The sequence below is a fragment of the Tamandua tetradactyla genome, chromosome Y, assembly GCF_023851605.1.
Source record: "Tamandua tetradactyla isolate mTamTet1 chromosome Y, mTamTet1.pri, whole genome shotgun sequence".
Classification (NCBI taxonomy): domain Eukaryota; kingdom Metazoa; phylum Chordata; class Mammalia; order Pilosa; family Myrmecophagidae; genus Tamandua; species Tamandua tetradactyla.
In genome coordinates this window covers 11,831,807-11,962,350 of record NC_135354.1, presented here as the reverse complement: position 1 = coordinate 11,962,350, position 130,544 = coordinate 11,831,807, and the positions used below count along the sequence as shown (strand labels likewise).

At 39.8% G+C, this 130,544-nt stretch overlaps 2 protein-coding genes, 2 non-coding genes and 2 pseudogenes across 6 annotated transcripts; 3 read left to right on the top strand and 3 right to left on the bottom strand.

Annotated features, from left to right (window-relative positions):
• Positions 1 to 4,074: 4,074 nt before the first annotated feature.
• On the top strand, positions 4,075 to 4,679 carry LOC143672632 (ras-related protein Rab-9A-like; annotated as a pseudogene).
• Positions 4,680 to 10,070: 5,391 nt separating this feature from the next.
• Positions 10,071 to 19,927, bottom strand: LOC143672633 (trafficking protein particle complex subunit 2-like). 3 transcript variants are annotated; one of them, XM_077147231.1, is made up of 5 exons: positions 19,799 to 19,927; positions 15,189 to 15,300; positions 12,901 to 13,044; positions 12,410 to 12,496; positions 10,071 to 11,201 (listed from the first exon to the last, which is right to left on the bottom strand). In XM_077147231.1, the coding sequence occupies exons 2-5, from the start codon at positions 15,279 to 15,281 to the stop codon at positions 11,103 to 11,105; spliced, it is 423 nt and encodes a 140-aa protein (XP_077003346.1). In that variant the 5' UTR covers positions 15,282 to 15,300; positions 19,799 to 19,927; the 3' UTR covers positions 10,071 to 11,102. The 3 variants fall into 3 exon arrangements, with proteins under 3 accessions (XP_077003346.1, XP_077003348.1, XP_077003347.1); XM_077147233.1 differs by lacking the exon at positions 19,799 to 19,927 and adding an exon at positions 19,497 to 19,655; XM_077147232.1 differs by lacking the exon at positions 19,799 to 19,927 and adding an exon at positions 19,397 to 19,508.
• On the top strand, positions 19,572 to 58,222 carry LOC143672631 (centriole and centriolar satellite protein OFD1-like). The gene is given in 25 exon segments (XM_077147230.1): positions 19,572 to 20,186; positions 20,361 to 20,459; positions 24,509 to 24,709; positions 26,935 to 27,003; positions 27,090 to 27,120; positions 32,838 to 32,945; positions 36,738 to 36,874; positions 37,216 to 37,263; positions 37,265 to 37,393; positions 39,520 to 39,626; positions 41,772 to 41,891; positions 43,563 to 43,636; positions 44,722 to 44,762; positions 44,764 to 44,814; positions 45,941 to 46,130; positions 46,505 to 46,635; positions 47,211 to 47,322; positions 48,936 to 49,526; positions 50,001 to 50,127; positions 51,202 to 51,305; positions 52,917 to 53,030; positions 56,098 to 56,255; positions 57,030 to 57,188; positions 57,717 to 57,787; positions 58,095 to 58,222. Coding segments are annotated over 25 exon segments (3,084 nt in total). The 5' UTR covers positions 19,572 to 20,177; the 3' UTR covers positions 58,198 to 58,222.
• Positions 28,901 to 29,005, bottom strand: LOC143672652 (U6 spliceosomal RNA). The gene has a single exon (XR_013169934.1). It is a non-coding gene; the product is annotated as a U6 spliceosomal RNA (small nuclear RNA).
• Positions 58,223 to 76,048: 17,826 nt separating the features above from the next.
• Positions 76,049 to 76,155, top strand: LOC143672650 (U6 spliceosomal RNA). The gene has a single exon (XR_013169932.1). It is a non-coding gene; the product is annotated as a U6 spliceosomal RNA (small nuclear RNA).
• Positions 76,156 to 94,434: 18,279 nt separating this feature from the next.
• LOC143672521 (superoxide dismutase [Mn], mitochondrial-like) lies at positions 94,435 to 98,870 on the bottom strand (annotated as a pseudogene).
• Positions 98,871 to 130,544: the final 31,674 nt, after the last annotated feature.

Below are 130,544 nucleotides of genomic sequence, written 5' to 3'. Positions count from 1 at the left end.
TGCCTTTCTTCAGAGTCAAGATCTTAACTTTCTCTGGATTTCTTAGTTTGGACATTTTTAAGGCCTTAGACTTGTAAACTCGTAAGCTAACGAATCCCTTTTCTAAAAACTGATCCACTGCTGGTAGATTGCATTCTGGCAGCATTAGCACTAGCAAACTACCCTGCCATTGTTCATTGATTCAAGTCAATGGAAAACTGCAACAACTCAATCCAGGCAGGATTACCAAAGGCCCAGGAATTTCAGGATTGAAGATTTGGGTCACTCCACCAGGCAAAGAACAGGGCCAGATGAAATGCTTGGTGAGGGTAAAGGGAACGTGGAATGGGTAGTAGAAGAAGGTAATGATAAATATGAACTACAACCATGTGACCAGTTACAGAAACGAGGACTGTGATGGTATGAATGAATATTTCCTCCCTGTTTTGTTATGATTATGTTTGTGTTGGTACATAAAGCAAATACCTTGCTTTCCTCTTATCATATGACATAAATTATATTGTTCATATTACAGTATTTAAGTTATAGGATATCAAGTGCAGGAGTGAATGGTACCTAAGGACTTGCAGCCTGTTCTGGACAGATTTAGTGTGTTTCCCGGTTGTGCGCAGGACAGTTGAGTATTGCTAGGCAAAATATATGTCTGTTATTGTGTTCTGTTTAGGGATTAAGTATGGTTTAAAGTGATGTGTATAGCCACCAAGTTGACAAGAGGTGGACTGTAAGGGTTAGGTTCAGGTCTCAACTTGGTCTGGTGTTGGTACTTACTTGTCTGGTCAGGGAAGAACTGGCAGTATTACTACAAGGATATTTTGTGGCTGGTTGTTAAGCCAGAAGGCTAGTTTATTAAATCATCAGTCAGTTGATTGCATCTGTGGCTGATTACATCTATCATCAACTAAGGGTATGTCTCCCTCAAATGAAAGAATCCTGTCAGTTGAATTTGATCCAATCAGTTGAAGACTTTTAAGGGAGAAGAGAGAATTTTCACTTTAGCCAGCCAGCCTCCCCTGTAGAGTTCATTGAGGAACTTCATCAGGATTGCCAGTTTGATGGCTTGTGCTACAGATTTTGGACTCTTGCATCTCCATAGTTGTAAGAGACATCTTTATAAAACTCATATTTATAGATACCTCCTGTTGGTTCTGTTTCTTTAGAGAACCCTAATACAACCCCCTGCCCCCAATGTCAGGAATTTAAATACTCTTGTTTTCTTCATTGATTCAATTTCAAAGTTAAGCACTGCTGTATAATGTCCATTACAGGGGATGCCCTTTGCTTTTTTAATTTTATTTTTTTTAACTTTTTACTTAGAAATTCTTTCATACTTAAGGACAAAATAATACAAGCCTCAGACAGAGAATTCTAACAACCCTTCAAATGTCAAAATGAAATTTGACATTTTTTGCCACGTTTGCCATATTCTATCTAGCCACTTATCAAACCATTTTCTGAACGCTTGTGTGTAGGTTGTATACATCATGCTCTTTGAAGACTTAATACTGCCATGTTCATTTCTTAACAACAAGGATATTTACTTCTATAATTACCTTAAGTGCAGTTGTCAAATTTAAGAAATTTAACATTGAAATAAAGCTTACATTCTATATTCCACTTTGTTTATATGTCCCCAAAATGTCCCTTTGAGCCTTTTTTTCCTCTCCTACTAGATCCCATCCTAGGATCGTGTGTTGCATTTGATTGTCATTGTCTTTCTTTTTTTTAAATTGTGGAAACATGTATACAACATAAACTTTCCATCTCAGCCACTCCCAGCCACAACATTCAGTGGAATTAATCACATTCACTACCATCCATTACTAAAACTTTCCCATCTCATCAATTATGCATTAACTCCCCATTCCCCCTGCCTTTTATCCCTGGTGATTTCTGTCTCTATGAGCCTGCATATTTTCTGATATTTCTGTCTCTATAAGCATGCATATTTTCTAATATTTCCTTGGGGCTTAAATCTGACATCCTAAATTTGTAACAGCCTCATTTGTTTTGGTACCAACTTCAATGGTATACAGAAACTGTGTTCCTGTACCCCACCCATCCCCCACCTTTATGTAGTTTTTGTCATAAATTACAAGTTTTTACACTGAGTCCAAAACCACTAATCATTACATTTTATGCATTTTCCTTTTAGATCCTGTAGAAAGTAATAAGTGGACCCTTGGTAACCTGTATTTTACTTTCTGTCTCTATTTGCATATTCTAGCTATATCATTTAAGTGGAATCATACAATATTCTGTTCCTACATGTCTAACTTATTTCTCTCAATGTCATGTCCTCATGATTCATCTATGAAGTAGCATGCATCAGAACTTTACTCCTTGTTAAGGTTGACTAATAGTCTATCATGTGTATGTACCATGTTTTCTTTATCCATTCATGTGCTGACGGACTTTTGGATTGCTTTCACCTGTTGACTGTCGTGGATAATGTTGCTGTGAACACTGGTGCACAAATATCTGTCTGAGCACTTGCTTTCAGATCTTTTGAGTATATTCCTAGACATGGGATTACTGGGTCATATTGTAGTTCTGTATTTAACTTTTGAGGGACCACCAAACTTTTTTCTGCAGTGGCTGCTCCATTTTATATCCCACCAACAATGTACAAGGAGGGTTCTTATTTCTCCACATCCTTGCCATACTTATTTTCCTTTTCTAAAAAAATATAGGCTTTCTAGTGGGTGTGGGTAAGTGGTATCTTATGGTTTTGATTTGCATTCCTATAATGGTTAATGATGTTGAACAACTTTTCACGTGCTTATTGGCCATTTGTATATCTTTTTGGAGAAAGAAGACTCTAATTGAGTCTTCATGCCCATTTTTAAATTGGCTTGTCTTTTTGTTTTGAGTTGTAGGAGTTCTTCATATATTCTGGATAGTAAATGCTTACCAAATATATGTTTTCCAAATATTTTTTCCCATTCTGTTTATTGTCTTTATACTTTCTTATTACTGTCTTTTGATACAAAAAAAGTTTTAAATTGTGATGAAGTCCAGTTTATCTGGTTTTTGTTACCTTTGCTTTGGGGGTAAAGTCTTAAGATCCTGTTGTCTAATACAAAGTTCTGAAAATATTTCCATATGTTTTCTTTGACGACTTTTATACTTTAGCTGCTAAATTTAGGCCATTGATCCATTTTGAGTTAATTTTTGTAAAGAGGTAAGGTTCTACTTTCATTCTTTTGCATATGGATGCCGAGTTTTCCTAATATCTTCTTTCTTTGGGGGTGGGGTGGGGGTTGCTAAATGTGATATATTAATAGTCATTAACTCTTCCTAAAAACCTTAGGATTCCACTAAAGTTTTCCCAATTCAAAAGTTAGTTTTCACAGTGACATCCTTGTATGTGAGGATCTTAACTTTTACAAAACACTGTTAGATCACATTCCTGAGAGTCTCCACACTCCATCAACTCCACTTGCAAGTGCACCAACGTCATTTCTTGAAGAGATGATTCTTTGCCCATTAGTGAACTTGTCTCCTTTGTCAAAGTAATTCACCATAGGTGCACAGGTTATTTCTACACTGTCAGTATTTTTCTATTGGCCTACATGTCTCTCCTTGGCCACCTTTACTGCATCTTTTGTTTGTTTGTTTGTTTTTACATGGGCAGGCACCGGGAATCGAACCTGGGTCCTCTGGCATGGCAGGCAAACATTCTTACCTGCTGAGTCACCATGGCCTTCCACCACTTACTGCATCTTAACATTGGAGACAGGGCTTATGTAGAGTAGAGTGGTGATTATTGTAGAGTATAGAGAATGTAGTTAAGGGCAACGTTTCAGACCTGTGTCAAGTGCCCGCGTCAGGGTCAACTCAGGAAGAGTAGTAACCCTTTAGCAGTTGTTTTAAGAACTAATCCTGGAATAGTGCCTGGCACAATGTTTAGTGCTCAGTAGAGGACTTTTCCTACTAGCTATTCTCTTTGCAAAAATGAATTAGGACTGTATGTTTATTTCACTTAATTGTATGCGAAGGAATGTACAGCTATAGAAGAATGTAATGTGCCTTTTTATTTTACAGGGTTTTGGAATCAAGGTTCGTGTGATATAAATGGTGGGAAAATCATTGCTTTTTAAAGTAATTCTCCTTGGAGATGGTGGAGTTGGGAAGAGTTATCTTATGAACAGATAATGTAACTAATAAATTTGATACCCAGCTGTTCCACACAATAGGTGTGGAATTTTAAAATAAAGATTTGGAGGTGGATGGACATTTTGTTACCATGCAGATTTGGGACACAGCCGGTCAAGGGCGATTCAGAAATCTGAGGGCGCCTTTTTACAGAGGTTCTGACTGTTACCCGCTTATATTTAGTGTTGATGATTCTTAAAGCTTCCAGAACTTGTGTAACTGGAAGAAAGAATTCATTTATTATGCAGATGTGAAAGAACCTGAAAGCTTTCCGTTGTGATTTTGGGTAACAAGATTGACATAAGCAAATGACAAGTATCTGCAGAAGAACCCAAGCCTGGTGCAGGGACAACAGCGACTATCCTTACTTTGAATCAAGTGCAACAGATGCCACTAATGTTGCAGCAGCTTTTGAGGAAGCAGTTCGAAGAATTCTCACTACTGAGGATAAGTCAGATCACTTGATTCAGACCGACGCGGTCAGTCTTCACCGAAAGCCCAAGCCTAGCTCATCCTGCTGTTGATTGTTCCGGAGATTGCCAGTGCATTCTAACCAACTCACACATACACACAAATTAAATATAAAGGTGGATAAGAGAATTAGGGTTTGCAGCAATGTATTTTCTACTAATCAAGTGAAACTAATGTATATTGCTGCTTCCTTGGTGGGTGGGAGAAGGGACACATTCACTCTGGGAGGAATCTCTTTACCTGAATAATGGAACCTGACACTTATAAATTGTAAGCTTGTCTAACAAAGTTTCGTTAATTTAAATATGTAAGATACAGAGCTAATAAGTGAGGTGACCAAGACTTTAATTATAATTAAAACAACAAACTTGAATACTCTAGAAGTTGGGTGGTTTTTTCTCAGGAAGATAGGAGCTACTTTTTATATGTATATATTTTTGTGTAATTAACGTTTCATTCTTGGTTCAGGGAAAAAATTTCCTAAAGCAATAATGTTAGATATTAAAGATTAAAATCTAATGCATTGCAATGCATTGTTCTTTGCTTTTATTACTTCATTCTATTCAAAATTAACCATTTTCCCTTCTAATTATCAGTAGATTTGCTCTCACTAGTAATTACATATTATTTATACACCACACAGTCCACCCACCCCAACCCCATCCCTCCCAACAAAGGTGCTAACTTTTATCACTCTTGGAGGAAATGAAAGAATCATATATGTGTCAGGATAAATGAAGGCCTCTTTATTTGATCATGTATTTTAGTGTTTCCTCTATCACCGAACACTGCTTTGTGATTTACTCTCAAGGAGATTTTTCAATCTTAAGAGAGTTTGCTGCAATGACCAGACTTGAAAGGAAACTGCAACCTTTCATGAGTAAAGTCCACATGCTGTGTCTCTGAGGATGATCGTACAGATGTGACAGTGATCCTCCGAGGTGGACAGGTGGGGTTATCAAAGGACAGGCTGGGGCGGGGTGGAACTGCTGGCTGTCTTGTGGGGCTGGGGGTTCAGGTAAGAGGTTTGAAAAACCTAGAGGGATACATTTCTCTCCTTGGCCCCACCCAATGTCAGACACTGATTAAGAATATTATAATAGGTTAAGCTTTCAAAAATACAATTTCCTAACATAACGGACAAATTTGCCACAAGGAAACACCTTCATTTTGGGGAAATTAAATTTCTTCATATTCTCACATTACAGAGAGCTGTAGTTATTATTTATAATTAACACTCCTCCCCCAAGCTGCAATCCTCTATCCAAAAAACAATCCTCCAATAACAAATTGATAGTTACTAAACATTTTTTTTTTCCTTAGGGAAATTGCTCTAAGGACTTTTTTAAAACCAAAAGTACACGCGTAGTTTTGTAACTTGCTCTTTTTTCTTCTTCTTATATTCTGGACATGTCTCCACAGATTACCCTCATTCTTTTATTAGCATATGGATGTCTAAATTTACTCAAATCATTGATAGGCATTTTAATTCAGAATATTGATAGACATTTCAATTCAAAATATTGCAAAATTTCCCTCACAAAAGACAGAAATAGTTGTAATTTCTACTGGTAATGATATATGAAAGTGTCAGTTTTCCACTTAGTCAACAATGGGTATTCACTTTTTTTTTCCACTTTTTTTATTGTGAAATATAACAGACATGCAAAAAAGCAATAAATTTCCAAGTACGTTTTAACAAGTACTTACAGAACAGATTTTAAAGTATTGTGTATGTTCCATGAATTTTTGCTTTTTCTTTTAGCTGCTCCAAGACACTGGCAACCAAACAAAATATTAATACAGTAATTGCTTTTATAAGCTCATTTTTTGAATAGGCAATACATCCACAATTCACAATCAGATGATGTGAGGGGACAAATATCTCTGCCTGCTACCACCCAGTTCCTATTCCTGGAGACAGCTACGTATTGGTTTCTTGGGTGGTCTTTATTACTTAAGGCAGTTATAAATATGTGGATATGGACTTTTACAGTGTATTTTTTGATACTTGCATAGATTTACCTAATATCTTACTGTTTTCTAATTTTTTAACTTCTTCAGTAAACTTTATCAGCTAAATACCCAGGGATTAGATTCGTTGGCTTTCAAAAAGTCTAGAGCTGGATAGCAAGAAATGATTCAGGGAATAGATTTTCATATATAGAGGAAGGCTGAACAACGTTCTCTTAAATGGATTTGGTGAACATGGGCTAATTTACCAAACATGGCACTGAAATAAAAGAACTAAAGAACATGTGAGCAGAGCGTACAAGAAACGAAACCTCACTGCATAGCATCAGCCTTCAGATAAACTGGAAATATGTGTCAGAAAAGCACTTCAACCAGCAGCAAAAGATAACTGAAAATCTAATTATTCTTTTGTTTGTAGAAGGTGGAAGATGCTTTGGTTGGCTGGGGTTACTTGTACAAAGATGAGAAAAATGGAAAAAAATTAAAGAGAAAACAGATGGGGGACAAAAGCAGGTGGTGACCATAGAGGGTGGAGTGGTGAGAAGCAGCTGCAGAGCCTCTCAGGAAGGGAAGCATTAGGGATGTGCTACAGCTGGTGGTGGTGGTGGGGTGTCCCACAGCTGCTTACCACAGAGTGGCCTACCATCTTCATGTCTAGCTTACTTCCTCCTATCTACGAATGGAAGGGGAAAAATACTAAACCTGCAGAGGGACTAAGGTACATTTGACAACTGATGTAGCAATCACCGTGTGCCATGTAGAAGTAGTGAATAAATAACCCTAACCCCTTAGCGTGTTGTCATTTTCATCCACCTTTAAGTAGAAAAATTACTTACTAAAGTAAAAACAGCCCAAACATTCCTTGTCTTAAATCTTGCTTTTTATATTTCTATAAAAACTTCAGTTTTCACTTCTGCACTGACATCAGTGTCTTGTAGGGCAGTTAAGTGTTGGGTAGAAAGAATGCCCCAGTGTATCCAGTGAAAGGTGGGCTCTGTCCAGTCAGTGTTGTTTCTGAGGAGTTAATGCTGTGACTGGCAGCCAGGAAGTGTTGACCTGACAGAACAGTGAGGAAACCTGGGTGCACTGTGAGCAGAGTAGAGTGGTTGTTATCTATAGACATGTAAAATATGGGCCTCAAGGATGCTTCTTGGCAGATGTTTCTGGCCATAGAAAGTGGACAGAGCCAGATTTGTGCATTTTCATTTGGATCTTTTTTGGGGAGGCTAACATGACAAATTCAGTGCCAACTTAACCTGTGTTCAGAGCAACCCCTGTAAAAGGTTCTCATGCTCCTGGCTCCCAGGATGCCACCGATTTTCTCAGATTTATTTCACCCCATTGCTTTTTGTGTTCAAAAACCATCAGTGACATGTCTTACCCAGATCTAAGCTATGCCTGAATTCTTAGGGTTTTTAGCCAAATTATTAGGGGACCATTAGCTCCTCATTTCCCCTTATACCCAGTCCTCTCACTTCTCAGTCCTATACTCACTCCAGTGTCTCCACACCTGGCCTAGAGCGCGTCCCTTGCTCTGCACTCCCACCCACTCCTCCATTCACTGTACTCTCTGGAAGGCCTTCAAAGTCTTGGTCATCCATGAAACTTGATACTTAATTATTGGGATGAGTTTACATAATGTTTACTTGTTCCCACCTGGCCCTCACTGGTCTGGAGGAAAAGATGGCTATTTGCATGGTACTGTTAGCTTGTGCTTGAGCCAGGCACAGGCCAAATGTCTTCCCACCCCTACAACTTTCTGCAATAGCTCCATGGCTTGCATTAACAGCCCTCTGGATTGTGTAAGTTCGCTGCAATACACAGATGTTGGAGTCTCTCCAATTAACATGGCTAGGATTATCTTAGCTTTCTAGACAAGTACCCTTTTCCTTCCACTCCAAAAGCTCTGAGGCAATCTGAACTCTGTAGAATAGATTAAGGTGTCATATTATTCTGCAGACTTTCAACAGGAAATAGGATTAAAATGGTAGGGCAGGGATAGCAGTTTAAAATTGGGAATTAAATTTATACCACAATTTTGGAAAACTCCATCCTGTGCCTTCCGCGTAAGAAAGAGCCTCAGTGGAAAGTAAGCTGCCTTCCCTCTGAAGAACCAACAAAATAAATCCCCTTTTATTAAAAGCCAATCCGTCTCTGGTGTGTTGCATTCTGGCAGCTAGCAAACTAGAACAGAGTTGGTGCTGGACAGTGGGGTGCTGCTGCGGTTTGCAAATGCCGGATCTGTTGGAACTGTGTTTTGGATGGCTAAGGGGAAGACTTTGGAGGCACTGTGAAGAGACCGATGGAGAAGTCCTGGAGGGCTTGAAGAGACTGTTGGTGTAAATGGAACCACTGCCAATCTTGGCAAAGGAGGACACAAAAGGGAAAAATTGGAGTTTGCAGAGTAAGAACCATGGAAGCTCGGGTCTGAAGCCAAGAAACCTCAGCCAGGAGAGTGGACCCACCCATATACATGGAGAGGGTGAGTTTACCCTGAAGGGTGAGGATGAATCTCCCCTCTCATCGCAGTGGAAGAGTTGTGCAGCCTCGGGCCTTGGAAAAGGCATAGCACGCTCCTTGGGGGACTGGGAGAGCCCTGGCTGCCACCATGTGGAGGGGTTGAGTGTGTGCCCCAGAAATGGCAGAGAGCCCAGGGGTGGCCCTGAGGCCTGGAGAGAGTGGAGCCCAGCGGTGGTCTCCTCGATGTTCCCCGAGGTTGATTTGGAAAGAGGCCGGCCACTGCATAGGCCCTTGGAAGGGGTGGGACTGCCACTTCCTATAGCTGAAGGATGAATGACTTTCAGACTTTGAAATCCCACGGCGCTTGCCCTGCAGGTTTTACATCTGTGTTTCTTCCAATTTCTCCCAATGGAAATGAAAATCTGTATCCTGTGAATATCCTCCTTTGCTTATTGGCACCGGACTTGTTTTGAGATTCACAGGTCCACAGCAAGAGAATTTTTTACATCTGTGTAAGGTGATGCTTGAAGTTGCCAAGCTGACAAGGGGTGGACATGTGTTAGTTAGATTCAGTTGTCAACTTGGCCAGGTGAGCATATCTAGTTCTGCTGCTGTGGACACAAACCAATGGTACGTGAATCTCATCTGTTGCTAATTACATCTGCAGTCCGCTAGGGGGGCGTGTCTGCTGCAATGAGTGATGTTTTACTTAATTGGCTGGTGCTTAAATGAGAGAACGCAATATAGCACAGCCTAGCAGCTCAGCATTCCTCATCTCAGCACTAGCAGCTCAGCCCAGGCCTTTGGAGATGCAGAAAGAAGTTACCCCGGGAAAGTTGTTGGAACCCAGGGGCCTGGTGAGAAGGCCAGCAAAGACCATCTTGTGCCTTCCACGTAAGAAAGAACCTCAGTGGAAAGTAAGTTGCCTTTCCTCTGAAGAACCAACAAAATAAATCCCCTTTTATTAAAAGCCAATCCATCTCTGGTGTGTTGCATTCTGGCAGCTAGCAAACTAGAACAAAATCTTTATTTAAGAAATCAAATAAACAGACAGGCTAAAAAAATTATGGTCACAACTTCATACAAGAATCTAAGAATTACTTGTTCAAGTTATTCAGAATGGAACAAAATTTTTCAAATGCTCATGATTCGCATAGAATATATCGCATTACTCACGGGTCTGTGGACAGTTACTATTTTACAGTAAGATCTCATACTTACTACAATACAAAAGAGACCACCCCCACCTTTTTCCAACATATAGCTTAAAAAGCTACAGTGTATAATGCTAATGCAATCGAACTTTTTTATTACAATTCTAAAATAGCCTTGTAACTAGGACAGATAGCACTTAATCCTCACTTTATATCTTAGGAAAAGGAAATAAAATATGAGAGAAGCCACACACTTCATTGTGGCCATCTGGTCTGGTCTTTCATTGTTTCCAGCCTCCCATATTACAAACGTAGATATAGGATTTTCAAGTGACCACAGAATTCCTATCCCTGTTCTCTGACAGAGACAGACATGTGACATTTAGCACCACAAAACCTTTTTCCTTCGGCTTCTTAGGTGGTGCTATGCATGTTGCCTATTACTTTTATAACAACATCCCTAAATGTATAAGTAAATCAATGTGTGCATACTATCAATTTCATTCCTTGCTGCAGAAGCTTTTAGTTTGAAATCTGTCAACCAAATCTTAATTATGACATTTGTTTTGCATGGGTACATCCAGATAAAGCTATCCGAATAAGCTATCTTAATTTTCAACTTCTAAAATAAAAATATTTCAAGATCCTGACAAAGAGCTTATAATAAATAACACTGTTCACAAGCAAACAGTGATCTATTGATAAGAGACAAGAAAATGGATGTACTTTTTTTTTTTAATATAAAAGGAACTTCATTAGGTTCAGATAAACTGAGACTACAACATATACGTTTCCCAGGTTATTTAATCAAGTTACTTACAATGTACTCATTTCTGAGTACACCCTATTGTATGAAGTGACACTGTATATTTCAGAATTTTTCAGCCTTCAGCTTAATAGGTATTTCTTCCCCAGAAACTGAACTTTCCTGTCAAATGCGCTTGATCGAATAGGAGAGTTGGGTTCATAGAAGGGATTCATTGCAAACTAGAAAAGAAAGAGCTATTAGTGTGCTTGTCAAAGTAAAGCGGCTGACAAATCACAGGCATTCAGAAGAACATTATTTTGAAGTTTAAAGGAAAAGAAATCATCAAAGACACTCACAACAAAAGTCTAAAGATCACATTTTAAAAAATACTAAACACCTCATACGGGAAATGTTTGTTTGGGTGTTCTGATTTTGAGAAACACCTAGGGGAAAACTAATGGGAGGATGAGAAGGGATTGATTACATATTCATCATATATACACAAATGACTCTGTAAGGTCATTTCAGCTATGTAAAAAGAGAAACAAATCTGCCCTGTTCTTCAGAACCAACAAAAATGATGCCACACAATCATTTTCAAGTTAGCCTTTTGTAGTAGTTTTTTAAAACACAGGATTTTAAGGCTCTCCATTACCACAAGGCTAAATAAATGATCGGTTTCTCAGATAAAGTAATAAGTGTTTCATATCAAGTGAGAGAAGACTACTAATGGGAAAAGGAGTTACTGATTTTACACCTCAATCACTTGATATTGTCCCTCTTTCAAGGAGGTTAAATATGCTGAAGAGATTAACATTTTCAGTCTATCTCTGGCTAGGAATATTAATTGTTAAAATGATATAAGTTCTGATTACAAGAAATCATGTTCAAAGACAAACCCATTTAAATTATTAGCATACTGTTGTCAGCATTGCAGTTTAACTACTGACACCCTAGTGCTACCATTATTTTTTTTTTAATTAAATATTGAGAAATGCTGATTTGGCACCATTTCCTTTACATGATTATAAGAATCACTTCCTGCCAGTCTATATTCATTACATTGCAACTTGTTTATAAAACAGATGAAGAACATCTGAGATTAAAATTTATAGAGCACTTTCATTTACACTGCTTCTTAGCCTCTCTTAAGATTTCCATAATAAAATCAATAATATGCACTAAAAGGGGAAGAATGAAACAATTTACCTTTAGAATCATTTAAAAATAATGAACAGGACTTGTTTTCCTAAATACATATTATTAACCTGACAACGAAGACTTCCCTGTTGAGGGAGTTACTAGAGACAGCTCTGCTCATGGGGAAAGGCTAGTCTGAGACAAAAAATGTTAAGGATAAGGGGGTTACTTCAACAGACCAGTTCCCTGTCAAAGTAAGAATTTCCTTTTGTAATTAGACTTAAAAAAAGGATAGGACATACCATACCTTTATATACAAATCATAAACTTCAGTAAAGAAATTCTTTATTCCATTTTCTTGCCTGATGTTATGACGCATGATAAATCTCATATGTGAAATAATTAAGGTGTACTCTTTCTTAGAAAGGAAAACTGAAAAGCAATCAGCTGATGCACTATTCTTCAAATGGAACATATTTTGTGATGATAAAAGTTGAACATGTAACTAGGTTTATTATAAAGAACATTTTTTAAATTTAGAAAATGAAGTAAAAGCACCCTTCAAATGATTCAGATCAACCTGAGTTACATATACGAGACATGGCTTTAAAATGATTTGTTAAACAAAATGTCTTGCGTTTTCTTTTTCAGCTAAAGATAAAAGTACCACAAATGGAAATTTTGACATTCTTTACTGACTTTTTTCATCCAGACCCAGAGCCTGGCATCTCTGTTCCATCTTCTAGTTTTTTAACCCACCATTTTGTTACACATATTTCTTTAAAAGGTAAGGATATGGCCTGCGGTAACAAATGCTGAAACAAACCACTCGTTGAATTTGTCCACCATTTTCAAGTACATTTTGTTGGACAGCCACATGTTCTCATCCACGAGGTCGAGGGCAGCATGTGCTATGAACTGGTTCAGATGGCTGTGATCGTCCTAGATTACAAGGTGAGCAGCGACAGATTAATGTTTCCCAACCGCACCTAAAGGCCTGCACTGCCCACGGTTTCTTTTGTACGTTTCTATAGATGGTTTTCTTGTGGGGAACAAATGTCTTCTGCTGTTACTTCATTTATTATTGTAATTTTGCTTACAAAAGATCTCTTGTTTTCATGTAAATTCTTTTTAAATTTGTCATTTAAAACTCAACAAAAAGAACAGAAACACAGTCAATTCATCAATGAAACATGGCTAGGAAACTAAATAGAAAATATTCTTTTACTATTGCAAGAAGAAAGGCACCCAAATTCGGTAATCATTTTAGCATGTGAAAAATAATATGTTAAAAAATTAAAAGTAGACTCTATTGAGCAGCTCGCATCTTATTCGAGGAGAAAGACATCAAATGATACCTATGTGGATCTGGATAAATGCCAGCAGTTTGTGCATGCTGGACCTAAGCAGGCGGGGCAGAGGGCTAAAGAGCAGAGGTGCCCTGTGTCAGGGCCTCACGGCACAGGCAGGGCTGCCCAGGCTGAGGCATGGGGAAGCAGCAGCCACACCTGAGGAGGGGGCAGTTGTACCGGGTTGGCCCCTTTCACATGAATGGAGCTCTTAGGGTTGGAGACTTGGGAGAACAGAAGGCCATGAGCAGCCACCCATGTCACATGTGTCCACAGCAGGAGAGCATCCTGTCAGAGGTGGGAGTGTCCTTCCTACGATGGATATCTAACTGAAACAGAAGGTGGGAAAATCTCTCCAGGATGGGGAGAGGAAAGTCCCAACCTCAAATCCACTCTCGCTCCTGCACAATTCTCTCTTCCCAATGCATGTTTCAAAGTCCACCTCCTTGTTGAGGAGGTTGTTCTTGTGACTGGGCTGGACGAAGGCTGCAGGCTGCCCTGCAGCCCCAGGCACAGTTAAAGCAGGCTTACTTCAATCACATTGTCATGATGAAGCTAATCTAATAGTTAGAGAAGTGGATGCATACTGTGTCTGGCTCACAGCAGCATTTTCTATTTCCATATACTGATCAACTGTGAGAGAGAGGAAGAAAACTCAAGAAAGGCTTTAAGAAGGTGAGTGGGTAGTGGGAGAAAGAATTAAAGATCAGGTTTGGCAACAAATATTTCTACAGACACTGCTTTGCCCACGGGCAACCAAGTGTGTAGAAACTATACAGAAGGGGTCCCATCGGAGCAACTATGGCTGCAGAGACACCTCCAGAGTTTTAAACAGCAGTTCTCTCAGATGAATGTGAGAAAATAATGGAGCAACTACACCTGGCAGATAACATTTTACACGTGTATCTTTCAGAATTTAGAGGAAAGACCCGAATATTTGCAGAGGATTGTGCACTGATAACTATGTATTACGATTAATTTAAAGCCCAAATTCCTGTCACCAAGGCTATTAAAACCAACTTGGGGAGATTAGGAGACACACAGAATGACTTTTCAGCAATTTGCTAGTACTAGTACAAAAAACATGGAAGGGACCAGCTATTCCCATTTCAAGACTCTATGCGCTGCATTTACTCTGAAAGGCAGTATGTTCTTGAGCCAAACTTGACAAGAAAGTTGGGGGGGTACGACCTCTAGCACCGACTGTTTTCAACCCAGACTGCTACAAAAGTTCCGAACACTCTATGCAGCAGAAGCCACGTCAGCAGGAGGCCCGGTACACAAGATTGTCTTAACCCCTGGTTTAGGTTGCTTGCAGTATATCCTGATGAAAAATCTGATTCACTGGAACAGAAGGGGCTTTCTTTGCATTTCAAGGAAGCACTGGCTGGTCTTCCAGGCCCACCACCAGGTGGACTGTCTACCTGTGCTTCACAAGCAGCATTTCATAGTGGGTGACCCGGTGAACTGAGTATCAGGGAGGAAGAGACCAAGAGCATCATGTTAGCATGTGTTCAATAAAGGCAGGCTGAGTCAAAGGCCAAATAAACACCTCAAAGAGCATGCCCTGGCTGCCCTCTATCAGCCTGTGGGGCTCCCGCAGTAAGCTACTTCTGATTGTGGTAGATTCCAGTGAACTCATCTGGCCAGGTCTGTTCCAATTTCAAAATTGCATTATACCATATCATTACAACAGCATAAAAATACAAAGGGAATTTTTTAAGTTTCCATACATACTTTGGATTCTGCTTTTCCAGCTGGCAAAAACTCCATTTCGAAAACTGGATGATCATGATGGCCAACAATGACAAAATAGAAGCTTCCAGACATTGTCTTCAACAAATGGCTCCTAATTAAACGAAGTGAAAAAATATATACATTTTAAACACTCAATACTGAAGACCAAAAACAGTTAGGAACCTTCAGTATAAGGGGCCCTGTGTGCCTGGTGGTGTAAGGTGGGTGAAATTTGGACTAGACCAGTCAGCAGTAGCAGTAACTCCATGAAAGATTCATAAAGGGTAGCCAGCTAGCTAAGCTGAGTACAGAGTGGCAAAAAGGCAAAGGAAATAATTTTCTTCTTTGAGACAACTGTGAGGAGATCCTCTGAGGATGCTAAATGCAACTTTAACTCCCATCATGTAAGCAAAAAAGAGAGATACTGCATCCTTTATCGGCAGACTTTGTGCTGTGTTTTTCTTGTTCCTACCTGAAGTACCTATTCTACAAATAGAAGTTTCAGCAAATGGGAGCACTTGCGATGTATATGATGTAGTTCCTCATACACCAAAGTTTAAGAAAGGAAGAAAAATTTTTGTATTACACAAAAGAAGAAATATAACTCAAGAAGGAAGACATTCTGAGGCATTAATATGTCTTGAGGCTAGTGTAAACAGGTTGGCTGAAGAAATGAAACTAACAGAAAGTGGGGGAAATAATCTGCGATTATGCGGCTTCTGCCATGGATAGCTGACAACCTGGATGGGTAGAATTACAAATGTATGTATTTTTAGCACAGGGGCTTTGGAGCTAAAGTTAAGTTCAAGTCTAGCTCTGCTACTTGCTAGCAAGGTGACCACAGGTAAGTTCCTTAATCTCCCAATATCTGTTTCCTCACCTGTAAAACAGGATAGAACTGTATTTATCTTACAGTGTCCTTATGATGACTGCATTAGCTAATGCACATAAAGTTCCCGACAGCATCTGGCTCATAATAAATGTTCAATAAATGCCATGCGAATATAGCATGGGCGAGCATATACACAGTGGATATAGTGACTAGTAATTCCTCAATGTGGGACAGAAATCTAACTGAGATTTTCCTATTGTACACATCTCAGGAGTACTGGAGAGCCCAAGACTCATAAAGCCTCACTGGTCACTACAATTGTTCATAAAGAACATGCCATAAAATCAGAAGAAATGTGAAATGTATTTCCTAACAGATGAAACACTGTACGTGAAATCAGGGCACAGCTGACACTTTTAACTGGAATTAGAAGGCTATGACTTTGAAGAAAAAGACAGATATGAGACCCTTTTGACAAGGTAAAGTAGGATTTAAAATGTCACAGTTGGGCATGATACAGGCTCAGGTCAAATCTGGCCTCCTCCACATTGTGGCTGCTTTTGTACTATCACAGCAGAATTGAGCAGCTATAACAGAGACCATTTGGCCCTTTACAGAAACAATTTGCCAATCTGTTTTAGGAGAAAGACTAGAAAGGCCCATAATAAAACTGGATAACAAGAAGGAATGACACAAAAGTTATGAATAGCTAGAATTGGTAGTTCTCAAGAAAAAGTGGAGGGAAGACGGGTGGAAACTTGAAATTTCAACAACGATGCCATTAGCTATTGCTGGAATAGGTTTCACAGCTATAGTTCAGCAAGGGAAGGGCTGATTTTCTTCAGCAAAAACGTTTTAGAAGCAGCAGCAGAAAAAAAAAAAAAAACTATATATGGAAGACACTGGTAGTCTTTGTTCATGTGGTCACCAGCATGAATAGGAGAAGCTGCTGAAGTAGTTAAGGTACTTAGGGAGATAGCTTCCATTACAAGGGACTGGACCTGTTGGCTAACTGGAGAGGAGCCATGACTCTTGCTTATGGTGAAACAGCCACTGTCCCCAGAGGACTTGGGCTTCTTTTGAGAGGCAGGCAATTGAAGGAAATCAGCTTGGTGATACAAGGAGAGGTCTGACAAGATGAAACTTAAAGAGACTATGCATGTGATATTGCAAAAAATGCAAATATGTGGACAGATCTGTGAGGACAGTATCTGAGCTGAAATGTGTGAAACATGTTAACGAGAACAAAAAAGCCTTTATAGGCTACAATTAGTAAAAAGTACGGAAGGAAAGGTCTACTGCTTTAGTACTCGGTATACACTCAAATAACAGAGATGTACAACTGTGCAATTTCAATTTTCTCTGTCAAAGAGAATGATTTTCAAACAGCAAGTGTAGAAGAAACAAGGTTAAGCAGGCTATGAACCTTAAGATATTAAGAAAATATTTAGACATTTCAATAAGTCTGAGTCTTCCAGTCACTGCAAATTATTTATCTTGGATTAACAAATGTGATGTATTAACTACTATGTGCTGGTATGTGTGTATGTGTGTGTGTTGGGGGAGAGGATTCAGGCTGGAGAGTGTGCTGGAGATGACACAAGAGAAACTGAAGATACTTAGGATACTAAACGGGGAAAAAAGACTTTTTTTGGTGAGTGGAGGTATATATAGCACTATACAATTTCTAAACATGATACACTGTCTAATGGAAAAGGGATTTGCCTAGGGATGGCAAATGTGTTTCCTCTTAGGAGCTAATTCTAATCGATTGGTAGACTTCCAGGAGCCAGTGCTAGGAAAGATTTTGAGACTAGGTGCTATAGGTGGGAAAGATTGGTGTGATCAATTATTAATGTCTGCCATGGGTTTGGGAGGGGGCAGTGTCAACAAGAGTGCCAAGTATTTCCTCTCTCTGGACTGGACAGACTTAATCCAAACTGCCCCATGGGCCAAGCCTACAACTGATGATGTGACATTTCAAGCAAAGGACACTGGTACAGTGCAACTTAAAACTTTAACAATTAAAGAACCATCAGACTTCCTGAGGAGATGGTTAACCCTGCCCATCTCCCCCCATCACCAAAGTGAGTGAGGGGAGGCTGGAAGACCACCAATAACAGGGGAAGAGTGGGAAGAGGAACACAATCAACTCAGAAGTCCCCAACAACTCTGAAGACTTTGGAGCTGCAGGCAAAAGCAAGAGAAAAGTCACAGACTCCATTTCCAAAGCCATCCACTTTTAGAGCAAACCTCTTACATCTCTACAAGGGATCTTCCAGAAACCTGCTTGTGCTCCTGCCAGCAGTAGTTTCAGTTGTTCCAATGGCCTGGGGCTGCAGCACTGAACTGGTGTGGCAGAGAACATGTTTCCTGCAGTGATGAGCAGCAGTATGGAATAATTTCTGTATTTCTCTGATGGGAAAATTCCCTACCAAAGTTATAAACAAGATGTCGAGCTCCTAAGTGAGGTTATGCTAGTTTTGTAGAATATTTCATATTCATTTCATTTCTATTCAACTTTGGGACCAAAGACAATGTGGGTCAGTGGGCACAGAAGCTTTTTATTTTGTAACTGGACAAGTGATTCTACTTTTCAACACATTGACAACATACTATCATCTTTTTAGAACTGTTTTCATCAATTCACTGTTCTCTTCCAAAGCTGTAATGCTTCTCATCAACAGGATCCTGTACTGGAATTCAGAACCTCCTCCCACTTCACTCTATATTTCTTTTCTCAACTTTATTCTTCCACCTGTGCTAGAGCTGACAGGTCCACTTATTTTTTCTCCCAAACTACTCTGACTTGTCCAGTCCACAGCTAGTGTTCTTTTTTTCTGTCATCACGCCTGGAATGCTTTCCCTGATTTCATGTGTACAGACCTCACCCACTCTCCAAAGTCCAATCAAAGTCCCTCCTCTTGGATAATTATTTCCCCACACCAATCTGCAGCACTCTCCACCTCCTAGGAAATCCTGTCACTGCATGGCCAGGGGTCAAAACTCATCTCTGTGCTGTGCGCAAAGGAGACACTGATCGATTTTGTCTTCGCAGAAGTTAGATACCTTATATCCACAGCACTCCGGAGTTGGGCCCGAGAAGGCTCTGGATTTTTCTGACTTTGTTCATTTCTCCCCTTCCTGCAATGCTCTCCGTTTTGCCCACCATCCAAGTCCTACCTGACAAAGTCACACTTTCACTCTAGAGATGGCCCTGATCACTTCCATGTTCAACCACCTCTCCTTTCTCTAAGCTCTTCACCCAGAAAACATCTTGGTTCTTATCCAGTTTGCTGGCTGTAGTATTTTCATGCTGCTCGTGAGCCTGGTTCCTTTTCTAATCAGATGTAAGCATCTCGGGCACCGGGCTCACCTTTACCTTCCCCAGAGCACACACAACGGCGGGTACTCGACACACACGGGGGGGGGTGGGGTGGTACGGGCATCTAGTGAGATGCTGCTATGCATCCTACCACGCACGGACACCTCCGACAACAAAGGACTTTCGGGTCCCAACTGTCAACAGTGCTGCGGCAGCGAAACCCCGGGTAAGCTGAAGGAGCCAGTGAAGGGAGAAGACGCCCAGTCCCCGTGCTTAAGGACGTCTGCAGGCTGAACCTGCCCGGAAGTCGGGGCGGGTTCGCCGGCTGAATTGTGACGGGGTCAGCCGGCCGGGGCATTAGGGAGGGACAAGGCCACCACCTGCCACAGGCGGGGCCCGGGACGGCCTCCAGAGCCCCGGAGCGCCCGCCCCGCCACTCGCTCCATCCCTTACCTTAGGCGGGAGGTAAACAACCGGTAAGCCGAGTAGGTCGCCGCTGACGAGCCCCGCACTCCGCAGCTTCACCAGGGTTTCTCGCGAGACTCTACTGCTGCCCTCTCGCGAGATGTGGGTGAAGGGCAGGACTCCCGCATGCGCCGTAGCGCTCGAGAGAGAGCGGCTGTGTAAGGCGGGTGGCTAGGAGGGATGGTTATAGGTGGTGGCTTCCACCCCTTCTGCCTCCTGTCCTGGGACGACGCGGAGAAGAGAAGTCGCGTATCCTGCCCGAGTCCTTAGTTCGGAGTGCGGGCTGAAGGGTTCAGCTCTGTCTTCCTTCCCGTCCCGGTAGGACCAAGGCCGGACCGCGGGACCCTCCAGGGGAAGCTCACACCTGATGGCTCAGGTAGCTACCTAGGGCCCTCCTCGGAGACCAGGCGGAAATGAAGTCTCTTGTTTACGTTCGTTAAAGCCCTTTCCCAGCTGCGCCTCTTCTAGCTACCCTGGAGGCCGCCGGTCCAGTTTAGAAATTCACGTCCCTCCTCCCGCCAGGTAACCCCTAACGCCTTTTCTGTTTCAGTGCAACATGCCCCCCAAGTCTGACGTTTTGCGTCAAGATGAGCTGCGCAAAAGGCTGTACCAGACGTTTAAGGATCGGGGTATACTGGACACGCTCAAGGTATTAGATTTAGGTGTATCTGTTTCATAATTTTTGTATTAGATTTAGGTGCATCTATTTCATAATTTTTGTGAGCGTGTAAACCTGTAACCACAGGGAGTCGTCCTTTAAATTCGTCCGGGCCTTGCGTTCTAAATACAGTACGATATATAAATTGCATTGGTGAATTACATTTTTGTGTTCCTGTATAACTCTATCCTGGAATAATAAAGCCTCTTGAAGATGGTTTGAAGAGATGGAGTCTTTAAAAGAGCAATTCAAATAATAGAGTTATTGAACCAACATTAAGATAGAAGGGGGTTTAGAAAATGAATTTAGAATAGCATTTAGAAAATGAACGTGTTGTAGCAAGGTAGACTTGCTTCGTAAATCTGACTTATGGGTTGCTGAATTAATGTGTTTTTGTGATACTCACTTTTGGATGAAGAAGGATACTGACACCATATAGAAAACACTGAGTGTGCTGCTAAACTGTAGAAAGAATAGTTTGAGAGGTGAGAAATTCTTCATTAAAATATATTAAAAGATACGACTGATTTGGGCAGCAAATGTCTAACTGGTACCCTTTGTATTTGGATTAACAGCAAAGAGTAGGATTGCTTCAAAAGTGTCTTTATTACGATATACACTTCAAAACTGTACATTTAAAATAGGAAATAAAAGTACACTTGACCCGTCCCCTGCAAAAATCATTTTTACAACAACAGCAACATGTTTCAGGGTTTAATGTGGGTTACAGTTCCGCAATTTTAGGTTTTTTGCTTCTAACTGCTCTGAGATACTGGAGACTAAAAGAGATAATCAGTTTAATGATTCATCATGCATATTCATTTGTTAAATCCTGTCTTCACTGTGTAAGTCCACTGTTACCTTTGCTCTTTCCATCCCTCCCTTTGGGGTGTTTGGCTATAGCAATTCTACATTTTTGATATTGGAACGGTCTCTCACTACTCTGGGGTAGGAAGATGGACCTATCTGGTATTCTGGAGAGGCTGGGCCGTCTAGGTTTCAGAATTTAACTGGCTGTTTATTTTGGGTCGGCCTAATCTGTTAATTTTTGAGAATTAAAGACCTACAAGTTTCCCAACCCCCATTCTTGCATGCAACTATTTTATTTATTTTGAATAGATTTTTCTCTTTGCGTTGGCTACTGGAAAGCCCCAAGCCTGTTTTGCCATTCATTCTAGCAAGTTCTGACTGGCATGCTTTTTGCACTTTTAAAGACGGGAATTCATATATGCTATCATCTCATTTTTCCCTACTCTAATTTTCCTTTCACCTTTTGTATATCGTTCATTTATATTTCATCTTATTTCACTACTTGTTTCGAAGAAACTAAATTCCTTAGTAATTAAGTTGAATCTGAATATATGCTTTCTTCAGTATGCTACAATTCTAATTAAGCCACCTGTAAATTTTACTCATGGAAGATGCTGTAGTTGTGAATTTTTTTATTGTTTCGATTACTGAATTAGATGAGAGCATTGGTATTCTGTTCAGTATAAATGTCTTTTTTTTTCAGTTATTTTTTTAAGTGATGTATATTAAATATTACATACCATGTAATCATCCAAAGTGTACAGTCAGTTGTTCGCTATATCATCATATAGCTGTGCAGTTACCATCGCAGTCAAATCGCATTCACATTTTTTTTCTTTTTTGTGAAAAATAAAATATATACCAAAAAAACAGATTTCAAAACGCGTTGCAACAATGAATTGTAGAACAGATTTCAGAATTTGGTATGGGTTACAGTTCCACAATTTTAGGTTTTTTACTGTAGCTACTCTAAGAGACTGGAGACTAAAAGAAATATCAGTATAGTGATTCAGCATTCAAACTCATTTCTTAAACCCTACCTTCTCTGTGTAACTGCAATATCACGTTCGCTTGTTCTCTTCCTCTTCAGGTGTATTAGAGCTGTGCCCATTCTAACTTTTTCATGTTGGAAGGGGTTGTCAATAATATGAGGTGGGGATTGGAACTAGTTGATATTCTGGGGAGGCTGGAAAAAGCCCTCTGAGTTTTAGGACTTATCTGGTCTGGGGACCCATTTGAAGGTTGTAGGTTTCTGTAAAGTTACCCTAGTGCATGGAACCTTTGTAGAAGCTTTTGTAATGCCCTAGGTGTTCTTTAGGATTGGCAGGAGTGGTTTTGCTTAGGGTGTGGCAAGTTACGATAGGTAGCAGTGTCTAACTGAAGTTTGAATAAGAGTGACCTCTAGAGTGGCCTCTCAACTCTATTTGAACTCTCTCAGCCACTGATATCTCATTTGCTACATTTCTTTTGCCCCTTTTGGTCAGAATGGCATTGTCGTTCCTGTGGTGCCAGGGCCAGGCTCATTCCTGGGAGTGATCTCCCACACTGCCAGAGAGACTTTTACCCCTAGATGTCGTGTCCCACCTAGGAGGGAGGGCAGTGGTTTCACATGCAGATTTAGGCTTAGAGAGAGAGAGAGAATGAGAGAGAGAGAGAGAGGTCAAATCTGAGTAACAAAGACAGGTCCTCCAGAAGTAAAACTTAGGCATACCTATAGGTAGCTAAGTTTCTCTATTACTTACATAATCATCCCAAGAGCAAGCCCCAAGACCAAGGGCTTGGTCTATTGATTTGGGTGTCCCTAATGTTTGAACACAGTATCAGGGCTTTCCCTGGTGTTAAAGTTTTACAGTTCTATAATTTTTATTCCCGTCCGTCAAGGGACTTTGTCAATAAATTTAATTATCTGCCTAATATACTCTGGGATGTATCCGGGCATTACATTAAACTATACAGGATTAAAGGTTCTTATTTTTCTGTGCTGCCTGTGTTTGGACTGTTTAAATGATCTGTCCGTCCAGGTTTTAGTTAGTTTATGTGCTACAGAAAATTTAGGTTCTAGACAAAACAAACCTTTTTTCCTTTGATCTCAAAGAGTAGATGAGATTCTAAAATATGAGATGGCTTTTTCCTTACCTCTGAATTCTGAATTACCTTAATCCTAACCCGATCAGCTTCATTAGTCAGTGGGATCTTTTAGCCACCTCCATTCATTGGGCATCATGTATAACGTCCAAGGTCAACAGTCCATCAACACTCAATTTTAGGTAATTTCATTGTTCCCAAGAGTAAAATAACCAATAAACACACTCTCACCGATAGAAAATCTAAACCTCCCCTTAAATTTTGTTCCCCCCCGCCCCCCAGGTATGAATGTCTTTTAGTACAGGATTTTAGATGTACAAGTTGTCCTATTGGTATTTGTAACATTCCAATTTCCACTTAAAGAATAATGGAAAGAGGTATAGTGAACAGCATCTGTGCTATTATTAGAAACTCAGTAGATGTTATTTACTGGTAAACCCCATAAATTTGCAACATACTTTTAAGTTCAGCCCAATTGTGAGCTTCCAAATTATATGCAGAATAGATCGAAACGAATATCCAAAAGGCTGATTAACTTAGGGGATTTTTAAAAAACTCAAATGAAAAATAGCAGTAATGTATGTTTTTAACCTTGAGATGTCTACTCTGAGCCTTAATTTTCTCATTTATAAAATGTGGAAGAAATAATTGTTATTTCCCATTGTTTTGAGATATAAATATGATATGTGAAAGTAAATCTTAATGGGCCTTTTTTGGACTTACTAATTTTTCTCTTGAGTGTGTTATTTCCCTTTTGGGGACCCAATTTTATTTTGTGCGGAATGTCCGTTAACCTGGTTTGACCCAGTATTATTTTCATGAACTCCAATAATCTACAGAGAGGTGGAGTGACAGTAATTTCTCTTATACTTGATCTCCTGATCATAAACTGATGAAATGAATATGTGGGAAAGTGCGGTCGGAGTCTTCAAGGATTCTGGTTAACCACCAGTACACTTGGAAGCTTGTGAAAGGAAGCTTCTTCCTGAATCCACTGAGCTGCTTGTCTCATGTTAAGACAAACAGTGCAGGGAAAATTGCTGACTTGGCCATGGATCTAGGACCATTCTGGAAACAAAAGTTTCTAATTCACATGATAGTGCTATGTGCCTCCAGTAAAATGTTTTCTTGTGTTTTTGAGCTAGACCCAACTCAGAAACCAGCTGATTCATCAATTGATGCACCCTGTTGTGAGCAGACAGCTGCAGCCACAGTCCACTCCAGTGGAAGGGAGTGGCGTCTTAATTGGTGCTTCCAGCTATCTGGTGGCAGATCATTTGCAAAGATGTGGCTACGAATATTCGCTTTCTGTTTTCTTTCCAGAAAGCAGTTTGGCAAAAGAAGAGGTAAAGACTTTCCCTTTCTGTTTTTGCATTTTCACAGTTTCTTCCTCTGATAATTGTAACGTCCTGTATCATAGCTAAGTGCTCCTTGACTAGCTAGATCCATTTTTGAGTTTGAATTCACATCATACCTGGTACATGATATATTTGGTACATACAGTATGTGTTTGGTACATAATACAATAAATAAATAAACAAATACAAAAATTTGATTATTGTTATTGATTCCTTATTATCTCAGTCTTTTGTCAAATAGTGCCATATAGAATCACTAAATGTTTCAGCATTAGAATTGCTTGTACTTTGCATATAGTCTGAGAAGAACCATAACCGCCATTTGTCTTGAATGTTTGCTGGGCGCCGGGCACGATGCAATAAGACACACGACATCTGTCACCTGTTATTTCAGGTTTGGAGCAACACTCTCCAGAGTGGAAATGATTTGCCCAAGATCATAATACTTGTACGCAGCGGAGCAGGGCAGTTAATCTAGATGCCTGCTTGATCATTTTACTGTGCCATGGTCTCTTCAGCTATTTCTGTCTTCTTGGTATTGCATAAGTAACGTGAGAGTGAGTCTGTGCTGTTCTCAGATGCTTTAGGTCGATGTCTCATATGTTTTCTGTTTTACCATTTTCTCATTATTTTAACTTTATTTCTCAACTACTGCTGTCGAACATATTAGTAACACTTTATTATTTTAAAGGCAGATACAGCAATTTACCCCTACATTTTTACTTTTTATTTTGTCCATAATTGTCCAAAAGTTCTTTAACGACAAAATGTTTGTTCATCAACATTAGGCATTCTTTTTTGGCTCACCAATCTCTTAAGATTCCAGTGACATTTCATAGTTTTGCTTATTGTATGAGTAATAGTCAGTTATATAATTATTATGGCAGTAATTAATCCAGCTCACACGCTTGAAAGTTTCTACTCATACAAAATGCCATGCATGGTATTTTCTTTATAGAAAAGCCATTTGAAAACAAATTATGTTAGTGTCCTCAGGACAGATCCAGTTAGTGATGCACACTGTAATAGAAATAATGTATTCAGAATAGCTATCTAAGATGTCTGGTCAAAAATATTTTAGGTAATACTTTTTTCATTAATAGTATGAAGACAGTAGAAATTGGTAATTTATAAGAACAGTTAAAATTTAGTTTAGTTTTAAATAAGTGTTTCAAAAAATTCATTGTAGTTGAAAGAGCTTAGAATTCACTCCTATATTCATTGGTTCATCAAATATCTGAATGTCATCTTTAAAGCATTAACCATTTCTGTCATTTCTCTTGGGCATATCATTTTTTAAAAAATTTTTTTGTTGTGTAGGGTGATATATACAAAGCAAAGAAATAAAAAAGCAATTGTTCTCAAAGCATTCTTGAACAAGTGGTTACAGGACAGATCCTGGAGTCTGTCATGGGCTACCACACCATCATCTTGTATTTTTCTTTCTAGCTGCTCCAGAATATAAGGAGGTAGAGGGCTTAATACTTTTTTGGCATCAGAATGGACTTTTTTTTCCTTCTTTTTTTGTGGACAATATCATGTATACAGAAAAGCTGTAAATGTCAAAGCACAACACCACAATTAATTGTAGAACATATTTTAGACTTTGATATGGGTTACGATTTCACAATTTTAGGTTTTTACTTCCAGCTCCTCTAAAATACTAGAGACTAAAAGAAATAACAGTTTAATGATTTAATATTCATATTCATTTGTTAAGTCCTATCTTCTCTGTATGATTCCACCATCACTTTTGATCTTTCCATACCTCTCTTTGGGATTGTTTAGGCTATGGCCATTCTAACTTTTTGATATTGGTAGGGTCTGTCCCTAATATGGTGTAGGGAAATTGAACTATCTGATGTTCTGGAGAGGCTGGGCTAGGTTTCGGGACTTATCTGTACCAGGGACCCATCTGGAGGTTGTAGGTTTCTGGAAAGTTATTAGGCAAATCATTTTTGTGGAGTATTTGGAGATTTATTCTGTGATCCAGAAAACTATTTTATCCTTTTCACTTCTATGTGTTTATTATCATTTATTTAGCAGTATAAGAAAGAGCTTCTATTTTAAATTATTAGCAAAATTAAAATATTATTATTTATTTACTCCAAAGCACGATTGCTAATCTCAAATTCAGAAATATAACCCTAATTTATCTTTTAAACATCCATGTAAAATAAATCTATTTAATTAATCCTTTTGCTTTTTTTCAGATGTTTACTATGCAAGAGCTATTACAGCTCATTAAAGTTAACCCCCAATCCAGTCTCTACAGATCACTGGTAAGATTGTTCAATTTTTATGACTTGCTTTTGTTGGATAATCATAACTGAATATTTGAATAAAGTTACTTTTTTTTTTTTAACAGCTTTCACGATTTGAGAAAGAAAACCAAAAAGGTAGGAGGAGCCTTCATTTTGTAGAGAGTAGCAACATTTTTGTCATATACTTTTTCCAATAAAAATATGGAACTAATAATTTTTAGGAGGAGAGTAGGGAATTTAATTTGAACTAAATCATTTGATTTTTTCCCCTTAATGTTACTACCTTACCTTAGTTCATTCTTCTGTTGTTCTGACAAATGTAGATCATTCCCTCCCAATTTCCATCTTTTTAATAATTCTTAGAAAATAAAATAAAAAACTAAACATGGTGTCACAAACCTTAAAAACAGGCTAGAAGATAATTGTCTTAAAGTCTGACTGGCAGTGAGGGAAATGCTACATACATAGCTTGATTTCAGTAAGAAATCTGACAAGATTTCTCCTAATATTCTTGCAAGTAGAATTAAGGAATTGGGAGTAGATTATATGCAGTTTTGACTGTTCTTTGAAACAGAATTGTTTTGAGTACAGCAATATCAGCCTCTTGACGGGTCCTTAATATACTAGAAACACTGGCATTTGGAATGAGGGGTATAATTTCCTGTCAGCCCACCCTTAGGAGATTGTGCTGAATAGTGGAACCCGAACGTTCAGGACCTGTATTGGGATAAGAAGGAAATAAAGGAAACAGGATTGCGAGGAGTGAATTTTAGCATAAAGATTTAGTGAAATTTAACATAGTGAATTTAGTGTGGAAGAAGAAATGGGGAACAGTACTGAAAAATGTTGCACCGTTATGGAAAGTTCTGTAGACATTGAAAGGACAAGTATTCTCATATAAGTAATTCAGAGAATAAAGAGCACTGCGTATTAAAATAAAAAATTATAGGAAGATAAAAATACTCACTGTTGGAACAATTACACAAAGTTATTAAGAATGTATAGGCCAAGTAGCTTCATATTTGTGTTAGTTAGGGTTCTCTAGAGAAACAGAATCGACAGGAAATATTTGTAAGTATAAAATTTAAAAAAGTGTCTCAAGTAACCGTGGAAAAGTAGAGTCCCAAATCTGTAGGTTAGGCTGTGAAGCTGACGATTCTGATGGAGGGTCTGGATGAACTCCACAAGAGAGACTCCCCATCCGAAGCAGAAAGAAAGCCTGTCTCTTCTGAATCCTCCTTAAAAGGCTTCCAGTGATTAGATTAAGCATCATTTATTAAAGAAGACACTCCTCTTGGCTGATTACAAATGGAATCAGCTGTGGAGGTAGCTGACATGGTCATGATTTAAGTATATGAATGTCCTCATGGCAAAAACAGGCCAGCAGTTGTACAAGACAAACAGGTACCACCACCTACCTGGCCAAGTTGACAAAGGAACCTGACCATACCAGTATTCAAGGTATCTTGTCAACAGACAAGTAGAACATATGAAATAAAAATAGATAATAGGGGGAACAAATGTTAAAATAAATTTAGTTTGAAATGCTAGTGATCAGTGAAAGGGAAGGGTAAGGGGTATTATATATATGAATTTTTTTTTCTGTTTTCGTTTTATTTGTTTTTCTGAATAGATGCAAATTTTCCAAGAAATGATCATGATGATGAATATGCAACTGTGCGATGATATTGTGAATTACTGATTATGTATGTAGAGCGGAATGATCAAAATAGGAATGTTCGCTTTCTTCATGTGTTTTTTGGTATTTAAAAAAATATTCTAGGTATCCCACTCAAGTACAATTTATAGAGTGTTGATTGTGTTATACTGCTTTAATAGTATATATATATATATATATTATCTATGTTTGCATATAATTCAGTATTATTCATTTTAATTTTTTTCCTTTTTTTTTTAGCATCTGGAATGCTTCACAAATTTGCATGTCATCATTGTGCAGGGGCCATGCTCTTCTCTTTTAATGCTACAATTTTAGTATATGTGCTGCTGAAGCAAGCACTAATTTTAATTTTTAAGTGTGTAATCAGGCCTGATAAATTGCCTTAATTTTGGCTTTGATAATAAGCTTTCATTTAATCCATACCTACCATGGGTGCCAAATCCTGGTTTAAACTTGAGATGGGCTTTATCACCTGAACACAGCTGATAACTTGCCTTTAACGCTTAGTTATTCTTTTTATCTCTTTAAATAATCTGTCACATTGTGTAATAATACTTTCACATTAGTGTATTACTGGATGTTATTTGTAGCTAACATTGCTGCCATACCCACTAGGGCATTTATGCCTTTATAACAAATTCAGCAAACCTTTGAGTACCTACTCTTTGCCAGCCAGTTGTCTGCAACTTAATTGCAGGTCCCTCAAGAGTAATGTTATCAGAGGATAAGTAAACTAAGTCAGAAGATATTGGGACGGCCTGCAAAATAAATCATCCATGTCAAAGTTCAATATAGTAAATGATCCTATGTACTATAGTCTGAAGCAGAGCTAACATAACTTTTTGTGATGCTGGAAATGTCTAGACCTGTCCTGTGCTGTGTATTGTGGTAGCCACTAGCCACATATGACTGCACCTGAAACATGGCTTAGTGTGACTGAAGAACTGAATCTTTAATGTAGTTTAATTTAAATTTAAACAGCCACACATATAATGGCTACCACTTTAGATAGCATGGGTCTAAGGGATATAATTTTATCTGTAGCTTAGCTATTCTTTCAGACGGAAATTTAATTCTTGGAGGGATATTAAGAACTCATCATGTACTTACTAAATACCAGATAAGTATTTGTTATTCTTAAAAACGGTTTCTACTTTTACCCACTCTTTTTAAATGCTTGTGGTTCCAAAAGACTTCTGGCTTAAGAGTCCTTATCTGTTTCATCCAGCATCCCGTTAAAATTTCTGAACAGGCAGTCTAATGCCAGAATTTGGATAGAACGCTTCACTAACAACAAAACAGCTATTGTTATAAAATGATTTTTAAAATTGGCTTCTAACAAAGATTGAGACAATAAAAAAATAGGAAGATATTTCAGACTTAACTGCTGTCTCTTCCCTGACTCTTTTGAGACCTGTAAACTTATCTTGCTATGCCTCTACTCTGGGTCTGCTGATCTGTTGAAGTGTCATAATGCTTTCCCCTGGATTCCACTCACGTATTCTTCCCACCCCTACTATTTTAGGAATAAATAATGCCCAGAAAATCACTGGGCAGAAAATTTGTAGGAGGGCCCACTGACACTGGTTCTTCGCTTTCTGGAAGTTGAAGTTCTTCCCTGTGATTGGCAGAATACTAGGCTCATAGATCAACAGGACAGAATAGAGTACCCAGAAGCAGGTCCACACCAACACAGTCAATGGATTCCCCCGACTACCATACACAATTGATTTTTGACAGAGGAGCAAAGGCATTTCACTGGAGAAAGGACTGTCTTTTCAACAAATGGTTCTGGAAAAATTGGACATTTATGTGCATGAGAAATGAAGTGAGATACAGATCTTATGCAAAAACCAATTCAAAATGGACCATAGAGAAACTTATTCTTGCAAAGGATAAGCTAAGCCTACTTATGATCACCCACAGAGAGCCTCTTTTGTTGCTCAGATGTAGCTTCTCTCTAAGCCAACTCACCAGGTGAACTCACTGCCTTCCCTCCCTGTGTGGGACCTGTCTCCCTGGCAACATGGGACAGAAATCCTGGAGTAGAAATCCTGGGATGGGCTTCGACCAAGGGATTGAGAAAACCTTTTGACAACCAAAACAGGGAGGAGAGAAATGAGACAAAATAAAGTTTCAGTGGCAGAGAGATTTCTAACAGTTAAGAGGTTATCCTGAAGATTATTCTTATGCGTTATGTAGCTATCCCTTTTTAATTTATGGTGTATCAGAAGGGCTGGAGGGAACTACCTGAAATTGTTGAGCTATGTTCCAGTAGCCTTGATTTTGAAAATAATTGTATAATGATAGAGCTTTTGCAAAGTGACTGTGTGACTGTGAAAACCTTGTGTCTGATGCTTCTTTTATCCAGGGTGTGATAGTTAGGTTCAGGTGTCTTCTTGGCCAGGTGAAGGTGTCTAGTTCTGTTGCTGTGGACATGAGCCAATGGTATGTGAACCTCATCTGTTGCTCATTACATCTGTAGTCGGCTAGGAGGCACGCCTGCTGCAGTGAATGATGTTTGATTTAACTGGCTGGCACTTAAATGAGAGAGCTCGACATAGCACAGCTCAGGCAACTCAGCATACCTCATCTTAGCACTCGCAGCTCAGCCCAGGCCTTTGGAGATGCAGAAAGAAATCACTCCGGGGAAAGTTGTTGGAACCCAGAGGCCTGGAGAGGAGGCTAGCAAAAATCACCCTGTGCCTTCCCGCGTAAAAACAACCTCAGTTGAAAGGTAGCTGCCTTTCCTCTGAAAAACTAATGAAATAAATCCCCTTTTATTAAAAGCCAGTCCATCTCTGGTTGCATTCCAGCAGCTAGCAAACCAGAACACAGGGTATGGGCAGATGAGTAAAAAAATATGAATAAAAAAGCAAATAAAAATAAATAAATAATATGGGTAAAAAATGAATAATAGGGGGATAAGAGGTAAAATAAATTGGATAGATTGAAATACTAGTGGTCAGCGAGAGGGAAGGAATGAGGAATATGGGATGTGTTCTAGTTTGTTTTAGGAAACTAAAAACTTCTAAAATAATTTGTACTCAGTTGTGGGTTTTTTTTTTTTATTATATATGTTTCAAACTATTCAGAAGAGTATAAGGTGAAAATACAAATTTCTGTCCATTTTCTATCTCACTCTCCACTGATAACCATCCTCAGCAATTTCTTGTTTATCCTTCCTGAAGCTTGTTTCTGAATGTAAAAGCCTGCTAGGTATATGTAATTAAAGCACACACTTAAGTGGGATACTTATTGTAGATAGTGTTTTTTAAAAAATATTTTTATTGAGAAATCTTTGCACACGTGCAGTCTATACAGAGTGTATGATCAATGGCTCACAATGTCATCACATGGTCTAACAGTGTGCTGCAACCTGCTTTTTAAAATCCATTGATTTGTTTTTCTGTAGCTCTGTATTATATTACTTATCTTTAAAGGATGTATCTAATTAACCCCCTATTCATGGAGACTTAGTTGTTTTATTGTTTGTTTGTTGCCATTAGATGCAGTGCTGCAAGGTATGCACCTTTGTGCCCTTGCGAAGGTCCAGCTGCAGAAATTCATAGAAGTGGAATTACCAGGTTAAAGGGCATGTTCATTGTGAATATGTCTGACACAGTTTCCCCCTCAAGTGAATGAGGGTGCCCATTTCCCCACTCATTTGCCAACACTTGGTATTATCAAAGTTTTAATGTTTACATTCTGACAGGGAAAATGTAATCTCTCCGCTGTAATGTTAATTTGCATCTGTTTATGATGTGTTCGTATCAGATTGATATTTAAAATTTGCTTTCTGCAAGCTGCTCTTCCTTGTCTTTTTCCATTTTTCTATTTTCTTGCTGATTTGCAAGAGCTCTTTGATACCAAGCAAATTAGTCCTCTGTCTCCATATTGTTGCATTTATTTTTTCCAATATGTCATTTGTGTTTTGACTGATCGTATTTCATGCTATGTGTATAAGCTTTTCATTTTTTTGTAGGTTAATAAAATGAAAAGCTTCTAGGTTTTGTTTCATACTTAGACCTTGCCTCAGAAATTAGTCTTAGAAAAAAGATACATAATGTAAGAACGAATAATATTATCAAGCCAAGATTATATAGCCGCAACTGTTAATGAATGCATGAAAAAAATCCTGAAACAAAATGGTATCTGTTGTGTTTTTTAGGTTTTCTCATTCGGTTTTTAAAAGAGTTGACAGAATATTATCAGACTAAAGAGAACTGTGATATGGAAACTCAGACAAGTTCGACTTTTCCTAGCAGAGACTCTCTTGGTAAATACAGCTTTCCGTCGTAATATCTGCTGTTCTGTTTTCTTTTTGAATGAAGGAAATTGATTTTATGTGATTGATCCTTGAACTGGAGGGATGCAACCTGTAGGTGTGTAAGGTAAGGGAAGTCATTTCCTCTAGAATCATATTGCTGAAAAGGACCAGGAATTGGTCTCCACTGCTGCTTCCTATCCTTTTGAATGCTAGGGCTCAATTTTCCCAATCACAAAGGGAATTGAAAAAGGTTCGCATTGTTGTGTTTAACTGCTTTTAACTGGTATCTTCTACCTCATGTCTAGTCTAAATTTATTTTACAACCACTAAATTAGAAAATCATAGAGTGTTTGCAATGGAAAGAACTGGAGAAGTCATTGATCCATCACTTCATTTTTTTTCTATTGTATGGTTATATTTATAGTAAATAGTGAGAATAGGCAAATCCATAGAAACAGAAAGTAGACGAGTGATTACCAGGAAATGGGGCGAGATGGGAATTGGGAAGTGTTTCTTTTGGTGATGGTGGATAAAGTTCTGGAAATGGTAATGATTGTTGCATAACATATTGAAAACACTGAAAGTCATTGAATTATACACTCTAAAATGCTTAAAAGGAATTTTATATTATGCTATCACTTCATTTTTTTAAACTTTTTTTTGTGTGTGTGAAGTGTTATACAAAGCAATAAATTTTGAAGTATGTTTCTCCCAATCTGTAGGGTATTTGGGCTATGTCCATTCTGACTTTTCCATGTTGAAAAGAGGTGTCAACAATATAGGGTGGTGGATGGAATTAATTATGTTCTGGAGAGACTGGACCCTCTGGGCTTCAGGATTTATCTGGCCTGAACCATCTGGAGATTACAGGTTTCTAGAAAGTAAACTTAGTTTGTGAAACTTTTGTAGAATCTCAGATAGAGCCCTGGGTGTTCTACAGGATTAACAGGAATGATATTGGTAGGGGTTTGGCAAACCATAGCAATTAGCAGTATCTAGCTGAAGCTTATGTAAGAGTAGCCTCCAGAAAAGCCTTCCAATGCTATATGAACTCTCTAAGCCATCAATTCCTTATTTTGTTACATTTCTTTTCTCCCTTACAGTCTGGAAGGCGTTGTCTATTTCGCAGAGCCAGGGCCCGGCTCATTCCTGGGAGTCATGTCCCATCTTGCCAGGGAGACTTAACACTCTTAGGTGCCATGTCCCACATAGGGGGAGGAATAATGATTTTCCTTGCAGAGTTGGGTTGAGAGAGAGAGAGAGAGAGAGAGAGAGAGAGGCCACATCTGCATAACAAAAGAGGTTTTTTTGGAAGTAACTCTTAGGCATAATTATAATTAGGCTTAGCTTTTCCATTACAGAAATAAGTTTCATAAGAGCAAGCTTCTTGGCCTATTAACTTTGGAATCCCTAACATTTGAGAGAGTATCAGGAGTTTCCCACGTGGGAAAACAATAATTCCATATTTTTTTCTCCTGTCCCTCAAGGAACTTTGCTAGTACCTCTTAGCTGCCCATCATACTGCCTATCTACTGTACCGGACCTCTCTGCCTTTGGTCCGGTACAGTAGATAGAGTTCTTAAATACAGGCCCTGTTATCCTCACCCCTGTATTCTGACCTTAGTCCCAACCAAGTCAGCTTCATTCTTTTCTCTAATTGAAGCCTGATCTCCTTTTTGGCTTCTTTAACAGTTTTTGTATGCCACAATACTGACCTTCAGAGTTACAGAACTCTTAGATGTCACACAGGTATCCACAGTACCAGGGAAATACCAATTATACACATAGAGCATAGCAAGTCAGAACCGAGAAATACACTTAGAACTTCGGACTAAATGTAGCTGTTATAAGAGCTTCCAGTTTAGTCCCCACATTTCTTATAACTATTTTTTAAAGAGACTGAGCTATGTTTGTTCTTTTGTTTCTGACTTATTTTGCACAACATAATGTCCACAAGGTTCATTCACTTTGTGCATGCCTCACAACTTTGTTCCTTTCTTTAGCCACACAATATTCCATCATATGTGTACAAAACAGTTCAGTTTTCTGCTTCTCAGTCATTATAGTCTTTGTCCACCTCTATCCATTAGGCATCATGGATAATGTCCAAAATAAATAATCCATGTCTTACAGTATTTTCACTTAAATTGTACAGTCATCAACACTCTCAATTTTAGACACCCTTCATTAGTCCAAACAGAAATATATCAGGTAAACACACCCTTACCAAATAGCAAATCTACACCTTCCCTTAATTCTTGTCCCTGCCTCACCGCCCCCCCTCTGCCCCAATTATTTAGCCCAAGTATTGCTGGCCATCACTTCATTGTATAGTTGAGGAAACTAGAGTCCTCAGAGCAGGAACAGTTTGGAAATGTCCAGTCTGTGTCAGGACTAATATCGGGGCCCACATTTTCTGGTCCATGATCCAGAGCTTTTTCAGCTGTACAGCCTTTCTGAAGTACCATCCTGCCCTTTGGCACTGTGCTTGGTGGAGACGGGAAGCAGCTTCTTAAATTGGTCCTTTGTGTGTTGAACTGATTTCTTGATGCTTCCTTACTAATGAATAGACATAGCACCTTTAAGAAAATAAGGAATTCATAGTTTGTAAACATTTTATTGTGTGACTGGGTCTTTAAGTGCAGGTTTTATTACATTAGAGATGCTTTTTGCAAAACAGTGCTGTCCAAAAATACCAGCGACCTAGGAAATTTAAATTTTTCTAGTAACCACGTTAAAAAGGGGAAAAAACTCCAAGTGAAATTAGATTTAATAATTTAATCCAAATTATCCCAAATATTACTGTTTCAACATATAGTCAATATAGAATATATTATGAGATCTTTTGCCTTTAAAAATATATATATTGAGTCTGAAATCTAGTGTGTTCTTTACACTTACAGCACATCTCAGTTGAGACTGGCTACATTTCTAGTACTCAGTAGACACGTGGGCAGACTCCTAATTTGCTTACCATGGTTATAGAACATTTGAAAAAATGCAGAAAGTAGATTTAAAAACACATATAAACTTATGCTAACTGGAAACAAGCAGTGTCAATATTTTAATATCCTGCTTGCTTTTTTTTTTTCCTGTGCATACTTTTTTTTTTTTGATTGGTGATGATGTTTTACGTGGTTAGGATTGAACTCTGGCTCCATGTTTGCATTCTGCTACATGGTAGATTCTGAGACACAGTTGGTTTGCAGGCCACTGGCTTAATTGAGGAAAAAGGGCTGGCATAGAGATGTCAACAGGTCTGGGTCTTTTTCCAGTTTTGTCATAGTATAGTTACTTAGCCCTCTGGAAATCAGTTAGACTATAGGAAGGAGTTGAAATAAATAATTTTTGATTCATTTTAAGGTTAGCACTTTGAACGTGTAAATCAGTTTTAATAATAAAGTCCAATAAAAGAGCTTTCTGCCATACTATTGCGAGACTGGGAAGAGACTCTGATTTTTTATTCTGACAAACTACACTCTTTGCTTTCCCCCAGAATTATATTATGAAAAATTTCAAGTCTACAGATAATGTTGAAAAAAGTTTGTAGTAAACACTGTGTTTTACTACAAACCACCTTCATTCCACCATTAAATTTTTATCATACGCACTTTTTCACATATTTGTCCATGTGTCAATCCGTTTTAATTTTTTGGTGCATTTCAAAGTAAAATGCAGTTGTCCCTACACTTACCCCTAAGTATATTCTTTTTCACAGAGGTCTGACCTCTTGCACATCTGACTGTTCAAATTCCTAATTTGCTGTTTTTTTGTTTGTTTGTTTGTTTGTTTTTGTGATAGCTGAGAAGCTTCAGCTTATTGATGATCAGTTTGCAGATGCTTATCCTCAGCATGCTAAGTTAGAATGTTTAGAAGGAAAGTTAAATGAATATAAGAGGGAAATAGAAGAGCAGCTTCGGTCAGAAATGGCTCAGAAGGTAAACTCTGTCTTATCGCTTTTTTAAACAAGAGAGATGCTTTTACTTGTCTCTTAATTTCTTAATCTTAAGGACATGGGAAAGTATCTAGAACATTTAGTAGTGAATAGGCTACCATACTGTTGTGCACGTTACTTTTATTTCCAGTCAGTCGTTTTTTCCTTGCCTTTGAATGAATGCTGAAAATACAGTGAATGAGATAAAACAAGATGAATTCAACTAGATGTAATATGCTTGGAAAAAGCTTTACTATTAAAAGCAATCATGGAGAGAGAATTTGTTCTTCTTCCTTTGGTATAGTCATTGGTATTTACAGTGATTTTTTTTTTATCATTTGGCAGTTGAAGTATTTTAAAAATACTGAAATAGAAAAAATTAGAATGGAAGACTTTTAAAAAAAGGTCTGAAAAGAAATTAGCTGAATTCCGCAATGAATTTGAGTGAGCTTGCAAAGCAAAATTGGAAGCCCTTAATTACAGGGAAAAGAATACCCTTAAGAGACTTCAAGAGCACCAGGAGGTAATATTTTTAAATGATTTAATGGGTGTATATTTCCTGTAGCTGTTCATATACTGGCTCAGGATACATGGTGAGAGATGGAATAACTGATGGAACAAGGTGCTAGGGGAGCAATACAGACTGTGGTCACTAATGCAAATAGAAGCATCAGCCTTTGGTAAAGGATATGCAGGCTTCCTTCCTCTGAAACTGATGAAGAGTAAAGAACTGTGTACATGAATGCCAGTGCCATGAGTTCGAGAGATTCATACCCCACAAGCTCGATATTCTTAGGCAGATTTGAGAGTTTGGCAGAGGGTTTCAGGAAAGGGGTTCAGAGGTGTAGAGTACCTGCTGTGGGTGAGGAGAGAGTCCCCTCTCTTAGCACAGAGGACTGATCCTGCTGTTTTGAAGGCCCACCTGGAGTGGAAATAGACCAAACTAAGTGCTTTTGGGGGGAGTTTTCTGTTACAGCTCTCAGAAGACACTTGGCAGGTTTGTAAGACCTGTGAGAGTAGAAAGAGAGAGGTGGCTTGGGGAGTGGAACTTCATTCAACTTAATTCATTTTAATTGAAAAACCAGCCTGTTTAATTGAAGACACAGCAGTACAGCTGGATGGGGAAGGGAGCCAGAGGAGAGGGTGAGTGGCCATTAGGCTAGAGAAAAGGGAAGGGATATGTGACGATCATAAAGATACCAAAGAATAGTCTGGACAGACTGACAGGTGGAGGAATTAAGGACTGACCGAGAGTAGAGAGTGGCAGGCTGAGGGTTCAGGTGCCACTGAATGCAGTGTGCTACCATTGGAGGAAGCTGCAGAGGTGGAGCAAGGGCAGAGGTCCCTGAAGGAGCAGAATCTCTGGCTGTGTAGGTCATCTCGTCATCTGGAAAAGTGACTGGACAGAAGATGGAGAGGTTGAGGACTGGTGGTGTGAGGGTGGAAGTATGAGGGTCAGCGAAGGGAGTGCCTTTGCTCCTTTAGGGAAAACTTGTTGCTTTCCTGAGGGCCATGTCTTGGACCACGCTGAAGTTTGGGCACGTACCCAGTGTAATCCAAAGTGACTGTTATCAGGAGATGTTGACAGTAGGAGGTCTTTCCCTGAGTGTCTCTCCTTGCTTGGGTCTGCTCAATAAGACCTACTTATATAATGATAACTGCATCCTCTCTGCACTGTTCTGTGCTCTTTTTGGCATTTGGGCTCATTTTAGCTATAAATATAAATGAAACACAGGTCTCTCAGATTATTGGTTTTGTTTATAGTAGCAGGTTGATCTTCAAGATGAGATGGACTCAGCTCTACCAGTTTACAAACCAGAAAACCCCATATAGTTAAGTGGTTATCTAAAGGTTTTGAAGAAGAGCTCCTTAGATAATTGTCATTACCATAAAAAGCATCAGGCCTTTATTTCTGCTCACAAGTATGCTCCCCACCCCCTCTCCTTCAAGACAGGACCTCCTCAGAGATGCCTTCTCCTATTCCCACTGACTGGCCTGTTGGACCTCACTCCTGCTGTGTAGTCTTTTTTATTTGTTTCTAAGTTATCACATCGTAGTGTAGTTGTTTCTCTCCCCCTGACTAAATTATGAGATCCTTGAGGATGGGGACCTACTGTCCACCTTTTCCGATCCAGCTCCCAGAACACTGTTTGACCTGTGGTAGGTATTCAGTAAATCCTTGCTCAGTGAAGACACATGCATAGGAAAGTATGGCACATTCATTCAGGAGTTCATATGAGCTTGCTGATCCTGAATCAGAATGACCTGCAAATTGAAACATTCAACCAACAATAGGACCATAGGGACACTATCCTTTCAGAGTTTGATTGCCAAATGCATATTTCGTTTAAATTTTTTCTTGCTGAAGAACTTATTAGATGTTAAGTACATGTCTGAGACATGCTAATTAACTAAATAAAATAATTAGACAAGGGGTGTTAGGGATCTAGGGTGATGCGGTGTAACAGTCATTGGGTACAGGGGTGAATTTTTATGAAAACAGGATAGGTAAAAGAATACCTCCAATTAGAACCTTCTAAAAGTGAAGCTGGTATCCTAAATGTCTGTTCTTTAGGAAGTAGTGTATTATTTCAAATCTTTTTTAATTTCTTTATCTTTCTTCCTAAAAATTAATGCTCGCCTATATAGATTAAAGCAAAAGAAATTTATGCCCAGCGGCAGATACTCCTGAAAGATATAGATTTGCTAAGAACCAGAGAAGCAGATCTGAAGCAAAGAATTGAAGCTTTTGAATTGTAAGTAGTGCTTATTTGTTTTGGATGTTCAGAATGAGTGAAATTAAAATGAGGAATTGCTAAATATATGCCTAAATATTCTAATGTTAATTATTAAGCAGAGTTCTTGGTTGTAAAGAGTGAGGTCATCTTTTTGTTGTTGTTTTTTTTTACATGGGCAGGCCCCGGGAATCGAACCCGGGTCCTCGGGCATGGCAGGCAAGCACTCTTACCTGCTGAGCCACCGTGGCCCGCCCGGTGATCTGGTTTTAAAAGGTAACATGTTAAGAGAAAGACTGGGGTTTTGCTATTAAAGTGCCAGATCTTAAGGTGAAAAGCAGAATGAGAAGGCAGCATCAGGCTGCATTTAGTGAGATAAAAGTAATAGTTGGAGGAAGCTAGTAATGCTTAAACCTACCATGTTTCACAGGTACAGGCAGTTATTCAGTTTAAATAGTCATCCATGTTCACAGTAACTGCATTCCGAATGTCTTTTAGACCTGCTATATCCACCTGTTCTGTTGTCAAAAAGGGAGATTTGTTACCTCTGCCTTGATTGGTAGTGGGTATAACTGTTTGCTGTGGTGTGTATTACTTTTTCTTAAGTGCTCACGAATGTTCCTCCTCCTTTACAGGCTCAATGAAAAGCCTGTATGGTTTTTGAAGTAAACCTTTCTTCTCATTTAGAATCTACTTAATTGATACCCATTTCAATCCAGGAATCTTATTTCATTAAATGGTTTGTTTTCATCGTCATTCATTTTTCTCAACTGTATAGGTTCTCATCTGTATTGGTTTGGATCCTTCTCCCTTTCTCCCTTATTCTCTTTTTGGGCATACTTAAGAGATAAATTGATCAAAAGAAAGAGAAAAAGGCATTACATGGTTCATGATTAGTTAATCACTTTACCTTCAACTTCCCATATTTCTCCCTTCCAAGCAGCTAAGTGGAGTAAATGCAGTTGATTGCTTTGTTACTTTATAGATTTGCCAGCAGAAGGAGCTAATGCATAGAGAATTTATCCTTTTCTTGGAATAATCCCTGTTCTGTAGTACTTGCTATTAAAGTATTAGATCTTAAGGTGAAAAGCAGAATGAGAAGGCAACAGCAGGCTGCATTTAGTGAGATAAAAGTAATAGTTGGAAGAAGCTAGTAATCAGTAACCTGATTCCCCTGCCCTGAAATTGGTTTGATGGTAGATTTAAATCTTACTATGAAGAGCATTTCATTTATTGGTATTTGAAGGCTTACCTGATCCATCTATCTTTTGTTCTCTCTTATTCAATTCTTTTCAATATTCAGTCAGATTTTTTTTAAACCATTGTATACTCCCCCACCCCCTGTACCTCTAATCTGCTGTCTCTGCAAATTTGATATTCTAGTCATCTTTTATAAGTGACATTGTACATTTTTTGTTCTTATGTGTCTTGCTCATTTCACAGAGCATTATGTATAATGCTTTCAAGATTCTTCCGTGTTGCAGTAGGTCTCAGAACTTCATTTTTTCTCATGGCCAAATGTTCCATTGTGTATGTGAAACCACATTTCGTTTATGCATTCATTTGTCGATGGACATTTGGGTTATTTCCTGCTTTTGGCTATTGTGAATAATGCTGCTGTGAACATTGGGGCACGAGTATCTGTTTGTGACCCTGTTCACACCCTTTGGATATATATGTAGAAGTGGGATCAGTTGATTTTTAAAGAGAAAGAGGAAACTTCTAACTTTAATGTCTGTAGGTTAATCAGTGAAATTCCACAATTAGAAACAATTATGTAAGTATACTAGCTTAAATTTTCTTTGTAGCTTTTTGTAACTAATGTCATCCTTTCACTTCCAAGTGATTGTGGCCATTTACCACCTGTGATACTTTTTAAGTTATTTTCTGTAGCAAATCACTTTGACCTTGACTTGTTCACACTCCCCCAGCCAGGTGGCCCCAGCCTGGTGCTGCCGTCCAGGCCATCTGCCAGTCCAGGGCCCAGTCACTGGGTCAGCAGGTCAACTAGACAGGAGAACTGGTGCCTCTTTCCACTTCCTGGCAATGACAGTCAAAGAACAGTTTTCATCTGTTGAGATAAAAACAAGTATAATTTTATTCTAAATTAGTTACCTCAGATTATGTATTTTTCTTATTTGTTTTGTATGTTTTTGGTAATTCCAGGGCCCAGAGGCAACAAGAAGGGAAAATTAAAAGCATGGTTAATGCACTCATGAGGCGGGAACTGAATGTAAAGAGTCTGGAGGAGACCTTTGACCGAAAGCTCAAGAATGAACTTCTAAAGTAAGTATTTTGAGGTTTTAGAGAAGTAGTCTATTTGAATTCAGATGATGGTACCATGACAAAAGCTGATGAAGTAGAAAAGACTCATATTTTATGGCAAATTTAGTGTTTAAACAAATATATTTTTTTCGTTGACACTCAAACCTTTCCCTTGAGTATGTGAGTTAGAATAGTTCTCATAAGATTGGATACGGAGAATAGCATCCTCTGCTTGCTCCTAAAATTTCTCCAGTGCTTATTGAGGACTTGCAATTTGTTTGCTTTTTTAGAGCACCTTGTGACTTAACTTATGCTGCTGAGAAGCTGTAAAATTGGAAGTAAAATCGCGTTTAGTTCTCTCTTCCTCTGCCCCACTCATACTGCCACTTTGAGAGGAATATCTAACAATTTATAAATTAATCTACTTTAGTGGTTAGAGTATCTGTCAGTGAGCATGTGCTGTGTAGTCCTTCTAGATTCTACACTACCAGAATCAAAAGACGCTAATGAAAACAAACTATGTAATCAAAAAATGCTACAGTTAAGGAAAACTTGGGCAACTGTGCTGGGGCTTTTTCTTGAGTCTGCATTTTCTGTTTGGTGAATCATAGTTTAGCACAAAGACAGTAAGCTCAAGCAGGAACTTTTATCTCCAGTGCACAGTAGAGTTTATGACACTTATAAAAGTTCAGTTAACACTAAGTAAATGAATACAGAGAGAGAAAGTGATTCTGCCAGCTGTCCTGGGTATTTCTTGATCAGCAGCTTTTTCTTACTGCTCTGCCCATTATTTTTTCACTGATATCCCATTACTGAGTACTTGCAAAAGCTTTTCAAGGCAATGTGTCTTTGAAAGCATCTGTTAAAAAGAAATACAGTGCTTTCCCATCCTTCAATTGTGAAATGATGGATTTTACGCACGTATTTGATGTCAGTTCTTATAATGTAGTAGCAAACACTGAAATATCTTAGTTAAAATTTCAGAAACAAATAAATAAAAGTGTGCATGTTATATTTACAAAGTTATGTAAATAGTAAACTATCTGCCATTACCTGAGATCTTCCATGGGATGGAAATGTCTGGCTTTGGGTAACTGGTGACTGTGGCAGGTGTTGGAACGTGAAAGATATTTGCTACAGATTGTTTTTTCTTCCTCCTGTCTCCAAACCAGACATGCAGCTGGTAACAGCTGTGGAAGATGCAGTCAGGCTCCCTGAAGACATGCCTTTTGGTCTTGTCAATCTGGACAGGACACTGTTGGCGGTTGGTGCTCTATACTGTGCACAGCCCCTAAGGGAAAAGTGAGGAGGTGGGTGACAGAGGGACACATGGGTCAGAAGTGATGCGGTGACTTGTTTTCATTTGGGATGTTGTCAAATCACTGTAGAGTCTGTTGTGTACAGTGGAAGTTTAGCTTCCTTTACTTCTTTGCTTTTCATGTCAGTCAAGACCAATGGAGAAATAATTGCTTTCAGTAACCTCAGAAAACATAACCTTTCATTTTGTGTGGAGACCCAGTTTACAGGATTGTGTTCGGGATTCAGAGCCCTGGTTTTAATACTGAGTGACCTTAACGTTTATGCCTTCTTGGGTTAAGTGTCCTTAGGCACCTCGGTATATAGATGAGCTGATGTATTTTTAGCACTTTCTAGGAAAATGTCAAGGTCATTTTTAGTCATTCTCATTCTCAGGTATCAGCTTGAACTAAAGGAAGAATACATCACTAGAACTAATAGACTGATGGAAGATGAAAGAAAGAATAAAGGTGATTCTTGGTGGTGGGTTTTGGGAAACCTGTGTTTTTTCAATTTTGGTTTAGGTTAATAGCTACTGAGTTGAGTCTGTTTTATCTTCTAAAGAAAATGTAGATTACCCTTCAGTGCTACTACTGTTCTTTTACAAAATTTAAAAATAATCAGTCTTTCACTTCCTTTTTGCAAACCTTCATGTTTAATACTTTTATATTCACATAGGTTAGTGATTTGTTGACAGTATTTACTTCAGTATGTTTTGATTAGTAAGACTAATTGTCAAGAATGTGGCAACACCTCATTGCCATCTGATAAATACTGCTCTATAATATTTTTTACTTAGGAAAAATTTTATTTTAGCTTCTCTTTCTTTTCTTATTTCTTTTACTTCTTATTTATTTTCATGCTTAATAGTTTTGCTTGTCACATAATCTCCTAAAATTCTTGTATGCATTAATCCAAGACTAGAAGAGTTGAATAATTTTTCAATCTTCAGATATTTTACATTACGGTATACTTTAGGACTTTGCCTGTGACAAGAAGTTGAATTTGTGGCAGAAATTTCACATGGATTCTTGGGAATAAACTAGGGCTAGATACTTGATATTGATTAGATGGAGAAGACAGTATAACTATAAGAAGGCATTCATTGCTATCCCTTTACAACTGTCTTGCAGCAATGAATACTTCTGTAGGAACTAGTACCATCGTGTATTCAGGAAATTACGCTTTGATGATGTATCTGTATAGACTTGTGTTAGATGAAGTAAAAATTGCAAAATAATAACGAGCGCATCTTTGTCTTTATGGTAGTTAAGATCTGTTGACATTAAGGCCCTGTGGTCTAACAGAACAGATGATGGAACTCTGATTGGCATTTGTGGTGGGAGCTATTTCACCATGTATATGGTGACAGTTATAACCTCCCATTACTTGTTGGGTAACAGTGTTTATTTCCTATTTGTCCATGAAATTTTGATCCCCGCCCCTGCTAGTTTAGCTCATGAAGTAATGTATGTTAGGCTTGCCACAGATTAATAAGTGGCTTTTGCATTCACTAGGAAAACATGATGTATGATCCATTGACTTTCTCTTTTAGAACAAGTTATGCGTTTGCAAGAAGAGTTTTCAGTTGTTAATTAAAAAAAAAAAAGCACTCAGTCAATATGTAAATCGTGTGAAAGAACTTCAGGTAATTGTTAAGCCTTCAGTTTTTTGAAATAGATGTGAGACAATATATGAAATTTTAATTTTAGTCATGCATAATTTATCTAGTTATCCTCTTGATGTGTTTGGAGTGTTTATTGTATGACTAAGAAGATGATAGTTGAGGATAATAAAATAGTTCTTAATTTTAAGCTAAGTCACATAGGGAAGCCAGAAAGAACATGCATCTGCTTGAAACCTGCTGCTGTCCCTTGCTGCTTGTGTGCCTTTGGGCAAGTTTTGTGACCTCAGATTCCTTCTCTGTTTAATGCCCAGATCATATGATTGTTGGAAGGAATTTGGTAAGCTAATTTATATGCCTGGCCCACGGTAGATGGTCAATACATGTTAGTTTCTGCCTCAGTCTTTTCTTCCTTCCTGTCAGCAGCAGGTAAGAATTCCTGTCATTACGTTGATACTTTATGGATTAAAATAAAAAGTTACACATTTGGCATACTGCTGTTTCTTTATCCCTTTACATTATTGTGCTATCTGAAACATAAATTTGAAATTTCAGGTACTTAAAATATATCTGTATATAAAATCTATTTTTTTGAAACGCTGATGACTTATTCAAGAACTTTGCATGATTCCATATCCAAATCTGAGTTATGTTATGCTAAGAAAAGGAAAGCACCTCATATGTGTAGTAGTGATTATTTTTACCCAGTCTATCCCTATTTATATTACTATCGTCATGATTATTATTGGGTCCTTAGTTGTATCTGGAAAATGGGGTGATAAATCTTAATCAGAATCACTGGCTTCCTAGGAAAGGGTTCTGTATAATTCACATTAGATGAGTGTTCTCCTACCCCAAATCTAGATCAAAGGATGAGTTCCATTATTTTTGTTAGGTTTTTTTTGTTCGGTGAACTAAATATCTGTCTAGTGACCTTAATTAACTTGTGATGTATGATTTAAAGCATCCTAGCTTTTATTTCAGCAACACTGTAAAGTTAGTGTTCAAATATGGTTTCTCGGGCGGGGCCACGGTGACTCAGTGGCAGAGTTCTCGCCTGCCATGCCGGAGACCTGAGTTCTATTCCTGTGCCTGCCCATGCAAAAAACAACAACAACAAGAAATATGGTTTTTCCCTTATTGATTTCAGCTTGAGTTAGAGTCTGTGAAATCCCAGTCTTTGGCAGTAACAAAACAAAACCAGTTGCTGAATGAAAAAGTTAAAGAGATGCATGGTTATTCACTATTAAAAGAAGAGAAACTAGAGCTTCAGACACAAAATCAATTACTTAAACAACAGTTGGAAGAGAGTCGGAATGAAAACTCACGTCTCCTAAATGGTATGGTTTTTTGTCTAATTTGCGTAGTTTTGTAATCATATTGTCATTATTCCACAACTGCTTTGACCCTGCTTTGTAGGCTTAAATTGGGAACATTTTAAAAAATTAAGATTCTTGCATGGAAATTACTTTTTGCTTCTGATTGCATTAAAGTGTAACTATAAAAAGAAATATTTGTAAATGCTACAAGTCTGCCTCTTTGGACTGCAGCAGGGGCTCTGTTGTTGTCTGACTGCAGGTTGGGTATGGTCAGCGGGGACAGCAGCAGGTGCCCGAGAGAAGGAAGGAGTGTGAGGTTGAGGTGGCTCCTGCTGGCTTGTGCCTCTGTCTGCCAACCTATATTACAGCGAACAGGATCTTTTTCCCCTTCTTAGGCATAAGCCAGCCATCTCCTGAGGTTGTGGTTTTCCAGCAAGAATTAAAGAAAGCAGAAAATGCTTTAGGTCTTAAGCATAAGGAGTTTGAAACCCACAAACAGGCACTGGAAAAACAGCTGCAAAGTGAAGTGAGTATTGCTCTTTGCTTGTTCAGGTATAATAGCGGTCTGTTTTAGAGATAGACAGACTTGGCATGAGGCAAGCAATCTCAGTCAGATTTATTGATCTAATAATTACTTTCCCCAAATGCTAAAGAGAAAAATGCTATTCTTTCTCATCTGAAGAAATTCTCCAGTAATTCCCTGACTTCATATTCATACTATTAATAAAGTCCAGAGGAAAGCAAACTCACCTAAACTCAAGATTTTGTGAGTGTTCAGTTGGGTCTCCTGTTAAAGTATCTCACTTTTCACCTGCTGGATAAGCAGTTTGATTTATAAATATTGGCTTTTTGATGTCTGCCTGCATGACTTGGAATAGCCATTCTTTAATATGAATGAATAAGTGACTAAGGCGGTGAAAAACTTTGTGTGTTTGGTTTGCTGCTATTGTTTTTTTTTCCATAGGGTCCCTGTTGATCACTGATGTAAAGCTTCTTAGGATAGGGAAGACAGAAAAACAAAATAAGCACAATAAGGGAATTTTTCCTTTTTCAGTAAACTGATTTGTTTTACATTGATTTTGTTTCCTTCTTTGTTTTCAGATTGAGCATTCTACGCAGTTGAAGACCCAATTATTAGATTATGAAGCTTGTGTAAAAAGATTAAACATGCAGATTATGGATTTAAAGCTGCAACTGAAACAAACCCAGACAGGTTAGAGCCATTTGCAATCCATTAATATTTTTTGTGTCAAGTTTGGGCATTTGTGAAGATATAATGATGGTTATTTATTGACTTTTTTGGTGATTCTTATATTAGGGGAAAAGCCAAAGAGTTTTTTCTTCTTGGAAGGAAAACTACCGCTTTGTTTCCAAAATACTAAACTGTGGCTCAGGAGCAAAAGAGCAGTGACATTCTGGTAGGATGGTTGCTCCATGTAGCCCAGGAGTCCCCAAACTCACCCTGGATCTGTGTTTTCCTTTTGTATTTGGTACTCTTACAGGAAGTCTGACTGGCTCTTTGGTGGTTCAGCATGTTCCTTGATGGAGAGCTATGTGTAGAAGAAGCATGGTGGTCTAGCAGGGAGAGCACTGCTGTCAGAATCAGGGAACTGCTTTGGTTTTGGACCATACCTTTGAATTTAGTTGTTCGACCAAGTTACTTTAACTTCTGTGAGTTTCGGTGTCCTCATTTGTAATGGGGATAATACCTACTTGCTGTGCTGAAGGAAGATTAAATAAGGTGGGGCCCAGTACAGTGCCTGGGGACAGATAAGAAGCTCAGGAGTTGGTTGCTGCTGGCGCTTTATTGCTGTCTACTATGGCTACAAAGAGGCCTGCTCCTGCCTACTTCATAAGACACTCCCTAAATCTTCAATACCGTCTTTCTTAGCTGCTTTCAAGCACAAAGAAAGACTCTGTTACCATGTCAAGCAGTTTCTCACACTTCCTTGTTTGAGCCTTCCTCACTTTTGGTTTGCCTTCTTCCCTTCTCCGTTTTGTTTGCTTCTACTGGCATTATTTTAATTTTTATCTCTACACTCATTTTTCTTCTGTCCTTTGCCTTTTGACAGAAAGGCCCACAGCTGAAATCATAGCCATCTTATATCATGAAAAAATAACTCAGTGAGGATGGATTGCCCCCTGCAAGCATCTTTCTTGCTGTCCATGGCAGCTTAGGGAGGCATTGTAGGAGAGAAGTGGTCACATCTGCTGGCTTTGCATTAGGAAATCCCAGCGGCTCCATTGCTTGCTGACTGTGTGACCCAACCTCAGTGAGTCCCAGTTCCCAGGGAGCAGTGATGGAACCTGGCTCGGCTCGCTCCCTTATCTGAACTTGCCTATACACCATGTGGTTTGCAGCAGCCCTGGGAGTTTTTGGAAGGCTTCCTATAGCGAAACGTGTTAATTATTTAACAGTCAGATGTGCAACAGTTCATGCTAGGCAGGAAAAATAAAGATTATAATTGGATTTACCTCAGTTCAGGTCAAGATTTTCAGCCAAATGAGTTCAGGTCTCGTCAGGCTTTGCCACCAAAGAAGTCATGAATGTATTTTCATTCTCAGAGTTTAGGATTTCAGAAGTGTGTATAACAGATTGAGGAATTATGCAGTATGAAAGAATGTCTGTGAAGCCACAGCTGGTACCTATAAGCTCCTATTAAATGTTGATAATTGTGATTACCATTGCTTAAGAAAGCTTAATGTGCAAGCTTTTCCTTTTGATTGCTCTCTGTCGTTTTTGAAAAAAACGATTCTCGAGTGTATTTTAATTTTACTCTATCCCTTTTTTCCTCATTTCCCAAACTCTGCTTTTGTGATTCTCAGCTCTAGAGAATGAAGTGTATTGCCGCCCCAAGCCGTCTCTGATTGACGATTCTGTCAGCAGATTGCTGGGTGACAGGATAATGTCTCACGATGATGATGTCAGTGATGATTTCCTGAAGAATCCTCTTGAACGGGAAAAGGTCAGGATAGTCGCAGTTACACCAACGACTGTGAGTTATTCCCGTCCAGAGACAGACTGTAGTTCCCCTGATTCTGGCCTTGAGTTTGTAATGAGTACTAAGGCCCGGGTGAAAGAGCTGGAGCGCGAGGCCGAGTGCCTGGAGAAGGCGTTCAGAAATTACCGTCAAAGAGTTATTCAGGACACATTTGGGAGCTCACCACCAGTGAAGAGTCCGCCACCCCTGTACCTGCTGGGAATTCGAGAAAACATCATCTGTAGTTCCGCAGAAGGATGTATTTTTGCAGAGGATGGAGTTGTTTCTGAGCAGCCTCACGTGGGCATGCCTCCGGAGGACAGTGACCTGCTGGGTGCAGCTTCTGAGCCAGGGAAAGGCTCTTCCCCCAGGCGCCTGTCCTCCACCCCCCTCCTGAAAGCCAGAAGAACCCTGAAGGGTGAAATGTTTCTGGAAGGTAAGCTGCTGTGAAAAGGACTTGCCCAGCACTCTTGGCTTGGGTGGCTTCAGCCTCGTTGGCCCTGTTTCCTGCCTAGGAGCAGACCCCTAAGCCCCGTGAAGAGTGCAGGATCAGGCAGCGGGCCCTGGCTGGCGGGGCCTGTCCCCTGGAGCAGCGTGCTCTCTTTCCCACTCTGCTGCTCTGTGTCTCTCCCTACACTCTAGGCTTGGTGTGGGGGTCAGCAATAGGAAGGGTGTCACATTCTAGCCTGTCACTTGGCACGCCGGGGTGGTGAGGGAGTGGCACTGTCCTTTCCTTTAGTGCTGCTTAGTTGTATAAACTTTATTGTGACCACTGCGGTTTAACTTGGGCCTGTGAAAGGTTTTGTATATCATTTATGTGTTACGCTCAGCTATTTGCAAGCATCACAGGTGGAATTTCTCCCCACGCTAATAGAAGCCATACTGGTATCTTCTCTGTTTGGTCCCTTAGGTCTGGACAGATCACATGTTGCCTTCCCCAATCCTTGTCTTGACCGGTCACCCCAGCCTTCATCTGCCACACTGAAGCAGAGTGTCTCCATCCCTTCTTCCTCCAGGCCCCTGGAACAGCTGGCAGGGTAAATACCACAGTCTGGTCAGCTCCAGACAAGTTGCATTACCCATGGTGTTCAGCTTTTACTTGGGGTTTTGGTTTTCCCAGGTGATATTAAAGCTTATGTGGCAATGTGTCATTTGCAGTCAGATTGGAAATTGATGTGTGTTCTTTTGAGAATCATCTGTATTACCAGGAAAGGAACAATTCCTTTCAAAAAAAATTTTTGCTTGTATACTGAAAATGCAATATAATATAAATAAGCATCTTCATAATTCCATGAATAGACTTGGCTTATAAAGATAAAAACAAGCATAAAAAATCCATGAAACCAAATCAATTCAGTTTATTTTTTAAATTGTAACAATTTCACAGATCACTAAAAAGTAATTTTAAAAAGTATTGTGGCATATAAAGAGAAGATTTCACTTTCTGTATCATTGAAATGAATTCTAAAGTGAGAGTAGTATCTAGGGTATGGCTGTTGGAGCAGAGTGGAGGGAATGTTATTGGGAACTACTCCACTGGGTCAGCCTAGTGTATTATTCGAGTTAGATATGGAGCTGTTCCCCGTGTCTGGTCCTCCCCCTGCAGGGTGTTCTAACCATAGTTCTGGGTCTAGTGCGTTCTACTGTTCAGAGTTGAGAACTGCCACATGTGTCTTTAACAGTCCATAATTACTTGTATATATTGCACCTTTTTTGATAAAGGGAAGCCAAGACCTGCTGAGTTAGGCTGCCTTGAAGCTCTTCAGGCCCTGGATTTTACATCTTCAGCTGGTTCATGATGATGTGTTTTGTGGTTCCTGAAAAAATAAACTCCATGTAGGACTGGCATTGGGAGGGTGACCTTACTCTTTGTTGGCTACTGGTGTGATGCCGTCAGGGAACCATCTGAGTGAATGCATTGGCCACTGTGAACAGCACCTGCTCCCCAGAGAGCCCTGGAGGCATGGTGGACTGTTTTTCTTAATAAGCCAAAGATCATTTAACTGTGTTTGAGCTTTTTCTTGAGTCACAAAAGGCTTTTCATCACACTGTGCCTTAAAGTGTTTTGTTATTAGAACTGTACATTCATGAATTCTATTCTTCCAATCCAGTCTTTACCAAAAAAAGCAAACTGAACTTCAAGGAAAAAGTAAACTTTCAAATCTGGACAAGATAGGTTTTGAGGATAATGAGGAACTTGAATCATCTTTTGAATGTAAGTTCATCTATAGGTATATGCTTTTATGAGTTGAGAATATAGGAAGCTAAGTTTTGGGGAATTATGCCCATTGCTATATAAAGCATATTTATAATAAATTAGGACATTTAATTTTGAGATAAATCCGCAAATGCAGAGATGTCACCTTGTGTTTTTACGTCATGTAGGTTTTCAAGGGTGCATCTCAATTCCCTTTTTATTTTTAATTAAAAAAAAATTTCAGGGCAAGCCGTTGTGGCTCAGTGGCAGAGTTCTTGCCTGCTGTGCTGGAGACCCAGGTTCGATTGCTGGTGCCTGCCCATGTAAAAAAAATAAATAAATAATTTCAGAATAACTAATAATTTCAAAGTTAGAACTGAGTCCGTCCATGAATCCTTAACTTAATTTACCAAGTTTGGGATTACCTTTAAAATGTGATTTTGAAAAATTTGTTTTTCCTTTCTGTGGAAAAATAACATGTGAGAATGTTATTTTTCTTGAAATTATACTGATTCTGCTGTTTGCCCAAGATGTGGAAAACCCCGGTCTTGGTAAAAGACTGGAGGTGAAAGCATATTGGCCTAATGGTCCAGGAACTCATATCTTGGCTGTGACCGTAACTTGGTCACATCCCTGCAACCTGCAGCATATTGCCTGAGTGTCTGAGACTATAAAATTGGTCATCTCGGGTGCTTTCCAGCTTGAGACATTGTTAGATTAGTTGTATATTACCTATTGTTTAGCCCATAAAGGCCATTGTTAAGACTGAAAGTATAGCTTTTTTTTCCCCTTAAACTTTTCATTTTGAAATAATTTCAGACTTGCAAGAAAGTTGCAAAAAATAATACAGACCCCATAAAGAGAATTCCAACATATCTGCCCATTCTACCTAGATCAGGCAGTTTTAACATTTTGTCACATTTGCTGTATCGTTCTGTCTATCCTTCTGTCGGTCTACTTATCTCTCCAGTTTCTAAATATTTGAGAATACATTGTATACCTCAAGCTTCTTGAACACATAATACGTCCATGTACATTTCCTAAGAACAGGGCTATTCATTAATACCACCACCTTAAGTATAGTCACTCAGTACAAGAACTTTAATATTGACATGAAGCTTTCGGTCTGTGTTCCAAATTTTTTTCATGTGTCTGTTTGGGTCTTTTCTCTCCATTATTAGATCTAGTCTAGGATCGTGGATTACATTTAATTGTCTTTGTCTCTTTAGTTGCTCTGGGAGTATAACATGTTGAACAATTAAGTGGGTAGGCTTAGTAAATTTTGTGAATTACGTTTAACTTGCCAGCTAAAAGAGAATTTTGTTGAACCATTTATATTTAAATGGAATTACAATGTTTGTCAGCAATCTAAATTAATTCTCTGTCACTGGATTGATTTCTTCCTATTGGCTCAGAATATAATTCTTTAAAGGATAAGACCACTTTAAGAAGAAAGTACACTGGCAGACAATTCATTGAAAGTACTTAGGATCCTGTAAGAAAAGGGCTCCCCCCAAACTGCTTTGGCTGAAGTTAAGGAGCCCTGTAACTAGCCCCCATCCACCACAGCTGCCCCTTCTCTTGCGGTCCTTACTAGGACTCATGGAACAATTGTTGCACCTCCCCTAGGTGCATGGGACAGGCTGAGACACTTTGAAGGAGATGGGCTGTATCCTGCTGTTGACATGCCTGACAAGGCCAACCCTGCTGTGCCCCCCAGACCTGAACCGTACCATTACCCAGGTAAGTTTGCACTTTTGTTTCATTTATCACGGGAGGACTCTTTGTATGGGCAGGTTATGGAAAGTCTTGGGTTGGGGTGTTATCCTTCTTGGTTATTTTTTTAGGTAACTCAATGTGTACAGGTAAAGTCAGGGCTGAGGAAAAGTCTGTGACAGAAAGGTTCTCATTTAGTCTTCCAAGGCCAGTTGCTCTTAAAAAAATTGTTTGACTTGTCTAGTCTGACATAGCAGTTACATTTTTACCTAAAGCACTTCTGCAAGAACCATTCCACGGGAGCCTTAGTATCTAATTGAAACAATGGTACCTGCTGATATACATCTTTAGTGTGACTTTAACGCTTAAATTATTTTTTGCTCTGTTTGCTTCTTTCATTTCTTAAAAAATCAGGGCAGAAACAAACTGCGTGCTAGTCTTTGAAAATGCTCATGACACCAAGTTAACTCAGTGCTGGAGGGAAACTGTTCATGAGACTTCTTGTCTCCAGCCCACTTTGTCTTTCCTCTTATCTTCATCAGATTGCCCACCCCTCCCCGGTGGTACAGGGCTCAGGGAGGAAGGAGGCAGATAGGTATGTGAACTTTGTTCCAGGGTTTGGGCAACAGCCAGGTGCTTTTCTCCTTGGACCAATGTATTTACGCCTCAAACTTAGTAGGAAATTCCTCAGATAAAGCCACCTTTTATCCCAGTCATTGAAGAAACATCGTTCTCCAAACAGTTGGAAATCCTCTTCTAAGCAGTTTCTTGGTTTAAGCAGTATTCAGGAATATGAGGAATTACTGAAAGAAGGAAGCGATTCTCAGAGGGTAGATTTTGCTGGTTTCCAGGGAAAGCCTGATTTGGAAAGCATTCCCTCATTGAGCAAGATTCAGTCGAAAGCCTTCCCTTTGCTGAGCTCTCTTCTAGAGGCTGGACCTCCAGCTGAGAGCCAAATCAAACCCTTGCCTTCGTGGAGCTTAACATTCTAGTGGTGGCTGACCTGGGGGCGGGGGCTGTGTGTCAGATGGTCAGCATGCCATCACGGCATCTCAAATGGGAAAAGTGAAGACAGGAGCCATGGGAGGAATATCTGCTAGGCTCCTATTTGGTAGCAATCTGGTGAGGTAAAGAAATAAAAAGAATATAGAATAACCAGGAAAATCCCCTGAGTGAGTAGTTGTTCTGCCTCTGAGTTAAAATGTAGCTTATAACAGTGGTTTCAATTAAGCAGTGTGTTTAGTTTTTGATAATCCGAGATATTCTCATATTTATCATATCATTTCACAAAAGGAGACAAGGCCAAAACTTGGTACCCTTGAGGTGCCCAGTGGAAATGCTTCTTTTCTTTGCTGTTCTGTCCGAAGTGAGTTCTCTTTGCCACTCAGGAGCTATGGAATCAAGATAGAAAAAAATGTGCCGCTTTGTCTTCTCAGTACAAATAACTTAGTTTCTCCTCGTAACTTTAGAATAGATTCAGAGTCCTCTGGTGAACCTGTTAACTTTTCTGCCTGTTAGCATTGCACAAGTTTAAAAAAATTAAGGTAGCCAGGAGCCAGAAGAGGAAGATCAAAATAATTATGTGTGAGATTGGGATTTAATGAAACGTTTGAGGTGTAGGTTTCTGTGCGAAGAGGTGTAGGTTTCTGTGCGAAGAGCTGTAGCCATAGACACAGAATTAAAACATGGCTCTTGCCCTCATGGACTAAACATGAGAGAAACTAATATATTATACTTTTTTTTCAATGGGCAGGCACTGGGAATATACATGCAAATATATATTCCATATATATTCTTTTAATATGAGGCAGGAATCAGATATTGCATGGACACGGTATTGGGGGCGTTGTGGTCACTCTAAGAATAAGGGGGCCCCCAAGGAAGATGGCATGGAAGTGGGGTCTGGAGTAACAGATGAGATTTTGTAGGGAGAGGCAGGAGGGAGCAGGTCAGGCCAAGGAAGAAGACCTTTAGAGCAGAGGCCTCAAGCAAGAGCAACATCAGCTCTAGAAAGAGGCCAGGGAGCTTGGTGGTAGAGCTTGGATTTTCTGAATGCAGAACCTAGTGGTATGTGGAAAAACCAATGAAATGTGACCCCTATTGCAGCATAAAAACGAACGAACAACTTTCAGTAGTAAAGGTAGAAAAGGAGAATTGCAGGCAGGTCGTCAGCCTAGATTGCTTTGAGTTTAGACTCCATCAGAGTGGAGATGTTATACAAGCAAATCCATCAAGTCCACATGGCCATTCAGGAAATAGCTCTGACACTGGTGAAGATGGAGTGTTTGATGTCAGGGAGACCACAGGGGTTGGTTGTGTCTTAGGCCAGGTCTATGGTGACAAAGATCCTCCTTAGAGCAGCAACAGCAGCAGGAGGAGGTTGACTCTAAAAGCCCTGATGACTGAGAAGACAAAGAGTCTGACTGAAGGGACAGTAATGATGCTGCGGGTATGAGGCTGGTGCTGTGGGAGGCCCTGGTGGGGTTGGAGGAGGACTCATTAGAAACACAGACCTGAGGCCTGGGACAGAGGCGGATTTAGGCTTGGTCATTTCAGAGGTGAGTTTCAAACCCCAGGTCAGCCCGAGAAGGCCACTGGGAATGGCCCGGTGCTGGAGCAGGGGTGCTGGTGCTGGTTTGGTTTTGCTTTGCTTTGCGGAGGAGGGACTTGAGCATAAGGGGAAAGAGCTGATCGAGCTGCTCTGTAGGGGAGCAGGGACTCATGCTTAACCCAGGGCCTTGAGGAGACAGGAGGAATGGGACTCAGGTGCACAGATGGGAACCACAGGCGCTCAGCCTTGGGAAGGAAGGAGGAGCAGGGGGCTGGAGAGGGGAGACAATGTGAAGGAAAGACTGTTGACATCGTGTAGTTCACATTGAGGGTGACCCGTGTCCACCTCATGCAGGGTTAGCACTGGGTCTGGGGCTGAAGACACCAAGGGTGGAAGAGCAGCTTGAAGTCTAGCAGAGTCAACTAAGAATCAAGCAAAGTCTTCCCCTGAGTCTTGGCCAGGGCACCTGCAGACTGGTACTTCATTTGTTTGAAAAATCTGATGCTGGAGGCTGTTTGTTCTTTATTTTCTGTCCTAAATGAGACATGAATGGGACCCCAGTTGGAGAGCAGAGGAAAGAAGAAAAATTATGGGAACAGCATCTGAAAGAACAGAGGCAGAAAGAAGAAAGATGGCAGTGTGAACAACAAGAAGCTTTAGAAAGGAAAAGAAGAGAATTAGAAAAACTGGATCAAGAAAGGGTAATAAGTACACCTTAATTCTCTGTTCTAGTTTCAGTGTCATACACCTTCAGTACTTAGCCTTGGGGAGGTGAGGCTGTAGTGTGTCCTGAAGTTACTGGAGTGACAGATAACTCCTTTAAAAAAAAAAAAAAAAAGAAGTATTGTGGTAGTAGTTATGTACCTTAAAACTTAGATATTTAAAAAACCTTCGGTAGCCATCCTTTACTCACGTTTTAAGAGCAGTGAGAAAGGCCCCATGTAGCCATTCTTTCTGTTTAGTGTTTTAGAGCACTCTGGCCTGCCTTCTCATTTGGACTGTGCTATGCTACAGCTCTTCATCTTATAACTGGAGTGTATGGGAGACACACTCTTTCAAGGTCCACTGGCTGGAACCAGGGCTAGAACTGGAGGAAGTCATGGAAGAGGCACACACTACCTTTCTTCTTGCCTTTTATGTCCTGATAAGTGTCTAGGCAGATGGATAACCTTGGCCACTGAGCATGCTTGATCGTCTTCCTTAAATCAGACTTCCTTATGAATGTTCCTTGGACTCCTGATTAATTTGGATCTTTTTAAAATGCAGAACACTTTAGGGAAATAACTCCCTTCGTTGAGGTAGCATGTTTGCTTCATTTTAATGGTCACATGCTTGGTTTTTTTAAAAAACATAATCCTCTGGTATGCAGTTCGTACTTAAAGGTTTCAGGATCACTTTAGTGTACACTTATTAAACTGAAAAGTTTTAAAAGTGTGTTTGTGAATTTCCTGTTTTGGTGCCCATCTATTTTATAGAGGATTTTTGAAGAATCATTGAAGGTTGAAATAGAAAAAGAATTACAAATGAATGTTCAGGAAATGAAAGACAAATCTGCTTGTAGTGAGAACGGATTAGAAAAATACATGCCGATCATCCAGCAGGGGCACAGTCAGGACCCTGACCCGGTGGAGCAGGTGAGGGTGCTGCAGAAAGTACAGTCCATGGGCAGGGCATGCCTAGGGCTTCTTATGGATAGTATACTTGACAGGAATCTGTCTTTTCCACGGAAGACAAAATGGTGAGGCCATAAAAAATCCAAAGTTGAAGTGGAGCCTCACATCTTGTAAGTATATTACGTTTTTTTCAACAAAATCTTATAGCTTTTACTAGGGTCACAGATTTAGGGGATTTTCATTTGTGAAAGCTTGTAAGGGTCGGGATATCTCTTATTTAAGAAGAAAGAAAAATCTTTCAGTGAATGATGAGTGCATTCGTACAGCCCAAGGCAGTAATTTTCAGACTTGCATAAAACACTGTGGATGCTTAGAATGTATAAAATATAGTTTGTTTTGACATTTGATAAATTTAGTGTTAAGATATCACCTCTTGTTTAGATTTCCTCATTATATATATATTTGAAATGTATTTCTAAGAGGCATAAAGTGTTTTATAAAATTAATACATATCTAATTTCAAATTTTTTATCTCCCACCCCTTTGTAGCAGAGCTCAAAAATGACATTCAACAGGGAAAGATCACTGTCTGACACGCTGCCCCCTAGTGATAAAGCAAGGTATGGATTTCCAGAACCTTGTGTTCTATAGGCAAACCATTGTCAGGGTGCTGGTTTGTTAGGTAGGGGTAGCTTGCAAATATTTGGAGGTTGTCTGTAAGAAAGTACTGAATCAATCAAAAGTACTAACAACAAAAATCAGTTTTTTCACCTGTGAAATTGATCTCGATTGAAATTGTAAGCTAGAGCTGAAATGCCTAACAGAAGGAGTGAGAATACTATGAAGATCCCAGATAAACCTGTCAGGAATATTTTTAAATTTTTAACTTTTGTCTTTTCCTAATTTAGTTTCATGGTCCTTTCTCAGGAAGAACCAGATGACTTTTGGTGATAGTGTTTGCTGTCCAGCTTCTTACTCGTGTACTACAGTGAGAAGTTATGTATTGGTTTTGCCTATGCTGTCTCTGTGATAAAACAAAATTCTTAATAAAGTTTCTAAATTTCGAATTTAGAGATTTTCCTGTTTGGAACTGTGTTGTACAAACCAAGAATAACTGAGGTAAGTGACACCCCTCTTCATTCTCATAGTTTTCATTATACTAGAATGAGCTACTTTTTGTTTTTGTTTTGTTTTGTTTTAGTCCTGATACCTTACTTTTTGAACATTTTTGTCTGAAGTTTTCAAATTACTATAACCCATCTTCTTGGTCAAATGCCAGTTCTCCATTTATTTTGGAAGTTTCACCTGAATTCCTTCCTCCCCAGTACTCTGCTCCAGGACCTGGGACTCTCAGTGCTAAAACTGATGGCCACGCCTGTGCTCCCCGAGAAAGGCCTGGCCTGGGCATGTCTTTCTAATAAGAGTCTAGAGGAGATCGTGTTCCTCCACAGATACAAACTCGGCTGAATTAATTGTTGTTGCCAGTCAGTTATAGAACAAACTGGAAAGGAGATGTGTTGGAGTTTGTTATTCCTTGGGCTTGTTGTACACTCAAATTTTTCATTCAAGTCTACTTTTAAAAGTAATTTAAAGAAGTAAGTTGTCCAGGTACTCTTCATTATCACACTTAGCATATCAAACATTTAATTGTATTGCCAACAAGAATTTGGCTTCTTTTAGTTTATCAGTACACATATATCACTTCAGGTAACACTTTCCAATATTACTCAGTCCAACCCTCACCCCATTTGTATTTTGAAAGCCCATTTCTTTTCTAGCTTCATTTCTTTTCCAGTCAGCTTACATTTTGAGCATTATTCTAAATTTGTGTATCAGGGCAGAGTCCATTTAAAGAAAATTAAATCGTTCTCATCTTATATAGTATTTTCGGATGGCTTTGTTACCTGGCATATGTATCAGTACAGATTGATCTCTAGAGGCTCTCCTGCCCTCGAATGAATCTCTGGTGATAGAACCTAGGAATCTGTAAATCTTCCTCAGGTGATCCTTAGGCCTGATAAAGCTTAGATATCAAAATAGTAGAGAGGAGGGGTCAAGATGGCGGCTTAGCAATGTGCGTGTTTTAGTTCATCCTCCAGAACAACTACTAAATAACCAGAAACAGTACAGACCAGCTCCCGGAGCCACGATAGTGACCGGACACACAGCGTACCGCAGTCTGGACCAGCTGGACCGGCTGCGAGTCTCCAGAACAGTGAGTTTCCCAAGCCGCAGCGGCCGGCGCCCGGCGCCTGTCCCCCACAGGCGGCTTCCTGGGGGGAAGGGAAAGAGACTCTTAACAGTAGCAGGGACTGAATCCCACCAAACACCAATTGTGGCATTAATAAACAAATTCTGACTACTAAAAATAGGCCCCCAGCTCAGGCGAACCTAGTCAAGGCGGAGGTCGCTTATTGGGCTAACTGAAAAAGAGGAAAGGGGACGAAACGGAGGCCTTTGTGGCTGTTTCTGCGGAGGCTTGGCTGCCTCTGGATTCAGTAGCGGGTTTACACAGGCTGTAACTGCCCCAGGCATACGCAGAAACGGACTGCTTTCAGGGCTGTCTCCCGCCTGAGCCTTCCCCAGGGGAGGGGTGAAATGCAACTCAGGTGGAATCCCTCTCTCAAGGAATTCAGACCCCAGGGCTTGGCAATTTGAAGCCATTAAAACCAGCCTACAACCTCTCCTCTGTCTCCACCACGCCTCCAGCAGGGAGAGCCTTCCAAATTAAAGGTGCCATAACATCTTTTGCTGGTGGGACCCGCAGACAGACAGGCGCCACATACTGGGCAGGATAAGACAAACAGAGCCCAGAGACTTCACAGGAAAGTCTTTCAACCTGCTGGGTCTCACCCTCAGGGAAAACTGACACAGATGACTCCTTCCCCATAGGAGGCCAGTTTAGTCCTGGAAAACCTGGCTGGAGTTTTCTGTAGGTATTCTGTAATACCTATGTAGACCCTCCTAAGGGTGGGGAGGGAAAAGGCACCTTACAAGCAGGACAAGAAACAAGAAAACAAGAACTGAAAAATCACCCTCTGTTAAACAAAACTTAAGCTAGAGGCCCAGAAAAAGCTGAACTGAAGGTCAAAGAACAGATAGACAACAAACTCATCTAGCAAGAAAACCCTAGGCAAGAGAAGTGAAAGCAATCTCCAGAATAAACTAATTAAGGTAATTAAATGTCTAGACACCAGCAAAAAATAACAAATCACACCAGGAAAATTGAAGATATGGCCCAGTCAAAGGAACAAACCAGTAGTTCAAATGCGATACAGGAGCTGAAACAACTAATTCAGAATATATGAACAGAAATGGAAAACCTCTTCAAAAACCAAATCAGTGAATTGAGGGAGGACATGAAGAAGGCAAGGAATGAACAGAAAGAAGAAATGGAAAGTGTGAAAAAAAAAATCACAGAACTTATGGGAATGAAAGGATACAGTGGAAGAGATGAAAAAAACAATGGAAACCTACGATGGTAGTTTCAAGAGACAGAGGTTAGGATTAGTGAACTGAAGGAACATCTGAAATCCAAAAAGAAACAGAAACTATAGGGAAAAGAATGGAAAAATACGAGCAGGGACTCAGGGAACTGAGTGATAATATGAAGTGCACAAATATATGTGTTGTGGGTGTCCCGGAAGGAGGAGAGAAGGGAAAAGGAGGAGAAAAACTAATGGAAGAAATTATCACTGAAAATTTCCCAACCTTTAGGAAAGACCTAAAATTACAGATCCAAGAAGTGCAGCGCACCCCAAAGAGAATAGACCCAAATAGGCGTTCTCCAAGACACTTACTAGTTAGAATGTCAGAGGTCAAAGAGAAAGAGAGGATCTTGAAAGCAGCAAGAGAAAAGCAATCCATCACATACCAGGGAAACCCAATAAGACTATGTGTAGATTTTTTCAGCAGAAACCATGGAGGCGAGAAGACAGTGGGATGATATACTTAAATTACTAAAAGAGAAAAATAGTAGAGAAAAATTGGGGCTTTTAAGTCTATTTTTGTTCAAAATTTCTATTGTTGAATTTATTGTATTATCCTTCTTGGAAAAGTTGCCTTCAACAAAATTTGTAAATTTGCATAAATATTTGCGAGAGAAAGATGCTGTCATTTAGGAAGAGATACTTTTACATTGAAAAGTTACCTCTTTTCAACGCTGTATACTATTATGATTATCAAATATTAGAAAACCTTGAAAGGAATTTTCTTTTAAATTTAATGTGGTGATTTCAGTTGGTTTTCAAACAAGTAAGCTCTTCCCTTGTATTTCTTGATTTTAATTTTCATGAGGTAGAACTATAGAAATGGAAAAATCTCTACACCATTTCTCAAGAGGCTTCTTTGTTTTGTGGCAGGTTTACTGCCACACTTCATGTGATCTTATCTAAATAAGCCAAGTTTTACACTCTTGAGTTTATTCCAGTGTCTCATGTAACTTAAACAGAAGGTATTAAAGGTTTTAAATAGTGTGCAAGCCAGCACATGAATGGGGTTCCTGATTGGTCTCCTCTTGTGTATAAAGGAGCCAGTGACTTAGTTAGAAATGTTAAGTTGAAAAAGTGACACTAGCTGGTCCTTAGCAAGGTGGTCAATTGTGGATAATCCAGATGCATGGTCACACAAGAGCTCAGGAATTTAAGTAGGTAGATAAATGAAACCCTACATAAAAGTTAGTTCTGCATTCCCTGTTAGACCTAGATTTTATGTGCACCCAAATAATTCTTACACCTTGGGTTTGTAAATAAATAGCCAGTGGTACCTGGACCCTTACGGAGGCAGCTCTCTAGTCAGTGGCAGGGTTTAAGTCTTGTGCTCATCCCCGAGGAATATGGCTTTTATTTGTTGGAGAAGCTAGTCAGAAATCCTCTAGTCTTTTCAAGTTGTGTACTTTGTGCGAATATAGCCCAGTGAGTTACAACATTTTCTCAGCTTGCTCTCACTTAAAATGGATTTCTGCGAGAGAAAAAAAAAAACTACGACAACATGGTACGCTATCTTTTAGACCTGATTTCCTTGCAAATGTAGAATCTTGATTATGCACATTACTCCGAAGCGACACCATACTGAGAACAAAGGAAGATAGGATTTCTGTATGGTGAAAAGGCAAGTAAATGAAGTAATTTTATTTCATTACTTGGAGTACAACCATAACTATTTCCATCAAAATAGATCTTTAAAATAAGCATACACAAGTATTGACAATTATCTACAAGTGCTTAATGTAACACTTGAATAGAACTATAGGAAGCCCTTGGCACTGCTAGAAAATACTGATTCACTGTTAGGTTACAAAAAGTTATACATAGCAAAATTTAGTGCTCTTTACATAAAAAATATTAGACTACTTAAACAAAACTTCCAAAGATTCGGGGTAACAGCTACCAGAATTACGAAAGTAGAACTAGGCTTTAGATAACACTACCTCTTGTAGGACATTAGACGGTAACAGCGCCTCCACTGCAGTGGGGAAGAAATTAAATCTTCATGCAACAGGAAAACAGAACACAAAGCTGTTCTGAAACAACTGTTATACAAGAGAGTTTCTCCCAGTTAGAGGGTAAAAAGACCAACACAGACATTTTTAGGCATTAACCGAAGAAAGAATCCAAGTGAAAAATCATACTTGATGAGTTTTCAGTTTTAATTGCATCCTGATAGAGATATGCTTCCTTTCAATTTAATACATTTCTGCACATGTATATGTTTTGAACACCAGGAAACAGCCAAACCACAGCTTAACTCTTAACGTGAATAGACATAGTTAACTATATAATGCAGCCCCTTTTAAAAAAGCGCTGATGCACCCAACAGTTACATGTATCATTTCATAAAGAACAACATAAAATTTACTAATACCCAATACCTATATCACCTAATGTTCTGGAACACAGTGATTTAGAAGGCAAATTTCTTCTGAAAATGGCTTAAACTCAAGCAGGTTTCTTGCTGACCATGAACTCTATTATTCCAGGAAACTAAGATTTAGATAAGAAAAACTGAAATTAATACTAACCCTAATTTAAATTAAGTATTCAAGTCTATAAAAGTAGGTCTGTGTTCTCTTTGCAGTTAGTTTTAGATAGTTCGTATGAAACTGTAAACTCACTCTAGACCATTTAAGAATGGTTTAGAATGGTGGTCATTTTAATAAGGTAATACTTCTTAAGAAAAACATTTATGGATCAAAATTCCATGAAGAATTTAAATATTTAAAGCAAATACTCATTAAGGCAGAGCAGACTGATTTCCCAAGAACTGACAAATGGACCATTACCATTTTATAAAATTGAGGCTGGGAGACCTGTCAATAAGTCAGAATCCAGCTTATTCAGAAGTGGTGCAGCAGAATTATAGGGGCTCATTTTAGCATAATAGTAGAGTTCTGATCAGCTCAGGAAATTAATGTGTCCTGGACTTGGGGTGGGGAGAGGGGAAGGGAACTAATTTTTTTAAAAAGTCAGTTGAAGAATCACATTATCTTCGATGAGCCAAAGTTTAATAAATGTCAGCTCTCAAGTGGAACTGCGTTATCAATTCCATTTTGTTTCCTATATGGGTACATTTATCTGAGGACAGGCAGCATCAGTGAGGTTATGTGGTCACACCCCTTGATGCTGGCACATCCCAGGTCCCTGATTAAAGGAGTAGACGGGTTCCCATTGGCCGTCTTGGTAGGACGGCTCTAATGATCAGGGTGAATGTGCCACAAATTTCAAAAGGATGAATGATCATTTTGTCAGTGTTGCCTTTTAAAATGACTAGCACGAAACCTCCAATATCTGTTCTAAAGAAAAAGATTTACCCACTGGAAGGCTTTCCTAGAAACACATCCCAGCAGCTTGAGACAGACAGTGGAGTATTTGTACTTCTACATTAGTTTGATGGGGTATAGCAGCTGTTTTTTGAATTGTCAGAGCTGTAAATTCTTCAGCTGAAACACTCTGGCAAACATTTTAAAGAATTGAATTGTTCTTTGGACCGAGACTGGATATGTTGCAGTTCCTGTTCTTCCTTTGCTTTGATATCCTGGTAAGCCTTCATTTTGCTTGCATCCTTTAAGCCCAGTGAGAAGACAGTATCATGAGGAAGTGGTTCTGGAAAAGAAGGGTGAGCATGATGGCTAGTCAGCAGGTCAGAAGGCAAAAGCAAGCTGCTAGTCAGATTAGATAGTCTTTACTTTCGAAAGTGGGGAGAGAAGCTTATTCTCTCTTACTGCTCATTCTGCTGTCAGAATGTTCAGATGCTGAAGCATGCTGCACTCGTTTGTTTACTATTAAAAGACTGAAGAAAAGTTAGTATACAGACATAATGAATGTTAAAAGTTGGCCAGTTATTAAGAAAAAGCAAAAATGAAATACAAAAGGGTGTGTTTTACCATGTGAGAGTAATTTTAAAGACTAATGCAGAGAAGTTCAGAAACACGTGTTTTTATTTACAAGTGAGGTCAGTGCAAAGATCTCTTCTACCTGTGGTTAAAAGTAAATTCCCCTGAAGGTCTAAAAGTGTGAACAGTGTCTGTTTTGGGTAAATAATAAACTGCATATTTAACGTGAAAAGTGACTGAAAAAAAACCAAATTTAAGAACTATAAGCAAAGCATGCAGTCTCTGTGTTAAAGTGTTAGTAATAAAACTACATTTTCCATTTTTTCATTGCACAGAATGTAAAAGTCCTTATCACTCTTTACAGTGGCAAACACCTCCTTCCTGTTTTTTTCCCTCTATTTCCTGCAAAATAAGTTTACATCTCAAGCTCCTTATAGCTCATATTTCCATTTCAGCATACCTGAGACTTTCACATCCAGGTACAATTTCTCTTCCCATTAAACTCTTATGTGCAGTTTGAGAACTGACTGTGAGGACTCAGTTAATTCTCACCAAAACCACAATTCAAGGTGACCAATTTTAGGGGCTCTGAAAGGAACGGCTTGTTTATGTTGTGTGTTTGGGGTTGGGGGTGGGGGGAAAGCACTTTGTGAAAAAACTAATGGGGAGGGGCTTTTCTTTTTCTTCGTATTTTTCATCTGGCTTATTTAGGGGAATTTGTTTGGTAATGAACCATGTGATCATAAATTTGTAATCAAGTTAGAGAAAAGTATATTTGCAAAATATTTTCCAGACAAAGAATCAGACCAAACAAAATCCAGAGTAAAATTTTGTTTTATCTTCCATTTCATCTTTAGCACTTTTTCATCATTGAAAGTAGTTATCAAACAAGCAAAAATATGGGAAAATGTAGGTATTCCAAGGTTTTAATACTTCATTTAGGGATACTGCTTGACTTGTCAACGGCTGTTAACTAGTGTCAGTGAGTGAATCCTTTTCAAACTGTGGATATAGCCAGATTATTTTATAATTCATGTGCAGTAAGTTGTTCTATTAATTTACCATGCAAAATGAGTTTACTAATGCTATTCGCAGATTACTGTAACAAAACTGCAGAAACCTAGACTCTGCTTTAGTCTGGGGTGTCAGTGATAATTCCCGCTACATGGTAGAGCTCTCTAAAGCTCCGTATTGGCCTTAGGCAATTTAGAATTTAGTGCAGCAATCCTCCCGACTCTTAAACTTCAAAACCGCATAGTTATATGTTGTGGCCATCATGTAGATCAGCTGGTGAAAGAGAACAAAACAGGACAGTGAGACACAGGCAGGGAGGGCCGGCACCGGCTCAGGGCCCACGGCCTTTCTTTGTTCCCACAGCAAGGGCTTGCATTTTTAGCACACACACACTTTATTTTTCTCATCTTACAAATACCATGGAAGTACTCAGCTATGCCATAAGTGAAAACCAGTTTGAATTTATTCAAAGACTTGGGTGTGCTTGAAGAACAACAAAACCAAGGTGATGCTCAAGGTCTGACTTCCCTTCATCTTTCCCAAAGTGCCTGTTCTTGTAGCAGTTAATCCCCTTCCTGCCTGTAGCATCGCTGAGCTCAGCAGCCAGGAAAACAGCCACCACTCTGATTTAGGAGAGTGGTTTTTTTCATAGAGTGTAATGGGAAGAAATGAGGATTTGAAAAACTGGGAATGATTCATTTTACAGCAGCTGAGCTAATCCCCACTTGCTCTACCAATATATTGGATTTCTTCAAATCACAAACCAAGATCCCCCACCCCATTATGTACATATATACATATATGTGTGTGTTTACATATGTATGCATAGATGCCTACTTCCGTTTGAAAGTTAGGGTTTGGGGTCAAAGAACTAGTAATGCTTCAAGTGAGCATTCATTTGTCCATTTTCAAAGTTATGAACTAAGGGCTAAATGGAAACCAACCAACATGCTAGGCTGAGTTAACAGGCACTCCAGAGGTTAGTTTTTTTTCTTTTTTCCACAGAATCCAAATTACATCACCTACAGTCTGCCCAGACAGACAGCTTGTACTTCCTGCAAACGAGAACGTGACATGTTTCCACAGGTGAAATGTTTCCACAGGTGAGAACTAGATCCCATGGAGAGCCAGGCCTGTTGGCTTCAGGAGGTTGGGCTAGATAGACCAGGGCAGCCTGGGGCATTACTCGCCAGGGCAGTGATGGTGGCACCAGTTCCTGTGCAGGCCACAATGAACAGGTGATAGGACATGTCAGACTAGGAAAGGACGGACACCAACGTAAGCATTTTGTGCAGAACAGAGTGGCCTACCCCCACTCAGAGGGGCTCCTTCACCTTTCTCCTTCCCAAGCCTTTGAAAAGCTGGGGCCAGGGTGTTCTCCTTCACCCTGCTTCTCAACCCTGGACCCTGGCTGCACGGAATCACCTGGAGGCTCCTACAGTTTTCAGAAGCCAGGGCTACATCCCAAACCAGTGAAACTGAAGCTTCTCTAATGCTCCCTGGAGGGCTCCCACAGGCAGTGGGCACTGGGTGTTGGGTGCCCTTGCTTTAAGCCAATCCATGTGATGGATCCACATACCTACTAGGCAGATGGGAGCAGTTGAGGAACTCTGACATGTCTGCCTTTCCAAAAAAAAAGATGTGAGGCTTTTTTAAAATACACTAGCTCTACTAGTGTGTTTTAAGAATTTGGCTTTATAAACAGTTATAAGCCAATGACTCAACATTCTACAGCTGAGAGATCTTAAGCCAAAATGTTAGGGGATATACTGCCAATTAAAGATGAATGTGAGAGAAATCACAGCAAATCACTCTGAAGATATACATGATTAACCATGGCCTGATTTATAGAAATTTAGTTTACACACAAATTCAGGGTACTCTTTCCTATAAACATTAATTTACAGTTGTTTTGAGACAGGTGTCCTTCTTGGAAAAACTTTCTGAACGGGACAGCGAAAACCTGAGATATGTTTTCAGGTTTATAATATCAGAGTCACTCCCAAGTGACTGCCAAAAGGAAAAGCTCTCCAGTTCATTCTAAGACCCTTCATTGAATGAGTTAAACCATATGAAACTGCCGTTTTTTTGTAAATAAAAACAGTTGAGCAGTGGTCCCACAACGTTCAGTCTTCATCACTGCACTGGAGAGCACATGCCTTAATAACAGCTTGCCGTCCTTGGCTTCACAGATAAAGTGAAAGTGTAGGACCCCTCTGACCGAGATGGTTTACCTCATTTGTGTTGCAGATGTTCTCTAGGGCTGGAGCCACATATTTTTCCTGGGAAAGCATTCCAAGAAATGATACCTGCAAAATGCATCCCAATAGGACATGAGCGCATACCACAGGGCTGCGAGCAGGGCCTCAGCACCCTGTGCATTGTCACGGCCGGCAGCTGCTCTCCCTCCCGCTGCGGACTCAGCTTTGGGGGTGTTCTAGTTTGCTAGTTGCCAGAATGCAACATGGTAGAGATGGATTGACTTTCAATGAAAGGGGATTTATTTAGTTAAGGTATGGTTCTTCAGAGGAAAGGCAACTAGCTTTCAACTGAGGTTCGTTCTTACCTGGGAAGGCACAGGGTGATCTCTGCTGGCCTTCTCTCCAGGCCTCTGGGTTCCAACAATTTTCCCTGGAGTGATTCCTTTCTGCATCTCCAAAGGTTTGGGCTGAACTGCGAGTGCTGAGATGAGGTATGTTGAGCTGCTTGGACTGTGCTACATTGAGCTCTCTCATTTAAGCACCAACCAATTAAACATCATTCACTGCAGCAGACATGCTTCCTAGCTGACTGCAGATGTAATCAGGAACAGATGAAATTTGCGTGCCATTGGCTCCTGTCCACAGCAGCAGAAATAGGCAACTTCACCTAGCCAAGTTGGCACCTGAACCTAACTACCATGGGGGTGGGTGGTGGGTGGCGCGGGGGTGTCAATGGGAAGTCCGAGCACAGGCAGCGAGTCTGCAAGGGTTTATGCTGTTGGCTTTCTTCTCCCTGACACACTGTGCTTTGTTCAGTGGAGTTGATATTTGTAAAAATTTGATTTTCAGAGTCCACCTACAGTAAACTTAGGCCTCTGTTTACCAGTAGTTAGACAATTAGAGGCTGACCCTCTCATAAGGCTTCTCTCCACAGCCCTGAGTTGCTCACGCTGAGGGCCAGGTGCATTTCTGCAGGAGTGAGAGGCTGGGGTTGGCCTGTTTGTGGGAAGGGGAGGCCATAAACACCTAGCTTAGGAGCAGATGCTAAAGAACTTCTATGCCAGTGTGACAGAGTGATTTGTTGGACTCCCAATTTTGTGTGTCTGTTTTTAAATTCATTTTTGTTTTACAAATTTATTGGAAACACTTTGGATTGAAAGTCAAATTCGAAATTAAAAAAAAAGCAAAATCCTGTCTGCCCTTCACCCCAGAACACTGGATCAGCACTCTGTAGTGCACCTCTTGCTGGTACTCTCGAGCGCCCTATGCAGTGCCCACAGTCCAGTGGGCTGCTGCTCTTTCCCTCTGTAGTGCGTATGTGTGGCCAAATATCCAACACATCTCTGATGCCACTTCTTCTGGAAGGTAAGGAAGGGTCTAAATAAATCCTTATTCCTTTCATCCATATGCTTTGAAACTGTCAGTGAAGCTAGTGCTTTCATGCATAACAAGCTGGGCATATGGAGAAGATTTTAAAAAGAGGATAACTGATGACCAAAAATTTATGGTCAAAAAGTGGTTACCAATGTTTATTTTTACAGAATAGGGGAATGATTGAAATCTAGACGTTGAAATATGAATAATCTTAAAATTCAGATGTAGGTTCTATTTTTAATCCATTTTAAGGAATATTGCTTTGAACTTTGGTTTAGAAGAGCTGGATGGGCAGATTAGGATAGTTTTGTATTGTGTTGCAAGATAAGTTGTTGAGGGTAAGTCACAAAGGAAAAGGAAAAATTAAATAGTCCTCTCTTCCTAGAAAACTCTGAAGGGTCAGTTATTTCTTCTTTGAGTCTAATGAAAAGCTTTTTCACCCTTCATCTTTCTACCAAGAACATGATTTCCTATCATCCTGGCTAGAAGCACTAATTAAATTCCTAACTCAGAATGCTGCTTTCCTTCACTCAGCAGGAAAGAAGAGTCTCAAATTAATTGATGGGGGGAGCCAGTGGCCCATCCTGTGGCTTTGTGAAAGGAGCCAGCTGTCACTTTAGTTGCCCATTGTGAGGATCTCATTCATTAGAAAGTAGGTTTGAACTGTCTGACAGCATTAGAAGCAGGTTTGCAGAGAGTACATTCTGATGACACAAATAAAACCAGATGTATTTCAGAGACGTCTGGATTTTATTTGTGTTTTTCAATATACATGGACCTAAAACAATCTGTCACTTAAAGAAAACTCATTTGAAGAATTCAGTGTGCAAATTAATTGAATTATATAGTGCATACAGTATTAATTTAGATGAAAAGTGGAATGGTACAAACTGAAGAGAACAAAAAATGTACAGCTTTTTATAATGGATATTCAGAAGTCTTTTTTGATTGAACTGCACTAGAAAGTAGTTCAGAAAGCTGCTTTTGCTATAGCAAAACCTTGAATGATACCCTTTAGCAATGAAAAGCATAAGTCATATTTCAATCCAGAAAACATACTCAGGGAGCAAGTATTAAGAGTTCCAAGGGAAGAGCATACAACTAGATAATGACGATTAGAGAGACATCCACATCATAGTTAGGGTCCAGACTTTTGTACCAGAGGATAAAAAAGGAATTGGGATTAAGAGTAGGTACCGTATTGCCAGATGTCCACGCAGATCTGCCCCGCCCCAGTGGTCCTGTTGAACTGCAGGGGACTTGATGACTTCACAGGTGGACCGTATGTTGTAGAACATAAACAGGCACTGCAGAGAACCTGAAGACGCCCAGCCAGGCCACTCTGAGCACATAGGAGAGGAATACGAATTAGGATAGAAAGAGAGGAAGAGGAAAGATCATTTAAGGCAGCAAGGCCATTCCCTGGGAGGGAGGACTGTATGTCTCTGGTGCAGTTCTGAGCCTGTGGGATGAACTGAGGATGACTGGGCCACATAAGGATGAAGGGCAAGGCTGGCACACCCCAGGGACATAGGACAACTAGTAAGGATGGCTGGGAACAGGTAACCACACTTTCTGTAGCTGTAAGATGTAGAGTACCAGTCCCGTAAGTGGTTTGAGGGATGCATTCAGGGCCCTCTCTCAACAGGCAAGTACACGAGGCGCCAAGAGCTGGGAGCATTTGTCCAGGATCACAGCGAGTCAGTGCCAGGACCTCGACCACGGCCCGGCACCGGGCGTGGAGCCACCTCGCCTCCCGCCTCCCGCCTTCCACGATCACTCAGCTCTCTCCCGTTACTCTCAACACTCACCCCCTACCAGGCAGGGGGGATGACTGGAATGGCAAGGGCGACAGAAATCACCCGTCAAAGGAAATTTGCTAGCTTCACCATCCACTGAAATTGCTAAAGGCAGGAGATGCTTTAGCCGCCGCTGACAGTTTAAAATATCCTTAAACACTGGCACAGCGCACAAGAAACCTGGTAACATTCCCGTCTCCTTTGTTTTCTTCAGTCTTTAAGGTTCACAGCTACTTTGCAAGCAGAGTAACAGCGTGGGGGGCGGGGTCTCTTCGGGACACCGCAGGTGATCTCTTCGGTTCATCTCAGGAAGAGCAGACTCAGGCAGCTTTCCTTTCCTGGTGACCTTCTGCCTGAAACACCAATCCTCACAGTGCGTTGGAAGGTGGCCTCCGGAGGTTCGGCGTGCGTTCCCCTGACAGACACCCCGAATGCGGGTCAGGCTTCGCAGGGCGCTGGCGGGGCTCTGCTGTCCTGGGCGAAGGGCGGCGCCCTGAGGACCCACACTGACTCTCCGTGGCACCTGGGTTTTCTGGGCAGTGCCTGGACCGCCCAGGGGGCAAGCTCCGGCGGAGCGCCTCCTCGTGGCCGCCCCAGGAAACCTCAGAGGACAGTTCGTTTGTCACCTTCTTTGGAAAGCATTTACAATTTTTCAAGCGTTTTTATTTCTAAAAACATTCAAAGAAAACTCGATAACTTCTTCCTCACTAGAGCTTACAGAGCGCCTGCTCCAGGATACGTGTTGTTTTTCCTTCCCTTGTAAGGGAGACTTGCTTTCCTGTTAGTACCGCAACCCAGCGAGGCCGAAGGGGTGCCAGCCAGTCCACGCCCGGGGAGCCTGAGGCCGCACGGGATCTGAGGGCAAGGGCAGCAGCCAGTACTGCGCTCCCGGGCCTCCCCGCCGCAGCCTTCCGCACCCGAACCCTGTGGCTGACGACCATCTCCGAGGTGGGCGCTCTCGGAGATGGAGCCTGGGAATAGGGGGGCAGGTACTGGCGGGTCCCCAGTCTGCCGGCCAGCCACCCTCCAACCTCGCTTGTTGGTAGAACTCGATGTGCCTCGGCCACGGGGTTGACTTCCGTGTCCGACTTTCCTCTCGTGAGGACACCGGCGGCGTTGGATGAGGGCACCCAGTTAGCTCACGAGAGGAGTGAGAAGGAGCCCGGGTCGCAAGCAGGATGCAGTCACCCGCGCTCCTCCGCCTCCGGTCGCTGTGGTGCTGACTGCCATTAGCACTGCCCAGGGGCAGGTGAGCCACGGCCGGGGGGAGGAGCCAAGCGCGGGATGGGAGAGGCCAGCGACGCCGAGGGCCAGGGCAGACAACGATAAAGCGAACCGAGACCCGGGTCCTCTCCTCCAAAGCCGGCTCTCAAACTTTTTAAGACCCTGTCTGTCCCAAGTCAAGTCTAACGTGCATGACGGTGGAAAGCGGGCGTGGGACGCCCTGGGGCTGGGACGGTCCTCCCACTCGGCCGCCACCCTCGGGCCTTCAAGGGAGGAATGGCAGGCAGGGGGACCTGAGGTCACATTGGGCTGGCAGGCCCCAGCGGGGACACCTGCCTGCCGTTCCTTCTCAATCGGACTCGCTACCAACTTCACCTCTGCTGTTGTCCCGCCCTAGTCTCCTCGGAGGCTCCCAGGAGACCGCCGCGGGTGCCCGGGCTTCCCGCCCTGGAAGGCTCCCAATTCCCCATGCTGCCGTGGATCACGTGTTGCCTCCGGCCGAGGGTGCTTTCAGACACGCCGAGGACCCACAACCCGACCCCCGGCTGGCGCCCGTGAATCCTCCGGGAGGGTCCAGACCCGGCTCTCGTCCCCGCTGCACCAGCCCTGAAGGGCCGCCGCCTCTCGGTCTCGGGCTGGCCCCCACTCCCCTGCGCTACCCGCCCCCAGCCTGCAGCTCATCCTGGCCCCCACCCCCGACCCCGTCCATGCCCTGGGGCCACGCTCCCCCTCCCCCGCAGGTTCCTGTCGCTTCCAGGGTGCCTTTCTATCTACGCGCTTGATGCTTAGCCTGGCATCCGACCTCTGTTTCAATGTGGTCCCTGATGTCTCATGTAGCGTCGTCTCGGTTCCTTGTCACCCGGCCCTTCCCTTTCGGCCGGGTCGCACACTGCGACCAAAAAAAGCTCCTCTCTCCCCGGGGTCCCCTGCCCTGCTCAGGCCGCTTCTCTGCCCCGGGGCCGCTGGGTAGGCGGTCGCCACCACCCTGTCCTGCTGCAGAGCCTTTCCTGCAACCACAGGAACCGAGGTCACTGTCTTCAGCCCACCGCCTGCCACGGGTGGGGGGCAGCCAGAGACCGGGGAACCCAGCCCAGGCCTGGCCGGCCAAGAAGGAGCCGGGCCGCGTATTTCTCCACAGTGTCCCCCGCTTCGGGGACGAGAAGCTGCTGTACCCCCACTTCTGGCCTCTCCGCCTCCCCGGAGCTTCCCTTTGCTATGTGTCCCTTTGCCCTCTTTTAAATCATAATTTTAAAATCTATTAATTATTTATTTTTTTATCCATACTTTTTCACTCACCTGTTCACATCCTGGATAAGTGGAGCATCAGACAAAGGTTTTCACAATCAACGCCATCAATAGTCTTCAAGAATTAAGGCTCCTGGAAAAGAGCTCTACAGTTTCAGGCACTTCCATCCAACCATTCTAATACATCATAAACTAAAAGGGGGTATCTATAAAATGCATAAGAATAGCCTCCAGGGTAACCTCCCAGCTCTGTTTGAAATCTCTCAGCCACTGACACCCTATTTTGTCTCATTTCTCTCTTCCCTCTTTTGGTCAAGCAGGCTTTCTCGATCCCTTGATGCTGGGTCCTGGCTCATCCTGGACTTTGGTCCAATGTCTCATGTTTCCAGAGATGTTCACCCCTACGATTCAGGTCCCCCATAGTGGGGGAGGGCAATGAATTCACCTGCTATGTTGGCTGAGAGAGAGAGGCCACATCTGAACTACAAAAGAGGTTCCCTGGAGTAGAGTGTTAGGCCTAACTTTAAGTAGACTTAGCCTATCCTTTGCAGGAATAAGTTTTGTAGGGGTGAACCCTTGATCACCAGGACTCAGCATATTAATTTTGTTGTCCCTATTGCTTGCAAGAATATCAGAAATTTTCCAACTGGGGGAAGTTGCATATTTCCTACTTTCTCCCCATTCCCCCAAGGGGACTTTGTAAATACTTTTTTATTAGCTGTCCAAATCACTGGGATTTATCACGACAGTCCAGTAATCTCATGCCCTATTTGAGATTCCATGTACTCATGGTGTTCAACTAAACTGACCATACAGGTTAAATTAGGGAATTACACTACCCAAAACATAAAGTTTGCACCAAAGAAATCTCTCTCTCTCTTTGGCCTCACACAGAAGTTGAAGTTTTAAACTATGGTCCATATCATCCTTTACTCAGTCTTCTGATATGCCTTAGTCCTATCCAGATCAGCTTCATTCATATCTCTGCTTGATGTCTCATCACTTTTTTTCAACTTCTTAAGAAGTTCCTATATGGCATACTGCTGACTTTTGTTGCTTCAGTGCTCTAACTCTGAGTCTCAGGTGTCACATAAATACATGAAGTTTCATGGAAACACCATGTTGTAAACAACAAGATCAGTATCTCAGAAGTTAGAATGAACAGTTACACCTCCTGAATAGATGTGACTGCTGTAAGAACTTAATCTAGGACACTTTACAATAAGCTCTAACCTGGTAACTGATGCTCTCAATTTTTTATATTATAGTTCGTCCATGTTGGAAAGATGGCCATACTTGAAAGAGAATAAATTCTCATCTGACTGTGGAGAAGGAAAGAACTTATTAATAATCCTGCAAGAATGGGCACACAGAGAAGGACAGGATGGCTGCTTAGTGAGGTGTGGGAAATACTTTGTCCTCCAGAGCAGCAGGGAGAGTCTGCTGAAGTTAAAAGTACCACATCACCTTATGCTGGAGGATTTGCAGACAGACAAACCACATATACTGGGTAGGATAGGAAAAATCAGACCAGAGGCTTCACAGGAAAGCCTTTCAATCTGCTGGGTCTCACCCTCAGGGAAAACTGATGCAGGTGACTCTTTCCTCCTGATAGGAGGCCAGTTTGGTCTGGGAAAAATATGGCTGGCATCTATAATACCAAAGTAGACCCTCCTAAGGGGGGGAGGGGCAGTGGGGGAAAGACACCATACAGGCGGGGAAAGGAAGAAGAAAACAGGAACTGAAAAAGTCTGATCTGTTAAAGAAAACCTAAGCTAAAGGTCCAGAATAAGCTGAACTGAATGTCAAAGAACAGATAGACAACAAAGTCTTCCAGCAAGAAAATCCTAGATAAAAAAAAGTCAAAACAATCCCCAGAATAAACTAATTAAGGTAAATGAATGCCTCGATGTCAACAAAAAATAATGACACATACTAGGAAAATTGAAGATATGGCCCAGTCAAAGGAACAAACCAATGATTCAAACGAGATACAGGAGTTGAAGCAATTAATTCAGAATGTTCGAACAGACATGGAAAACCTTATCAAAAATCACATCAATGAATTGAGGGAGGATATAAAGAAGACAAGGAATGAACAAAAAAGAAATAGAAAGTCTGAAAAAACAAATCACAAAATTTACGGGAATGAAAGGCACAGTAGAAGAGATGGAAAGAAAAAAACAATGGAAACCTACAATGTCAGATTTCAAGAGGCAGCAAATAGGATTAGTGAACTGGAGGATGGGACATCTGAAATCAAACAAGCAAAAGAAAATAAAGAGAAAAGAATAGAAAAATATGAGCAGGGACTCAGGGAATTGAATGACAACATGAAGTGCACAAATATACAGGTTGTGGGTGTTTCAGAAGAAGAAAAGGGAAAAGGAGGGGAGAAATTAATATAGGGAATTATCACTGAAAATTTCTCAACTCTTATGGAAGACTTAAAATTACAGATCCAAGAGGTGCAGCGAGCCCAAAAAGGAATTGATCCAAATAAGTGTACTCCAAGACACTTACCAATCAGAATGTCAGAATCAAAGAAAAAGAGAGAATCATGAAAGCAGCAAGAGAAAAGCAGTCCATCACATACAAGGGAAGCCCAATAAGCTTCCCAGTGTGTATATTTCTCAGCAGAAACAATGAAGGTGAGAAGACTGTGGGATGATACATTTAAATTAATAAAAGAGAGTGCTTGCTTCAGTGGCACATATACTAAAATTGGAACGATACAGAGAAGATTAGCATGGCCCCTGAGCAAGGATGACACATAAATTAATGAAAGAGAAAAACTGCAAACCAAGAATGCTATATCCACCTAAATTCCCTTTAAAAATGAGAGGAAATTAAAACATTTTCACTGCCTTCACTGAATATAGTTTCAAACTAACCACCCTCCCCCAGTCTATATGGGACATGACTCCCAGGAGTGTGGACCTTCCTGGCAACGTGGGACAGAAATCCTAGAATGAGCTGAGACTCAGCATCAAGGGATTGAGAAAACCTTCTTGACCCAAAGGGGGAAGGGTGAAATGAGAAAAAATAAAGTGTCAATGGCTGAGGGATTCCAAACAGAGCCAAGGGGTTATCCTGGAGGTTATTTTTATGTATTAAATGGATATCACCTTGTTAGTCAAGATGTAATGGAGGGGCTGGAGGGAACTGCCTGAAAATGTAGAGCCAGGTAGCCATGTTTCTTAGAGATGATTGTATAATGATACAGCTTTCAGAAGGTGACTGTATGATTGTGAAAACCTTGTGTCTGATGCTCCTTTTATCTACCTTGTCAACAAAAATATAAACCATACGGAGTGAAAATAAAGAACGGGGGAACAAATGTTAAAATAAATATAGTAGATTGAAATGCTAGTGATCAATGAAAGGGTGGGGTAAGGGGTATGGTATGTATGAACTTTTATCTGTTATCTTTTTTTGTTGTTGTTGTTTGGTTGTTTTCTTTCTCTTGTCTTTTTATTTCTTTATCTGGATTGATGCAGATGTTCTAAGGAATGATCACAGCGATGAATATGCAACTGTGTGGTGATATTGTGAATTAGTGATTATATATGTACAACAGAATGATCTTATGTTAAGGTCTGTCTTTGTTTCTTGTTATATATTTCTTTTAAATTTAAGAATTAATTTTAAAAAAAAGGAAAAGAAATGAGGGGGAAATTAAAACATTTTCAGACCAAAAAAAATCTTGTGACCAAGAGACCATTCTGCAAGAAATGCCAAAGGGAGCACTAGAGACAGATAGGAAAAGTCAGGAGAGAGAAGTGTGGAGAAGAGTGTAGAAATGAAGACTACAAGTAAAGGTAAAAAGAAGGAAAATTAGATATGACCTATAAAATTCAAAAGGTAAAATGGTAGAAGAAAGTACTACCCATGCAGTAATAACACTAAATGTTAATGATTTAAACCTCCCAATCAAAAGACCTAGATGAGCAGAATGGATTAAAAAACAGGACCTATCTATATGCTGTCTACAGGAAATGCGTCTTAGACCCAAGGATAAGCATAGGTTGAAAGTGAAAGGTTGGGAAAAGGTATTTCATGCAAATAACAATCAGAAAAGATCAGGAGCAGCTATACTAATATCCAACAAATTAGACTTCAAATGAAAAACAGTTAAAAGGAACAAAGAAGGCCATTATGTACTAATAAAAGGAACAGTTCAACAAGAAGACATAACAATCGTAAATATGTATGCACGGAGCCAGAATGCTCCAAAATACATGAGGCAAATACTGAAAAGAGAAATAGACACATCTACAATAATATTTGGAGACTTTCGTTCCCCACTCTCGTAATGGACAGAATATCTAGACAGAAGATCACTAAATAAACTGAAAGTTTGAATAATACAATAAATGAGCTGGACTTAACAAACATTTATAGAACATTACACCCTACAATGGCAGGATATACCTTTTTCTCAAGTGCTCATGGATCATTCTCAAGGATAGACCATATTCTGGGTCACAAAACAAGTCTCAATAAATTTCAAAAGATGGAAACATACAAAACACTCTCTCAGATCATAAAGGAATGAAGTTGGAACTGAATAATAGACAGAGTGCCAGAAAATTCACAAATACATGGATGCTCAACAACACACTCTTTTTTTTTTTATTAACGGAAAGAAAAAAAAAGAAATTAACACAACATTTAGAAATCATACCGTTCTACATATGCACTCAGTAATTCTTAACATCATCACATAGATGCATGATCATTGTTTCTTAGTACATTTGCATCGGTTTAGAGGAACTAGCGACACAACAGAAAAAGATATAAAATGTTAATATAAAGAAAAGAAATAAAAGTAGTAATAATAGTAAAAAACAACAACAACAAACAAACAAACAAGCAAACAAAAACAAAAAAAAACCCCTATAGCTCAGATGCAGCTTCATTCAGTGTTTTAACATGATTACTTTACAATTAGGTATCATTGTGCTGTCCATTTTTGAGTTTTTATATCTAGTCCTGTTGCACAGTCTGTATCCCTTCAGCTTCAATTACCCATTGTCTTACCCTGTTTCTAACTTCTGCTGAACTCTGTTACCAATGACATATTTCAAGTTTATTCTCGAATGTCCGTTCACATCAGTGGGACCATACAGTATTTGTCCTTTAGTTTTTGGCTGGATTCACTCAGCATAATATTCTCTAGGTCCATCCATGTTATTACATGGTTCATAAGTTTATCTTGTCTTGAAGCTGCATAATATTCCATTGTATGTATATACTACAGTTTGTTTAGCCACTCTTCTGTTGATGGAGATTTTGGCTGTTTCCATCTCTTTGCAATTGTAAATAATGCTGCTATAAACATTGGTGTGCAAATGTCCGTTTGTGTCTTTGCCCTTAAGTCCTTTGAGTAGATACCTAGCAATGGTATTGCTGGGTCGTATGGCAATTCTATATTCAGCTTTTTGAGGAACCGCCAAACTGCCTTCCACAGTGGTTGCACCCTTTGACATTCCCACCAACAGTGGATAAGTGTGCCTCTTTCTCCGCATCCTCTCCAGCACTTGTCATTTTCTGTTTTGTTGATAATGGCCATTCTGGTGGGTGTGAGATGATATCTCATTGTGGTTTTGATTTGCATTTCTCTAATGGCCAGGGACATTGAGCATCTCTTCATGTGCCTCTTGGCCATCCGTATTTCTTCTTCTGGTAGGTGTCTGTTCAAGTCTTTTTCCCATTTTGTAATTGGGTTGGCTGTCTTTTTGTTGTTGAGTTGAACAATCTATATATTCTGGATACTAGACCTTTATCTGATATGTCGTTTCCAAATATTGTCTCCCATTGTGTAGGCTGTCTTTCTACTTTCTTGATGAAGTTCTTTGATGCACAAAAGTGTTTAATTTTGAGGAGCTCCCATTTATTTATTTCTTTCTTCAGTGCTCTTGCTTTAGGTTTAAGGTCCATAAAACCGCCTCCAGTTGTAAGATTCGTAAGATATCTCCCTACATTTTCCTCTAACTGTTTTATGGTCTTAGACCTAATGTTTAGAACTTTGATCCATTTTGAGTTAATTTTTGTATAAGGTGTGAGATACGGGTCTTCTTTCATTCTTTTACTTATGGATATCCAGTTCTCTAGGCACCATTTATTGAAGAGACTGTTCTGTCCCAGGTGAGTTGCCTTGACTGCCTTATCAAAGATCAAATGTCCATAGATGAGGGGGTCTATATCTGAGCACTCTATTCGATTCCATTGGTCGATATATCTATCTTTATGCCAATACCATGCTGTTTTGACCACTGTGGCTTCATAATATGCCTTAAAGTCCGGCATCGCTAGACCTCCAGCTTCGTTTTTTTTCCTCTAGATGTTTTTAGCAATTCGGGGCAACCTGCCCTTCCAGATAAATTTGCTTATTGGTTTTTCTATTTCTGAAAAATAAGTTGTTGGGATTTTGATTGGTATTGCATTGAATCTGTAGATGAGTTTAGGTAGGATTGACATCTTAATTATATTTAGTCTTCCAATCCATGAACACGGTATGCCCTTCCATCTCTTTAGGTCTTCTGTGATTTCTTTTAGCAGTTTTTGTAGTTTTATTTATATAGGTTTTTTGTCTCTTTGGTTAAATTTATTCCTAGGTATTTTATTCTTTTAGTTGCGATTGTAAATGGGATTCGTTTCTTGATTTCCACCTCAGCTTGTTCATTACTAGTGTATAGAAAAGCTACAGATTTTTGAATGTTGATCTTGTAGCCTGCTACTTTGCTGTACTCATTTATTAGCTCTAGTAATTTTGTTGTGGATTTTTCTGGGTTTTCTACGTATAGTATCATATCGTCTGCAAACAGTGATAGTTTTACTTCTTCCTTTCCAATTTTGATGCCTTGTATTTCTTTTTCTTGCCTAATTGCTCTGGCTAGAACTTCCAACACAATGTTGAATAATAGTGGTGATAGTGGACATCCTTGTCTTGTTCCTGATCTTAGGGGGAAAGTTTTCAATTTTTCCCCATTGAGGATGATATTAGCTGTGGGTTTTTCATATATTCCCTCTATCATTTTAAGGAAGTTCCCTTGTATTCCTATCTTTTGAAGTGTTTTCAGCAGGAAAGGATGTTGAATCTTGTCAAATGCCTTCTCTGCATCAATTGAGATGATCATGTGATTTTTCTGCTTTGATTTGTTGATATGGTGTATTACATTAATTGATTTTCTTATGTTGAACCATCCTTGCATACCTGGGATGAATCCTACTTGGTCATGATGTATAATTCTTTTAATGTGTTGTTGGATACGATTTGCTAGAATTTTATTGAGGATTTTTGCATCTGTATTCATCTAAATTGTTGTATTTATTAGGGTAAAGTTGTTCATAGTATCCTGTTATTACCTCCTTTATTTCTGTGAGCTCAGTAGTTATGTCTCCTCTTCCATTTCTAATCTTATTTATTTGCATCCTCTCTCTTCTTCTTTTTGTCAATCTTGCTAAGGGCCCATCAATCTTGTTGATTTTCTCATAGAACCAACTTCTGGTCTTATTGATTTTCTCTATTGTTTTCATGTTTTCAATTTCATTTATTTCTGCTCTAATCTTTGTTATTTCTTTCCTTTTGCTTGCTTTGGGATTAGTTTGCTGTTCTTTCTCCAGTTCTTCCAAGTGGACAGTTAATTCCTGCATTTTTGCCTTTTCTTCTTTTCTGATAAAGGCATTTAGGGCAATAAATTTCCCTCTTAGCACTGCCTTTGCTGCGTCCCATAAGTTTTGATATGTTGTGTCTTCATTTTCATTTGCCTCTAGGTATTTACTAATTTCTCTTGCAATTTCTTCTTTGACCCACTTGTTGTTCAAGAGTGTGTTGTTGAGCCTCCATGTATTTATGAATTTTCTGGCACTCCGCCTATTATTGATTTCCAACTTCATTCCTTTATGATCCGAGAAAGTGTTGTGTATGATTTCAATCTTCTTAAATTTGTTAAGACTTGCTTTGTGACCCAGCATATGGTCTATCTTTGAGAATGATCCATGAGCACTTGAAAAAAAGGTGTATCCTGCTGTTGTGGGATGTAATGTCCTATAAATGTCTGTTAAGTCAAGCTCATTTATAGTAATATTCAGGTTCTCTATTTCTTTATTGATCCTCTGTCTAGATGTTCTGTCCATTGATGAGAGTGGTGAATTGAAGTCTCCAACTATTATGGTATATGTGTCTATTTCCCTTTTCAGTGTTTGCAGTGTATTCCTCACGTATTTTGGGGCATTCTGGTTTGGTGCGTAAATATTTATGATTGTTATGTCTTCTTGCTTAATTGTTCCTTTTAATAGTATATAGTGTCCTTCTTTGTCTCTTTTAACTGTTTTACATTTGAAGTCTAATTTGTTGGATATTAGTATAGCCACTCCTGCTCTTTTCTGGTTGTTATTTGCATGAAATATCTTTTCCCAACCTTTCACTTTCAACCTATGTTTATCTTTGGGTCTAAGATGTGTTTCCTGTAGACAGCATATAGAAGGATCCTGTTTTTTAATCCATTCTGCCAGTCTATGTCTTTTGATTGGGGAATTCAGTCCATTAACATTTAGAGTTATTACTGTTTGGATAATATTTTCCTCTACCATTTTGCCTTTTGTATTATATATATCATATCTGACTTTCCTTCTTTCTACACTTTTCTCCTTGCCTCTCTCTTCTGTCTTTTTGTATCTGACTCTAGTGCTTCCTTTAGTATTTCTTGCAGAGCTGGTCTCTTGGTCACAAATTCTCTCAGTGACTTTTTGTCTGAGAATGTTTTAATTTCTCTCTCATTTTTGAAGGACAATTTTGCTGGATATAGGAGTCTTGGTTGGCAGTTTTTCTCTTTTAGTAATTTAAATATATCATCCCACTGTCTTCTAGCTTCCATGGTTTCTGCTGAGAAATCTACACATAGTCTTATTGGGTTTCCCTTGTATGTGATGGATTGCTTCTCTCTCGCTGCTTTCAAGATCCTCTCTTTCTCTTTGACCTCTGACATTCTAACTAGGAAGTGTCTTGGGGAACGCCTATTTGTGTCTAATCTTTTTGGGGTGTGCTGCACTTCTTGGATCTGTAATTTAAGTCTTTCATAAGAGTTGGGAAATTTTCAGTGATAATTTCTTCCATTAGTTTTTCTCCTCCTTTTCCTTCTCTTCTCCTTCTAGGACACCCACTACACATATATTTGTACGGTTCACATTGTCCTTGAGTTCCCTGATACCTTGTTCAAATTTTTCCATTCCTTCCGGATAGTTTCTGTTTCTTTTTGGAATTCAGATGTTTCATCCTCCAAATCACTAATTCTATCTTCTGTCTCTTTAAATCTGTCATTGTAGGTATCCATTGTTTTTTCCATCTTTTCTACTTTATCTTTCACTTCCATAAGTTCTGTGATTTGTTTTTTCTATTTTTCTATTTCTTCTTTATGTTCTGCCCATGTCTTCTTCATGTCCTCCCTCAATTTATCGATTTCGTTTTTGAAGAGGTTTTCCATTTCTGTTCGTATATTCAGCATTAGTTGTTTCAGCTCCTGTATCTCATTTGAACTATTGGTTTCTCCGTTTGACTGGGCCATATGTTCAATTTTCTGAGCATGAACCGTTATCTTCTGCTGGCGTCTGGGCATTTAGTCAGATTTCCCTGGGTGTTCGACCCCACAGGTTGAAAGATTTTTCTGTGCAATCTCTGGGTTCTGTTTTTCTTATCCTGCCCAGTAGGTGGCGCTCGTGGCACACGTTTGTCTATGGGTTCCACCAGTGAATGTTGCTGTGGGTGCTTTAACTCTGGGAAATTCTCGCTGTAGGGGAGGTTCGGCAGCCGAAGCGTCTTGGAAGAATGCCAGCCGGCCTGGGGTTCCGAATGTGGGGAGGGTCACCACTGCCGCAGCACGGGAGAGCATCTGGCCGAATTAGCTAGTCGGCCCGGGGCGCCAAGCATGGCGGGAGGGTGCCAGCTGTCGCAGCCCGGGAGAGTGCACTGTTCCCAGCTGGACGGGGGAGTAACGTGTTTGGAAGTGATCCCCCAGTCACTGTTCTTCGCAGTCTGGGGATTTCCGACCCAACTATCTCAGTTGGTCCAGGGGGCCTCGCGTGGTGGGGGCACCAGCCGCCACGGCCTAAGGGGACCGCCTGTCCAATTCTACCAGCTGGCCTGGGAAGGTGGAAGGGAGGGACTCTGGTCGCTTGCCGTCCCACCCAGGAAAGCCCGTGCCCCTTGGTGATCTCACCAGGGCTGGTTCTCCCAGATAGTCAGCCGTTCCAGGATGGGGTACGCCATCCCTTTGATATCCCTCGTGGCTCCGGGAGCTGCTCTGTATTATCTCCACTCCCCCAATAGCTTTTCTGGAGGAGGAAAGGTGAGGGTGGCAAGTCTGTCGAGGCTGGTGGCGGAGGAGCCGGTGTAGGTGGGGGAAGAGGGCACCGTGCTGGTTGGAGAGCCGCCGGAGCAGGAGGGGGAAAAGAGGAGAGAAGGAGGGCGGGCGGGTCGGCTGCTGTGGGGCGTGGGCGCTGCGCTGGGCCGGCAGAGAAAGAGAGGGGAGAAGGAGGGCGGGCGGGTCAGCTGCTGCGGGGCATGGGCACCGCGTGGCGGGCCGGCAGAGAAAGAGAGGGGAGAAGTCAACAACACACTCTTAATCAACCAGTGGGTTAAGAAAGAAATTACAAGAGAAGTCAGTGAACATCTCGAGGCAAATGAAAATGAAAAAAAAATCAAAATTTATGGGATGCAGCAAAGACAGTGCTAAGAGGGAAATTTACTGCCATAAATGCCTATATCAAAAAAAAAAGAAAGAGCAAAAATTGAGGCATTAACTGTCCACTTGGAAGAACTAGAGAAAGAAAAGCAAACTGCAAAGCAAGCAAAGGAAGGAAATAATGAAGATAAGAACCGAAATAAATGAAATTGTGAACATGAAAACAATCAAGAAAATCAACAAAACCAGAGCTCGTTCTATGAGAAAATCCATAAGACTGATGGACCCTTAGCAAGGTTGACATAAAGAAGAGAGAGGATGCACATAATTAAAATCAGAAATGGAAGAGGAGACATAACCACTGACCCCACGGAAATAAAGGAAGTAATGAGAGGATACTATTAAGAACTTTATGCTAATAAACTCGACAATATAGATGAAATGGGTAACTTCCTAGAAAGTCATTAACAACCCACAATGACTCGAGAAGAAATAGACAATGTCAACAAGCCAATCACAAGTAAAGAAATTGAATCAGTCATTAAGAAGCTCATACCAAAGCCAGACAAAGACATAACAGAAAAAGAAAACAACAGCACACCCTTAACAATATAGATGCAAAAATCCTCAACAAAATTCTTGCACATCAAATCCAGCAGCATATTAAAAGAATTATACACCATGACCAAGTAGGATTCATTGCAGGTAAGCCAGGCTGGTTCAACATAGAAAATCAATTAATGTAATACATCATAGTAACAAATCTAATCAGAAAAACCACATGATCTTCTCAATTGATGCAGAAAAGGCATTTGACAAAATTTAACATCCTTTCCTGTTGAACACACTTCAAAGGATGGGAAGAACAGGGAACTTCGTCAACATCATCCTCAATGGAGAAAAATGAAAACTTTCCCCTTAACATCAGGAACAAGAGAAGGATGTCCACTATCACCATTGTTATTCAACATTGTGTTGGAAGTTCTAGACCATAAAAGTGTTTGAAGAAAATGTAGGGAAATATCTTATAAATCTTGTAATAGGAGACAGTTTCCTAGACCTTACACCCAAAGCATGAGCACTGAAGAAAAAAAAGAAAGAATTGGGAGCTCCTTAAAATTACATTCTTTTGTGCATCAAAGAACTTTGTCAATAAAGTACAATGACAGTTTCCACAATGGGAGACAATAGTTGGAAATGATATATCAAATAAAGGTCTAGTATCTAGCATACAGAAAGAGATTGTTCAACTCAACAAGAAGATGAACAACCCAATTATAAAGTGGGCAAAAGACTTGAACAGACACTTCTTGGAAGAGGAAATGCAGATGGCCAAACGGCACAGGAAGAGATGCTCAATTTCCCTGGCTATTAGGGAAATGCAAATCAAAGGCACAATGAGATATATCATCTCACACCCTGCATAAAACAGAAAATGGTAAGTGCTGGAGAGGATGTGGAGTGAGAGGCACACTTATCCACTGTCAATGGGAATGTGAAATGGTACAACTGCTATGGAAGGCAGTTTGGAGGTTCCCCAGGAAGCTAAATTCCCCAGGAAGTCTAGAATTGCCTTATGACCCAGCAATACCAGGACATGAGGGCAAGGACAGAAATGGGCTTTTGCTCAGTAATGTTTAAAGCAGCTTTATTTACAATTGCCAAGAGATGGAAAAAGCTCAAATGTCCATCGACAGTTGAGTGGCTGAACAAGCTGGGGTATATACATATGATGGAATATTGTGCAGCTATAAGATGGAATAATCTTATGAAGTATGTAACAACATGGATGGACCTTAAGGACATTATGCTGAGTGAGGTTAGCCAGAAACAAAAGGACAAATACTGCATGGTCTCACTGATATGAACTAACATTTATGAACAATCTTGGATAGTTTCAGTTAAGAACAGAGGTCATCAGGAGACAGAATAGGGTAAATCTTGTGTAATTGAAACTGAAGGGATACAGACTGTATAGCGGGACTGATTGTAAAAATGGATAGCACAATACTACCTAACTGTAATACAATAATGTTAGAACACTGACTGAAGCTGAATGTGAGAATGATAGAGGATGAAGGCCTGGAGTCACAAATGAAATCAGATGGAAAGACATATGATAAGGACTGAGATGGTATGATCTAGGAACGCCTAGAGTATATAAAGATAGTGACTAAGAGTAGAAATTTTAGAACGTTTTGAATGAGGAAGAACAAAGGAATGTCAATAGTGCAGGGTGTTAAAAATAGATGGTAATTTATATTTTAAAATTTTAACTTATGTGAGATAATAAAAATATTTATTTGGCACAAAATTAATGTTTTGACTAGTGCCTTTCCTAATAGAACTTATGTGGGCAGCTTAATTGACCCTATAAGTACATGGAATCTTAAGTAGGTCATGAGATTATGTAGATTTGTCCAGAGTGATGCCTCAATAAATCCCAGAAGGATTTGAACAGTGAATAAAAAGTATTTGCAAGGTCCCCTTGGGGGAGTGGTGAGAAAGGTGAAAAAGCCTACCTCCCAAATGGAGGATTCTTGATATTCTAACAAGCAGTGGGGACAACCAAGGCAATAGGCTGAGCCCCCAATCTTGGGGTTTGTTCATATGAAACTGAACCCCAGACAGGATAGGCTAAGCCTACTTACAGTGCAGCCTAAGACCCACCCCCAAGAGAACCTCTTTTGTTGCTCGGATATGGCCTCCTTCTCCAACCAGCACAACAAACTCACTGCCCTCCCCCTGTCTACATGGGACATGACTCCCAGGGGTGTGGACCTTCCTGGCTACATGTGACAGAAATCCTAGAATGAGCTGGGACTCAACATCAAGGGATTGAGAAAATCTTCTCGACCAAAAAGGAAGGAGATAAATGAGACAAAATAAAGTGTCAATGGTTGAGAGATTCCAATCAGTGTTGAGAGATTATCATGGAGGTTATTCCTATAGATTATTTAGATATCACCTTTTTAGTTGAAGTATTTTGGAGATGCTGGGGGGAAGTGCCTGAAAATGTAGAGCTGTGTTCCAGTAGCCATGTTTCTTGAAGATGATTGTATAAGGATATAGCTTTCAGAATGTGACTGTGTGTTTGTGAAAGCCTTGTGTCTGATGCCTCTTTTAGCTACCTTATGGACAGATGAGTAAAACACACAGATTAAAAAATAAATAAATAATAGGGGAACAAATGTTGAAATAAATGTAATAGATTGTAATGCTAGTGATCAATGAAAGGGAGGGGTATGGTATGTTCAAATTTTTTCCTGGTTTCTTTTTATTTCTTATTCTGTGTTGATGCAAATATTCTAAGAAATGGCCATGATGATGAATATACAACTATGTGATGAAAACAGGAATATTCATATTGTATGTTGATTGGTTGTATTAATAAAAATTCTTTTAAAAATGACTACAGTCATTCTAGGCCTTAACTTTGAATATCAGTATGTCCAGATGGAGAAAGAATATTATTTCTTGTGACTCACTCCCACCAGCAGGCACCTTGCTTTCACAGAAGCCCCTAGCAAACTCCCATCATGTCTCAATATGTTTAATTGAGTCACACATGGATCAGGCCTTATGGCTAAGAGAGTTCCTTCTGCTGACTGACCTGGGCCTAGGTTCCCATCTCTGTTTTATGAGGAATGGAATTACCAGTCAGATGCATGTAAGAAGTACAAGGTTCTGTGAAGGGGAGAAGAGAGAAGAGGATTCTTTATAGGCATCTGTAAAACTCACAATTTTGGGAAACACATCTTTCACAAAATGGAAAGACAGACCAAATGAAGAGGGCAGGTCTCCAGAGGTAGTGGTAGCTCAGAAACAAATCAGAAATTAGGATAATCTCTAAGGAGAATTTGAAGGGAGGAGATCTGGCAAGAAGAAACTCCTGTTCTAATAAGAGATTTTCACATCAAAGAGAGAACTCCCATTACAGACTTGATGATACAATGAAAGAGGTTCACCAAGTGATGAGAAGTCCAAAACAGAATAAAACAAAGGAAGGAAAATGAAATAAATGAGTTGTCTTGATTCTTGACTTGGGAGGATATTCACCCCCATGTAGTTTCAGAAGGAGCAAGTCCAAGATACTCGATCAAATGGTGGTAAAGTCCCAGAAGGCACAGGATGTGCTGGGCAGTGGTGTTCAGAATCGCCCACAAGTGGTTCACACCCACAGCAATCTGGTCTCAGGTAGTCTGGGATGGGTTCTGAGCATTAGTGATTTTTTTTTGGCATGGCCAGGCTCAGAAGTTGAATCTGTGTCTCTGGCATAGAAAGCTAGAATTCTGCCAATGAGCCACCATTGCACCGCCCTAAGTATTGATGACTTTCGAAAAGCTCCCCAGGTGATTCTATGTGGCCAGGGTTGAAAAGTGCCTGCTAAGGTCTTCCAAACAAACTAATCAGAGATACAGCACCAGACCAACTGCATTTTGATGGAAATTGAAGAACCGTCGGTGTCAATACCAGTGGCTCCCTGTGGCCTTAACCACTGCCCGAGTGGCCGCCTTTCACCTGAAGAGTGTTACTGAAACCCTAGAAACCAAAGACCAGCAGACCTTACATTCATAACTCAAGTGGAACCTATCATTAAAACTAGGCCAGGTAACCCTGAAATATAATCTACGCCCCTGAGCAAGGCAGTATGGTCTCTGTAAGTGGCACATAGACTTGCTATTTGTTGAATTATTCATGTGAATAAAAGGGAATTGGCAGATTAATATATTTAAATAATTTTTAACTCTTTATGTAAACTCTGTAATTAAAGCCATTTTTAAAAAAGGGTGGGCACACAGTCAAAAAATGGTGGCTGGAACCCCAAGCAACCAAAAGCAGTAGTATATATTCCATAAGCCTAACATTCCCTTCCTTTCTCCACTGATTGGATACTCCAGAGGTTACAGCCTGTCCAGAGAATCTAACTAAATCAAATTTCCCACTGAAAGTTCCTGCTTTGATTCTGCTTTACATTTCAGTGTCCCCAGCCTTTACTTATTGAAACTTGTTTCTATTGTCGTTTGGTGACAATTCTAGGCTTGTATCAGAGGCTCTCTCCCTCCTTACCTGCAAGACAAGTTTGAGCTGTCCTGTAGCCCTTTCCTGTGTCATCTTGTGTGAGAGCTAAATTTAACTTTATTCTTAGAAATCCCCCCCTCTTTCTTCTTGAATTCTTTTAGTTTTCACATTTTAGTCTGTCTTCATACTTGATAAGTGCCTTTTCACACTCTTTGTCAAAGGCATCTTCTTCTTTATGGGGGTAGAAATCATTTTGTCTGTACTGAATAAGCATTTCCTTGATCAAGGCAGCCTCAGTGATTCTCTAAACTAACTCAGGCATATGGGACAATGCAGCACCCAGGTGCTGTGAATTCCACACCCATGATGGCCAAAGAAATTAGTGTGGACAGTGAACCCTTTCCATTTCACAAACCAGCTTTCTAACTATTCCCTGAGGGTTTTTCAAGGTCTGAATTTTCCACCAATTCTTCAGACAAGGTCATGAGGCCTTGGAAAGCTTTGGTGACAGTTCCATCTGGGGCTGTATTTTTGGAGATAAATGGAGAAAATCTACTCCTGACCATAACACAAATGCCTCCCTTTTCAGCTAGCATCATGTCTAGGGCCATCCTATTCTCCCATGTCATTCAGCTAGTAGCATCCAACTGTTCTGTTATATTCCCTTAGCTGAATCTTTGATTTAGTTAATAAATACACTCCAGACTAAGGATGACTCAAATCTTGTAGTTACTTGATTCCTAGTCTTAAACTCATCTGGGATTCCCTGTGGCACCCTATGTTATCTAAATCATCAAAGGAACCAAGGAAGCTTCTTTGCTTTCTTTTTCCTTGGGTTGGAACTTAATCCTCCTTTGCAAATGTCAGGGTGAATGGGATGGCCAATTTGACCAAAACATAGGTCCCCTTCCACTTCTGACATGATACTGGTTGGAGGATGCCCTTTCTACAATACCACCAAATGTCTGCTCAGGGTATGGTTAACTGGAGAAATTGCCATACTATCCTCAGTCACATTCCACACTTAGGTACATGAGGCCATGGTCCCATGCTCCTGGAGCCCTTATTCCTGTCTAGAGGACAGGCAGAGTGGTTTCCTGGACTGAGGCAAGAAGCTGGTATAGACTTGACTTTTCCACCCTGGAGGGAAAAGAGGACAGTGTAACACAACTGTCACTAGGAAAAAGGAAGAGCATGCATTCAAACTCCTCATGTTTCTCCATACCCATCAGAAAGAGCATGACAAGAGCAGTGGGTTGGCCTATTGTGTAAGCATAACAGTTACTTTTGCCTAATCTCTGAACTGTATATTTAATCCATGCCAGCCAGACATTGTATCTTTTTACCTTGTCTCAGTTTCTATGGTTTGCTTTAAATTTTCTCTCCTATCTGCCCTGAGAACTTTGGGATCATTGTGTATTGGGGAACCAACCTCCAGCTGGGTGTTCTTAGGCACTATTGAAGAGTTAACTGGAGAGGGCATTGTGTTGTTAGGGAGAGGACTTGGATTCTAAACCTTCCAAAAGGGTCCCTCCCAGTAATGTCTACCCCCATTCCATATATTCAATCAGAGGAGGTGCATCTGTTTGAGCCCAAATTGGATTTCTCATCTTGAGTGGAGACATTGATTTTGTCTGCCTTTTTGATTGACATCAATTCAGGGTTGCACTGAAGATCTTGGCAGTCTGATGGAGGGTTTCCTTTGTAAAAGGTTAATTTATCCTTAATGGGCCCTAGGTCTGTGAAATTAACTCCATGTTCACAATCCACCCTTGAAACTGGGTAGTCCATTATACATTATCCCAGGAGGGGCAAGGAGAGGCTTGACTGTAACACCCTCTACCGGTTCTGAACACAAGTACATATTTTCCCCACTCAATTACTACTGACTCATTAAGTCTCCACAGTTTACTACTTGGCAAGCATCAAATGCTATGCCTGGAGGACAGGGCCCCTTCCCTCCAGAATGTAACCTACTCCTGGCAAATATTTCAGAAAGCCTCTCTCACCCCAAACCTTACCACCAGGTGTCTTCTTCACCCTCCATAAGCTGCCCCCTTGGAATTACCTCCCATTACACAGCCTCCACTCTCCAGCAAATGCATTCTTGTGTAAACTCCTCTTATTCATTATATACCCTCCAGCATTTATAACCTATGTGCCTAAGGCAGTGTTTAAATTTTAAATTTTACTAATGGAAAGTAGCCTTCTTCAAACTTAGTCCCCTATTTCTGTAAGCTAGACAATAGAGACCTGGCCTAACCCTTATCCTAACCCTAACCCTTAAAAACCCTATCTGCCCATGACCTCAGGGCAGCCATGTTTCTCTCCCTCTTGAAATGCTGCCCAGGTGACTCAGTTTCTCCCTGAAATAAAGCCTTTGCCTGATCTCTTTAGACCCACCTCCTTCCTGGTGAGTTTGCTGAGTTTGCCTTTCATCAAATTGTAGTGTGTGGACTTTACACCTTCAGTTAACACTCACCACAATATGACAGGGCTTGTTCCATCCCCAATTTGAACATTATGACTAGTATAATTGTTTTCATTTTTAATTTAGCCCTCCAATCCTCATTTGTCTTTCTTGGGTAAGATTCTCTTTTGGCCAGGGTCACTATTAACTCTGTAGGTTAAAGTTCAGAATCCAAATCCCAAATTCCAAAACCCCTTCTACTCTCCCAATTACTGTCTGTTTTTTGTTGTTTTTTTTTAAGATTAATAATCTTTTTATTGGCACTCAAAACTGCATCATTATCACAGGAAAATAACTGTTTTGCTAATAACTAATTGCACAAAAATTATACAGGGGCTCATAGGATTTTTAGTGTACTAGGTTTGATGCATGTCTTAGAGACAGGACATGAGCTTGCTGTGTCATTAGGGCATGACTAATAAATGAAACAGTAATTGATAAAACATTCTCTGAAGAGCTCTTCAAACAGCAACTTCACCCTGAAATAAAAACAAAATAAAGCATATTTCCCTAATTTTAGTTATAAATCACAATACACAAGAATCTCACTTAAAAATTTATAGTTTTGATGTTATTAAAAGGTGCTCAAGGAAATTCAAAGCTCATTTTCAAGGCCAAGAATTTGAGTATTTTCATTTGCAATAAAATTTGCAATCTCTCAGCATCAAAATTTATTACACAGTAATCAAGCAACAGAGGCTATTTCAAAAACTATGCTGATCATTCTAAGGTATTGTGAGCACATCCAGGAGTACAGCAGGCACTGCTTCTCTACTTGTGGTCACAAAAACCCCTAGTGGAGAAGGAGCACTTTTCCTTTATGGAAGAAGCTGCAACTTTATTTTCTTCTGTTCCTTTTCTATTATGAAAACAGGGCTAAACAGAATGTGAAAGTCTCAGTTTCTGCTGAGTGTTTGAAAGTATTATCTTAGTCTCCTAAAATCTGTTTGACATGGAGGAAAAAATAAATATCTTACTTAAATATTCTGTCTCCCATTTTCTCCTCCATTCTCTCAATATGAAGCCAAAGCAAAAACAGAGCCCTAAGGAAATTTCAACATTGAATTTTTTTAGACTCTTAAACATAAGTAGGAGTCAAAAAGCTTTATATAAACCAGTAGTGCCTGCATATATGTTAGGTTAGTGGATGGAAACCACAGTCTAACAGACTACTTGTATTCAGAAGCCCATCTTTCTAGAAAAAGGTCCTAGTTTTCTAGATAGTCTGTTTAGACAGAGTTCCCTGCCTTGCTTAGATAGGCAAACAGTAAGCAGATGATACCCATCTGAATCTTCATGAAAGTCACTTTACTGTGGTATATAAAGGATGAACATTGGACTCTCCAGAGTTTTTCAACCTATAATCACACACACAAACATATAGTTACCAGTACTCTCATCTGCACTTTTGACAATTCAAAAACCTTACTTTCCTATTTGAATTCTAAGAGAAAGTTACCTTGAATTTAAAGTTTTTAAAAAGTTCAGTCCAGTATTGAAACTACTGTTACACCATTTTCCCATAAAAAAAAAGAGGAAAATAAAATTTGGGACATAAATGAAAAAATAGAAAAGTAAATTGGAAGACATCCTGTTACTAAATAGATTTAAGAGAAATCCTACATGGAAAAACACATAGGGAGTACTCCAATTGAAGGAAAAGCCTGTGTGCACAGAGTTGCTCACGAAAGCATTTTTGGCAATAAATGGTAATTGAGATCTATCCAGTAATAGAGCTCTAAAACAGATTACAAAATGTCCATTTGATAAAATATACAGAGATTTAAAATCACTGGAACAATGATTAAACAACATGGAAAAATGCATGACATGAAACCAAATACAAAAAGTATCCCTGCTACTTTGAAACAATCATCAGCTCTATTTTCAAAACCTACACGGGAACATGATTTGACATGCTGTCTCACAGTGTTATGGGCACATTTTTTCCTTTGTTGAAAAAAACAAAGCAATGTGATTTTTATTGTGGCTGTAATTTAAAATGAAGGAAAATAATTTCCATTCCTGATGGGGACACAACAGCTAGCCTTGTCCCAAGATCAATTTGCTTGTACTTGGGAAAGTTGTCTTTGACAAGCTGCCCAGTTCCATTGAACAGGGTGCTCATGAACAGGATCAAAATAATATCATAGGGGAGTGGGGGACACTGAGCAACCCAGATAAACTATGGTTTAATTCCTGTCATTGATTACAAAAATTAGGCCTTAATTTGTCCATTTTGACACTTATATACTATATATATATAAATTTCTTTATCTATGTTTGAAGACAAAATTTCACAGTTATGTCTGTATACTTCTTTCTTCAGACAAATTTAAATGTATAACTACTTCCTCATAAGAAGGCAGTTCTCAATTAACAATCAGATTATGTTTTTTAAAATTGATAAAATGGCATCAACAGTGACTATCAATAATTGGAAACCACTGCGTGAGATCTATCAGAAAGGATACTATATAGAGGTTTACTTGACAAAAAAAAACATTTTTCAATTGCAAGTTGAGTATTTCCACTGGGTTTTACAGTTAAATAACTAGACTTCCAGTTATGCAATAAAACAGAATTATAAAAGTTTACCTACAGGTTCCCAGGGTATAGGGATGGGACATTTTTGTGGCTTTTATGATGCAATTATAACCTCCTAGGCTATTTTAGCTCTTAAAAAAAAAAGCATTCACCAAAAGACTAAATCAAAGCACTCAGTAAAACCTAACAGTTGCCTAAGCTTTTAAAATGTGAAATTACATCACTGAATTCTGTCTGTGAAATATCTCAATAAGCAATATTTAGAAATGTTACAATAGATAGCTGTATTACTATGCTACAGATTCTACAGTTACAAAAATGCTCATAAATAACTACTCAGTGTAATAGTTAATATTTCATTTCTTGCAAGTCATATATCTCCAGTTCGATTCTCCCAATTGGTTACAATCCAAATAGCTTTTAGATAATAGGTCTGACATTTTTGTACTGAAGGTAATAACCATGCTCCCACACATCAGTTCCCACCAATGGAGTAAGACCTGCTGTTCCATGCCATGGATCCTGATTAGAACTAGTAGCAATGTCTAAGTTTCCCTGTTCCTTATTGAAGCCAAGCCAACCCCAAGCTGAACCTTGAACACTAACAAATACAGGTGACAACTTTTCCTTAAATTTATCAAAGGAACCAAAGTCATGTTTGATGACTTCCAGTAAGTCCCCTTTGGGCCCTCCACCACCACTAGAGCTCAGGTTTGTCCAGAAAATGGTCAAAATGGAAATTGATACTGCCTCGACCAGTGAACTTCAGTGCAGACTGAAGAACTACCTGAGATGTAACGTCACCCTTTGGCAGTGCCTCTTAACACTCCTCTTCAGTAACATTCAAGTTATTAATGTGTGTGGTGTGGTGTTTGCTGTGGTGCAACTGCAAGATCTGTGCATTGATGTGGATCTCCAGGGCTACATAATCACATGGCAAGTTGGGGTGGCTACACTTTTGCCTGGCACCCCAAATTCCCAAGACTGGTACCAGCTTCCTGCTCCTGCTGCACACTGCTTGGACAGCATGGTGCAGGTGCCCAGATGGCTCTCACAGCCCCTACACATCACAAGAGCACAGGTTGAGTGCGAGTGCAGCTGCCAGCACCCCCCAACTATTGTCTGTTTATCATAATTTTTAAAGGGTCTTAAGTTGGATTTATTTCCTAGGAATTGGACTGCATTTTTGGGTTCTTCTTATCCTGCTCAGGTACTGGTCCTTTTGCTTGAGTGTGGTGAGTCCAACCTTTTCAAGTTGTCAATAGAATTTGATAGGGTCCTTCCTAGACCAGATGGAATTTGGACTCTTCTGCAATTTGATGAGGATTCAACTCCTGGGTTGATGTTGATGGGCAGCATATTCAAGAGGTAGGTCTGGGCCATCAAGCTACAGTGCCTGAGGGATGACAGAGTAGGGGACAAAGCCAGTACGTAATTCTTAAGGAAGAGACCCTTTGCTGACTTTGCATATAGTATATGATGGTTCTAAAACAAAAATCTCCATTGGCCCTGGACCTGTGAAACTCAGAAAAAGTTATTTGCTGCGAGCATAAAAAGGAAGGACAGGCACAGCGTAAACACCCCCAATTCCATAGGGAGAAATTGGAAATGATGTAGGGGTCACTGGACCCAAGCAGTTGTGAAAACCTGCAGGGCAAACTTCATTAGATTTCAAAGTCTGAGAGTCATTTATCTTTGGAGCTTTAGAACGTGGCACTCCCACCCCTTTCAAGAGCCCACATAGAAGCCCGACTCTCTGAATGCAACCTGGGGAACACTCAGAACCCCTCTTGGCTTCACCCTCTCCAAGCATTGGGGCCTCTGTCATACTGGGGCACATGCTCAACCCCACTGTGTGATGTCAGCCAATGTCCCCCAATCTCCCAGGAATATGCTCAACTCTCTCCAAGGGCTGGGGTGACACCATTCCTCCACCATGAGATGGAAGGCCTACCTTCTTCATTTGGGGCAAAACTCACCCTCTCCAAGTTTTTGTGTGGCATGCTATCTTGACCTGAGGCCTCCTGACTTTAAACTTCAGCCTCCACAGTTCTGCCTCTGAAGTGTTTTACCTTCACACTGTCCCTTTTCTTCCCCTCTGAGTCCTGAGTGGCAGTGGTTCTCTTTGTACAGATCCTGCAACTCTCTAATGACTGCAACTACTGCTTTCTATGCAGTAGTCTTGGATTGTGCCCATCAGCCATTCACATGGATACTATCAGGTCCCTTCCAGATAAGTTATTCCCAGTCTCTGTAAAGTACAGCAGGGGGCTTATGATTTGGATATCTTCCCAACAGATATCAGTAGGTTTGAAAACAGGGACTTTATATCGAAAGTCCCCATTTGGGGGCCCTTTTACCCCCAAGACTGAGGTAGCTACTAGAAAATTTGATCCCCTTTGGGATATGGGTCACAGAAGATTGTGTGGCCCCTGTGTCCATCAAAAATGTAATATCTCCTTAGGACATGGGCCCACCTTTAGATTTGCCAAAGGTTCCCAGTTGGCCTTTGAAATGAAGGAGGCTCTGATCTCCCTGGTCCTCATAATTCATCAGGGGTATTACCTGGTCTTCTTTGTTTAAACTTGGGCACTCCCTTTTGAAATGGCCGGGTTTCTGAGACTGCTAATACCCTGCTGAGTCCTGTGCCCTTCTCATTCCTTTAATCCTTCGGCCCATAGTTTTTCTCTATCTTGACTGTGTCTGTCTCCTCCCTGCTTTATCTAAAATCCCTTCTTGACCATGTGTTTGACCCTGCTCAACATGACATTAGCTAGTGGCTTCTGCTTTCCTCTTCCCTTCTCACAAACACTTTTTGAGATTCAGTAACTCTCCTAGTGGCTTATTCATCCACCCGTCTATTTTCTGGATCTTTTTCTGAATGTTGAGCCAAGGACTATTTACATTCTTGGGCCACAGGGCTATCAGGGTCCATCCCTGAGTATTTCCTCACCTGATCCCTCAACCTATGCAAGTAAGCAGAGGGAGTCTTGTTTAAGTTCATTCCTCAAAAATATAATACCCAACAGGGTTTTTTCTGGAAAAGATGCATAAAGTATGTGGCTCAATGTTGAAGAGATTATTTAAGGTTTTTGGTCTTCAACCAAGAATCTCTTCTGTCTGTTTTAATCATCCAACCTCTCCTTGGTTCAGCTACTTGCCCAAATAGACTACAAAGCATGCATCTCTTCTGCCACCTCAAATAAAGTCAATGTTATTGACCAGAAGTAGTTGGCAGGTACTGTTATGAGACAGCATAACCCTCCTAGGAGTCCAATTCTGCATTGACACTTTCATCAAGACTGATGCCCTACAGGAAAATACTCCCACATCAAGATAATTTTATCCACCCATTTGCTTCACTCTTACCAGTAGCAATCTGCTAATCCTGCATTTGGCAAAGGAATCTGTTATAGAGAAACCCGTCTTTGCATCAATTGGTCACATATCACTTTGAAATAGTTCTATTGAACCAAAGAGACAATACTAGAAAATTACAAGAATATCAGTAACTCTGGCTAGCTTCTTTAAGTCCCTTTTAAGGATTAAAAATTATAGGATGATTTAAACTTTTTTTTTCTTTTGAGCCATCTCAGAGGCTTTATTTAAATTCTGAGATTTGGGTATGCCAATTTTATCCTCTGTGTAGTGTGGTCTTTAACATTCCTCATTTGTGCCCTGTCTTCTAAATCATTATTATTCCAATTGGCTTCTATATTGAGGGATTTCTGCTCTGTTGCCATTTCCTCTTCTCTGGGTAGTTGCTGCCTGTCCCATTCTTTCATATCTTCCCTCTTCAGGGAGCTGTGAAAGCTAAGAATTCCATTTCTTCTCCCATAAAGAGAATATTCAGAAAAGATGTAAGTTCACACAAAATAATAAATGATTTCCCCTGGTCCAATTGGTAATTCTCTTGGAGGAAATAGGGACTCAAAATGTCTATATTCTTTCAAGCTATTTTCCTCAGGCACCCCTGGAAATGGAAAATCCTGCATATCTTTCTTACACTTTTCCAGCTTCTTCCTCAATTGTTGTTGGGTTGTCACAGGTGTAATAGTTGGCCTTGGCTGCCCCTCTATCTCTCTGGGTGTGAGGTGGGGAAATAGTGTAGTTCCACTGGGCCTTCAGGGTCCAACGTCCCTGCACAAGGGGAAGAGCACAGGGTGGGGGAAGTCTCAATGAAGGATCTCAGGCTTTAGGTTTTAAATATTGAGCCTCTTGCTCTGAGGTTTTGCCCTTTACAGGATACAAAGGGGTCCCTATTCCCTTCAGTCAACACATGGCATAACAGACTCCTCCTTGGAGAAAGGGTTCTTTTCATTAGCATAAAGCCTGAGGTTGGAAGAAAGTCAGTCTTCATCTGACCCTTATTTCAGCCAGAATACATCAGGCAACACATTGTTTTCTTTTGTCCAAATGTACATTTTCCTTTCCCTTGGTACAATCACTGTTGGTTCAATGTACCAACATTCTCCACATGAACTATCCAGGGGAATAGTACTTTAAAGGTACCCTCTCTCTTTTTCCCCAGCTGGAATGACAGCCTCTATTACCCATTCTCAGTCTTGCCTGGTTTTCTTTCTCCCTGGCACCATTTCACTTGATCTGATTCAAGCTCTTTCATCATGGGAGAAGGAAAATATGGATTGTGACTCTGCACATGCTTAATCCGAGGCTCATCAGAATTCCCCCTGATCACCAAGGCAATAATTAACACTCTTTTTCTTACCTTGGTCAATGCACAGGGTTTTCTGGTCACTGTGATGCAGATTTTCCCTTCTACTTTTATCATTCACAATTGGTGGCCCCAAGCATCCAGTTTCAGATCTTTCTGAGTGTCACAAGTGGGTCCCCATGACAGAGTCTGAGACCACTCAGTCAGTGGGGTGGACCTTCCTTGCATCCTCCCTGGGGGCCTTCCTCTGAAGCCTCAGATCCAAAAAAGCCCCCAAAATTATTAGAAAGAAAGCCATAACTGAAAGAGAATAAACACTCACCCAACTGTGGAAAAGAAAAGAATTTATTAACAATCTTGCAAGAATGGATGCAGCCATTCTTTGGCTGATGCCCAAGCAACTGAAAGCAGCAGCACATATTCCCTAAACCTAACACACAGGTCCCTCCCCTGTTTCTCTACTGATTGGATATTCCAGAGGTTACAGCCTATGTAGATAATGTAGTTAGTTCAAATTTCCTGCCTAAGGTTTACACTTTTGATTATGTTTTACATTTCAGTGACCCTGGCTGTTACTTATTTAAGTTTATTTCTACCTGTTTGGTGCCAATTCTAGGCTTAAATCAGAGCCTCTCTCCTTCCCTATTGCAAGATCAGTTTGAGCTGTCCTGCAGCCCTTTCCCTCACCATCTTGCATGAACTGATCTAATTAATCTAAATGAAATGAAAACCTACTTTTTAAAAAAAATTCTGATTGTGGTGTGATAATATTTCTCTTTTCCTTCCTGACATTTCACTCAACATTCTGCTCTTAAGTTTCATTTATCTAGTTGCATGCCTTGCAATTTCATTCCCTCTTGCTGCCACTCTGGTCCATTGTATGTATACGCCATTATTCCCCCTTCCAGTCATCAGTCATTATACCCTTAGACCACCTCATTGTGGATCCCAAATGCCACCAGAAACACCAGTGTGAAAAAGTTCATTTGTGTCCCCACACTCAGTTCATCCATATGTATACTGAACAATAGGGTTCCAGGATCATATGGCAACCACACCCCTAGCCTCCTGTGGAACCACCACACTGCCCTCCAAGTGGCTGCACCTCTCATTTCCCAACTGACAGTGAATAGGATATCTCTTTCTCAGCATTTTCTCTAGTCTTTGTTCTCTCTGATCATTTCTAAATAGTCTTATTCACACATGGTACAATCCAATCTAAATATATAGCCATGAGTTCACCGCTGTACTGTATCTGAAGATATTTCCTTTTCTTCCTCAAAGAATCCATAGCTCTCTCAGATGTTCCCCATCGGTTGATTCCAGTCACCTTTTAAAACTTCCTCATGCTGAGTGTTTTGAAGACTTATTTTGTTTTGTGTCTTCTTTATTCACACGAAGTTTTGCTTCATTTTCCCCTGAGTAACAAAAACTCCATCGACTGCTAAATTCAAAACATTTAGTGTTTGAATTAGACAAGGAGGTCAGATGTGTATTCAGGCAAAGTGAATCCCAGCATTCCCAGATCTAAAATATTATCTGTGATGGCGTAACCAAGAAGTCAGGCTTTAAGAGATGGTTACAAATTCTGAATTATTAAATAATTATTCTCTTTGTTTTCTTTCTAATGTATTAGAGTAGAGAGAGGGGAAATAGCTGAAATCTCTGAACTGTGATATAGATGCCATGAAACCTGAGAATGATCATCTTGTGCATTTGTCATTTTTTTTCTGTCCTTGACATTTGTAATTTTTTCTAGCTATAACTACTTTTGAAGTGATAATTCTGCCTCTCTTCCATTCTACTATATTTGCTATTGAAATTGTAATGACTTCTTCTCCCCATCTTAGAATCCATAAAAACCTTGAATACCCTAGATTTGTGAGGACAGACTTTTGGTCATAGTGGCATAGGGGAAAAGCTACAAATACCACCCAAGAAATCACCAGAGCTTCTGAGAAGTGGACAAGATTTTATTGGTGGCAAGCTCAGTAAAAGAGCTTTCTGAGAGCTTGTCTGAGCCCTGAATATCCTTTGTCTCCAGATGATATAGAAAGGGAAGGGGGAGACAGAGCCAAGATGGCAACTTAGTGATGTGTGAGATTTAGTTCATCCTCCAGAGCAGTTAGTAAATAGCCAGTAACAGTGCAGAACAACTGCTGGGGCCACATCAGTGTTGACACATGGCGTACCCCAGTCTGGACCAGCTGAACTGACTGTGAGCCACCCCAGAATGGTGAGTTCCTCAAGCCATAGCATCTGGTGCCCCACCCCCACAGACTGCCTCCCAGAGGGGAAAGGAAAGGGACTTTACTAACAGCAGGGGCTGAGCACAACAGAACTCTAATTATGGGATTAATTAACAAATTCCAACTACTAAAAACAGGTCCCCAGCTCTGCTGAACCTCAAGTAACAGTGTGGGTCACTGGGTTTTGCCCCAGGGCAGAGGGAGCAGGGATGACAGAAAAAAGAAAAAAGAAAAAAACCCCAGAGGTTTTCCTGCATCTGAAAAGGTCTGGGCCCTGCAGGAAAAGAGGGGACACATAGGACCTGGAGATACACAGAGCAGCGTACCAACTTAAGCTCCTGATTGGCAAACTTGAGGAACAGGGTCCTGTTCTGAAAGTGATTATTCTTTTTCTCTTTTGTGACCGTGTTTCTACAGAGTGATTATTCTTTGGATACAGCTGCAAGGCTTCTCTGGCTCCACTGCCCCAGGCATAGGCAGAGTTGAACTTGTTTGAGAGCTTGTCTGGAGCCTGTGCCTTCCCCATGGGAGCAGTGGGGCCCAGGAATGGAATCCCACACTCAAGGAATTCAGACCCCATGGTCTGGAAAAGTGAAGCTATTAAAGCCAGCCTACAACCTCTCCTCTGTCTCCACCATGCCCCCAGCAGGGAGAGTCTGTTGGAGTTGAAGATACATCACCTTACACTGGTGGGACCTGCAGTCAGAAAAGCACCACATACTGGGAAGGAAAAAATGCAAAGTCCACAGACTTCATTAAAAGGAAAGCTTTTTAATCTGCTGGGACTCACCTTCAGGGAAAACTCATGCGGGTGAATCTTTCCTCCTGAGAGGAGGCCAGTTTGGTCTGGTAAAATCTGACTGGGGTCCATGATACATAGCTAGACCCTCCTAAGGGGTGGGGGAGAGCTCCATACAGGCAGGTCAAGAAACAAAAAAACAAGAACTGAAAAATTCTGATTTATTAAACAAAACCTAAGCTAAAGGTCCAGAATAAGCTGAACTGAATGCACAGAACAGATAGACAACAAAGACATCCAGCAAGAGAATTGTAGGGAAAAAAGCGGTGAAAACAATCTCCAAAATAACCTAAGTGAGGTAATTAAATGCCTAGATGCCAGCAAAAAATAATGAATCATACTAGAAAAATTGAAGAAATGGCCCAGTCAAAGAATCAAACCAACAATTCAAATGAGATACAGGAGTTGAAACAATTAATTCAGAATGTTCAAATAGACATAGAAAACCTCATCAAAAATCAAATCAATGAATTGAGAGATGATATAAAGAAGGCAAGGAATGAACAAAAAGAAATGGTCTCAAAAAAACAAACCACTGAACTTATGGGAATGAAAGGAAAAGTAGAAGAGATTAAAAAAAATAGAAACCTACAATGTCATATTTCAAGAGACAGAAGATAGGATTAGTGAACTGGAGGATGGGACATCTGAAATCTGACAAGCAAAAGAAGATATAGGGAAAAGAGAGGAAAAATATGAGCAGGGACTCAGAGAATTGAATGATAACATGAAACAAGTGAATATATGTATTGTGGGTGTCCCAGAGGAGAAGAGAAGGGAAAAGTAGAAGAAAAACTAAAGGAAGAAATCATCACTGAAAATCTCCCTCCTCTTATGAAAGACTTAAAATTACAGATCCAAGAATTTTGGCATACCCCAAATAGAATAGATCCAAATTCATGTACCTCAATACACTTACTAATCAGAATGTCAGATGTCAAAGAGAAAGAGAGAATCTTGAAAGCAGCAAGAGAAAAATCACCCATCACATACAAGGGAAGCACAGTAAGACTATTCATAGATTTCTCAGCAGAAACAGTTGAGGAAAGAAGACAGTGGGATGATATATTCAAACTACTAAAAGAGAAAAATTACCAACCAAGAATTCTATATCCAGCAAAATTGTCCTTCAAAAGTGAGGGGAAAATTAAAACATTTTCAGACAAAAAAATCACTGAGAGAATTTGTAACCAAGAGACCAGCTCTGCAAGAAATACTAAAGGGAGTACTAGAGACAGATAAGAAAAGACAGAAAAGAGAGGTATGGAGAAGAGTATAGAGATGAAGACTATCAGTAGAGGTAAAAGGAAGAAAAATTAGATATGACATATAAAATCCAAAAGGCAAAATGGTATTGCTTCCACGTTGGAGAGGAGCATGAAGGATATTAAGGAATGATGAGTGAGAAAGATGGGATCAGGGGGCCTGGAGCTCAGTAACAACAGACCATTTTATTCTTAACTTGTTCCTGCTTATATACTGTAGGGTTCATGTGACAAAGAGTATGCATGCACCTGGTGAGAATACAACAGTGCTTACTTAAGATGACCACAAAGAACCTGTGGCTAAGACAAGACAAACATTTTCTCTCTCTCCTAGGATGTTCTCCATTAAGCAAATAACTATCTCCACAGATTACTACCACTGCCACTCTCAACACATTCTGCAAGTGTTGTTTTAACCCTTGCTCCTACATTTCTGCCTTTTTTATTTTATTAGCCAAGGTGACTGTGCTGTCTTAGGTTGCCCTTAAGCTCTGAAGGAAGGGTCTTACCTGTCATTGGCTACCAGTCAAGCTCTCTGGCTTTGATTTGGGAGGGGGCCAAAGGTTTTTACCAGGATCATACTGTTAGCATGGCTTTACTAGTGGCTTGGCTTGCTATTTTGAACATTTGTTATTTAACACAGCTGAGAAGGAAGAGAAACGGTATAAAGAGCCCCAAACCTAAGCCTATAGTAGTCAAAAAGTGATGTAATTTATACATTTGATCTTCAATATGAACCAATGCTGTTTCTATGTCATTTAATCTATTGTTAATTTTTTCATCAATATGAGATTGACTATGCCACAGCTCCCTAGCATTTTTATGCCATTCTCTAACCTAATGCTGCATCTGTATACTTTCATGTAATCCAGTTCCAGAGACCACAGCCACAATGATAATTCCAATTATTTCAGTGACAGCTGCAGTGAGTCCAGTTGGTTTCTTAGTCCTTTTTAGATATTCTTTTGCCAAATGGGTTAGAATTCGTGTTTCTGGAGAGGATCGCCAAGGTCTTGACATCTGCCCTGGCAGGCAAATACCTCTTCTTCTCCTTGCTGCTTTAAGCATTTTATTTCCTGTAGCATAAATTCTTAGAGACAAGTGAATAGAGAATAATTCTTGCAAATCCCAGGAAAACTCTCCATAAATTTCTCTGACTAATGTTGTATTTACCATCCCATAGATTTGGCACAAATCATTATCTGTGTATTAAACTTTGATTTAGCTTGCCTGTCCATATAGTCTCAGTTATCTCCGAGTTAGAGAGGGGCAGCACAGGGGCCACATCTCTTACAATTCTGTAAGAATCATTAATTATGATAACTGCTTGATCCATATGACACAACTGCCATTTATTCTAATAGGCAAGTATTGTTTGATTCTGTACAGTCTAAATATAGGTAATTGTGAGAATCATTCTTTAACTTAAACCATTACCTGTGCATATGGGTCTTTCTAAAAATGGAAGAGTTAAATTTGACACCATTCTTCCCTCTTTCTTAAGTACTTTTGGAAGACTTGAATCCTCTGGACCTGGGAATCCTAAACCAGTATTCAGATATGTGGTAAAATTGGATCTGCCCAGATGAAATGAAAAAGGTGTCCATGACAACATGTACATAGTGCAATCTATTAAAATGTGAAATATGAATTACATCCATTTGCCACAATTCATTTGCCTTTTGACCTCAAGTATTAACCCCTGATGCAAGTGGGAGTGTGCAGCCCTTTGCTATTAATAGGATTTAATTTGTGAAATGTCATGGAATCCTGAATTATCCCCACAAGAGTATCTGCTTGCTGATTTTGTAATGACAAAAGATCTGGAAGAGTAGTATGAGCTCTTATATGAAAAGGTGATTAATTCAACTTCTGACTAATATTTGTAAATGTAAAAACTTCAGGATAATTAATCTCCTTCAAACAAAGAGGCTGTCTCAATGTGAGTGAGTGTTTGGCAGACATATTCAGAATCAGAAACAATATTAAGAGATTGTGAAAAAATTTGTAATACTTGAATTATAGCTGTTAATTCAGTGTGCTGTGCTAAGATATAAGACATTTTCCATCTTTTGTTTTCCCCTAGTAATTGTGCAGCCTGCCCATTACTACTACCATCAGTTAAGATGGTAATGGCTCCCTCCAGCGGGGAAACCCAAACTATTTTAGGCAAAATCCATTGTGTTCTTTTGGGAAATTATAATAGTTTTGACATAGGCAAATGATTACCAATTTGTCCTTTAAAATCACTTAATGCTATTTGCGAAGAGTTATTGAGGAGAAATAGACTTTGAACGTCTTCCTTTGTAAGATCACATACTATGTGATTGGATCATGTCCTCTTAATTGATAATATCTTTGGCTACCTTTGGCTATTAAAGAAGTGATTTTTTTGCAGATAAATATTTAAACATCTTTGTTGATTTTTTGGTAAAGAAAATCCAATCTAAAACACCATCTTGTCACAATAGACCTGTGGGAAATTGCAAGGTAAAGAAAATAATAAAATCAATAGGCTGTTCTAGATCTATTTGAACAAGCTGCCCTTCTTGAATGCATTGTTCAATTAATTGTACTTCTTGTTAAGCTGCAACTATTAACTGCCTTTTGCTTAATAAATCAGAATCTCCTTATAAAATATCAAACAGATTCTGTAACATATAATTAGGAATCCCTAAAGTGGGTCTAATCTAGTTAATATCTCCTAATGGTTCTTAAAGATCACTTAAAGTTTGTAAATTATCCTATCTTAATTGTATTTTTTGAGGAATTATTTTATTGGCAGCTATTTGCATTCCTAAGTATAGGTAAGGCTCAATTTTTTTACTCTTTTCTGGAGCTATTTGCAGCCAACATTGAGGTGAAATTTTTGTAATTATGTATCCCAATAGTATACAGCTTGTGTAACAACAATATATTTTGTAATATTTTAGATTTTTAAAGTACTTTTACATGACCTATTTTTTGGTCTTCAGATTTATTTGTTTTCTCAATTCCTGTGCTATGTATACCAAGCAGTTCTAAACTCCATTATTCCATACAATATATTTATAACAAATAGTCTAATTTTCCACTGGTAACTTGGAATGATACATGCTTAAGTTATTTATTTACTGTCCTTTTCCTCTGCCTCAGGTTCACACTTCTGTATTTCTATTTTGAAGATTTATTTGGATCTTCTAGCATAGTCTCCATATCCTCATTTTGTTTGTCCTTTCTTTCCTTTAATTACTCCAATATTCCCTCAACCTTTCTATCTCATCTTTTGAGAAAAATCTCCTTTTTTTGAAGAAACTTTTTAAGCCTCTTTTTCCCAACAAGAGTTACCTTTTCCCTGGCTATATTTCCTGGCTGTGTCATCCTTATGTTATTAACTATTTCCCTTTACTATTTTCATCCTAACAGCAAGAACCTTGTTTCTTTATTTTTCCTAAACTCCCTTCTGTTATTGCCAAGTGTGGCCTCATTGTATTATTATGGAAAACTATTTTCAGGTCAGAGGTTTCTTCACTCCTTTTCTCTCAATGTCTTCTCAATGTCTCCCATCTCACTATAGGGTTCTGCTTTAAGCTCTTCTCTGCTCTATCCACAAAGTCTTTTTCTTCAAAATACAAATAACTCTTGAACTTTATCAAAGCCTTGTTTTTGTAATGGCACCCTAGCAATGTTTTTTAACAAACAAACATACAAACATACTCTTCCAGCTGCCTATTATGATTACCCATTACCATGATGGCCTACTTTACCAATATGACTCGAGTCCTCTTTTATCAGCTGGACACATGTCCCTCTAATGGAGACTTTTCCTTGGTTTCTTAATATTGTTTTGGAGTCATTTTCTTCTTCATCTCCTATGTTGGGTGCCAACTGTTGCTTCCACGTTGGAGTGGAGTGTGAAGGATATTAAGGAATGACAAGCAAGAAAGATGGGATCAGGAGGTCTGAAGGTCAGTGACAATGGACCACTTTATTCTTAACTACTTCCTGCTTATATAGTGTAGGGTTCATGTGACAAAGAGTACACATGCACCTGGCAAGAATACAGACTGCATACTTAAGATGACCGCAAAGAACCTGGGGCTAAGACAAAACAAACATTCTTTCTCTCCCAGACTGTTCTCCATTAAGCAAATAACAACCTCCACAGATTACCACTGCCACCACTCTGATACCAGCTGTTCTCAACAAGTTCTGCAGGTCTTGTTTTAACCCTTGCTCCTACAACCTAACTCATTCTACGAGGTCAACATCACCCTCATACCAAAGCCAGTCAAAGATATTACAAGAAAAGAAAACTACAGACCAATCTCTCTAATAAGTATAGATGCAAAAATCCTCAACAAAATTCTTGCAAATTGAATCCAACAGCACACTAAAAAAATGTACACCATGACAAAGTAGGATTCATCCCAGATATGCAAATATGGTTCAACATAAGAAAATCAATTAATATAATACAGCATATCAACAAATCAAAGCAGAAAAACCAAATGACCATCTCAATTGATGCAGAAAAGGCATTTCACAAAATTCAACATCCTTTCTTATTGAAAAGGATTCCTTCAAAAGATAGGAATAGAAGGGAACTTCCTCAACATGAGAAAGAGAATATATGAAAAACCCACAACTAACATCATCCTCAATGAGGAAAACTGAAAATCTTCCCCCTAGCATCAGGAACACATCAAGGATGTCCACCATCACCTCTGTTATTCAACATTGTGTTGGAAGTTCTAGCCAGAGCAATTAAATAAGAAAAAGAAATACAGGACATCCAAATTGGGAAGGAAGAAGTAAAACTCTCTCTGTTTGCAGATGATATGATTCTATATGTCAAAAACCCTGAAAAGTTCACAGCAAAACTACTAGAGCTAGTAAATGAGTACAGCAAAGTGGCAGTTACAAGATCAGCACACAAAAATTGGTAGTGTTTCTATACAGTATTAATGAACAATCCAGGGGAAATCAAGAAAAAAAATCCATTTACAATTGCAACCAAAAGAATAAAACAGATGACTTCCTGGAAGATGGCGGCTTAGTAAGACGCGCGGATCTTAGTTTCTTCTCCAGGACACCTACTAGGGGAGTAGAAACGATACAGAAAGCGCCCAAAGCCACAACAGAGATAAAAAAGACAGCGTACCCCATCCTGGAACGGCTGGCTGGCTGAGAGAAGCAGCTCGGGTGAGATCGCAGAGGCGCGCGGGCCTTACCGGGTGGGGTGGCAAGCGGCCGGAGTTACTCCCTTCCCCCTTCCCGGGCCGGCTGGGAGAATTGGAGAGGCGGTCCCCTGAAACAAAGACGGCTGGCGCCCACACCACGCGCAGCCCCTGGACCAACTGAGAGAATTGGATCGGAAACCCCCAGGCCGCGGAAAACGGTGACGGGTGGGGGAGGCCCCTTCCAAACCAGTGACTCCCGGGGAACGTGCACTCTCTCGGGCGGGCCACTGCCGCTGGCGCCCTCCCGCCACGCTTGTTGCCCAGGGCCGACTAGGAAATTTGGACGGGCTCTTTCCCTGGCTGCGGCGACCAGCAACCCTCCCTGCGTTCGGACCCCGGGCCGGCTCAAGCCGTTTCGGCTAGCGAACCCCCAGGACGGCGAGAGTTTTCCAAAGTTTAAGGTCCCACAGCACCTTTTACTGGTGGGACCCGCAGACAAACGTGTGCCATGAGCGCCACCTACTGGGCAGGATAAGAAAAACAGAACCCAGAGATTTCACAGAAAAATATTACAACCTTGCTGGGTCCAACACCAAGAGAAATCTGAATAAATGCCCAGACGCCAGCAGCAGAAGATAACTGTCCACGCTCAAAAGATTGAGAATATGGCCCAGTCAAAGGAACAAACCAATAGCTCAAATGAGACACAAGAGCTGAGACAACTAATCCTGAATATACGAACAGAAATGGAAAACCTCTTCAAAAATGAAATCGATAAATTGAGGGAGGACATGAAGAGGACATGGGCTGAACATAAAGAAGAAATAGAAAAACTGAAAAAACAAATCGCAGAACTTATGGAAGTGAAGGATAAAGTAGCAAACATAGAAAAAATAATGGATAGCTACAATGATAGATTTAAAGAGACAGAAGATAGAATTAGTGATTTGGAGGATGGAACATCTGAATCCCAAAAAGAAACAGAAACTATCGGGAAAAGAATGGAAAAATTTGAACAGGGTATCAGGGAACTCAAGGACAATATGAATTGCACAAATATACGTGTTGTGGGTGTCCCAGAAGGAGAAGAGAAGGGAAAAGGAGGAGAAAAACTAATGGAAGAAATTTTCACTGAAAATTTCCCAACTCTTATGAAAGACCTAAAATTACAGATCCAAGAAGTGCAGCGCACCCCAAAGAGATTAGACCCAAATAGGCGTTCTCCAAGACACTTACTAGTTAGAATGTCAGAGGTCAAAGAGAAAGAGAAGATCTTGAAAGCAGCAAGAGAAAAACAATCCATTACATACAAGGGAAACCCAATAAGACTTTGTGTAGATTTCTCAGCAGAAACCATGGAAGCTAGAAGACAGTGGGATGATATATTTAAAATACTAAAAGAGAAAAACTGCCAACCAAGACTCCTATATCCAGCAAAATTATCCTTCAAAAATGAGGGAGAAATTAAAACATTCTCAGACAAAAAGTCACTGAAAGAATTTGTGACCAAGAGACCAGCTCTGCAAGAAATACTAAAGGAAGCACTAGAGTCAGATACAAAAAGACAGAAGAGAGAGGCAAGGAGAAAAGTGTAGAAAGAAGGAAAGTCAGATATGATATATATAATACAAAAGGCAAAATGGTAGAGGAAAATATTATCCAAACAGTAATAACTCTAAATGTTAATGGACTGAATTCCCCAATCAAAAGACATAGACTGGCAGAATGGATTAAAAAACAGGATCCTTCTATATGCTGTCTACAGGAAACACATCTTAGACCCAAAGATAAACATAGGTTGAAAGTGAAAGGTTGGGAAAAGATATTTCATGCAAATAACAACCAGAAAAGAGCAGGAGTGGCTATACTAATATCCAACAAATTAGACTTCAAATGTAAAACAGTTAAAAGAGACAAAGAAGGACACTATATATTAATAAAAGGAACAATTAAACAAGAAGACATAACAATCATAAATATTTATGCACCGAATCAGAATGCCCCAAAATACGTGAGGAATATACTGCAAACACTGAAAAGGGAAATAGACTCATATACCATAATAGTTGGAGACTTCAATTCACCACTCTCATCAAGGAACAGAACATCTAGACAGAGGATCAACAAAGAAATAGAGAATCTGAATATTACTATAAATGAACTAGACTTAATAGACATTTATAGGACATTACATCCCACAATAGCAGGATACACCTTTTTCTCAAGTGCTCATGGATCATTCTCAAAGATAGACCATAGGCTGGGTCACAAAGCAAGTCTTAACAAATTTAAAAAGATTGAAATCTTACACAACACTTTCTCGGACCATAAAGGAATGATGTTGGAAATCAATAATAGGCAGAGTGCCAGAAAATTCACAAATACGTGGAGGCTCAACAACACACTCCTAAACAACGACTGGGTCAAAGAAGAAATTGCAAGAGAAATTAGCAAATACCTCGAGGCAAATGAAAATGAAAACACAACATATCAAAACCTATGGGACGCAGCAAAGGCAGTGCTAAGAGGGAAATTTATTGCTCTAAATGCCTATATCAGAAAAGAAGAAAAGGCAAAAATTCAGGAATTAACTATCCATTTGGAAGAACTGGAGAAAGAACACAAGCTAACCCCAAAGCAAGCAAAAGGAAAGAAATAACAAAGATTAGAGCACAAATAAATGAAATTGAAAACATGAAAACAATAGAGAAAATCAATAAGGCCAGAAGTTGGTTCTATGAGAAAATCAATAAGATTGATGGGCCCTTAGCAAGATTGACAAAAAGAAGAAGAGAGAGGATGCAAATAAATAAGATCAGAAATGGAAGAGGAGACATAACTACTGACCTCACAGAAATAAAGGAGGTAATAACAGGATACTATGAACAACTTTACGCTAATAAATACAACAATTTAGAGGAAATGGACGGGTTCCTGGAAAGACATGAACAACCAACTTTGACTCAAGAAGACATAGATGACCTCAACAAACCAATCACAAGTAAAGAAATTGAATTAGTCATTCAAAAGCTTCCTAAAAAGAAAAGTCCAGGACCAGATGGCTTCACATGTGAATTCTACCAAACGTTCCAGAAAGAATTAGTACCAATTCTCTTCAAACTCTTCAAAAAAATCGAAGTGGAGGGAAAACTACCTAATTCATTCTATGAAGCCAACATCACCCTCATACCAAAACCAGGCAAAGATATTACAAAAAAAGAAAACTACAGACCAATCTCTCTAATGAATACAGATGCAAAAATCCTCAATAAAATTCTAGCAAATCGTATCCAACAACACATTAAAAGAATTATACATCATGACCAAGTAGGATTTATCCCAGGTATGCAAGGATGTTTCAACATAAGAAAATCAATTAATGTAATACACCATATCAACAAATCAAAGCAGAAAAATCACATGATCATCTCAATTGATGCAGAGAAGGCATTCGACAAGATTCAACATCCTTTCCTGTTGAAAACACTTCAAAAGATAGGAATACAAGGGAACTTCCTTAAAATGATAGAGGGAATATATGAAAAACCCACAGCTAATATCATCCTCAATGGGGAAAAATTGAAAACTTTCCCCCTAAGATCAGGAACAAGACAAGGATGTCCACTATCACCACTATTATTCAACATTGTGTTGGAGGTTCTAGCCAGAGCAATTAGACAAGAAAAAGAAATACAAGGCATCAAAATTGGAAAGGAAGAAGTAAAACTATCACTGTTTGCAGACGATATGATACTATGGACCTTAAACCTAAAGCAAGAGCACTGAAGAAGGAAATAAATAAATGGGAACTCCTCAAAATTAAACACTTTTGTGCATCATAGAACTTCATCAAGAAAGTAGAAAGACAGCCTTCACAATGGGAGACAATATTTGGAAATGATATATCAGATAAAGGTCTAGTATCCAGAATTTATAAAGAGATTGTTCATCTCAACAACAAAAAGACAGCCAACCCAATTACAAAATGGGAAAAAGACTTGAACAGACACCTCTCAGAAGAGGAAATACGGATGGCCAAGAGGCACATGAAGAGATGCTCAATGTCCCTGGCCATTAGAGAAATGCAAATCAAAACCACAATGAGATATCATCTCACACCCACCAGAATGGCCATTATCAACAAAACAGAAAATGACAAGTGCTGGAGAGGATGCGGAGAAAGAGGCACACTTATCCACTGTTGGTGGGAATGTCAAAGGGTGCAACCACTGTGGAAGGCAGTTTGGCGGTTCCTCAAAAAGCTGAATATAGAACTGCCATACGACCCAGCAATACCATTGCTAGGTATCTACTCAAAGGACTTAAGGGCAAAGACACAAACGGACATTTGCACACCAATGTTTATAGCAGCATTATTTACAATTGCAAAGAGATGGAAACAGCCAAAATCTCCATCAACAGAAGAGTGGCTAAACAAACTGTGGTATATACATACGATGGAATATTATGCAGCTTTAAGACAAGATAAACTTATGAACCATGTAATAACATGGATGGACCTAGAGAATATTATGCTGAGTGAATCCAGCCAAAAACTAAAGGACAAATACTGTATGGTCCCACTGATGTGAACGGACATTCGAGAATAAACTTGAAATATGTCATTGGTAACAGAGTTCAGCAGGAGTTAGAAACAGGGTAAGACAATGGGTAATTGAAGCTGAAGGGATACAGACTGTGCAACAGGACTAGATACAAAAACTCAAAAATGGACAGCACAATAATACCTAATTGTAAAGTAATCATGTTAAAACACTGAATGAAGCTGCATCTGAGCTATAGGTTTTTGTTTTGTTTTGATTTTACTATTATTACTTTCATTTTTTTCTCTATATTAACATTCTATATCTTTTTCGGTTATGTTGCTAGTTCTTCTAAACCAATGCAAATGTACTAAGAAATGATGATCATGCAGCTATGTGATGATGTTAAGAATTAATGATTGCATGTGTAGAATGGTATGATCTCTAAATGTTGGGTTAATTTCTTTTTTTCCGTTAATTAAAAAAAAAAGAGAAGGGATAATTGGAGATGAAGGGATACAGACTGTACAACGGGACTGGATATAAAAACTCAGAAATGGACAGCACAATACTACCCAATATTAATGCAATTATGTTAAAACACTGAATGAAGCTGCATGTGAGGTATAGGTTTTTTGTTTTTGTTTTTTTTGTTTTTTTTTTCTTTCTATTATTGTTTTACTTCTTATTCTGTTGTCTTTTTATTTCTTTTTCTAAATCGATGCAAATGTACTAAGAAATGATGAATATGCAACTATGTGATGTTATTAAGAATTACTGATTGTACATGTAGATTGGAATGATTTCTAATTGTTTTGTTAATTCTTTTTTTAATTAATAAAAAATAAATAAATAAAAAAAAAGAATAAAACATTTAGGAATAAATTTAACTAAAGGAAGAGAGTCCAGCAGGAGTTAGAAACAGGGTAAGATAATGGGTAATTGAAGCTGAAGGTATACAGACTGTGCAACAGGACTAGATACAAAAACTCAAAAATGGACAGCACAATAATACCTAATTGTAAAGTAATCATGTTAAAACACTGAATGAAGCTGCATCTGAGCTCTAGGGTTTTGTTTTTTTTTACTATTATTACTACTTTTATTTCTTTTCTCTATATTAACATTTTATATCTTTTTCTGTTGTGTTGCTAGTTCCTCTAAACCGATGCAAATGTACTAAGAAACGATGATCATACATCTATGTGATGATGTTAAGAATTACTGAGTGCATGTGTAGAATGGTATGATTTCTAAATGTTGTGTTAATTTCTTTTTTTTCTTTCCATTAATAAAAAAAAATACCTTATTTGAAAATAAAAACTTGAAACATTAAAAAAAAACCTATACAAAGAAAGCTAGAAGAAATTGTCAAAAGATATCACAGAAGACCTAAATAAATGGAAGGGCAAACCGTGTTCATGTATTAGAAGATTAAATATATTTAAGAGGTCAATTCTCTTAAATGTATTTACAGATTCAAGCAATACCAATTAAAATCCAAAAAACTTACTTTTCAGAAATAGAAAAACCAATAACCAAATTTATCTGGAGGTGCAGAGTGCCCCAAATAGCTAAAAATATCCTTAGAAAGAAAAATGAATTTGGAGGCCTCATGCTACCTGACTTTAAGGTGTATTATGAAGCTACAGTGGTGAAAACAGCATGGAACTGGCAGAAAGATAGATATGCTGACCAATGAAATAGAATAAAGTATTCAGATATAGACACTCTCATCTATGCACAATTGATCTTAGTTAAGAGAGTCAAGCCAGCTCACCTGGGTCAGAACAGTCTCTTCAATAAATGTTGTTTAGAGAACTGGATATCCACATGCAAAAGAATGAAAGAGGATCCATATCCCATACCCTATTCAAAAATTAACTCAAAATAAATCAAAGATCTAAACATTAGATCTAAGACCATAAAAATTTTAGAAGAAAATGCAGGGAAATGCCTTATCAATCTTATAATAGGAAGCAGTTTCCTAGACCTTATGCCCAAAGCACAAACAATGAAGAAATAAATAAATGGTAACTCCTCAAAGTTAAACACTTTAGTGCATTAAATATCTTCATCAAGAAAGTAAAAAGACTGTCTACACAATGGGAGACAATATTTGAAAATGATATATCAGATAAAGATCTAGTATCCAGAATATATAAAGAGATTGCTCAACTCATCAACAAAAAGACAGAAATCCAATTACAAAATGGGCAAAAGACATGAACAGACACTTCTCAGAAGAGAACATACAAATGTCCAAAAGGCACATGAAAAGATGCTCAACTTTCCTGGCTATTAGGGAAATACAAATCAAAACCACAAGGAGATATCATCTCTCACATACCAGAATGGCCATTATCAATAATTCAGAAAATGACAAGTGCTGGAGAGGATGTGGAGAAAGAGGTACAATTATCCACTGTTGGTGGGAATGTCAAATGGTACAAATGCAGTGGAAGACAGTGTGGCAGTTCCTCAGGGAGCTAAGTATAGAATGGCCATGTGACCCAGGAATACCATTGCTAGGTATCTACTCAGAGGATATGAGGACAAGAACACAAATGGACATTTGCATGCCAACGTTTATAGCAGCATTATTTATAATTGTCAAGAGATGGAAACAGCCAAAATGTCCATCAAAATATGAAGGCTAAGCAAGCTGTGATATATTCACACGATGGAATATTATGCAGCTGTAAGAATAAAGTCATGAAGCATGTAACAACATGGATGGACCTTAAACACATCACACTGAGTGAGATTAGCCAGAAAGAAAAGGACAAATACTGTATGGTCTCACTGATATGAACTGACATTAGTGAAAAAACTTGGAGAATTTCATTGGTAATGGAGACCATCAGAGATAGAAACAGAATAGAAACAGAATAAGATATTGAGTAATTGGAACTGAAGGGATACAGATTGTGCAACAACTGACTGCAAAAACTCAGAAATGGATAGCACAATACTACCTAACTATAATGCAATTATGTTAAACACTGAATTAAGCTGAATGTGAGAATGATAGAGGGAGGAGCACTGGAGGCACAAATGAAATCAGGAAGAAAGATAGACAATAAAGACTGAGATGGTATGATCTAGGAATGCCTAGATTGCATAATGATAGTGACTAAATGTACAATTTAAAAATGTTTTTGCATGAGGAAGAACAAAGGAATATCATTACTGCAGGGTGTTGAACATAGATGGTATTTCATGTTTTAAAATTTTAACTTACGTGTGAGACTAAAGCAAAAAATATTTATTTGCTACAAAATTTATATTTTTACCAGTGCATTTCTCAATATAACTTATGGAGACAGCTTAATTGAACACTATAGGTACATGGGACCTTGAGTAGGGCATGAGATTTTATTGGTTTGTCAAGAGTGATGATAAATCCCAGAGTGATTTGAACAGTGAATAAGAAGGTATTTGCAAAGTCCCCTTCAGGGAATGGTGAGAAAGGGGGAATATTCAACTTCCCTAAGTTGAATTCTTGATATTCTCACAAGCAGTGAGGAAAACCAAAGCCATAGACTGAACCCCCAATTTTGGGGTTTGTTCACATGAAACTTAACCCCAGAAAAGTTAGGTCAAGTGTACTTACAATTAGGCCTAAGAGTCACCCCCAAGAGCACCTCTTTTTTTTTTCTCAGATGTGACCTCTCTCTCCAGCCAACACAACAAGCAAATTCACTGCCCTCCCCCTGTCTATGTGGGACTTGACTCCCAGGGGTGTGGATCTTCCTGACAGCATGGGACAGAGATCCTAGAATGAGCTGAGATTCAGCATCAAGGGATTGAGAAAACCCCTAGAAGGAGATGAGACCCAGCATCAAGGGATTGAGGAAACCTTCTCGACCAAAAGTAAGAGTGAAATAAGAGAAAATAAAGTGCCAATGGCTGAGATATTCCAGAGTTGAGAGATTATCCTGGAGGTTATTCTTATGAATTAAATAGATATCACCTTGTCAGTCAGGATGTAGTGGGGAGGCTGGAGGGAACTGCCTGAAAATGTAGAGCTGTGTTCCAGTAGCCATGTTTCTTGAAGATGATTGTATAATGATATAGCTTTCACAATGTGACTGTGTGATTGTGAAAACCTTGTCTCTGATGCTCCTTTTATCTATCTTATCAACAGATGAGTAAAACATATGGAATAAATAATAGGGGGAGAAAATGTCAAAATAAATTTAGATTGAAGTGCTAGTGATCAATGAAAGGAAGGGGTAAGGGGTATGGTATGTATGATGCTTTTTCTGTCGCCTTTTTATTTCTTTATCTGAATTGATGCAAATGTTCTAAGAAATGATCATGATGATAAACATGCAACTATGTGAGGATATTGTGAATTACTGATTATATATGTACAATGAAATGATCATAAGCTAAGAATGTTTGTGTTTGTTTGTTGCTATATATTTTATAAAAATTTAAAATTAATAAAAAATTGAAAAAAATAGGAAGCAGAGTGGGAATTACTATGGGATGGACAGAGACAGTACTATAAGCTCTGGTAACTGATATCTTTTGTATGGAATGCAGGTGAGCCTGGGCATGTCTGGCAGACATAGCAGACATTTTGTTTCACTACCTCTTTCAGAAAGCATGTTTTTACATATTCTCAAGTGTGCACAAATTCATAAAGCCATTTTAGTAAGGAAATACAGCAATACTGGGCCACTCTTATGAACTACCTAATTCCCCCTTTGATGATGTTTTTCATCATAGCTTTTTCCATAGATGTAGCACCATTTTTGCTTGTGGGGACTGATTCATATTTGTAATAGTTCAAGGGGTGCAGGCCTCTGAGATGAAGTAGGTTGGGGGCAGTGTTTCTGTCTACTAAGGTTTCTGTAGTTTGACTTACACTTTTCAGTAAGGAAGGGAGGAGGCAGGGAAGCATAAGACATATACTAAGCAGGACTAAAGTACTCACAATCAGAGTTCTGAACCCTTCAAAGGTTGATAACCACCCCCAAACAGGTTCTTGGGGCCCACCCATTCCAGATCTGAATGAGGACATGGTCTAGGGTTCCCATGCAATTAGTGATCTTTTAATTCAGAATAGACTGTCCTACATGGATCCAGTACAACCCTTTGGGGGATTTCCAAATGCCTGGGACTGAAATGACTCTCCAGCAGCCCTTTTGGGAGGGAAAAGAGGCTAATGGTGATTGATCAGGGGCACTGTGATTTTCTTTCTTTTTTTTTTTTAGATGGGCAGGCACCGGGAATCGAACCCAGGTCCTCTGGCATGGCAGGCAAACATTCTTGCCTGCTGAGCCACCATGGACCACCCAGTGTGATTTTCATCTGATCCCCATCACAAGGTGGCATCTTTACTCTGATTATAATATTGTTAGTCCCAGGGATGAGCTTCCAACTAGAACCAGGAAGTTGCTTCCCTCCCAGGTATGCAGTTTTTTCCAATTATGGAAGCTGTCAGGTATCATCTGCTGGGTCCAGGCTGGGAGACAATTACGTTTGCTTTTACTGTTGGCATTAGTTCTCTTGCTTCCCATGACCATCTTTTCCCGTATTTGTTTCTCTACAGACATAACAGGGGGAAACACTCTGGGAGGAGGTTACCTGTTATGCTAGTTGAAAGAACAGAATTTGAGTGATTACAGGGATGGCTGGAGGTTGTTCTTGTATTTCCTTGTAAAAGGAATGGGATACTTGGAGTTTTCCCTGTTTGTAAGAATTCAGGGTTTTTTTTAAATATAAAGGGTGGGGCCAATGATGGCTTTAGGGGACCACTTTACTCCAAAGAGCATCTGCACTTCTTTTCATCAGCGGTGTCATGAATATTTAAAATGATAAGATCAATAAGATGGCAATGCCTTGTCCTGCAACTGAGGGTGCTTTGTATTACTTGTAGGAGGGTACCTCAGGGCCTTTCTATTTGATATAACACACAGCAACTGATGGCATTTTGTCCTTTTTGCAGTAGGAGACCTTGGGGTCTCTTATTCATTGTAAGACATAGTATGCAGCCAGTTCAATGACAGGCCAAGCAATATAAATGATAAAGAGTGGAGGCCCTGCTTATTAGCTCTTTGGAGTCATGGCCCTGCTTACTATTATTTCTTTTCCCTCTTCTTGTGATTTTAATTCTACCACAGTTTTATGCCCAGGCTTTTTAGAGTTATGGCAGATGTAGTGAAGATCTTCCCCAAGTTCACAGATTGAGTATATGGTCTGATTGTAGGTGCAGAAGCCCTTGCGGATACCTTGGCAATTATAAAGGGGTGGAATACTAGCATGAAAGTGACTGTGTCACTTATCCAGGAAGCATGGTTGCACTTGTGGCAGGAGTCTGGAGTGATACTTCCAAAGGGACAAAAGGATATGGCAGGGAAAATTAGGGAGAAAAACAGCATTTTGCAACCTATATAGGAAAAGAGCATTTTGCAAACTGAAATGGATGGTGCTACCAAATTAAAGTAAAATTAGTTTTTGGAAAGAATTGTAGGAGACATAATTCTAGGAGAGCTAACACAGCCAAATGAAAAACAAACACAGAGATTAGGGTTAGGAAAACTAGGCCACAGACTCGGCAGGCTGGGGTGTCCATGTGATGACTCCTCAATTTTTGGCCATGCATGGATCAGTCAGCCCTTGAGTGACTGAAGCCTGCCTCAGAGTCAGAAGATACCCTCAGGCTTTGGCCACATGTAGACCAGCCAGCTCCAGAGTGGCTGGACCAGGGCAGGTGGTTTTGTTTTATGTAGGGTCAGGTGCATCAGGTTTTCTGGGCTAGTTTGGCATTTCCAAGATGGTGTTGAGCCATTTCCAGGTTTCAACTGGGAGTCTTGGATCAACAGCATCATATAGCAACTTTAACAGCTGTAGGGGTAGAAAGGAATTCTATATAGGGCCCTAAGCTGGTGGGTGTTAATGCTGGGCTTTTTCAATCTTTTCCCAAGATTAATGATCCTGGGGTAAAGGAGTGCACAAGGGGTGTTAATTGTAGTGGGAATCTTTTATTTACCATGCTGTGCAGTTGAGACAGAGTGGAGCTTAGGTCCTGGAGTTGCTTTCTTAAAGATATATCCCCATATTGTATAATATTTCCTTGGAGCTTTTTTATTAGAGGTGGAGTCCATCTGAACAAAATTTTAAAAGGGGAAAATCTGGCCTACTTTGTGGCACTGTATCTTACTCTTAATGAGACTATGGGAAGAACTTTAATCCATTTTTAGTTTGGTTTAATAAGAGAGTTTCTTCAGATGTGATTTCAGGTACAGTTCATTCACTGTACTTCTTCTGAACTTTGCAGATTCTGTGCTGTGTGGGGATTTTACTTTACATGGAGGGATTGGTTGAGAGTTTGTATAATACAGTGCCACAAATGCTGGTCCATTGTCAGAGCCCAGGGAGCTTGATAAGCCATACTGTTAGATGATCTGTTGCACAAAAAACATACTACTTCCTGGGCCTTTTCTGCATGAGCCAGAATAGCTTCCACCCATCCTGAGAAGTACAGACTTCTACTAGTAGATAGTGGCATCCCACTGCCCAGGGAAGCTCTGTGAAGTTTACCTGGATGTTATTGAATGGCATTTGTCCAATGACTTGGATTCCCAGTGGGGTGGGGGTGGGGGTTGGCCCTTGTTGAAGGTTGTTTTGAGCACAAGTTACACATTTAGTACAAACTGCTCAGGTGAGTTGATGCAGGCCAGGAATATAAAAGTACTGTTGGAGAAACTGCCCCAGGGCTGTTTTACCATACTGACTATTTTCAGGAACTTGCAGGACCATCACTGGGTCAAGTGCTTTTGGAATTGTTAATCAACTATTCTTGAATTTCCATCATCCAATCCGTACAAGGACACCAACTTCCTTAGAGTTTCAAAGCCTCTTTGTTGCTCAGCTCCAGAGGACAGGGGTGAATCTTCAGCTTCTCATGTAGCCTCATACAGGACCTTGGTGACAGTGGAAAAGTTAGGGTTCCAGAGATCCAGATGTGGCACAACCATGCTGCCCCCAGGAATTCTCAGAGTTGTCGCTGAGATGAGGGTGTAGGTATTTGTGCTGGTTTGAAAGGATGTATGTACCCTAGAAAAGCCATGTTTAATCCTAATTCCATGTTGTAAAGGCAGTCACTTCTTCTAATCCCTATTCAGTACTGTATGTTTGAAACTTTAATGAGATCATCTCCCTGGAGATGTGATTTAATCAAGTTAAATAAACACATCTAGTTGTTAGGCTGGATTAGATGGATGCATGTCTCCACTCATTTGGGTGGGTTTTGATTAACTTATTGGAATTTTATGAAAGAGAAAACAGTTTGGAGAGAGTGAAAGATTCTGAGAGAGAAGAGAAAAATGACATAGCCATGAAAATTTGAGAGTCCACCAGGCAGGGGCCAATGTAAATGAAGAAAGAAAATGCCTCCCAGGGAGCTTCATGAAACAAAAAATCTAGAGAGAAAGCTAGCAGATGACGCTAGCTCATCACATGCCTTTCCAGATGAGAGAAACCCTGACCATGCTTGCCATGTGCCTTTCCACTTGAGAGAGATGCCCTAAACTTCATTGACCTTCTTAAACCAAGGCACCATTCCCTGGATGCCTTACATTGGACATCTCTATAGACTTATTTTAATTGGGACATTTTCTCAGTCTTAGAACTGTAAACTAGCAAACTAGAATAGTATTTGACAAACAGCTTGTTTTATTTTAATTTATCTAATTTAACCAAGGTGCTGGGTGCCTTGGGTGATGTGAAATCTAAGGAATTTTACTCATTTTTGGGGGGTCCTTTTTTCTAGAGACCTTGTAGCTTCTTTGATTTGGGTGAGCCAGGAATGACTTTGAGCCTTTTAGACAGTCTTGTGATATTGTGCTGACAATAAGTAAATCATCCACATATTGGAGCAAATGCTATACTTTTTGTCATAAAATTCTTGTAAGTCCTTTCCTAGAACTTGACTAAACATAGTGACTTTTTTTAACCCTTGAGGCAGGTACATTCAGACGAATTGTTATCCCGTGTGTGGGCAATCCCATTCAAAGGCAAAAATGGGTTGGTTGACTGGTGCCATTTGAAAGCAGTGGAAAGTGTCTTTCAAATCAAGGCAGGAGAGAAATGATCCATTGCACGAATTAAGCTCAAGAGGGATGAAAGGTAACATCATTTTGTTGATGGTCTGCAAGTCTTGAATGGAACAGTAATCATTTGTGCTGGGTTTTCATACTAATAACACAGGAGTGTTCCCTGGGGACTGGCATCCCCATAGTATACCATGAACAAACAGGCAGTGAATTTGTGCCTGAATTCCCATCTGGGCTTCTCAGGGGACTGGATATTTTCTAAGAGAAACTGGAGTAAATCCCAGGTGAAGTTCCACCAAGCCTGGAGGGACATTTGTTGTTAGCCTAGGTGGACTGTTTTCTGCCCTAAGAAAAGGATCAACTCCTGGCATCTATGGATCAGTGGGCTGCTTCCAGCCTTCTTTGGCAAGAAAGAGACATCACTTATCCATCTGGGGGACTGTCAGGGTCAACACGATCTTTTTTCTGTGTCTCTTGGCATCAGGAGACATTCTCCTTCTACACTGAAGCTTATTAGGGCCTGAATCTTTGTCAGGAGATATCAGCCCAGTAAGGGCACTAGACAACCAGGAAAGTAAAGAAATTGATGAGAAACTTCATGGGATGCTAGCAGACACTTACTAGTGGTTAAGAAGAAATGTTGAGCCTAGATACCAGTGGCTCCAATAACAGGTGGTTTTCTTTCAGTTTTGGGCCCAATTTGTTGTGTGACAACAAAATGTTCTGCACCTGTGTCTACCATAAAGTCCATCTTTTGGCCTCCTACTGCCATCATGGCCATGGGCTCTCCAGGTCCCAGTGTGAAGTGGTCCAGTCTGTCTCAGTCTGAGTTATCTTCAAGGATTGCTAGACCTATGAAACCAGCAGCTCTGGGTTTGCTGAGAGGTGACATTGTCATCTTTTCCCCATCATTTTGGGGGCATTATCCTTTACAGCATCCCTCTTTGTTCTAGTTTGCTAGCTGCCAGAATGCAACACACCAGAGATGGATTGGCTTTTAATAAATGGGAGTTTATTTTGTTGTTTCTTCAGAGGAAAGGCAGCTAACTTTCCACTGAGGTTCTTTCTTACGTGGAAGGCACAGAATGATCTCTGCTGGTCTTCTCTCCAGGCCCCTGGGTTCCAACAACTTTCCCCGGGGTAATTTCTTTCTCCATCTCCAAGGGCCCGGGCTGAGCTGCAAGTGCTGAGATGAGGAATGCCAAGCTGCTTAGCAGAGCTATGTTGCAATCTCTCATTTAAGCACCAGCCAATTAAGTCAAACATCACTCATTGCAGCAGACACGCCTCCTAGCTGACTGCAGATGTAATTGGCAAAAGATGAGATTCATGTACTGCTGGCTTATGTCTGCAGCAACAAGACTAGGTATGCTCACCTGGCCAAATTGACAACTGAATCTAACTAACACACTCTTCCTTACAGTAAGCACAATAATTTCTTCCCAGTGGAGCTGTTCTCTTGTATTCTCTAGATGGCCCCCAGTAAGCAGGTGTTTTATCTCCTGACACTGGTTGCTTGAAAGTTACAGGTTTTGAGTTCACAGTCTTCCTCATGCCCAAGGTCAGTGCTGCAGCAATCAGATCTGATTTTTTTTCAGTTGTCAGTCTGCTTCTTTCCATGCCTCCTGGTCTCAGTTCATGTAGATTTTGGTAACCACCTCAAAGAGCTGGGATATTTTCGTTTCAAAAAAGCCTTTTCATTTTTGCAGATTTTTCTGGATGTTGGATTGGGCTTGTCCAACAAATGCAGATTTAACAAGTCTTTCATTTTCAGGTGCCTCGGGGTCAAAGGGAGTATACATTCTAAAGGCTTCACAGAGGTATTCATGGGACTGGCTAGGGGCTTCATCTGCCTTTTGCAGTACTTCAGCGGTTTTTGGCATATTGATTTTCTTTTTGGTCCCCCTTTTCATGTCTTGAATGGGCACAGTTTGTTAGAGGTTTAAATTATTTTTGCCACTTTTAGTGTTTGCTTACTACTGAGGTCAACTTCTGGGAAGAAGTTTTGAATATATTGGGATGCATTCATCATTCCTACAGGAGCATTTTCTTCCAAGCAATTCAGGGCGGCTCATAAAATCTGTCTCCACTCTTCTATGTTGAAGAGGGTGATGCAGAGCTGGTAACAATCTTTCCACACTGGGCAATGAGTCTGTATAATTGAGTGGAATAAGTTGTTCTTAGCCTAAAACTTCTTAATGTGGGAGGGAATGTGGTTTTTCCAGTTTATGAGGTCAGTGGTTGAAAAGGGCTGATAGTGAATATTTGTGGACCTCCCTGCAACTAGCCATTTGGATCATAGTAAATGGCCCTAGAGTTTTTTTCATGGGCATTTGCAGATCTCCTGAGGTGCTACAGGTTTTGCCAACAAGGGGTCAGAGGTTTGTGGGATTTCTGGAGTGTGTTCAGGCAAACTTGGACCAGGAAAGATGGAAAATGAACAGAGAGCCAGCTGGTGTCCCTGATGAGATGGAGTTTCCAGTAGAGGGTGTCAGGGAGATGATGGTGCTTCTGGAACCACAGCTGGTGCTTGAGGTGGGGGGTCAGGGAGCCAGAGCTGAGTAAGCTTGGGGTAATGGGTCTTCATCAGCAGCAAGAAGGACTGGAGGTTTTTCTGGAGTCAGGGATTTAGGAAGAAGGGGGTAAAGAGTCTCTTCTCACAGTGGGGAGAGCAGCTCCTCTGTCCCTTTATCTTGGTGGCCCAAGGGTGGGAAGAGGTTTTTCTTTTTTGGTGGTAGGGTGTTCTCTGGCATCGGAAGTTTAATGATGGCTCTAGATAATTGCTTTCTAGCAAGTCCTCCAGAGAGTGGAATGCCTAGGTTAACCGTCAGGACATTTGCATGACTTTCAATGCAAGCTTTTATCCATGGTGGTAAGTTCTGAACAAGAATTCCGACAACTTGCCAGATGGCTTGGATCAGTTGGGGTAGAACAACCACTCGGTTACCACCCATCTCCTAAAGTTGGCCAATCCAATTGACAAAATCTCGTACAACTCTTGGGGCTTAAGCTTCATTCCATAGTCTCTGGAAAACTCTTTAAAAATTTGTTTAGAAGGTAGGCTAAGGGAGTTTTCTTTTCAGTATCACCCATAGTGATCCTCCCAGGGCACCAGACAACAAAATAATAGAATAAATAAAAGACAATCATTTTGTCTAACTCTGACTGTTTCCCTGCTGGGAATTTAGGATCCCCTTGGCATCTGGTGGGCTGGTATAAAATGCCAATCCAGACCCTCTTTCTTTTGATTGAAAGGGCTACCTTATGAGGACCCATGGAACTGCAGACTGGGACACTCAATTTACTTCATAGGTGACACAGTACAGAATCCTCAGGACAGAGAAACATCTCCTTCACACATTTTCACACACCAGGCTATAGAGAACATGACAAGTTATGTTGCCTCCCAAAGCCAGAGTGTATCAAACTACTGGGGGCTTCTCCTTCAGTTTTTTCCCTCTGTCCAAAGGGTTCTCAGCTAGTTTAGGAGGTGATCAGTCTCCTCTTCTGCCTGAAGGGCTGGACCTGTCAGTCCCTATACCTGATTCAACAGCCATTCTTACCACTCCAATGGGTGGAGCTCAGGTCCAGTTTTCAGGACCACTGAGGTCCCCCCAAAGTCCATGGACGCCAGTGCCCACTCCAACTAGATGACTCTGAACTGGAGGAAGAGGTTCCAGGCATACCAGGAGATGGTCAAGATCAGTCCACAGCTCAGACCTCCCAAGAAATGGGGTGGGAACAAAAATCTTCCTTGGGGTGCAGAGCTTCCTGGCCTGAACTGGAAATGATGTAGGGAAAATGTCTGAACACCACTCAAGAAAGTATAAGAAACTCTGAGAAGTGGACCAACTTTTTATTTCCTGTAGGCATGGAGGACTTCTGTTCAAAATCTAAGCCATGAATATCCTTTCTCTCCAGATTATATTGGAAAGGGAACAGAGTGGGAGTTACCATGGGAATGGTCAGGGACAGTACTAAAAGTTCTGGTAGCTGATTTCTTTTATCTAGAGCGCAGGCAGGCCTGGGCATACCTGACAGATGCAGCAGATATTTTGTTTCACGACCTCTTTCAGAAAGCTTGTTTCTACACATTCTTGGAAGTGCACAAATTCATAAAGCCATTTTAGTAAGGAAATACAGCAATAATGCTGGGGCCACTCTTATGAACTACCTCAATAGGTCATCTATTCTCTTGTGTCATGCCTAGCAATAAGCTCTTTTTCTCTTTTAAATCCTGTTGTCTCAGAAATTGGTCACTGAGTGCATCAGGCAGAGAATTCCCCACCTTTGTCTAATATCAATAAAATAAGCCTATAGTGATTTCCACACATTTCCCCACTAAGTCTACAGACTTAAACTATTTTTTAAGGCAGAATTAACACTGTCAAGATGTAAAGTTAGAATGATATAGAAAATCCGAGATGGAGAATGAGACTTTGGAGTTAGAAAGAACTTGGATTCTTTTCTCTTAAAATGAAGAAATGAAGCTTCCTCAAAGGAAAACCAAAAAGCAAATAAACATAGTCATCATATGTGCCAGTTTGAAAGGATTCATGTAAATTAAAAAAAATCATGTTTTAATCCCAATCAACCTTGAGGGAGCACCAGTTTCTTCTAATCCCTCTTCAGTACTAATCCAAGGTTGGAAACACTATTAGGTTATCTCCATGGAGACATGACTCAATCAATTGGTGGTTATTAAACTTGATTAGATGGAGACATGTCTCCACCCATTCTACTTGGGTCTTGATTAGTTTTCTGGAATCCTATAAAAGAGGAGACTTTTTAGAAAGAGCCCTTTTTTAAGAATGAGGAGAGAGACACACAACCACAACAGAGAGATGAGAGAACCACAGAGTCCACCAGCCAGTGACCTTTGGAGATGAAGAAGGAGAATGTCATAGTGGAGCTTCCTGAAGAAAGAGGCCTGGAAAGGAAGCTAGAAGATGTCACCATTCTTAATATATGCCTTTCCAGTTGAGAGAGAAGGCTGTAACATCATCAATCTTCTTCAACCAAGGTATCTTTCCCTGGATGCCCTAGATATGACATAACTATAGCCTTGCTTTAGCTTGGACATTTTCATGGCTTTAGAATGGTTAAGTTGCAACTTAATAAATTCCCACTTTTAAAAGCTGTTCTCTTTCTGGCATATCACATTCTGGCAACTTGAAAATTAGAACAACCTTTAGTCTATAAGTTATATTCTTACAGAAGAGGAATATTTTCAATCAAAAGGGGGGAAACACAAATGTCCATTGACAGAAGTGTTATTGGAGCTCAGCTGACACCTGGACCAAGCTTGGGTCCAGGTTCCATCTCTCATTGCTTAAAAGAATTCGGAGATGTGTAAAGCAGATAGCAGCAAGTAAAAAGAGTTTTTGAGAGGAAAGAACATGGTAGAAGAATTCGCTGAGGCTGTGCTCAATAAAGAGATGCACCCTGATGAGACTAGGGTTGTGTTTATATGTGAGGTTTTGTTACCAGACAAAGGCTGTGAATTCTTTTACCCCAAATGCTTAGTAAACACTTCCTGAATCTCATGGACTCAAATAGAGAATGTATTTATTTCTAGGCACATAGTAGGAGAACAGATGACCCAGAGGCCCAAAATCCTTCTCTTGAACTGCAGCAATTTGACCTTTTTAATTAGAGAGAACATGGACACAGTTTAGAACAATGAGTGCAGTGGCCCCATACAATGTAATTAGAGGTTATAAAATTATTGAGCATGTGCAAATTTGTTACATTCTTGGTTAAAGAATGTGGATAAAAATGGTGGAATGAGGTATGGAGACCCATAGTTTAAAGTCTAAGCTACTGTGCATGCCAGGCAGGTCCATTTTTGTTTGATTCAGTCTTGGTTATCAAGGTTATTTTATACTTGGTGTAGGTTAGTTCTGGGCTGACCTAAGAACCTTCATTAATAAATATTAAGGGATGCCTTTCATGATGACAAGACTCTAAAGTTGAACAACTGATAACTGGGTACCAATGAAGGTTAGTCACAAGGCTAGAAAATAAGGGCTATATTATCAATCCAGAGATCAGGGAATGTGGATTATAATTTAGAGATTTCAGAAATTTCCCTCTGTCTACTCCAATACACAAAACAGCAAAAAAGAAATATCTATATAATGATTCAGTGATCAAGGTCATGCCTTATATCCTGAATTCTCAGTTATAGTTGTCACTATGCTGGTGAGCCAAAGCTGGGTATGGATGGTCTCTAACTTAACAGTGGAAATTTCCAGTCTCTCATCTTGATGAGACCCCTCGTTTCTTCCACTTTTTTCCTCCACTTTTATTTTTCTAGGAATTTAGACCAAAAATCTTCACATCTAGTATTAGCATTTAAGCAGTTTCCTATAGATCTGGCCCTCATGGCAGGTTGCAGATTAGAAGTCCTTTGCAGAGTCAACAGTTGCCTCTGGCCTAGACTGCCCTATGCTAGCCTGGCTAAGAATTATGGGGTAAAAAAATTGATACATACATACATATACTGTTACATAATGATGAGAAGGATGGAAGTACAAAGATGGCACATATATGGATCAACTTGACAGCACAATGCCAAGTGAAAGAAAGCCAGAAAGAAAACTTCACATGTGATCCCTTGTATATGAAATATTCATAATAGGTAAATCTATAGAAATGGAACTCAGTTTGATGTTTCCCAGGGGCAGGGGAGGAAGTTTATGAGGAGTAGTTGCTTAATAGGCCTGGAGTTTTAATTTGGAGTGATGGAAATATTTTGAAGCTGGATAGAGATTGTGGTGGCACAACGTTGTGAATGCACTGCTTGTCATTGAATCGTCCACTTTGAAATGGCTTATTTTATGTATGCAAAATTCACTTTCAATATTTAAAAATGAGAAGCTACGATAAGGAGTGACTATTCTTCCCAACTGTGACAGTTTGAAGCTGTGTGTATCCCAGAAAAGACATGTCCTTTTAATTCATTCTTATGGTTGTAGACACTTTGTGAAGGCGGGACACTTTGCATAGTTTATTTTAGCTGAGAAATGACCCAGGGTGCAGTAATAGTGTCCTTTATAAGAGGATTAATGACATTAAAAAATCCAGAGATGATAAGAGAGGGCACACAGAAAACAAGTGGGAAAGCCACTGAAGCCAGAATCCGAAGACAGGGAAACCTGAAGGTAGCAAAATACAGGAAAAAAGAACCTTTTTTCCCTCTTGCTGCTATATACCTTCCCAGGTAACAAAGAGTTCTGGGAACACCGGCAGCCTTTATTCTGGAAGAAGTGTCCAGTTGATGCCTCGATTTGGACATCTTCATGGCCTAAGAAGTGGAAATTTTTATTTTGATGAATTCCATTGTAAGACTCAACTCATCTCTATTATATTGTGCATTGTCACCTTTAACAAAACATAACACCAACAAAAGTCTTCTTCACTAGCATGCCCACATAAAGTGAAGCATGATTGCAATTAAAAGAAAAATGTCAAAAAGTTTTAACTCTAAAATATGTCAGGACATAATAAAAATGTTAGGGTCAGGACAAAAACAAATATCAGTTCTTTAATCTGAATTTGCTTGTCCTTATTTTAAAGAGTTTGTGTTTGAATTCAACATTGAAGAAAATTTAACATGGTCTTCTACATCTTGATTCTTGGGACTTTTGATAATGACTGCAGCTCTGCCACAAACTATTAAGTATGGGTCTTTCCTTAATTCTATTCTTCACATAAAAAAAAGTTGACAATACTTATTAAATAAAACATAATAGATTTTAACTACAATCAATATTTACCTACTCCAATAGCTGCCATAATTTCTTATAAATTGAATTAATCTCCTTCATTAAATATTGACAGTACCAATGTTTGGAAAAGAGGAGCATGAAATTATTAGTTCCTCTGTTAAAAATCAGTATTATGGTAACTTCTAGCCATAAGATAATTAGTAGAGTTTTTATTTGTGTGTGTGTGGGGGGGGCTTTTAAATTTGAAATATAACATGCAGAAAACTGACAATTTTTAAACTTTTTTATTGCATAATATAACATATATACTTACAAAAAATTAAGGGAAAAAAACGATCATTTTCAAAGCACTCTTCAGCAAGTAGTTACAGGACAGATCCCAGAGACTGTCATGGGCTAATGTACAATCCTGTCAGAAAATTTTCCTTCTAACTGCTTCAGAATATAGGAGGTTAGAAGGAGTGAATACTTTTTCATCATCACAATTAACTTTTTTCCTTCTTCTTTGTGAAAAAACATATATACAAAAAGGCATTAAGTTTCAAAGGACTGCACCACAATTAGTTGTAGAACATATTTCAATTTGACATGGGTTACCATTCCACAATTGTAGGTTTTTACTTGTAGCTGCTTTAAGACACTGGAGACTAAAAGAGATATCAATTTAATGATTCAGCATTCATATTCATTTGTTAAGTCCTATCTTCATTGTATGACTCCAAAATCACCTTTGATCTTTCCAAAGGTAAGCTACATGAGCTACACTATTCTGTCATCTTCCTGTATTAGAAAATTGATAATTTTCAAGGTACACTGCAACAAGTGGTTTTAGAGAAAATTTCATCTTTCTTATTGGTTTCAGGTCCACAATTTTAGATTCTTCCTTCTGATTGCTCAAAGACACAGGAGGCTTAAAGGAAATCTCAATATAATGATTCAGTAGGTATACACATTTGCTAATTCCTATC

Bases quoted from the DNA above. Each gene is read 5' to 3' on its own strand.
- LOC143672633 (XM_077147231.1), bottom strand. From the start codon at position 15,281: ATGTCTGGAAGCTTCTATTTTGTCATTGTTGGCCATCATGATCATCCA. The intron at 13,045-15,188 runs GTATGTATGGAA...CTTGTAATCTAG, and splicing joins CTGGAAAAGCAGAATCCAAA to GACGATCACAGCCATCTGAA. The intron at 12,497-12,900 runs CATATCCTTACC...TTAATTATTTCA, and splicing joins CAGCATTTGTTACCGCAGGC to CATATGAGATTTATCATGCG.